A 141,021-nucleotide genomic window follows, 5' to 3' on the forward strand; every position below is an offset into this window, starting at 1 on the left:
GGAGTTTACAGAGGGTGGGAATCGGCTGCTGTTCAGGGTATCACACCTTCGCTGAGCAGAGTTCTCTAGAGGACCGTGTGTTCAGAAACAATGGAGCACGCCTGGGATTACCACGCGAGGCTACTCCGTGTGCTGAAGAAAGAGCTGCAGAGTCCTTCCTCTGGGCAGAAGGGTAAAGACAAGAGACTGGCTCAGCGAGGATTTCTTCACGTCATGTGCGCGTGACTTCAGGAAGCATACCCAGCTCTGTGTGTTAGCTGCGTCTCCCTCTGCCCCGGGCTAGCCTGGCCTGCCACCGCTCCAGAAGCTGTTGCCCCCGGCCTCATGCTTGGTGTTTGGAGCGCCATATTGCCTGACGCTGTATTTAGAGTTCTGCTTGGTATTAAAATGCTTAGTGTTGTTTTTAATCATTAAGTAATTTATCTTGTTGAGACAAGATGTGCTGCCCATTAGCACACTGGAAGAATGATTTTCAGGGTTGCCCATTCAATTATGAACGATTCAAAATCCCCCACCTGTAGGTAATTCTTAAGGCAGCAAGAACACAGGCTGTGTGGACGAAGCGGGCCGCAGATGAGTGACGGTTTCAATGGCTGCCGGAGGGAAAAGGCAACAGAGACCCAGGCGAGGGCAGAGTGGCTTGTAGAGGGTGGTCAGCGTGGGGGGGGTGGGGGGCTGGGGTTTGTGTCTGTGCCTCACTTCCCGGTCTTAGCCATTTGAGGACATGGCGTCAGGTGAAGGAAGAAGCCTAGGCTGTCCACCCTGTTTGCAGAGCCGCTCAGCTGCCGGCTTGAGGCTGAAAGCCCCGGATGTGCAATGGTGGAGCCGAGAACAGTTCAGATCCTTGCCGACAGCAGCCTGAAGTGAAATGGGTTCTGTCTGCTCCCTGCCCCATGCTGTTCCTGTCACACCTGCTTGTTCAGGATCTTGTCCCCTCCCCCTGGACTGCAGGGAAACCTTCCTTTTGTTTTGGCTTTTCAGGGTTTGGAGAAAGAGCAGGACGAGGATCTGAAGCAACAGCTGGTCCAGGCCCTGCAGGAGGTAACCCAGTCTCCCCCACTTCAGAGGCCGTGGTGGTTGGGAGTGGGGAACAGCCGGGCATCACGGGTCACTAGCTGCCTCCGCCTCGGGCCCACTGCTCTGTGATCTCCAGTCTGCGAACAGAGCTGGTGGCAGATGCTCACACCATCCGGTTGGAGATTGGCAGCCTCACAGATACACACCAGCTCTCACATGGAAACTTAGGTCTTCATCAAGTAGAAGCCGCCCTGGTGATGACGAAACAGCCTGTAGGAAGTTTGGAAGCTCCCTGGAATAGGGGCTCTACTTCCGGAATAGTAAAGGCAGCAGAGGGGAGATGTTAGCTAGGGCTTGGGCCCGAGGGCCTTTGTACCTCGCCATCCCTGCACTGTGGCATCCAGAAACCACTCAAGAAGGTTCCAGTCAAGCATTCTAGGCCAGTTTGAGGATGTACAGTCTAAAGCAAAAGCAGCCACCTACAAGAGTGACACTCAGGGCATCCGTCACCTAAAAGACGGCTTGTGGTTTGTGTCATTGAATCCTATGGCTGCTTTTACGTGGCTGCCTTTTGTGTGCTCTTGTATATTTTTAAAACATCTTCCAGCTGGACGTAGCAGCGCACACCTTTAAGCCCAACACCTGGAGGCAGAGGCAGTCCGATCTCTGAGTTCCAGGACAGTCTGGTCTACAGAGTGAGACCCTGTCTCAAAAGTAAACATCATCAACAGAACACCCTTGCTTCGTCTTTGGGCTTTGATTATGACCAGCAGTTTGGTACAAGTTTAGTCAAGGTTATGAGATGGTTAGCCCCCCTTGAGCACAGTGAGCAGCAGCTTTGCCTGTAAAGCTGCTCAGGGTCATCTTTCTATTTCTATTGCAGACCTGTGCCTCAGCCTTGTCGCTGCTAACAGTTATGTGAGAAGGAGCCTGTCTTGATTTCCTTGTGGGGAGGTGCACAAATAGCTTTGGAAATAATTAGGTGAAAATTATATCTTTGGAATTTTATTTTTTGAGCTTATCTGCTTTGTAGGGTGAAAGGTTAGGCATTGTTCCCATTTGAGTACTTACATTTTGTTTGTTTTTATTCTTTACTTAGTGTGTGAAAGTACACAAGCGCTCACGTGTGGGGCTGGAGACCTGAGTTTGGTTGCCAGCATGCATATATATTAGACAGCTTACAACCTCCTGTAACTCCAGCTCCAAGAGACTGGACACCCTCTTTTGGCCTCCCAGGGTGCCTGTACACAGCTAGCTTGAACTCATACAAACACACTAACATAAAAACAAAAACACCTTTAGAAATAAATGAGCACATTAAAAAAAGTCGTGTCTGGGTGCTCACGTGCCACAGTGTGTGTGAGGACAGCTTTCAGGAGTGGGTCCTCTCCTCCGTGAGGATTCGGGACTCCAGCTTGGTCATCCGGGTTCTCACTGCAGAAGCCTTTCCCTGCCGAGCCATCTCCCTGCCTCCTGTGGAGGGCTTAAACTAGTGTTAGATGTTCGGAGCCGGCTGGAGGACTCGGCGTTTGCCGTGCAGAAGGTCTGGTCTGTCACCGGCTCCCTGGTGGCTCCGGCAGCTGACCTGCTCTAACACAGGAGAACATGTGTGTCATGAGGTGCTTCGTCATGCAGTCATCAGTCAGCGTGGTTTCAGGTCATACTTGGCCATCGTGCGTGAGGGACGTGCCACTGCCAGATGACACTGTTGATCTGGTGTTCTCCTTCCAGACTGGTAGAAGAACTGGCCTTTACACAGGGTTTTCATAGCCTTTTCAGAATGCTTGTCACATTCGGTATCTTCTTATCAACACTTGTGGGAGGGTGACGTGTTTCCCATTTTATAGATGAGATAGTTAGGGAACATGAACATAATTAGTGGTTAAGATGAAGACCTAGACCTTCAGGTAACCACACCCTGATGCATTTGTTTCTTTTTTCAACTTTTTTAAAAAAGATTTGTTTAATGTTTTATATGTGTTTGTGTATGAAGGTATGGTGTATGAGTTCAGGTGCCCTTGGAGACCAGGGGCATCAAATCCCATGAAGCTAGAGTTACAGGAGATTGACCTGTCCGACGTGGGTGCTGGGAACTGGACTCGGACCCACATACTTAACAGCATGCTGCTCTTCAATAAATGCTGAGCTGTCTCTGCAGCCCCTAGATTTGTTTCTTGAAATTGTCTGCAGAGAAACACCTTTATTCTACCTTCTTTAAAGAGCATTCAAGGTGAGAGTCTTAAGTGGGAGCTGTACTTATGCACCGGGGGACTCAGTTTTCTTCCTTTTTTTCTGCTCTCCCTCCCTCCCTCCCTCCCTCCCTCCCTCCCTCCCTCCCTCCCTCCGATCCTTCTGTGTTCTTTCCTTTGCTTGCCCGATATCAAGCCTAGGCCCTCACGCACACTAAGTATAGGGTCTATGACTGGGTCACATCCCAGTCCATAAATTATGGTGCGTGGCTGGAGAACCTGTGGACATTTGGTGTAAGGAGTCAGTCACAGTGTATCAGCTGTTGGCACTTGGGCATGCCAGCTTGTAGAAGACCCTAGCCAGGTTAGTTAGCCAGGTTAGTTCGAAAGGACTAACAGATTTGCTGCCCACCCCCCTGTCCTGATCCATCCATCCTGAATGAAAGAAGGCTGCTTTTGAAATTGGCACCACTGGTCCCTAACCCAAAGTCACTGAGCCTCCGGAGGGAAGAAGCAGAGGTGTGTGGCCAGCCAGGGTGGTTCCGCGGCCCGTCCTGATGGCTTACCTGCTCTTTCTGCAGCATCGAGCTCTGATGGAAGAGCTGAATCACAGCAAGAAGGACTTTGAGAAAATCATTCAAGCCAAGAACAAAGAACTGGAGCAGGCCAAGGTACTGGACAGAGGGGCTTAGAATCTAGTTAGCTCGCGACGCCCGGCATTCCCAGGAATGCACGGTTGCTGTGGTGAGTAAAGACAGATGCCCTGTAAAGGTCTCACTAGAGAGAAGCTGCTGCCTGGTTGAGAATCTCTGTGCTGGGAGGAGGTGACTGCATCCTGGCCTGTCTGGGGTTCTCTCAGGATGTGTCTCCCCCATTAAATCCATAGAACTCTTTGCTGTTGTCTGTTTTGTTTTGGTTTTGTCTGTTTTTTTCAAGATGGTTTCTTCCTGTAGCTCTGGTTGTCCCAAAACTCACTCTGTAGACCAGGCTGGCCTTGAACTCACAAAGGTCCCCCTGCCTCTGCCTCCCAATTACTGGGATTAAAGGCGTGCGCCACCAGTGCCCAGTAGACCTCTTAAATTATAAGTTACGAACAAATGCCTACCAGGGCCAGACCAGTAATAAAGGTGAGGAAGAGGCCTGGGCGTGAGGGCGCTGGAGGAGCTGTGAGGACCGAGCTGCTTCCTAACTCCTCCCCAGAAGGCCGTGCTTTTCTACCTGGCACTTGCCACCCAGAAACGCAAGCCCAGTCTGTCAGATCCGATTTCTTCATAGTAAGCAGAAATCCAGATGTTTGAATTACCCCAATTTTCAAATATTGTCAACAAGTTGTTTTTAAGTTTCTATAATCAAAAAGTACACATTTATGAGAAATTATACGGTTTTTCAATAGAGGTACAAGTTCAGATTTTGTTTGTGTTTTTTAAATATCATAAAGGCCAAGCTAAACCGAGCTGTGGGCGGCTAGTCCACAGGCAGTTTCTAATCTGCAATGAGTGTCTGGGTCAGGCTGCATCCTCCCCCACTCCAGAACTAGAGCTTTGGACAAAAAGGAGGAGACTGTGCCCCAGCAGATTTGATGTCCCTGTCCTGGGTGCTAGGGAAGGACCCGGTGCTCAGCTTCCTGGGCCCGCTCTGCCCTGAGCGACAGCCTCTAAGTTTATTGTGTTTGCTGAGACAGGACTTCACTGTGTACCCCAGGCTGGCCAGTTATGTACCCCAGGCTGGCCAGTGATCTACTTCTACCTAGCCGATGCTAGCACTGCTATCAGGCACCGCCCGCATGGGGCTCCCACAACTTTTCTTTTGTTTTTTTGAGGTGGGTCTCATAGTGCAGGCTGGCCTCACACTTACTGTGTAGCCAAAAATGACCTTGAACTCATTTTCTCTCTTAAAATATTTTTCATTATTTTGAACGTACAAGTAATTTGCCAGCGCTGGAGGGATGGCTCAGAGGTTAAGAGCACTGGCTGCTCTTCCAGAGGTCCTGAGTTCAATTCCCAGCAACTACGTGGTGGCTCACAACCATCTGTAATGAGATCTGGTGCCCTCTTCTGGCCTGCAGGGACACATGCAGGCAGAACACTGTACACATAATAAATATTTTTTAAAAAAGTAATTTGCCTGTATGTCTTTGCACCACATATGTGTGTAGTGCCTGAAGAGGCCAGAAGGGGATGTTGGATCCCCTGGAACTGGCGTTACAGACAGTTGTAAACTTTCTTGTGGGTACGAAGAATCGAACCTGGGTCATCTGGCAGAGCAGCCCATGCTGTTCACCACAGAGCCGTCTCTCCAGCCCCTCCACATAAACTCTTGGTCCTCCCTTTCTAACTCCCGTTGCTATCTCTTTGCCTTACCACATATTTTGAAACCCAAGAATTTAAAAATCCTCAGAGTAGACTGGTGAGGTAGCTCAGTGGTTAAGAACACTTGTTGCTTTTCAGGGGACCCAGGTTCAATTCCTAGCCCTCCACATGGTGACTCACAACCATCTATAACTCCAGTTTCAGGGGGAGTTTCCAACCTGTTACTAGGACATACATGGTGCATAGCCATGCATGTAGACAAAACACCCATACACATAAAACAAATCTAAAAGAGAAAAAAAAAATTGTCAGAGAAATGAGCCTGGATCTTCCTTTTCCCCTATGTGATTTGATAGTCTGTTTTGATTAGAAAAGAAAAAGAGGAACAATGAACCGACTGCTTAGATCTATTGTGAGTGGATTTTCCTCCCTTTCTTAGGCTCCTGTTCCTTTCTGTTTGGGGGTGATAGAACTAACTTACGACTTCCAAAGAGCATCCCGAAGGTCCTTCCTAAGGACAGCACCACAGGTGCTCAGACCTTGGGGAGAGCATGGGAGCAGAAGCGGGAGGCGGCAAGCTCCATACATACAGCTTAGCGCCTAAAAGTCCCGGGGGAGTCCGTCTTTCCAGCCATGCCTCCGGAAGAAAGGTATTATCCTTCGGTCATCAAGAGACGGCTGCCGACAACGCCTTAGTCAAGCCCCTGCCTCTGGAGTGCTCTTTCTATCCTGTCCTGTGAAGTTTTAGTTTAAGGGACACTTTACTACTCAGGCTGCAGCTTGTTAGAGAATATTTTAGTGCTCCCCCTCCCCTCCGCTTTGACTACTTTTCAAAGTTCTGCAGGCTGGGAAGTCCCAAGAAGGTGCTGGCAGACGTGGAGTCTGGCAAGGACACGGTTTTGGTTCACAGATGATGCCTTGTCTCCGTGTCTTCACTTGGGAGAAGAGCAGGGCCAGCTCCTGCAGGCTTTGTCCTGGGCCGCTCCTCCTGTCCGGCCCGTCCTAGCCACCTAAGGGCCTCACCCTTCATGCTGTCCCACTGCAGGTCAGCGTTCAGTGGGAACTGACCACAACAGCCCGGGAGAGGGGAGACAGGAGCTAGCGTCCCTGGGAAAGGGTGACCCCAGGGAGCTGCACCGGATCCTGCTCCCCTCGGCTAACCTTGCTCTCGTCCTGTCCTGCGTTCTGGTTTGTTTCCCTGGGTGACAGGTGGCCTTGTGTCTTTGCAGGAAGAAAAGGAGAAGGTCCAAGCACAGAAGGAGGAGGTCCTCAGCCACATGAATGACGTGCTGGAGAACGAGCTTCAGTGCATCATCTGCTCCGAGTACTTCATCGAGGTACGTGCTCGCAGTGCTCGCCCCACCCCCGTGTGGTGCGCCAGCTCATGGGCGGCTGCTGCGGCTGCTGCTGCAGGAATCACTGGAAAGAATTTATTCAGAAACCTAGTGCAGTATGTGCTCAAGATGATGTCTGAAGGCAGCCACTTCTCATTACATCGTGCAGGCTTCACCCGGCTTTTTGTGTTTGTTTTTGGGTTTTTGAGACAGGGTTTCTCTGTGTAGTTTTGGTGCCTGTCCCAGATCTCACTCTAGACCAGGCTGGCCTCGAACTCACAGAGATCCGCCTGCCTCTGCCTCCCGAGTGCTGGGATTAAAGGCATGCGCCACCACTGCCCGGCTAACGCTGCTTTTTTTCTGCTTAGACATTGGCTTAGCACAATTACCATTTTAACTGCAGTGAAAGCCTATCAGGGCCACTAGCATTAGAATTTTGAAGTATTGGAATAAAGCTGCCCACCAGTGCTGTCCTCTGCTCGGGCACAGGGCTCAGCGTGGGCTTGGAGTATGTCCTTTTGAAGCAGCCAGTGAATGCCATTGACTGTGTGGTTACTCTGAGTATTCAGGGCCAGAGTGTAGACATGTCAGGGCTTTGGGGTCCCTTTTGAAAATGAAGCACTCTCTCCTAGGCTACCATTTGTTACTTTGTTACCAGCTCTTTTAGTTTTTGTTAATTTCATTCATTTGTAACCAGTTCATTTTATACTGAAAGTGTTAAGGTATGCTGTCAAATGGCAGGTTTTTTTAGATAGCTTTGGAAAGTGCATGTATACACAGAGGGAGTCCTGTTCTGAGGCAAACTCTAGGGAGGCTGGATGTGCTAACCTTCTGCATCTCTCATAAGATCGGTGTCTTTGACTGGGTCACGTTGACTACAGGTCATTGGTTTCTGCAGTTTCTAGTCTGATGACTCCCTGCTGTGGAGAAACTCGTTGCTCAGGACTGTGGAAGCTACAGAAGATGGGAAGGGGGTAGAAATGGGCGGGGAGTGAGCATCTTTTTGTTTGGTTTTTGAGACGGTTTCTCTGTGTAGTTTTGGTGCCTGTCCTGGATCTCACTCTGTAGCCCAGGCTGGCCTTGAACTCACAGAGATCCACCTGGCTCTGCCTCCCGAGTGCTGGGATTAAAGGCGTGTGCCACCACCTCCCCGCATCTCAGAGCGTCTTTGTAAGATGGGATTGGGGGACCTTTCCTGTGGGCCTTGGAGAAAGTAAGAGTGGCAAGTGTTACTTGTGTGTCCTTTCACGTTGTAGGCCGTCACCCTGAACTGTGCCCACAGTTTCTGCTCCTTCTGTATCAGTGAATGGATGAAACGGAAAGTCGAGTGTCCCATTTGTCGGAAGGACATTGAGTCCAAAACCCACTCCTTGGTTCTGGACAATTGCATTAATAAGATGGTGGATAATCTGAGCTCAGAAGTGAAAGAGAGACGGAATAGTCTTCTTAGGGAACGGAAAGGTGAGTGGCTTCTGAGAACTCCTCCTCATCATCAAAGGACTTCATTACTTCTGAACCACATCAAGTACTCTTTGGGGGTGGAGGTGGGGAATAGAGTTTAGTAAATGATTTTTTAATTAAGGTCAGGCAGGAGAAAAGGGAGTTAAAGGGAATTCAGACAACCACGTAGGAAAGGACTGAATTAGAATTAACCTGTAATTTGAGCATCCAAGGGATGGGAAGCTTAACTGTGTATATCCTGGTCCTTCCTTGGAGGGCAGTAAAGGAAAGCTGTGACTAGAAGACAGGCAGATGGTTTGCCATACGGACCACCAGATGGCGCTGTTGCTGAAGACGGCTTGGTTCTGCCGCTTGAGGTGACAGATTAGAAATAAGATGTGTTAAAGTCGGATTCACGACGTGGAGAGTACCTGGGGAAACATCCGAGCTCTGTTTGTAAGAGCCTTGGCTTGTGGCCGGGCCTAGCTCAGCAGTACTTCCCTGGTATGCACAAGGCCCTGGGTTCGACCCCCAGGGATGGATATTCCACATGCGTGCACCTGTTCTGTCTCCCAGTCGGAGGACTTTGGATGAAAAGATTGGGGAGAGAATGTTCATTGAAGTCAGGTTCTCAGCCTTCCCAATGCTGTGACTCTAATACAGTTCCTCATGCTGTGGTGACCCCCAAGGATGGAATTATTTTCATTGCTACTTCACAACTGCAGTTTTGCTGCTGTTATGAATCATGACGTAAATAGCTGTATTTTCCGATAGTCTTTTGGGGTTGTGACCTGCAGGTCGGGAACCACTGATTTAAGTGACCATGCCCACCTGGGACTTGCCGTGTTAAGGCCTGCAGAGGGCCACTTCTCTTGGTGGTGGCACCGCAGATTTTCCGAGCAAATCAAGGAAGCTCCTGGGTAGGATGTATTGGTTGTTGAGTAGAGATCCGTTGTGCAAAAGGCAGAGTGGGGATGGCTGTATCGTGCCGTCACTACCCTCTGGGAACTGGAAATTAACCAGAAGCTGCTGGCCGTAACGGCCAGCTGGCCACAGTGTGTGTGCCGTGGTCGTACTCCTAAGTCCGGAGATGCTGGGCAGCCTACGGGGCCAAGTGCTGTTGACAAGAATTGGGTGTTCCGTTTGTCGCTTTCTCCTCCCCCAGCCCTGCTACAGGTACCAGCTATTTCAAGTAGGGACAGGAATCTTGTGACTCCTACACAGCTGTGATGGGAAACCGGGCAGGCAGCAGGCCCCTCCTAGAGCTGGTGGTGTGGAAGCTGAGCGGGAAGCGTGTCTTAGGCGGTGGCTCTCGAGGAATGTGGTCCGAAGCTTGAAAGCGAGGGTTCTTGGTTGCTTCCCTGGTAGCTGCTGGAGGATTGTGTGCCCAGTGTGGAGCCCCCCAGATGTTACCTCTGCCCGTGGCTCTCCCCATTCTCGCCATTTCTGCCTTGTCATTCCATAAGAACACACACTGGCCCTGGGTGGAGAGCGATGCCCATCCTCCCCTGAGTGCTCCCAGCTCTTCTCATCTGCTGGAGGACAGACCGGCCAGGGCTCCGCAGCAGGGTGCTGGGCGGCATCACAGGAAGGACTGCTTACGCTGGCCTGGGCAGGGGGCAGTGAGAGGATCCTCTAAAGGAAGTGACGTGTGGGCCAAGTTTCCTGGCTTCCCGGATGCTCGTTTTCCAGCCAGAGGACATGGCACTCACCTTGCGGAACAGCCAGGACTGGGAGGGTCTGCTGGTGCCTAGAAGCTCGTTTGTCATCTTGCTTCCCTTCTGAGAGGACAGTGGCCCTGGCCCGGGAGCCAGATTCGATCAGGGTCAGGTTATGACCTTTGAGCTGGCATGTGTTGTCTGCGTCAGTGTGGGGCACCTAGGAGAGTTTGGTTTGCCCAGGGCATGCCTCACTGTGTTCTCCTGAGTCCACTCACGGCTGATGACTTCAGAAGAGCCCACGTCCCACGTCCATCTCTGTCTCCTCTGCTGTAGAGGGGCTGGTGTAGAGTAAATACCCCAGTCCTCTCCCATTCTAGCAGAGGATACTAGGCTACCCGGGCCTCTCTGGCCACGGTAGTGACGGCACAGGGAAGAGCTCTCTGCTGCATGCACTTCTGGCAGCCGGGTCCACTGTCTGCAGTTCTCACAGCAAGTGCAGCTCTGGGCTTGTCTCTAGACAGACTGAAGCTTCCAGTTCCAGAGCCGTCAGCAGCTCTGCTGGGCTGCAGTGTGGGGGCTAGAGAAAATTCTAGCTTAAAATGCCAGCTCTCTTTGAATGTTCTGGTGCCATTTGAAAGCTGGTTTAATCCTTAGTGCATGGGAATTTTTTTCTTTCTTTTTCTTTTTCTTTTCCTTTTCCTTTTTTTTTTTTTTTTTGGATTTTCAAGACAGGGTTTCTCTGTGTAGCTCTGGCTGTTCTGGAACTTGCTCTGTAGACCAGGCTGGCCTCAAACTCAGAGATCCGCTGCCTCTGCCTCCCGAGTGCTAGAATTAAAGGTGTGCACCACCACCTTCCAGCTTGCATGGGAATTTTAAAAAAAGAACTTAGGATCTGGGGCTGGAGAGATGGTTCAGTGGTCGAGTGCACTTGCTGCTCTTCCAGAGGACATGAGTTCAAGACCCAGCACCCACATAGTGGCTCACGGTAACTCCAGTTCCAGGGGATCCGACAGCTTGGGTACCAGGTATGCACACGGTGCACGTAGATACATGTAGATAAAACGCCCATACACATAAATAAAACAACCAATCAATCAATAAAATCAAGTCCAAAGAGCTTAGGCTCCGGAAAGTGGCAGGCGTTTGGTTGTTTCCCCGTGCAGATGTCCCGAGTTCTCACCTCACCGAGAGCAGTGCCCTCCTCAGCCTCCCTCACTGGCGGGTTCTCAGGGGGAAAGGCACCTCCTGACTGAGAAGCCTGAGGAGAGGAGCGGGTATGAGGAAGCTGGATCCAGAATTAAAGAAGCATGCCTTGAATCTGGGGTGGATAACGTACGTTCAGGTCAGGCATTTGTACCAGGGGTCACTGTGGCTGTGTGTAGTGTTGACACAGGCCGGAGCTGGTGAAGAGAGGGAGGGAACTTTCTTTCTTTCCTTCCTTCCTTCCTTCCTTCCTTCCTTCCTTCCTTCCTTCCTTCCTTCCTTCCTTCCTTCCTTCCTTCCTTCTTTCTTTCTTTCTCTTTCTTTCTTTCTTTCTTTTAAAAAAAGATTTCTTTTTTATTTGTTTTTTATTTATTTATTTACTTTTTTTTCAGACAGGTTCTACTGTATGGCTCTGGCAGTCCTGGAACTCAGTATTTAGACCAGACTGGCCTCTGCTTCCTGTTTGCTGGGATTAAAGAAAGGCATGGACCACCATGCCTGACACAAGATTTCTCTCTCTCTCTTTTTTTTGAAGATATATTTATTATGTATACCGTGTTCTGCCTGCATGTACACCTGCAGGCCAGAAGAGGGCGCCAGATCTCATTACAGATGGTCGTGAGCCTCCATGTGGTTGCTGAGAATTGAACTCAGGACCTCTGGAAGAGCAGTCAGTGCTCTTAACCGCTGAGCCATCTCCCCAGCCCCATCCTTTTTTTGAAGATCCACCTGCCTCTGCCTCTGGGACTAAAGGCGAGGGCCGCTAACCCCGTCAGGAAAATTCTTCTGCCAGAAACTTCCTCTCCACCTTTCCTTCTGCTCTTAATGAAGTGAATTAGCTGACAAGGTTGCTCACGCTCTGGTTTCCCCCGCAGTCTTTTCCCTGGTTCTGTGGTGGTTTAGGGGTGGGTTTGAGACAGTCTTACTCTGTAGGACAGGCAGGAACTCGCAGCTGTCCTTTGGGACCCTCCCAAGTGTCGGGATTTTAGGCTTTGCCACTGTGCCCTGCTTCCCCAGAGTTTCCTAAACGAAAGAAGCAGGCCTAGAGATGTAGCCGGCTGGTGAGCATCCTAACCCAGCTCCGGAGGCGGGCAGTATACAAACCCCAAGCAGCTGGAGGTACACTACTTTCCGCTCCGGTTTCTTCAGATCGCATCCTCCCAACCCCTTCTGCTGTATCACTGAATTGAAGCTTCTGATGAGCATGTGTGGTGCAGAGGGCATTGTGAGTCTGTACGACATGAGCTGTTCAGAGCCATCTGGCCTGTGACTTCTGCCCCTTCAGTTAGCTAAGAGGAAGTGGTCCAGAGAAGCTGGCAGGGTCCTGACTCTGAAGAGGTCTGTCTGCTCCCCTGGAAGCCTCCTGATGTTGCCCATCTCCTTTCTCAGAAGACAGCCTTGAAAGAAATACTTGGTGGGGTGGTTAGCAGCCAGGTGATACCTAGCAAATCACCACTAGACAGCAGCTACTTCTGTGACTCAGCACTGTCCTCAGAGACTGTCATTTACATGAAGACAGCATGGAGTTCCTGTCTGTCTGTTTGCCTAAGGAAAATGGCTCGGCAAGGTTGCACTCAGAATGTGCAGAACTACACTTGATTGATTGATTGATTGATTGATTGATTGAGGCAGGGTCTGCTGTGTAGACCAAGCTAAGCTCAAACTCAGAGATTCACCTGCCTCTGCCTCCCTACTTCCACCATGCCTAGCTATAAGTTTTTGATTTTTAAAAATCTGTTTTGTAAAATCATCACAGGATGACAACGAACAGTCATTACTAGAGGCATTTCTTCGTTCCTGCCTTTTTCCTTTTCCCGGTCTTCTGTTCCTTTCCTCGTCATTGACAGTTTCCTGTTTCCCTTTTCATCCTTGATTGATGAGTCACGATACCATTTGAGATAACAGGAAAGGTGGGGTGGCTGATAGTCAAGTGCTTACAAGCGTGAGGACCTGAGTGTGATTCCTGAACCACTTAGAAAGCTGGGCCTGGAGGCTCCTAAAATCCCAGGGCTGGGGAAGTGGGGACAGGCATGTTCTTGGGGCTCCCTGGGAGCTTCCTCAGTGGCCTCAGGTTGCAATGAGAGACTGTCTCAAAGAGCTGGGTGGACAGCCGAGGAGGGACCCTAAGGTCGGCTGTCCCCCCACTCACATGCACAGCTGTGATGCTCCCCTGCGTGCATCCGTTCAGAGAGATGACGGTGGCATCACAGGAACTGTGGGAGAAAGGACTGTCCATTGTGGTGGCCAGCTCTGGGGTTGACTGGATGAAGTAGCGACCCCGAGTCCTGGCACCTCTGACTTCTCGAGTCTGTGGTCCCTGTGATTGCAGACACTGTTCTGACTTAGCTCTGTAGGAGACTCTTTGCCTTGTCACCAGAAGCGGCTACCCGGGATAGAGGATGGCTTTCCCAAGTGCCGTGAGTCCTCTTCCATCACCCAGCCGCATAGACAGCTGTGTTCGAGAGAGCCACACAGTGCTCAGTAGCGGTCCTGGGCTGACCTTGAATACCTGTCCACCTCACATTTAAACAGAGACCCCGCGTGGTCTCGTGCTGCGGTCAGTGGCTCCTGAGCCTGCCATGTCTTGACGGTGAAGACGGCTTGCTGTGCCAGGTGGGATCCTCTAGCTGCTGGAGGCGCTTGGGCAGTGCCGTCAGCCCAGAGCCCGGCTTCCACCAGGACCAAGCCTCAAGCCGTGGCACGCGCTGGCTCACTTTCTCCCTTTACTCTGGTGGTTGTGGAGAAAAAGCGAAGGAGGGAAAAACGATAGAAGGGGGTGTGGGGGATGGAACACGGGCTCCTCCTTCATGTGTCTGTCTTTCTCTCCAAAGCAAAGAGACTGTCATGAAGGTCACCCTCCAAGGACATGTGAGAGACACTAGGGGAAGGCTTCTTGGAGTGACCTAGAGGATTCCTGGATTCCCTCAGGCTGCTCTGGACATCACCTGGGAGGTCACGTGCGGCAGAGACTGAGTTAGGAAGCCTGTATCACTGGCCTTCCATCTGCCAACCCTACCGACACCATCGTCTAAGGGACCGCGGGACTCCCCCACCGACCGCTTCACTACATGATGAATGAATTGAGTTGTACGTTTCCGGATGTGTTGGTTGATGTTGGTACCTCATGCACCCTGTTGACATCATCCTGGACAGCTGGGTGCACCCTATGGCTGCCCTGAAGGCAGCGTGCGTTTGGAGTCTGGTTTACCTTTCTTTGTGAAAACAAGATGTCATTTCTTAGAAATAAAATGTAAAACCCGCCAGTTGCTCGCGGGCTTCGGTGTGTTTGCCTGCCTTTGCCTCTGGCTCCCAGATGGTCTCCCAGGTAAACACTGGCAGCTCATAGAGTACAGCCGGGAGAGAGGCTGTCCATGATAGACTGCCAGCAACGTCAGCCCGGGAGCTCAAGTTCACAGCTGCACCTGCTGGGCTCTCGGGATTCTGTTTTCATTCTGGGGTGTCACTGCTGTCCTTTTTCGGGGGGTATTTTCATTCAGATGCCATTCAGGGCTACTTCCAGCTCTCTTTCCTGAACAAGCGGTGATTTAATGAGAAATTGACACATCTCTCCTCTTCCTTTAAAAGCTGTGGGTTTCTTGGTTGATTGGTTTTGCCTGCCTTCTTTTTCCACACATTTTTCTTTAACCCCCTTGATACAGTTTCATATAGCTCAGGCTAGCCCCAAACAGTGTGTGACTGAGGGAGACCTTGCCCTTTGCCGCCTCCTACCTCTGCCTCCTGAGTGCTGGGGTCACAGCTGTACCACCAGTGTTAGCTGAGAGGGGAGCCCGGGGACCCTGTGCCTGTCGTGGGGATGCAAAACTGTTACATCGTGTAGTGACTTGACGCCCTTCTGCCCAGAGAAGCATTCTTTTAAAACTCTTCGGGTAGGAGGTCAGAGTGCACGTGTGTTCCAGAGGTCAGCCCAAGTGGCCCTTGTCTTTGTTTTTTTAAAGTTGTTTTGAGACCAGGTCTCTCTATGTAACCCCGCTGTACATGACTCACTCAGTAGACCAGGCTGGCCTTGAACTCAGAGAGATCCACCTCCCACTGCCTCCCAAATACTGGGATTAAAGGTGTGTCCCGTAGTGCGTGGCCTCCACGTTGTTTTTCCAGACAGAGTCTTATTAGCCTGGAGCTTGCCAAGCAGGCCTGGCTAGCCAGTGAGTCCCAGAGAGCTCGCTGTCTCCGCCTCCCGGTGCCGGGATCATAGGCGTGCGTGTACCACTGTGCCTGGAGTTGAGTGTGACGTGGGTCTTCATGCTTGCATGGCCAATACTTTATGGACTGGGTTCTCAATCCATCTCTTTAGGTTTGTACCTTGTTGATGGTTGGGAACTGTGGACAACTTTTTAGAAGAACAGTGGCAGACACTTGGATAGCACGTGCCGTGTAAGGCCCTGGGTTCGATATCCGGCACCAGAAGAAACAAAGACTAGCAGAGTCGAGAAGCAAGGCTGAACTTGAAAAAGAACCATGTCACAAAATTTCTGTAAAGTTGGAGGACGGAAAAGCCATTATTGCTATGTTACCATCCCTGTGCAGTGCGCAGTCCGTCTTTTTACATTTTTCTGTGCGCGTGTGTGCCTGCTTTCTGTCTGTGCACCACAAGCTCACGGGTGCCTTCGGATCCCCGGGAGCTGGAGTTCCAGGCAGTTGTGAGCAACCTGATGTGGGTGCTGGGAACCGAATCCCAGTCCTCTCTAAGAGCAGCAATGCTTTTAACCACGAAGCCATCTCTCCAGCCTCTGTAGTCTGTCTTTTTTTATGCATGGTAATTCTCCTTTAAGAGTACAGGTACATGGGCTGGAGAGATGGCTCAGAGGTTAAGAGCACCGACTGCTCTTCCAGAGGACCTGAGTTCAATTCCCAGCACCCACATGGTGGCTCACAACCATCTGTAACGAGATCTGGTGCCCTCTTCCGTATACATAATAAATAAATAAATCTTTAAAAAAAAAAAAAAAGAGTACAGGTACACATTTTATGGAGTATACCACTAGGCCAAGCTTCTGGCTGCTATTGGTAGAAATCTAGGTTGTCTCAAACCTTCTTTTTAAAAATATTTTATGGGTGTGTGTGAGTGTATGTATGTGCACCATGTGTGTGCAGGAGCCCACAGAAGCCAGAAGAGGGCACCAGATGCCCTGGATCTGGAGTTAATAGGTGGCTGTGAGCTGCCATGTGGTGCTGTGATACAAGCCCTGGGCCTCTGAAGGAGCAGATAGAGCTCCTAACCACAAGACACCTGTGAAGGAGCAGATGGTGCTCCTAACCACTGAGACCCCTCTGCAGCCCTGTGGGAGACCTGCCCCCACCTTTCCCTGGGTACTCTTGAGGAGAGAGGGATAAGAAATTATCAGGTAGAATGATAGGCCAAGCTGATGAGAGGAAAGACAGAAACACAGGATAGCTTCCGGAGGACCCAGCGTCCCAGAACTTTATTCAAAAGGGCTTTTTGTAACAATGCCACCGGGCAAGGGAAAAGTCCTCCCCCTTGCTAGATACATCCAGGTGTAGACCCTTCTAAACACCTGGTACCCAGGTCCGTGGTCCCTTCATCCTTTTATGCAGCCCTGCTGGTAAAGCGAGCTCAGATCTCATTAGGAGACCTCTGTGGGCTCCCACACAGCCCCAAACCTCTACCTCTTCAACCAATCAACACCGTTGTGCGTGTATCGTCCCAGGAAAGGCCTGAACAACACCATCTACAGAGGCTAATCTAGACTGACCACGAATTACAGTTTCCAGGAGCAAGCTGTGGCAAACAAAGAATTAATGAAAACTAATTTAAGGCAGACTGCTAGGTTCGAATCCCAGTCCTGCTGATTATAACGGTATAACCTTGGACATGTTTTTCCACCTCTTGGTAGTCGGTCTCTAAGTGGGTCCTCACCTCTACATTATTACAAAGTGAGACCTAAATCATATCCCAGGTTGCACTGCTCACAAACCAGAGTATTCTTTTTTGTTTTGGTTTTGTTTGTTTGTTTTGCAACAATGTTTCAGTACACAGCACTGACTGTCTTGGGACTCACTCTGTAGCCCAGGCTGGCCTCGAACTCACAGAGATCCGCCTGCCTCTGCCTCCCGAGTGCTGGGATTAAAGGCTTGCGCCACACTCCACTCCACAGAATGTTCTCTTTTTTAAAGTTGCAAAAATTCACCTAACCTTCCATTTTTGAGTCCCAGAATGTTCTTTCCCTGGGGAGAGGCGGATACTAACCACCACCTGCATCGTGCTCGCTCAGGAGGCGGGCTAGCTCTTGTGCCCCGTGGCATTGGCATGACCTCCCGGAGGCAGCCGCTGTGCAGCCCTCTACTTAAACTCCACCTGGGTGCTGAGAAACTGGGTGAAGAGGGCGTGTCTCACATTCGGGAATCACTAAGCAGACAATGCAGCCCGCCACCGGGTGAGGTGCTCTGCCCTGAGTGGCAGGTGTCCCATGTCCATCTGGCTACATCAGCCTGGGAAAGGCTCCCCCTCCCCTTAGGCTTGCCTCCCCCCAGCAAACAGACTGTCCAGGCGGGAGACTTTGCCCTTTGTGGGTGGAAGAGCTGGATGTCCATCATCCGTTTTTCTGATTGGAAGCCACTGTTGTTAAAGAAAAAGAGCCCTCAAACTCCCTCATTAGTTGGAGCCTCGCTCTTCACTACCTTGTCCTCCTCTGTGAAGGACCATCCGTCGTCACAGAACTCCAGTCACCGTGACCCAGGGGTCACCATGACTACGGGGGTGCTTAGACAGGGCAGCTGTCTCCAACTGCTCGATTGCTTTTCATAGCCTTAATCTGCGACTAGACTGTCCACCACTCATCTGGGGATAAGCCAGAAGTGTGGGGTGCCCCAGGGGGGCTCAGATGGCATCTATTCTAGCAGGCGCCTGATGGATGCCAGGATTTGCATTTGATCCAGAAATCAAGAGGATCTCTAACTTCCAATGTGACCTTGATCTAAGAAGAACCCAAGATGAGGAGACACTGGGAACCCCTACCCCGGGACTACAGTCTGGATAGGAGGTAAGGGCCTAAAAGCTTACTTTGCTAAATTTTACTTTTATTTATTTTGCAAACGAGAGTTGCAGTAGGACTGGGTGGCTTCTCTGAAGAAGTTTGTGGGTGAAAAATAACGAACTGTCCTGTTCAGCCAGTTCTTGGGTTCAGGAAAGCCTGCCGATCATAGCAACAGTCTGGGCTTCTGATAGATGCTCGGCAGACACCCAGACGGTGTGCCTGAGTTGATAGTGTCCACAGGCCATCCCTCCGTGATGGGCTACCTGAGCTCAAGTAGCAAGTATTCTCTCCTGCTTTCTGTTGCTTCATGAAATTCTTCTCCTACCCCCCCCCCACACACACACACACAGGGTTTCTCTGTGAAACAGTCCTGGCTGTCCTGAAACTCACTCTATAGACCTGGCTGGCCTTGAACTCAGAGATCTGCCTGGCTCTGCCTCCCGAGTGCTGGGATCAAAGGTGTGTGCCACCACCAACCGCCTGGCTGCTCTACCAGATTCTAATCTAGATCCTTACCTCAGATCCAGTTTTCAGCCCAGTATCCCTGTGGCTTAGTTAGTTTTGAGTGTTGTGAAAGCCTGAAACTGGCCTGTTTTTTTCTTTCTTTTGTTATACAATGGTCTTCTAATAAATGCAATTCAGTCATAGTTACTGAATTCTTACTTTAACTTGTGTGTATGTGTATGCACACGACTTGTATGTTTATGTGTACCACCAGCTTGCCAGAGCCTAGGGAGGCCAGAAGAGGGTGTCAGATCCCCTGGAACTGTTGTTACAGGTGTTTAACTGCCATGTGGGTGCTGGGAACTGAACCTGGGTCCTCTGTAAAAGCAATAAGCCATTCCCTATAGTTACTGAATTCTTTTGTTTGGTTTGGTTTTCAAGGCAGGATTTCTCTGTGTAACAGTCCTGGCTGTCATGAGACTTGCTTTGTAGACCAGACTGGCCTCAAACTCACAGACATCCACCTGCCTCTGCCTCTGAGTGCTGGGATTAAAGGCATGTGCCACCATGCCCAGCTTAGTTACTGAATTCTTAAAGCACACGGGCTCACACACAGAGCTAGCATCTCACACCTGGTCAGCACTACCCAGCAGAGGCAGAGGCAGGCAGATTTCTGAGTTCAAGGCCAGCCTGGTCTACAGAGAGAGTTCCAGGACAGTCGGGGCTACACAGAGAAACTCTGTCTTGAAAAACCAAAAAAAAAAAAGGGGAGAGGGGCACCAGAGGGGTGTGTGTGTGTGTGTGTGTGTGTGTGTGTGTGTGTGTGTGTGTGTTTGTATGTATATGTAAATTAATTTTAATTGAAGTTTGATACCAGTGAAACTGAATGTGCTTGTCACCCCCCCCCCCAAAGCTTGAAAGGGTAACTTGGTAAGCTGTGTGTTCTGACAGACCTCTCTTCATGTCCTCAGCTCTCTCCTTTCTTGTGTGCACACTAAAGCCATCAAAGAATTCCTATTTTGTGCATCCTCTTGTGAACTACAAAGGCTTTGAACAGTTTGGAAATAGTAAAAAGGATTTTTATTTCCTGCCAAATAAATTTTGGAAAGAAACCCTTGCCACCATGCACAGATGGGACCACCGCCGTGCCTGGTGATGTCTCTAGCTGGGCCATTTTAATGAGGGACCCCTTTCCCTCACATCGGCATTATCATCATCTATGTATATAATATGCATATTATATATATATATATAATATATATTTTATATATTCACAGACATGCACCAACAACAAAGATTCTTCTAACAAGCCTGCAAAAGAAGTTTTGTCAACAGCCTTAAATATCCTCAGTAGAGCAGGGTTCCGAGTCAAGCAAACACATTTAAACAGGTCTTGAGAAGCTACTAGAAGAAAACAGGAATTGCTTTTGTACCACGCACAAGTCTGCAGGCCGTCATGAGAAATGTGTCTTGAAGCACTTTTCCGAGCCAAAGGAAGAAATATTTACTTTAGCTGCACTAAAAAAGAATGAAAGAAAAAGAAAATTCACTCCACGGACATTATTAGAAGAGGAATTTTATTGATGTGTTAGCTTCTCTGGAAGATTCTTTTAACCATGAGTCTAACCTTTCAAGTCAATGTTATGAAGTCAAGAGTATGGATGCCGCTGAAAAATATTAAAACATTCTTGGCCAAGTGGTCGATAAGGAAGGAGCTGGAGGGTATGCCTTTTTAATGTACAATTCTGACATTTTCTTTGAAAATTCTGGAAATATCTGGAACACCTCAGAAGTCTTTCAAAGCTGTTTCTACCTCGATGGCTTCCAAGTTGAATCATAGTTATGCAATCTATTTCATTCTTACATAAAGGGATTCAAAGTTCTTAAAGATATTGATTTAAATGATGGTGAATTCTTAATCTTCAGAGAAAAGAAATACAACTGACCTATAAAGATCCTGGAGAATTATTGTATTTCTTGAGAGAGGATTATTCTCGCTTTGATAAGACAAAAACAAGCCCCCCCAAAAAAAAAATCCCTAGAATTTATAATCTACATGTACAGTGTTATTTTTGAATTTACCAATGAAGATGTTCCCATTTATGACTACTGAAACAAATTAGAAATTAAATGTCGGGGTTAGAGAGATGGCCCAGTAGTTAAGAGTACTTGAATCCAGTCCTCCGCAACTCACATTAGGCTGCTCACAACTGCCTGTAACTCCAGCTCCAGTGGGTCTGGCACCCCCTTCTGGCCTTTGTGAGCATCTGCACTCACGTGTGCACATCCCCAGATAGATACACTCATACTGTGGTGGTATTGTGTTCCCCAAAATATTGTGCATGCTAATAAACTTATCTGGGGTCAGAGACAGAACAGCCACAATATTAAACATAAAGGATAGGCAGTGGTAGCACACGCCTTTAATCCTAGCATTCCAGAGGCAGAAATCCATGTGTTCAAGGATACAGCCAAGCATGGTGACTCACACCTTTAATCCCAGGGAGTGAGGCAGAAAGCAGAAAGGTATATAAGGTGTGAGGACCAGAAACTAGAAGCATTTTGGCTGGTTAAGCATTTGGCAGGTTAAGCTTTTGGCTGGTTAAGCTTTTAGGTTTTGAGCAGCACAGTTCAGCTGAGAGCCATTCAGATGAGGACTCAGAAAATTCCAGTCTGAGGAAACAGGACCAGCGGAGGAATTGGCGAGGTGAGGTAGCTGTGGCTTGTTCTGCTTCTCTGATATTCCAGCGTTCACCCCAATAACTGGCCTCAGGTTTGATTTTATTAATAAGAACTTTTTAAGATTCCTGCTACACTCATACAAACAAAAATACAATATTTTTAACTAACTATATAGCTGGGCAGTAGTGGTGCACACCTTTAATCCAGGCACTCAGGAGGCCGAGGCAGGTAGATCTCTGAGTTCGAGGCTAGCCTGGTCTACAGAGTGAGTTCAGGACAACTAGGGCTACACAGAGAAACTCTGTCTTGAGGGAATACACACACACACACACACACACACACACACACATATATGGCTGGAGAAATGGCGCAGTAGTTAAGAGTAGTGGCTGCTCTTCCAGATCCAATGCATTCTTCTGGCCACCATAGATCCCACAAAGCACAAGGCCCACAGTCAAAAGATTCAACATAAAACATCTTAAATAGAAAAAAATCTACAAAAGATGCATGTCAAAAATAGTCTTACAATTAAAATTTCTTATTTAAGCCAAGTAGCGTCCTTCTTCTCTATTCTAAATTTTAAAAATATTTGTTATGTGTGTATGTGTGTGCGCGCGTGCATACGTGTGTGCACACGTGCATACGTGTGTGCACGCACACACACACACGTACATGTAACATGGTTCACATCTGGAGGCCAAAGGACACTTGGAGAAGTCAGTTCTGTCTTCCACCCTTTGGGTTCTGGTGACGGAGCCCAGGGTCGCCAGCCCAAGCCACCTCACCGGTCCCAGCAGCAGCCTGCTCGCTCGCACGCTTGCTGCTTTGATTCACATACATGTTAAATTTGCTCCACTGAGGTAAAGTTTACAGACATAGAGTCGCAGGTTTTCAGGGAATAAATAGTTCAGTAAGGTTTAGACTGTGAATGTGCTTACGACGTCACCATTTCAATGTATAGAATGTTTCCAGTTCCCAGAAGGTTCCCTCACATTTGCAGTGTTAGCCCCCAAAGTTTAGGGTCTCAAGTGGGCACCCCAAGAACCCAGACTCCGGTCCAGTTGATGCAACAGCACGAGGTTAATTGTTGTGGCTGTACAGTCAGGCAAACTCAGCTCCAGAGAGCAAAAAGTCACATTGTACTGTAGTCACATAGGTACTTTTTTTTAAAAAAAGATTTATTTATTTATTATGTATACAGTATTCTGTCTGCATGTATCCCTGCAGGCCAGAAGAGGGCACCAGATCTCATTACAGGTGGTTGTGAGCCACCATGTGGTTGCTGGGAATTGAACTCAGGACCTCTGGAAGAGCAGTCAGTGCTCTTAACCTCTGAGCCATCTCTCCAGCCCCCACATTGGTACTTTTAAAGGAAAACCCCACAAAACCCACAAGATTACAACTCCCATACAATTTCGTTTCGATTGATTTATGTCTAGAGGCTAATTTCACAAGATCATGGTCTGGTCACAGAGTGGGTACAGTCACGTCCGCATGTACATTCTTCCCAAAACCTCAAGGCAGGTATCAGGGCGGGAGTGGAGTTTGCACAAAGGTCACAGTGGTCCTTCCTGGAACACTTGCAACTATCCCAGTCACAGTTGAGCACGTCTCTTAACAGAAATCTCTTTACATTGTTACATTGTTGCAGCGGGTGGTTGAATAATGGCTGAGTCAGGTTGCCCTTGGAACTAGTTTTCTTTTTAGTTCCTTATTCTCCTGGGGCTTGGTGGGTGTAAGCCTGAAGGGTTAGGGTCTTTCAGAAGTTAGTAAATTTCATTTGGCTCAGAACCAGCCACTGCCTGGGCATCAACAACAGAGTCCCCTCCACTGTTCTGGAGCTGTCTGTGAACGGGACCATACAGGCTAAACTCTCCTGTGCCCGGCTTCTCAAACACAGTCCATCTCTGAAGTGACAATGAACACAACTCGGGGGATGCGTGTGCCAGCTCTTTTGTTCACACAGGTTCCTCATGAACACCATAGTAGTAAGCATCGAGAGGTGAACTTGCTGGGTTCGATTTGCTGGGCGTTTGTTTAGCATTATTGTCTCTGTATTCATGAAGGACATTGGTCTGCAATTTCTTCTGCTGTCTGAATCTGGTTTGGGTAGCAGGGTGATGCTGACTTGGTGGAAGACTCTGGAAGGTGTGCCTTTTTAGGAATCATTCTCCGGAGGAGATTGTGTTGAGTGTGTCGTCGCCACCAGCGAAGCTGTCTGTGATGCTTGGTTCCAGTTGTCCACTCGGCACAACCTAGAGTCTCCACGAGGGACTGTCAGGTGGTCTTGCGGGCATGACTGTGAGGGACTGACTTGGGAAGACCCAGCCCACTGTGGGTGGCAGCATTCCCTAGGCTGGTGCCCCCGGGCTGCGTAAGTATAGAGGGTGAGCTGGGCAGGAACAGGCATGCATGCATATGTTCCTCCCCGCTCTTGACTTGGGTGTGATGTGGCCAGCTGCTTCCAGTTCCTGATGCCTTGACTGATCCCAGGACCTGCACTGTGTAACCTCGTGACTAAAGCAAGTCCTTTCTCCCCTAAGTTTCTTTTCCCCCAGGGTGTTTTATCAGAGTAACAGAGAGGAAACTAAGGCACCATTTGGACTTCAGGTTTTTAAAGGGTGCTTAAAAAGAAAACAACTACGAATCCAATTTCTTTTTTTTTTTCGAGGTAGGATTTCTTTGTGCCTTTCCTGAACTCACTCTGTGGCCCAGGCTGGCCTCAGAGTCGCAGAGATCCGCCTGCCTCTGCCTCCCGAGTGCTGGAATTAAAGGCGTGCGCCACCACCGCCCGGCAAAATCCAATTTCTTTACTAGATACAGGACTAGTCAGTTTCTCTATTTTGTCTTGGTAAATTCCAGTAATCTGTAGTTGTTAAGGAATTGGCCTGTATCAGTTGGTGTATAGAGGTTCTCAGGATGCCCTTATTAATGTCGTGACATCTTTAGGTTCTGTAAACATGCCCCATCCCATCCTGATATGGTCATTTATAACCTTTTGTTGTTGTTTGTTAACCTGGGGGAAAATACAGTAAATTTACTGATCTTTTCAAAGAACCAGCATTTTGTTGTTAAGCAGGGCCTCATGGAGCCTAGGGTGGCCTAACAGTTGCCGACAACTGTGGTGGTATTGTGTTCCCCAAAATATTGTGCACTCTAATAAACTTATCTGGGGTCAGAGAATGGAACAGCCACTATATTAAACATAGAGGTTAGGCAGTGGTAGCACACGCCTTAAATCCTAGCATTCCAGAGGCAGAAATCCACCTGGATCTCTGTGAGTTCAAGGCCACACTGGAAACAGCCAGGCGTGGTAACAAGAGCCTTTAATTCCAGGAAGTGATGGCTGGAAGCAGAAAGGTATTTAAGGTGTAAGGATGAGGAACTAGAGCCTGGTTAAGCTTTCAGGCTTTTGAGAAACAGTTCAGCTGAGATTCATTCTGGATGAGGACTCAGAGGCTTCCAGTCCAAGGAAACAAGACCAGCTGAGGAATTGGCAAAGTAAGGTGGCTGTGGCTTGTTCTGTTTCTCTGATCATTCAGCGTTCACCCTAATGCCTGGCTCTGGGTTAGTTTTTTATTAATAGGACCATTTAAGATTCATGCTACAGACAACGGTGATTTTGAATTCTTGATCCTCCTTCCTTCATCTTCCAAGTGTGTGGATTACAGGTGTCTTCTCAGGATGACTAAACATTTATTTTTTTAAAAATTAATTTAGGAAATTAAAAAAAAACTTGGGGGATTGTAATATAGATACCAACTTTTTACACTGAATTTAAAAATCAACCCCCCCACCCCCCCCCACCCCCGTCCAGTGGAACATAGAGAGTTTACCTTTCTGTCTTTACCTTCCTCTGAGGATTAAATCTACATGCATTGGAAACCCCACCAGACAATGTTATATTTGCTTTCAACCATTATGTATATTTTTTAAGAACTTGAAAGTATAAAAAGTGATCCACTGTATGTTTACCTAGCTGGGGTATGTATGTTTTATTATTATTATTATTATTATTATTATTATTATTATTGACAGGGTCTCACAATGTAACTCTGGCTGGCCTTGAATTTGATACTTAGATCAGGCTGGCCTTGAAATGTTTTGAGATTTATTTATGTATATGAGTGCTCTATCTGTTTGTACACCTGCACACCAGAAGAGTGCTTCTGATCTCACTACAGATGGTTGTGAGCCACCATGTGGTTGCTGGGAATCGAACTCAGGACCTCTGGAAATGCAGAATTTCCAGAGGCTCTTCTGTTTCTGCCTCCCAACTGCTGGGGTTAAAAGTGTGCACACTCCTCTCATCTTTGTAGGCAGACTTTCATTCTGTAGACCAGGCTGGCCTGGAACTCAGTATGTAGCCCTGTTCTGCCTTGGACTTGCAGCAACCCAAGGCAAGACCCTGTATTAAAACTATTTTTTTTTCCTGCACCAAATTTTTTTTCTTTCTCTTTTTCTCCTGGGACTCTAATGTTACATCTTTTGGTTTTGTTTTCTGGAACTCTGTTTCTGCCTGTCGTGTCTCCCCTTCTTTGTTGAAATTAGATACTGCTACACTTGAGTCTGTATTTGGGTCATAATACTTGACCTAGTCTGCTGCATGCATAGTTAATTGTAACCTATGTAACTGATGCATAAAGAAATGTAATGAGGGGCCAGAGAGATGGCTCAGCAGTTAAGAGCACTGACTGTTCTCCCATTGGACCTGGGTTCAACTCCCAGCACCCACATGGCAGCTCACAACTGTCTGTAACCCCAGTTCCAGGAGATCAGACACCCTCACACAGACATAGATACAGGCAAAACACCAATGCATATGAAAAAAAAAAAAAAAAGGAAAGAAATGTAATGAAACCTGCCATAGCAACCAATGCTGATCTCAGCCAGTCAGAGCAGCCGAATCCTCAGCCAATCACAGACCAAAGGCTTCAAAACAAGTCTGTGTAAAGCAGTGAACTTGGGTAATCGCCAACTGTGTGTAATTCTGTGTGTCATTTCTCGATTTTCAGGTGACTAATACAGTTTCTGCTGTGGGTGGAGGTTTCCAGAACCATTTAGCCTGGAAGACTGTCTCACTCTAGAATCTTTTCCTTTCTTTCTTATTTTTGGTTTTTCGATACAGAGTTTCTGTATGTAGCCCTGACTGTTCTAGAATTCACTCTGTAGAGCAGGCTGGCCTCGAACTCACAGAGATTTGCCTGCCCCTGCCTCCTGAGTGTTGGGATTAAGTGCCCACCATCACCGCCCAGCCATCACCAGCAGGTTTAATCACTGATGGGTTGCAATAGGATCACACATAATAATACAAAAAATAATAATTAAAAAAATACACTTGGGCTGGAGAGATGGCTCAGTGGTTAAGAGCACTGGCTGTTCTTCCAGAGGTCCTGAGTTCAATTCCCAACAACCACATGGTGGCTCACAACCATCCATAATGAGATCTGGTGCCCTCTTTTGGCCTGCAGGCAGACATACAGACAGATCAATGTATACATAATAAATAAATAAATCTTTAAAAAATAACACTTTAGCTTCAAGGAGAATGAATTAGAATCATCTCGACTGGACACAGACGTCATAATTCGGAGATTACTGCAAAGGTATTGCAGGGGGTGGGGGGAAGAGGAAGAGGAGGAGGAGGAGGAGGAGGAGGAGGAAGAGAGAGAGAGAGAGAGAGAGAGAGAGAGAGAGAGAGAGAGAGAGAGAGAATGAGAATATGGGGGGGGGGTTTAGGGAGAGAGATGATAGGGAAGTGTGATAGGGCAGGAGATGTTTACCAGACAAGTAGAAGGTGAACTCAAGTCTCAAATTACTCTTGGCTTCAGGAACATGAAGAAAATGGAAACTCATCATACCTCTGGTTGAATAAACAGGGTGGATCATATAGTGCCAGTCACTTGGAAAAGGGATAGAGAGATGGCTCAGGGGTTAAGAGCACTCACTGTTCTCCCAGTGGACCTGGGTTCAACACCCCAAACCATCTGTACTTCCAGTTCCTGGGAATCTGACGCCCTCTTCTGACCAACACAGACACTGCATTCATGTGGTACACATACATGCATGTAGGACACTCATACACATAAAATAAAAATAAAATCCTTTTTAAAAAAAAGCAGCACTATGGGAGATCATATGGTGACATTTGAATTCATGGGATTTCAGACAGACACAGCTGAGAATGTCCAATAAAGTTACATTAGTCTGAAAATGGGAAAGGGGGGATTAGAGATGACAGTCCATCTCTGTCCATATGGTCAAATGCCACAGACGGCGTTCTTTCCTTTTCGTCTGAGGTATTGGGAACTGAACCTAGGACCTGGTGTGTACCAGGCAAACACTCTTGACACTGAGCTATTCCTATGCCACTGTCCTTTTTAACTGTGTCCTATGAAATGAGAACAGTGGCCTCGGACCTTGGCCAGTTTGCAACTTCGCTGACTTTGTTCTTAAGCTATATGATGAAGACGAGACTGTAAGTGAGCTACTGAACTATATGCCATCTCGTGAAGCCATTCCTAAGGATACATTTTTTTTTCGGGGGTGGGTGGGTGAGAAAGGGTCTCATTATGTAGCTCTGGATGTTCTGAAACCAGCTCAGTAGACCAGGCTGGCCTCGAAGTCACAGAGATCCGCCTGCCTCTACTTCCCGAGTTTGGGATTAAAGGCGTGCACCACCGCCAGGCTCCTAAGAATACTTCCACTGCCAAAACTATGTCGGGTAAAAACTGGTCTCTGGTCCCTTAGATCAGCCTTAGATTCCTGTCTGTACAAAGTGACTCTGACCTATAGGTTAACTGCCTGATTGAATTGCTATCTGTCTACTTCTGTCAACAACGCTTGCTTGCTGCGGATGTCCAGAGCTGTCTTTCTGTAAACATCACAACTGCCGTCGAGGCTGCTTCCCGCTACTCTGCTTGGGGCAGAGTAGCTGGTGTTAACAAATAGTAAAACGCCGCATAATTTATCCAGACACCTCGGGAGTTTTTCTCTTCAGGTACCCCATAACACGATGAAGTAAACTGAGGCGAAGGATTGATTTCTCTTGCCTAGAGAGCCCGAGAAGACGCTGGGTTCCTTTCCTTTCTTTGCGGGCCCGCCTTTCCGCGCAGGCGCCTCCGGCTCCCCCCCCCCCCCCAACCCGAGCGCTGCCGGACCTGGGCTTTTCCCAGGGCCCAAGCCTGAACCCGGCGGGGGCGGGGCCGGCGGGCTCGTGACGTGATCAAGCGGCGCCGCCCGCGGGGCGGGATCGGAGCGCGACCGCGCAGCTGGCCGGCCCTGGGAGGAAACGAAAGTGAGGGAGGAGGAGGTTGTTGCAGGGCCAGGCTCGGCGGCGACAGTGGCGGCCTGAGCCCCTCGTCTCCGCTCGCCGGCAGCTCGCCCCATCCCCTCAGCGTGAGTGCCGGCGCGCGGCCCGGGGGGAGCGGGCGGGCGGGCGCGCGGGCGCAGCATCCTCCCCTTGTGGCGGCGGCGGCGGCGGCGGCGCTGCCCGCCTTCTGCTGGCTTCTCTCTCCGCCCCTGGCCCCTCTCCTCCCCAGCAGCCCCGCTGCCGCTGCGCACACAGTCTCACACCCGACGTTCCCTAACGAGGAGCCCGGCCGGGGGAGATGGCGTTCCCTCCCGTCTCTCCCCTCTGCATCCGGGGGGGCGGGCAGTGCGAGACCCGGGCCCGGGCGCGAAGGCTGCCGAGGGCACGGGGAGCCCGCGGCGGGCGGGGAGCAGGCCTCGGGGCCGTGCACTTCAGACGTGCCCGCCTGGTCCCCGCGCGGCTGGCCTTTGTAGGTCACCCGAGAGCTCTGTGGCCTCCCCTTGGCGGGGAAGATGGAGAGGATTGGATTGGATTTCCTGCGAGGTCCCCGTCGAAGGCGCCGCGGTGGAGGAGACATTCGTATCTGCCGCCTTGCCTTCCCTCCACGGGGCTGTTCCCTTCTCCCGCACCGGCCCCCAGCGCGATCCACACTGAGTTCCCGGTGCCCCCAGTCGTTCCCCCCCGCCCAGCATGGCTGAAGAGTTAAAAAGAGGCCCTTTTGGGAAGGCTGTGAGGAGCTTTCCAGCGGCTCACCTGTGGGCCTTTTCGGGCGGCCTGTGATGTCAGGTGAAATGCGGCTCCGCAGGCCTTGCTTGCTGTTCCTTCAGTCTCTGATAGGCGCAGCCCGTGTCACTTAGGAAACCGCCTCCCGAGAAAGGGATGAGTGTCGTCCATTGGGTCCGTCGGTTCAGCCGTGGGCACCGAAACGTGATCCAGGATTTTGCTAGGTTTCGGAGGGAAGGATCACTAATCCTCTTCAAAGTCCACGACTTTCTTGCTTCGGCTGCTGGTGCTGGAAAGCCATTCTTTTTTTTTTTTGCCCTCCAGCAAATGTTTTGAAATACGTTGAACTGGCTCTAATTTTTATGTGACAATACTGAGTAGTCAGTTCACAGTGAAAGCGTGATCTTTAAACCACCATGTGCCTGACAACATGCCATAGACATCCATTCTTGTATTCCTGCGTTCTCATTCCCCAAAGATGTCAGGATACCTCTAACTTTATTTAAATCTTTTCTCCTTTCTGAGTTCTGTTTGTGAATACACTACTTTTCCTGAAGATCTCGTAATTATTTCATTCCATCCATTTTTGTAAAAATTATTCTTAGTGAGCCAGAACAGTGGTGGCGCACGCCTTTAATCCCAGCACTCTGGAGGCTGAGGCAGGCAGATCTCTGAGTTTGAGGCCAGCCTGGGCTACAGAGTGAGTTCCAGGACAGACCCCAAAGCTATACCGAGAAACCCTATCTCGAAAAACAAAAATATAATAATAATAATAATTATTATCTGCCTCCCGAATGCTGGAATTAAAGGCATTGGCCACCACCGCCTGACTAACAAAATTATTTTTACTGTTTTAAATTGTGTGTATGTTCGTGAGGGTGCCTGCAGAGGTCAGAGGTGTCTGCTTCCCCAGAGCTAGAGTCATAGGCAGTTGTGAGCTGTCCAGTGTGAGTGCTGGGAATTGAATTCAGGACCTGTACACACTCATAGCTGGAGCCATCCATTTTTTTCCTTTTTAAACTTTATGCTGTCTTCTCGTTACCTGCTCATGGCCATCATTGTACTGACTGTTTGCAGCTTCGTGTTCTTTTATTGTTCCCCTTTCAGGGCTGGGCTGGAACCCAGGGCTTTACACATGCGGGCCAGGGCTCCCTCGGTGGGCTACATCCTCAAGCCCTTGTGTTTTGCTCAAGTTCTCTCAAACTCAGGTGACTCCGGAGTGCTGAGACACAGGCATACACCAGCCACATCCAGCACTCCATTCCTTATCCTGGAGGTGTATTCCTAGTCTTAAAATTAATGTCAAAAAATAAAAAATGTTTAAAAAGGAAAAAATTCATGTCTTTGAGTCCCAGTACTCCAGCTGCCTGTTGCCCCAGGGTCTTTCCCACTCTTGGTTGTAACCCAGCTCGTGCTAACATGCCTTACACTAGTGCTTTCATATTTCAAAACGTGAAATTAAACCAAATCCCGGCATTTCTGTCATATAATATCTGAATTGCTCTGGTAAAAGCGATGAAAAAGATTATTCTGTGGTGGTCCTTGGAAATACTGGTGACTGTTAGTAAGTTTCATAATTTGTTTCCAGTACGCATCGTCATGAATAGCCACTATTGTCTCCAAAGTGTAGAATAACAAGTACTCAAAGGCTTTTTTCCCTCCTGTGTCTTGTTGAATTAATCTAATTTTTTGGTATCTGACACTAATGGCCCCTGGGGTCTCCAAGTCTGAGATCATTTTGTTTCCTAGTAAAACCTACCGTCGTTATTGAAAACCAGAGATTGGCTAGCCGCCTTCCTAGACCTTACTTGGAGGAAGAGGCTGTTCAAGTGCTGGCCCTGGGAGGTGGTTGGAGTGGCCAAATAGCGTCCCGCTGATGGTTGTTGATACTTTGGGATCCTTGCTTCATTCCCAGTAGTTCTAACCCAAGAGCTGACTGATGAAATTTATGGTTGTAGTAACAATGAAGAGGAGAACCGACCCAGAATGCACTGCCCCCCTCAAGAAACAGAAGCGAATTGGGGAATTTGCCCGGCACCTCAGCTCCACATCTGATGATGAACCTCTCTCCTCTGTCAATCATGCAGCAAAAGGTATGCTGGCCTGTGTGTGATCTGAGGCCACTGGCCATCTGGTTGTTTGAATCCTTAGTGCTTAGATTGAGCAGAATACAGTTCACTGCCCGTTGGGCAAAATAAGCAAATCTGACAGAAATATGGTAACTGTATAGACTTCCTTCTGCTGCTATTCTACTGAGAGTAAGGAAACTTTTAAATTTAAAGAGATATGTGGGCGTGTCCAGAAGTGCCTTAGTTCTGTTCCTGGTCCTTTAGCAGGTGACATTATTTTTGTTTTTTTGAGACAGGGTTTCTGTGTGTAGCTTTGGGCCTGTCCTGGATCTCTCTCTGTAGACCAGGCTGGCCTCGAACTCAGAGATCCACCTGGCTCTGCCTCCCAAATGCTGGGATTAAAGGTGTGTGCCACCACCGCCGCCCGGCGCAGGTGACATTCTTACTGCCTTAAGTCAGGTAGAAGAAGAGGTAACTTTGAGTGCTGTGGTTTTAATAGCTATTAATAATTTTGGGGCTCCTTTGTAGATGTGGGGTGCAGCTGCCCATCTGACTCTGGTCCTTGCATACAGTTTTCTCAGTTCCTGCAGTTGTAATTAGAAATACCCAGCTGTGGTGGAACATTACTCTTGATTGCTGTTTATATTCAGCTCAGCGATTTGGTTGGTCTGGTTGAAAGATACTTTGCTTTGCCTGTAATTTTAACATTGTAGACATTCACAGTGCCTGAATTCACTTCATATACCAGGCAATTAGAAGTACAAACCAGCTCTATTCATTTCTTTTTTCCTTTTTCTCTTTCTTTCTTTTTTTTTTTTTTTCAATGATAGGTCTCACTATGTAACTCTGGCTGGAACTAGCTCTGTAGACTAAGTTGGCCTCAAACTCGCGGAGATCCGCCTGCCTCTGCTCCTAAGTGCTGGGATTAAAGGTGTGAGCCACTATACTCTGCTTCCATTCATTCTGAGTGCTGCTCTAGCAAACTCCAGTATGCTGTACTGCTTACAGCAGAACTCTGTTGTCTCACACTTCTGGAAACTAGCAGTCTCAACCAGGTTGTCAGTAGGGCTGCATGCTCCCTGTGAGGGCTCTTGGGAAGATACTCCCCCTCCTTACTTCTGTGATGTCGGGTGGCTCACTGACAGTCCTTGGTACTGTGTGGTTCTAGTGGTAGTGTGTCTAGTTTCTGCCTCTGTCTTCCTGTGTCTGTGTCCACATTTCCCTATTAGGACGATGGCAGTCATTGGCTTAGGACTTACGCCACTTTAGTGTTATTTTAACTTGATTATATCTGCAAAGACCCTATTTCCAAATACAATTGCTTCTCAGTTTGTAAGTGGCAGGAATTTTGAAGGAAGACACTATATTCAACCCAGTCCACAGCAGACTTGCATTTTGCATACTCTGTGTGATCACTAATAAACTGGAGTGAAACTTTGTAACGGATTGATGACTAAAAGGATGTGACGCTTCCTTTGTGGGTGTTAGTTTATTTACTAGTGGTAGGCTCATGGAAGGACAGTTACTCATTAGCTGTTCCAGGGACGCTGCCCAGAGAAAAGCTTGACAGGTGGTGAGCTTAATGTAGCTTTGGTGCAGGTGTGATTTAGGCTGGACAGAGACTCTGATGACCTTGCTGTGGAGGTATGACTGCCTTCAAAGACTCAGTAGTGTTGAGCATGGTCATGTATGCCAGGTCCCCTTGGGTATGGAGAGGACTATTGTTAGGGTCCATGGGAAGGCCCATAAAAGACCACCAGTCACACATGCAATCAGCAAGAGCATTTATTAAAAAAATTCTAGCATGCTGGGGTCAAACCATCTGACAAAGTGGCAGATGACAACCCCACCCCCACCCCACCTCCCAAGAGAAGCTCGCAGGCTCCTTTTAAAATAGGATTAGGGGAATTCCAGCAGTGGTTAAGTGTACTTTGAAGTAATTGGGTATAGATTCTTACTGGTACAGGAATCATTATGATTTGCTCATGACACCTGGTCAGCAAGTGTGGTTGCAGTGTCAGGGGTCTGTCTGACTGAAAATAGCAAGACCAGTTCCTGCTTGTGGTCGGGTGGGACCCTGATTGCCTACCAGACTGGACATATTTCCTGAGGGTCTGATTGAAGCCAGACATGAGTCAGCATAGGATGGTGGGGTAATATGGGGCAGTGGTCTTAGCAAACTGGCCCCTAGGGAAAAAAAAACAACAAAAAACCCCACTGACCCTGTTAGATTCAGTCCTAATAGGGGACGGCCATTTCATTAGGAGGGACAAGGTGGGAGCATGCCTGGGAAGTAAGTATCTAGTGCTAAGTGGATCTTTGGACTTTTCCTCTCAAGCTTTAAAGGTGAGAGGACAGCTCCCAGGTGAGGATGGTGAGCCTCTAAAGTTGAGGCTCCTTTAAGGAAACTTGTCTGATTGACATTTTAAACTTTAAAAATGTGTCTGTGAAGTGTGATTACCGCCTGGCATACTCCCTTAATTTTACAAAATAGCTTTACCCTTTTCTGGAAGTAGCTTCATGACTCAGGACGGACTATTGCTGTTGTGTGTAGAGTGCAGATTTGGAGCTAGTCAGCCTCATGTGTCTGGGTTTCTTTCAGTTGCAGAAAACAAGGCAGAAGGAAGGCAGAGGCAAACCAACAGAGCTACATATTTCCAGGTAACTCACTGTAGGAAGAGAGTAGCCTCACAGTGACCCAGAAACCGCTGACTACTCAGCGGTTCCTGCTCCCTCTTCCATGCCTGGCCATGGAGCAAATGCTTGCCATATCATTACTGGAGAGGACTGAGAAAAGGTCACGGTGTCATCTTTCTAAGAATCTTAAACTTTGCCCCTCCCTCCTCCATCTTTCGGACTGTGTTCTGTATCAGCCTCTCTTAGGCATCTTCTGGGCAGTGCTCTGACGAGTTTCTGTCTCCTGAGTTGCACATGCAGCTCTCCTCCTCAGGCTGTTGAGTTACAGCAGGGATGTTTCCATTCGCTCAGGGTTCTCTGCCTCCACATACAGTTGAGCCAGATGATTGAGAAATGTCCTTTGGGGACAGTCAGGAAATGGAAAAATAGTGCTGACTATTCCTGTCTGGACCTTGTGTTTTCTTCCTTTGCTGGATTGACGTGATGATTCATTAGCAGATCTGTTGAATTTGTTTGTTTTACATTATTCACAGGTAGATACATTGTCAGCTCAGCAGCTTGACATTTAGCCAGAGAAAAGAAGAAAGGGATATTATCATGTGCATCTTGGCATCATTCTCTTCTGGGTGTTCTGAGATGAGTTGAAAAGCACTTTCAAGTGTAAATAAACTCTTGGAAACTCGGAGTCAAATAACCTTAACGTAAGGAGAGGTAGTTGAGGGCATTTTGTTCTTTTTAGTTGCTTCTTACAGGAAAATTGGTCTAGAGCCTAAGAAAACGTCCATTTCTCTTTAGCTGTGCATTGAATGAGGGCTCATGGTCCTCTTGTGGCAGGTTGGTTTGGAAGTTGCAAACCATCCAGTGCCACATTAAGTGCACCTGTCCCTCCACCAGGTTTAATTCTCCTCTCAATAATAGGCTGTTGCCCTGAAACACCATCGCTTTCCTGTCGGTCCAGATTCATGACCTTAATCGAAGACTCCCTTTATCAGTATCTGTTCCAATTGCTCTAATGAGGTACTGTTTGTTTGGCATGAAGGGAAATGGCATCTTTAAGCAAGAATGAGTGTATTCCCCAGCACTTGTTAGACAGGATGAGGTGCTTATTAAAATTCATAATTGACTCCGTATCTGTGTGCTCCTCACCTTGGCCAGGACTGGTTGGAGCTGCCTCCCCTTGCGTTAGCACTTTCATTTTTAACCTTGGCACACTTGTCTTACTTTTCTATTGCCATGTGCGCAGTTTTGCCAACATCTGGGAAGCCTGTTCTTTTATAAAGTCTATCTTCTTCAGAATGCCTTAGTAATGATTTCTGTCAGGGAGGGAAGAAATCCTGAGTGAAAATCCTAATGTTTTCTTTGGGCTTTCTGGTAGATCTTAAGAGGGACATTTCTGGGGAGGTAAATAGGGACATCACTTAGCTTTGGCAAGTTCTTAGTGAAACTAATGATTTTAACAGACTAATATTATTAGTCCTGTTAATGTCTATCCTCATTACTAAATTCTCTGCTCAGTGTTTGCTAAATTCTTGCTGGTCTTAGGAAGTAAAGCCTCCCCTTCAGTTCTACTGCAGCCACGACAGTTCTCTGTTTCATCTGGAGAGTGGCCCAAAAGCCCAGGGGACAAAAATAAGTAGTGGCTAGCGCACGCAGTCTTTGGACGTTGGGAGCAATCTCTGAAACATTCTCTTAGTCGTGTCAAGCTAAGAACAGCCTTTATGCACGTGAATAAGAGAGAAAGGAAGAAGGCTGGTTAGCCTTCTCATGTTCACCTCGTGGTCTCTCAAGGAATTATGGTACTTTCAGCTGCCACTGCCCTCACTCTAAGAGTCTGCAAAGTCTGGTGTCTGGGCAGTAGTTAGACGCTTGGGAGGAAGGATGGAGTGCAAAGGTCTTTGCCAGACTCTGGTGCTGGACCTCTGCACCTAGTCCAGCACTGATTCCTAGTGAGTTTTCACCCAAACTTGACTTCCCATCATTTTTTTTTTTTTGCCCAAAGAAGTCATAAGTCATCCTGAAAGAGAAAGGAACCATGACTTCCTCTCAGAGAGCTAAGGTGGTGAGAACCCTGAATGTGGTGTGCCACACCACTCTCCAGTCTGACAGCCTCCTGACTCCCTAGAGTTGGAGCAAGCACAGTCCCCTTTCAGAAAGACACAGGCTTTCATAGAGGCTTCTGATGTTTTCTGGGTAGGCCTGTGCATGTCTACAAGGCTCGTAAAAGGAACAGGCCCGCTACAACATTGCAGCTTCTAACTAAGCCTGTGTCACTGACTTCCCTCAGGTGCCATCGGGGCACATTCTCCGCCCCGACCTTTCACTACTGAGCAACTCAGAGACTCTGCACCTTGGAGCGCCATTCCTTAGCACGGGGACACTCTGCTGCAGAGCTCTCTCTCGTCCATGTGGGAGATGGCAGACTCCAGCCTGGGGAGTGTCTTGAGATGGCGGACTCCAGCCTGGGGAGTGTCTTGAGATGGCGGACTCCAGCCTGGGGAGTGTCTTGAGCCACTCAGGAGGCCTTGCCTCTCTGAGCTGCTGCCTGATGGTTTCCCTGGAAATGAACCAATCTCTTCTCAAAGCTTTGAATGGTAATTCTTTATAGCTGCATGGTGCCCCGCCACCGCCCCAGTTTTCTCAGGAGAGTACAAAACAGAAAACAAATGTTTTCTCACCTCTCAGTTTCCATGGTTACTTATTGTTAATGTTCTGCTCTCTCCTTCTGATTAGCACTCTGCCACTGTGACGTGTGCTACATTGGTGGATATAAGCGAGAAAATTGGGCAACCATCTTAATAGGAAGGGGCAGATTGCATGGCTTTTAAACTAAAATGCCTTCTTGCTTTCTGATTGGTTTAGACACCGTTTTGAGTATATTTAGAGTGTTTTTTTAGTCCACATATTTACTGGACTTTTTCTTTTGCAAAATGTTATATTCTTGAAAATGCACATTTATCTTATCTGTTAAATTTCAAAGTCCTTTGACAGTTGTTATTTTTTCATAGAGAATGCCCTATTTTACTTAGCATGGACTTCTCAAGAACAGGTTCCGAACCAAAGGAGTGGTCTGATCAAGACAAGCAATGGGGCCGGGTAGTGGTGGCGCACTCCTTTAATCCCAGCACTCGGGAGGTAGAGCCAGGCTGATCTCTGGGAATTCGAGGCCAGCCTGGTCTACAGAGTGAGTTCCAGGACAGGCACCAAACTACATGGAGAAACCCTGTCTCGAAGGAAAAAAGAAAAAGAAAAAGAAAAAAAAAAAAAGTCAAGCAATAGGCTTTTTTCCCCCTAATTCAATAGGCACTGAGGATCCAATCCAGGGCCTTTTGTAAGGCAGGCAGTGCTCTACCCCTGGGCTTTATCAATAGCCCTAGTTGTCTGCTTTAGTTAACAGTATCAGCATTCTGAGCTCTAATGTCTTGTTTTCTCTAGTTTTTAATTTCTTTATAGTTATTCATTTTTTACATGTATTTATTATTTGGGTTTGGGGGGTGCAGTGGCATGCATGTGGAGGTCAAAGGACAGTTTGTGGGAGCTGGCTCTCTCCTTCCACTGGGGTGTCAGTGATGGAGCGCAGGTCTTCAGGCTTGACAGCAAACACGTTTACCTGCTAAGCCATCTTACTGGCCTAGAATGTATCCATCGTATTTCAACCTTCTGGTGGTGGAATTGGACTACATCGTGGTTTGAGGAAGGCCATGTTTATTGTATGGTGTGTTCTGTCCTTATCTTTTGAGGCCTGAACACCTGGCACTTCTTGTACCAGGAAATAACTTGAGCCATATACTCAGTAGGTAATCAGAAAAGATGACGGCTGGCTGATTTAAATAATTTCTACTAAATGAGCAGCTTCACCCTGAGTGTTGAGATTCCAAGTTAGCTGTGGCGAAGTTCCTGTTCTCTGTGAGTAATCCTGTCCTGGGGGTAGCATGGAGCTAATACCTGGCTTTAACTGGGCACAGTGAGGGCTTGGCTGGTGGTGGGATGACTCATGTATTGGACCCAGAGGACGGCAGAACCAAGTAGGCATGGTAGGGAATGCAGGTGTGTGTCTTGCTGCAAAGGGGTGAGGTTGGTACTGATATGATAAACTTTAGAATCATGATGTATGCTCTAATTGTAGTTTGAACAACAGTCCGACACCGGGCTCCATACAGAGCTGATATGGGGTCTTCCACTCCTCTTTGGACTTCCCACAGCATCGGTCCCTTCTCCTCCATATGCAGCCTAGGCTCGGCTTGGAGATATTCCTGCTTTCTCGTCCAGGGCATTGGCATCATGTGCCACCCTGCCTAGATCTGGCCAGTTTCTTTTCTCAGCAGTCTTCGTTTTTCCTCAAGGGTATTGTACCACATTGCTAACCTAGTTTAAAAACATTTTATATTTTACTAAGTAATATATATTTGTGTGGTTCTTATACTTTTAGAAAGTAGAAGAAGATAAGGGCTGGAGAGATTGCTCGGTGGTTAAAAGCACATGCTGTTCTTGGAGAGGACCTGAGTTGAGTTCCTACACCCATGTCAGGTGGCTCACAAAGACCTATGTCTATTGCTCCTGGGAATCAGACACCTCTTCTGGACTCTGAGAGCACCTGCACTCACATGTGCACATACACTCACACATATGCACATGATTTAAAGATAGAAATCTTAAAAAAAAAAAAAAAAAAAAAAAAAAAACAAAACCCAAACTATTTCATTTTGTTCTTTGGGATAGGAAACCATAAATCAGGAAGCTGTAAATCAGGTTTCACCACCTTGGTTTTTCCACACTGTCACTCACTTTGGTGTTCTGTTTGCAGGCCCCAGCCCCTGTGTGTGTGCAGAGTCACTTTCAGGATAGTCAGTTTCATAGATCTTGGCTTTCAAAGCCCAATTACAGTGCCAGTACCAGAAATACAAATACGTGATTATATTTTCCTCTTCTTACCTAAGAGTCAGGATGCTGTACTAATACATATGGCTCTGATCTGCCTGTTATTGTTTTTTCTGCTATCAGGGCTTGAACCTTGGACATCATGCATGCTGGTTAAGCACTCTTCCACAGAGTTACATCCCCCAGTAGTTATTATTTAAATTTTTAAAGAGATTGATTTTATGTGTATGAGTGTTTTGCCTACATGTATGTATGTGTACTATATCTGTGCATGATGCCCATGGAGGTCAGAAGAGGGCGTTAGATCTCCTGGAACTGGAGTTACAGATGGTTGTGAGCTGCCATGTAGTGTTGGGAACTGAATCTGGGTCTTCTGCAAGAGCTCTTAACCACTGAGCCATCTCTTCAGCTCCCCTTTAAATGCTTTTTTTCCTTAAAAGCATGTATTTTTACATAACAATAAATTTTGTTGCAGTAGTTTTATACATGTAGATAATGCATTTTTAACATGTTCACACACTCACCCCTATGACTCTCTTATTCCCCTTGCCACCTCACCTATTCCCCACTAACCCCCTTCTACTTTAATGGAGAGACTCAGTGACAAAGACAGACAAACAGACACCCCCATTGTGTTTCTTTAGGATTGATTACAGGCTCATGGGTGAGGGTTTGTTTACAGGAGTTACGGGTGGGCACCTTACCAGTGTCCACACCACTAAAGAGATATCTCTCCCTCCCCCATCAGCCATGAACAACCCCACCTCTTATGACAGATGTTGATGGACCCAATCTAGTTCAGGTCATCACTGCTGTGAGTTCAAGAGTCCAGCAACCCTGTCAGCCTGAAGTCAGTGCTCCATGCTTCTCCGTCCTTCTTCTGGCTCTTGTATTCTTTCTGCCCCTTCTTCCAGGATATGCTCTGAGCCTTGGAAGGAATGAGAGAGCTCTCCCATTTTTGTTGAACGTTTAAATAATAATAATAATAATAATAATAATAATAATAATAATAATAATGATAATAATTGGTTTTTCGAGACAGGGTTTCTCTGTGTAGCTTTGGTGCCTGTCCTGGATCTTGTTCTGTAGACCAGGCTGGCCTTGAACTCAACAGAGATGTGCCTGGCTCTGCCTCCCAAGCGCTGGGATCAAAGGCGTGCGCCGCCACTGCCGCCACCACCTGGCTTAAATTATTATAAAAGATTAAGAAATAATTTTCTGTGTGGGTATGTGCAGGCTCCCTCTGAGTCTAGAAGAGGGTGTTGGATCCCTTGGAGCTGGAGTTACAGGAAATGGTGAGCTGCTCTTTGTGGGCGCTGGTAACCTAATTCCGGTCCTCTGGAAGAGCAGTGCATGCTCTCAACTGCTGGGCCGTGTGTCTAGCCCATGGCTAAAGAGTCCTGTATTTCTAGCACTTTGACTGGTTCTGGGCCTCTGCTGTTACCAGTGAGCTCTACAGAAAGGCTGCTGACCAAAGTGACAGCAGCTCTGCTCTGTGGGTGGACAGTTAGAAGACACATCTCGTCCCTGTGGCGGGCCAATAGCAACCTCCCCACCAGGGCTTGTGACCTCCCCAGCCATGGGATTGGATTGGATTAGTGTGCCAGATGTGAATTCCCCTTATGGAGTGGCCTCAACTCCACCTTCTGCTATTTTTTTTTTTTTTTTTTTTTTTGGTTTTTCGAGACAGGGTTTCTCTGTGTAGCTTTGAGCCTTTCCTGGAACTCACTTGGTAGCCCAGGCTGGCCTCGAACTCACAGAGATCGGCCTGCCTCTGCCTCCCAAGTGCTGGGATTAAAGGCATGCGCCACCACCGCCCGGCACCTTCTGCTGTTTTTTTGAGTCTTGGTCATCCGTTTCAATGAATACAGCAAGTGTTCTTAGGTTTTCTTGGATCCTTGCAAGAAACTCCTAGTGTTAGTTACACTAAGAGTGGTGTGTGTGTGTGTGTGTGTGTGTGTGTGTGTGTGTGTGTGTGTGTGTGTGTGTGTGATCGATCCACGGTAGGTGGTTACTTCCTCAGTTGCTTTCTACCTTGTTTTGAGACAGTCTCTCACTGAACCTAGAGCTCATCAATGCAGTTAACTAGCTGCTAGCTAGCTACTAAGCTCCAGGATCCCTCCTGTCCCTATCCTCCCCACCTCCTTAGATAACCAGTTACTATTAAGATGTGTGCACTGGTGAGCACTATCCAACTTCTTTTATTTAGTGTTTTCTTACTGTGTAGCCCTGGCTTTCCTGGAAAACTGTATGTAGACCAAGTTGGCCTCAAACTCAGAGATCTGCCTGCCTCTACCTCCTGAGTGCTGGGATCAAAGGTAGGCATCAGTATGCCCGGCTCACTGTTCAGCCTCTTTGTTGTTGTTGTTGATTGTTTTTTTGTTTTTTGTTTTTTTTCCATGACAGGGTTTCTCTGTATAGCCCTGGCTATTCTGGAACTCACTCTGTAGACCAGGCTGGGCTTGAACACACAGATCCACCTGCTTCTGTCTCCTGAGTGCTGGGATTGCCCAACTTGTTAAACCTTGGGATCAGATTGGATATCACCACCCTTATTTCCTGTTCTGCAGTCCTCTTAGTTTACTGCTGTTTGTACCATTTTTAATGGAAATGTCTAGAAATTCTTGTGTAAACTTTTTGAGAGTGTTTCCAGATTCAGGTGGATTTGTCTCCAAACCTCTTGTGCTGGCTAGTTTCTTCTGTCAACCCAACACAAGCTAGAGTCATCTGGAAGGAAGGAACCTCCATTGAGAAAATGCTTCCATCACATTGGCCTGTAGGCAAGCCGGGTCACATTTTTTTTAGTTAATGATTGATGTGGTAAGACCCAGCCCACTATGGGCAGTGCCACTCTGGCAGGTGATCTTGGGTTATATAAAAACAAGCTGAGCAAGCCAGTAAGCAGCTTGAAGTCTTTCCTCTTCTCTCGGGTGCTCTGGTGGTCTCTGCTCTGCTTCTTGTCCTCACTCCTGGCTTTCATGAAGGACAGTGAGCTCTAAGATGACCTAAACGTCCTCTCCAGGCTGCTTTTGGTCATGGTGTTTCCTCACAGTTGGAAACCCTAACTAAGGCAGGGCTTGGTACCAGGCTCACAGGGTAGTGCTGTAACTGACCTGACCATGTTGTTTTGGGGGAGGATTATGGAGTTGTTTAGAACTTGGGGCTGGAAAAGCCACTGAGTGCTCAGAGCTTACTGAGCTGTTGTGGGACCTGGAAGATCCTGCTGAGAGCAGTGTAGAGGATGGAGGCCTGGACTGTGCGGTTTCAGAGGGAAGTCTGAGAATCCCAGCACTCGGGAAGCAGAGGCAGGTGGATCTCTGTGAGTTCAAGGCCAGCCTGGTATACAGAGCAAGATCCAGGATAGGCTCCAAAGCTACACAGAGAAACCCAGTCTAGAAAAAAACAAAAAAAAAAAAAAAAAAAAAGAAAAAAAAAATTCGAATCAAGAATCTGGAGTTAGATGTGACTGATTAAGAAGGGAGGGTCTGTAGTACCACCAAGGTGAATACCTTTGCTTTACTGGGACAATTAATGCTGATTAACTGGAACTGAGAAATCAGTTTGATTACCAAGAGACCAGCACAGAAGCTGTGGTCAGGAGGTGACCGAGGCTATAACTCACTCTGAGTTTGATACTACGTAAGATTCTCTCACTTGCTACTGGTTTTAAAGGCATGAAAGGATCACAGAGCGGCTGAGGGTTGGCACTGTGAGAGGTCAGGAGAGGCCACTGGAGACACCGTACAGTGAGTGCCCACCAAGGAGAGCAGCAGCTGTGGAGTGGGGGGCTGAGCCTGTGAGGCAGGCTGCATGTGCTGTGAACGGCAGCGCTAGAGACAGCTGCCTGCGCCCTTCGGAGCCTAGAGGATCATAGTGGGGCCCAGACATCAAGCCGAACTTCTTACATTGTTGAACTTTGGTTTTGCTTGTGACTGTGCCTTGGTTCTTCCCTCTTGGGATAAAAAGTATGCAACTTATTTTGATTTTTCAGGAGCCCACAGTTACAAGACCCTCCCCCCATTCCTCCCAGTCCATCTCCCTGTTTCCCTTCAGAAAAAAGCAGGCTTCCCAGTGATATCAACTGAACATGAGACTTAGATATTTTTAAGAGACTGAACTTTCAAAGTGTTAGAATTTTTTAAGACTGTGAGACTTTTAAAGTTATATTGTGTTTTATATCGTGATACTAATATTAACATGACATTTTAGGGACAAATGAGAAAAGAAAGGTTATAGTTGAGTAGTGATGGCTTTGTGGGTTGAGTTGACAAGTGTCAATTGTGCTGGCCTAGGTTTTTGTCAACTTGACACAAGCTAGGGTCATCTGGAAAGAAGGAATCTCAACTGAGAAAATGCTTCTATCACATTGACCTGTAGGGCATTTTCTTGATAAATGACTGGTGTAGTCGAGTCCAGCCTACCACAGGTGGTGCCGTTCATTCCCTGACAGGTAGTTTTTAGTAGTATAGAAAGCAGGCTGAGCCAGGCGGTGGTGGCGCACACCTTTAATCCCAGCACTCGGGAAGCAGAGCCAGGACGATCTCTGTGAGTTTGAGGCCAGCCTGGGCTACAGAGCCAGATCCAGGATAGGATCCAAAACACCAGATTTTTTTTTTTTTTTTAAATATGGCTTAGTTTATCCAAATAGCTAAAGCTTAAAGTGAGCAAAGATGAAGCTAGACAAATATTACTGTGAACTTGGGTAGACCTTAAGAATTCATAAATCTTGACTATCAATATATATCTTACTTATTAAGCATATGTTACTTACCTAAATTTTTTAGCAGCTTGGTGTTAAGTTGTATGGGAGTATCGGCAGAGTTATGCTATATGGTTCCATGGTGGCGGGAATTTTTTTCCAAAGAATTATTTTGTTTTAAGAGGCTACCATTGTACATATACACAATGGAGTACTATTCAGCAGAGAAAAACAATGAAAGCATGAAATTTGCAGGCAAATGGATGGAACTAGAAAAAATCATCCTGAGTGAGGTAACCCCAACCCAGAAAGACAGTCATGATATGTACTCACTCATAAGTGGATTCTAGATATAAAATAAAGAACAATCAGACCACAACCCATAGAACCATAGAGGCTATATATATAGCATGGAGGTCCCTAGGACGACTGTGGCTTATAATAAATTTCGGTTTTACTCAATTACTGAAAAAAAAAAAATAGCCAAACGAATGGAAACACATGAACTATGAACCAAAGGCTGAGGGACCCCCAGCTGGATCAGGCCCTCTGAATAGGTGAGACAGTTGATTGGCTTGATCTGTTTGGGAGGCATCTAGGCAGTGTTACCGGGTCCTGTGCGCATTGCATGAGTTGGCTGTTTGAAACCTGGAGCTTATGCAGGGACGCTTGGCTCAGTCTGGGAGGAAGGGACTGGACCTGCCTGGACTGAGTCTACCAGGTTGATCTCAGTCCTCAGGGGAGGCTTTGCCCTGGAGGAGGTGGGAATGGGGGGTAGGCTGGGGGTAAGGGGAGGGGGTGGGAGGGGGAGAATAGGGGAACCCGTGGCTGATATGTAGAACTGAATGGTATTGTAAAATAAAATAAAAGGAAAAAAAATTCAAAAAAAAAAAAAAAGCAGGGACCAAAGGGGGAAAAAAAAAGAGGCTACCATTGTATGCATCCTCATCTTCCATTGAAGCCCACAGGCAAGGCTTAATAGTGAAAATCATTAATAATGAAAGTAAAAGCGTGCTGGAGAATTGTGATCCAAAAACTCCAAATGCTGGAACTTTGTCAAGCAGCAATAGTTGCCATGTGGTCTGTGCCAAGCAGGAACTTTGGTGACTTGTCCAAGATTATACAGTTGGTTAGAGTAGAGATTTGACCCTGGGTCATTGCATGAGCTCCATTCAATGCAGGACACATACCAGACATAGCTGAGCACGTGGGATGTGGATATAGGAAGGCAGTTTTGTGATAGGGACGCACCAAACAGTTCTCTTTCTCTTTCAGCATCTATTACAAGCCTCAGTGGATCTGACAGCGAGACTGAGGGGAAGCAGCCCGACTCGGATAGTATCGAAGATGCCTTCAAAGCGGATTCCCTGGTGGAGGGAACGTCTTCTCGCTATTCCATGTATAATAGTGTTTCTCAGAAACTCATGGTATGTCCTTGTTTGGGATGGATTTCTACAGCAGCCCCAGAAGGGCGAGAGAAGCGGGGCGAGTGTGTATTGGTGTTGGGGTGGGGGACAGCTGGCACAGGCTAGGTTGTGAGTATTTTTCCTCTCCTTTCTGGCTGTTGAGATTTAGTGGAGAGGTGTGGTCTCTTCTCAATAGATTTGTCTGTCATGTTGGAATCATCCATGAAAAGTGCCAGTGTCTCCCGTCCTGCCCAGAACTGGACCTCAGTTCAGTCCCCTCACTAGTGCATGATGGGAGTGCTTCCCTGGACACGAGTGTGTCAGTAGCGGAGATCCCATGCTGCTTTGCTCTAGTGAGTGCTCTGGAAAGAAAGCAGTCGATTCTGGGGTGCTGAAAATAGAGGCAAGTAGCATGGTCTCTTTCCACAGAAGGCCTGTCTTTCTCCCTCAGCTTTCACATGCACTTCCAGGTAGCAAGAGGACGAGGGAAACCCGCTCACTTTCCTCATTAAAACCAGTGGCCGTACACAGTTGAGAGAAGTCCGTATGTCTTCTGTCCAGTCTCACCAGTGTCATGGTTGGCTCCTGAATTTTGTTGGATTAGTTTAAGAATGAGATGTGCTGCTGCTGAGGTGAAAGGTCAGGATGCTGTTGAAGCCTCTGAGCTTTGGGTCAGTGGCAGGTGGGAAAGCTCATGACTTCTTAGCCTCTGACCCAGGGAAGCGCTGTGGCCGCTATACAGGCTCTGCCCGGTCCATAAGTGGCAGTGGCAGTTTTCAAGCAGAACGTAGACTTTCCAGGAGCAATTAGACCTCTGCACTGAAGGTCTTTGATTGGGTAAGAATCTGGGATTTGGGACTTGGGTGCCTTTGTCTAGTAACTCTGGAGTTTAGCGTGAACTGATAGACAGAACATTGAAGAAGGTGTTTCTGTGCCAGGACCTTAAAGTGTCCTCCTCCTCTGTTTTCCATGAATCGACTTGGAGTTACTCTCCTAACTGAATAGGTTCCTGCAGGCCCACACGCCTGGGCAAAGGGTAAGGTAGAAGCTACTGCTTGAAGCTGCTGTGTCCTAAGCTAGGTTCTTTCTCAGCTCTACCCTGGAGCTCCTTTCCACTTAACAGGACAAAGTAGCTGCAAGGGGGAGCTGTGCAGATGTCCGTGAGAGTCATTAAGTAGTCTTGGTGCCCATTACGGCACTGCGGTCTCCTCTGTGTGTCCAGCACCAGGTTGCCCTAGACTTCACCTGTAGAATAGATGGCTGCTGGCCCACAGTGAGTTAGTTGTGCTTCTTTTCACCATTAGGCCAAAAGGCCAACTGGAGGCCCCCCGTCTATTTCTCAGGGTTTCTCACAGTGTACGACCCGTGATTGGACTAAATAAATGTCTGTTGACCAAATTAATTATGCTTTGTTCCTTTTTCAGGCCAAGATGGGCTTCAGGGAAGGGGAAGGATTGGGTAAATACAGCCAGGGTCGGAAGGACATCGTGGAGACCTCCAATCAGAAAGGCCGGCGTGGTTTGGGTCTGACACTGCAGGGCTTTGATCGGGAGCTGAATGTGGATTGGCGGGATGAGCCAGAGGTAAACTGGTCAGGGTGGAGGACACAGGAAAGCTCTGGGTGCTTCTGAATGGGTGGCTCTCTGAAACCATACTTTAACAAACTAGAACCCTAATTTGAGCAGGGTGGTTAGAGGGGCTCAAAATTACCATCTTACCTGGAAGGTGTGCTGGCTAGATTTATGTCAACTTGACACAAGCTAGAGTCATTTAGAAGAGAGAACCTCAATTGAGAAGCTGTCCCCACCAGATCGGGTAGGTCTGTGGTGCATTTTCTTGATAGATGATTGATGTGGGAAGGTCCAGCTCACTGTGGGTGGTGCCACCCCTGGGTTGGTGGTCCCGGGTGCTATAAGAATGCAGGCTGTGAGCTGGGTGGTGGTGGCACACTTTTAATCCCAGTACCCAGGAGGCAGAGGCAGGCAGGACTGAGTTTGAGGCCAGCCTGCTGGACTACAGAGCGAGTTCCAGGACAGCCAGGATTACACAGAGAAATCCTGTTTCAAAAAAACAACAAAAATAAAAAAGCCCCCAAAAGAATGCAGGCTGCCGGGCAGTGGTTGTGCACACCTTTAATCCCAGTACTCGGGGCAGAGGCAGGTGGATCTCTGTGAGTTCGAAGCCAACCTGGTCTACAGAGGGAGTTCCAGGATGGCCAGGCCTACACAGAGAAACCCTGTCTTAAAAGAAACAAACAAACCAAAAAAGAAAGCAGTCTGAGCAAGCCATAATGAGCAAGCCCGTAAGCAACACCCCTCTATGGCCTCTGCTTCAGCTCCTACCTTGTGGTTTCTCCCATTTCTAGTTCCTGTCCTGACTTCCTTCAATGATGGACTATGATGTGGAAGTGTAAGGGAAATAAACCCTTTCCTTCCTAAATTGCTTTTTGGTCATGGTGTTTGATCACAGCAGTAGAAACCCTAACTAAGAGAATGAAAAGGACACTTGAGGCAATATTCAGCACTATCGCTTTGTTCTGTTGTTTTCTAGAACTGAGACTGTTAGAATAAGATACAAGGAAGACTTCAGCTACACAAAGAACTTCTAATAGCTGAGTGAAATATTCCTAGTAGACTGTTAAATTTCACAGGCTAGGGAGTTCTCTCTCTGCCAGGAGGGTTCAACAGGCGAATGGGCACCCAGTGCCCCTTGAGTACGGGGTGGATTATGAGCCTCTGACATTCATCTTCACAGGTTTTGTTATCCAGGATCTGAACAGGTGTACAGTTCTCCTATTGTGCTGCTTAATTGCTTATTACTTGATTGTATTTGTTGTAAGATAGAGAAACTTTTTATAGGGTTGAGAATCAAACCAATTCTTGCACATACCAGGAAAGCGCTTTACCACTGAGCTAGATCTCTAGGCCAAAAAGAGGCTTTAAAAATTCATTGTCGCCGGGCGGTGGTGGCGCACGCCTTTAATCCCAGCACTCGGGAGGCAGAGCCAGGCGGATCTCTGTGAGTTCGAGGCCAGCCTGGGCTACCAAGTGAGCTCCAGGAAAGGCGCAAAGCTACACAGAGAAACCCTGTCTCGAAAAACCAAAAAAAAAAAAAAAAAAAATTCATTGTCATGCTGTGCAGTGGTGGCCACGCTTTAATCCCAGCACTCGGGAGGCAGAGGCAGGAGGATCTCTGTGAATTCGAGGCCAGCCTGGTCTACAGAGTGAGATCCAGGAAAGTTGCAAAGCTACACAGAGAAACCCTGTCTTGAAAAAAACAAAACAAAACAAACAAAAAACAAAAAAAAAATCATTGTCATGCATAGATAGTGTTGAAGTTTTGTTTATTTTCACCTTACTCCTCAACAGATTTGAAGCAGGTATAATAAAAGTACCCGAAAACATTAGTAATCTGAGACAGTAGTGTTACAGAGTTGAGGTTAGGGGAAACAGCATGGTTTTCTGACTGTCTGCGTAGTAGCTGTAGGTAAACAGGCGTGGCTCTGAATGCTGGGAAATTGCTATAATTTGTGGCTACATTTGGCTTTTCTTTAGAGACTCTGAGTATCTTCCTTGTCCTCCTTTGTGTGGAAACAAGTACCTAGAGGCTCTGGTCCTTTCAGTGGCGTGGACTTGAGTTCACTGTTAAATTTGAATTGTGAAAGTTGATTGTTAAAATCTCTCTTGAGATAGGCTTTTTTTTTGGGGGGGGGGGTGTCTCAACAGGGTTTAGCCCTGGCTGTCCTGGAACTCCCTCTGTAGCCCAGACTGGCCTCAAACTCACAGAGATCCACCTGCCTAGAGATCCACCTGCCTCTGCCTCCTGAGTGCTAGGATTAAAGACATGTGCCACCACTGCCCGGCTTAAGGAGATAGACTATTTAAAAAAAAAAAACAAAAAACCCTTTGTTATGGTGAAGCTGTGGCAGTTACCAGTGGCCGTAATTCATTTTTCTCAGACAGAAGTTCCCTGGTAAGGAAGGAAGGGTGTGACTGCACAGCCAGTTGGTAGCCGCTTCTTTAAGGCAGATGACCCTGGGTGGGCCACAGGGAGAAAGTGCTCAGGAGCTCTTGGAGTGCATGTGTGCAAAGTTCAAGGTTTTATATCTCAGGCAGATCTATCCCCTAGGTAGTCTTTTTTTTTTTTTTTTTTTTTTTTTTGTTTTGTTTTGTTTTGTTTTGTTTTTTGGTTTCTTGAGACAGGGTTTCCCCTGTGTAGCTTTGTGCCTTTCCTGGAACTCACTTGGTATCCCAGGCTGGCCTTGAACTCACAGAGATCCGACTGGCTCTGTCTCCCGAGTGCTGGGATTAAAGGCGTGTGCCACCACCGCCTCCCCTAGGTAGTCTTAATGTCCAAGTTTCAATGGGGAGATTGGTTCTGCTTTTATTCAACAAATGAATAAAAGCTTGCATTGGGATACCATTTTATGCCGTTCAGAGCATGTAACCTTACCTTTAATCACATAGCTTCCGTTTGCAGTGGTGAACTTCTTGCTTGGGAAACAGTCTGTTCAGCTGACACTCAGGTCAGCCACCTGGGTAGGTTTTAGAATCCACATTTTTGTAGCCCAGTGGCACTTAGTCCTAGGTTCACTGTACAGTTATTTGCAGACTTGATACCCACACCAGATCAACCTCAACCATGTGCTCTAAAAAGTATTTACTCTTTGAAAGCTCTGCAAGTGGTGCTAGTGTATGGCAGGTGAGAACCCTGTCTCGGTCTGCTCAGGAGAACACTTGAAAAGTTAAGAGGAAGCAGACACCAGATAGGAACTTGTGCTCCCCTGGAGTCAGTGCTGGGGGAGACTACTGACCGGTTTCTGGGTTATTTTGTGAACACCATTGGAGGCGTTAGCATTAGGTGAGGCTAAGTGCTGCTCAGTCTTCCTTCTCAGAGGATTGTATTTATGTGGCACTGTCTCGATGTTTCTCTGTCCTCAGTCTCTTATTAAATGCCTTAGGTCAGAGACACGTCTTCTTTCATTCTGCAGTTTGAGTGCTTACAGTAGGTACTCATCGAATGAAAGAAACATTGGAGATTCAGACATTTTCTGAAGGATTCAAATAGAGTTGGAGCTGTTCTTCAGCTTTCATTTCTCGTGTCTGATTACTTGCATTTAGCATCACCAATTTAGATCTTTCCTGGCCTATCTGAGACCCTCTGAATTGTTTTGGGGAAACCCTGGTGAGTTGGGGCAGAATCCTAAGCCTATCTCATTGACTTCTCTGCCTCTTCTTTGTTTGTAGCCCAGTGCCTGTGAGCAGGTGTCGTGGTTTCCAGAATGTACTACTGAAATTCCTGACTCTCGGGAGATGAGTGACTGGATGGTTGTGGGAAAGGTAGGGTTTCATGAGAATGTGCCCAGTTTCTGCTTTTCTTTCCTTTGAATCTACAGCTTTAGAAAAATGTGGATGCCGTGCCACAGGGATGTGCCCAGGAGATGTGGCATGAAACTTGAAAATTAGCAACACCAGTCATCTCTGCCCTCCGTGGGATGCCTTTGGAATAGCTTGTTGTGCTTCAGTGCATTGTCTGGTTAGTGCTAGGCCCCATTCAGGTAGGGAAAGGAGGACACCATTCCTTTCTTCAGAGTGACCAGCGCATTGTCAGCAAAGGCGTTTGTTTAATCTCATTCTGGAAAATTGAAAATGAGGTGATTGATTACCACTCCAGTGTGGTTTCTAGAAGTAGGATGACTTCAGGAACTCCAGAGCCAAAGCTGCCTTCATGACACCGAGTTTTTGTTCTTTTCACTCTGGCTTTCTCCATCTGACTAATGGGGTTTCCAGAGGCCAGTGCCCGCCACACTGTAACAGCTGACTGAAATGCAAAAGCCAGGTAGGGAGCCTTGGCCCCCTTCCTTTTACCAAGCTACACACTGAAGAAATTTCTAGAAGTGGAAACTACAACTACTTACTAAACTTTGTTTTGAAAATAAGATCATTTTAAACAAAACAATTTAGCATATTATTGTTTTGAGTTAAGTAAAGAAATATTTAAGAATCTCAGTTTTGATTTCTTTTAATAAACTATATCTAACTCATATAAACAATAACTCTTGGGGTTTTGTTGGTTTCTTGAGTGTTAGGTATTGGTTGAAATATTAAGGCCACTCCACGCAGTTAAAAGGGATTTATTTTGTGGGGTAACTTACAAGTGAAGGGATAGGTTATAGGGACTGGGAAAGGTGAAGCACAGTCCGGCGGTGTTCTCTGGAGAACTCTGCTTGGTCTACCTCCAGCGTCCAGGATTCAGGAACCAAGAGAGCCAGCGCATCCGGATCTCGGGTCTTCAGGGCTCCTGTCTCGGCTCCACCTTCTAGGTGTGACAGTTACCAAAGCCTCATTGGGGGTAGTACTTCCAGGTCAAAGCTGGAACAGCTACCCACTACAGTTAGGGATTGAACTTATACTTGCTAGACAAGCACTCTATACTGGACATGTGCCCTCGGCTCCCTCAGTGACTCTGAGACGTGTACAGTTTGACACCAGGCCAGCGAGATGGCTCCGTCAGTAGAGGCGTCTGTATGTAAGCCTGGTGTGATTTCTGGAGGGACCAACACAACTGCCTGCAGAGAACCAGCTCCTGAGATTGTCTTCTGAACACGCCGTGGGTGCCATGGCATAGATGGGCCTGCTGCACGCACGCGCGCGCGCGCACACACACACACACCTATGCCCCTGGGAAAAGTTGTTCCTGAGCTAGCAACACAGCTGGGTTGGACCTGGCGTCCTACGAGGGCCAGTGCTGGTTGGGCCCTTGGTCTCTGTAATGTCACCAGGTCATCGCCCGGTGTCAGGCACTTTTGCCCATCTCAGAGTGCAGGCTTCCTGGATGAAGGACAGGCTTGTCATGCAGGGGAGCCCTGTCCTTTTGCCTGTCTGCTCTAGGGCAGGCAGCTTGTGTGTCTCCTTCCTGTGTGCTCTTTCCAGCCTCAGCATTTGGGCGTGCTGTGACCATATGGTATTCTACCCAGAGCTCCCAGCAGACTGCTTCATCTCACAGCCATCTGGAGCACAGCCAGAGGGATTTGGAATTGTCTCTTTCTGCCCCTCAGGGATTGATGTTTCTTGGCAGGGACTTAAGCCCCTTCTTGCTCTGAGCACTCAGAGCCGTAATCTCCCCACTGTCCCAGTAAATAGTCACACTTGGTCAATGTTTATGATTTTCTTCTCCCTGTAGAGAAAGATGGTGATTGAAGATGAAACAGAGTTCTGTGGGGAAGAGCTGCTGCACAGTGTGCTGAGATGTAAGGTAAGGCTGGCCTGGGTCTGGTGGGAAGCCTGTGGGTAAGGTGAATGGGGCTTTTCTAGTTCTTTTTGGTGGGAGTGTGACATTGAAGTCTTTTCCTGGAGATGGGAAGAATCCATGACACATATGTCCAAGGTGGTGGTTTTCTGATAACTGTCTGGCCTTGGCCTGTTGTGTTGTCTACGTGGTCAGCCGTCAGCAGAGCACTCACTTAACCTCAGTGTGTCAGATCCTGCTGATACGTTACCAAGGGGCCTAGTGAAGTGGAAGTTTAGTCATTTTGTCAGCATCAGGTAGATCGGTATTTGAGCCTCATTTCTACAGTTTTTTTGCTGTGTGACCGTGGGCTCGTAGCTTGGTGCCTCTGTAAAACTGTAGAAGGTACTTCTCTGGGTGGCTGTGAGTGTTAAATGAAGTCAGAGTGTGTAGCAACACTTGGGTAAGTGCTAGTTTCCCTTTCCATCTTCTGGCCTCAGTGCAGGTCAGGGGTCATACACCTGGGTACTCAGAGGAGGAAGTGGGTTTGAAAAAATGAAGGCTCCTTCACAAAGCGTCCCCCCTTTTTCTTGGCAGACAGGATTTACATAAGGTGACTGTTTCTCAAGTGTAATGAGGATGTCTGTTCCTAGAGAGTAGAGTTAGAAGAAAGGAGGAATCCCCCTACCCCTACCCCTGTGTTTTGTTTTGTTTTGGTGTGTGTGTGTGTGTGTGTGTGTGTGTGTGTGTGTGTGTGTGTGTGTGTGTATGTGTGTGTGTGTAGGAGACCCTGGTCTTGATTTTTTTTTTTTAAGTTTATTTGTTTATTTTGTTTTTTGAGACAGGGTTTCTCTGTGTAGTCCTGGCTGTTTGAGAACTCACTCTGTAGCCCAGGCTGACTCAGAGATCTCCCTGCCTCTGCCTACAGAGTGCTTGATTAAAGGCATGAGCCACCACTGCCCAGCTTGTTTTTAAAGTTAGAGTTCCAATCAAGGGATCCTGAGTGCCAGGACCTGAATCCTTGGGAAGGTTGTGGCGACATGGGGAAACAATTTGCTGTGAGAATTAGCTGTGCAGAGTTGGCTTTCTGTGCAGCAGGGGTGCTTTAACCACTTAACCACACCCAGGCGTCTGCTTGGTTGGGGTTTTTACCGATTCACGGGGGAGAGCGATGGAGCCAGTTGTCAGGGTCACACAGCTGGGTAGTTCAGAGCCGGGATGCAGCAGGAGCCCGGTTCCTTGGAGAGCAGTGAGTCTCGAGACCCGGTCCTGCCCCAGAGGGCCTGCTGTGATCTTGCTGTAGAGTCTCCTTCTCTTCTGGCAGAGTGTGTTTGACATCCTGGATGGGGAGGAGATGAGGCGAGCCCGCACCAGAGCCAATCCCTATGAGATGATCCGAGGAGTCTTCTTCCTTAACAGGTGTGCTGGACAGCCCTCCCTTCCTGCTTACACCAGTCCGCCTTCCACCTGGGACTGACCCTGCTTTCCTTCTTGCTTTGTTCCAGGGCAGCAATGAAGATGGCTAACATGGATTTTGTGTTTGATCGTATGTTCACAAACCCCCTGGACTCTCGTGGGGTGAGATTTCGTGCCGAGTGGACTTGAGCTCCAGTGGCTCAGAGATTGCCATTTGTTCAGTGCGAGTGTGTTCCTGCTGTGTGGCAGCGATGTGTCTGCTCTGCATCCCCAGATAGAGTCCTCAGTGCTCCCTGGTCCCAGGAGTGTTCCAGCGCACAGGCTCTAAAGAGCTGTGATTTCAGCGGGGTCATTTTCTCTTTCTGCTACCCTGAACAAGCTCTGTGTGGGATCATAATTATGAGGCTTTGGCCTTTCTCTAGAATCGGTAGAGCAAAATGATTTTCTGCTCTGCTACATCTCATTTCTCTGAACATTGGCCCTCCATAATGATAGAGAAAGCCAAAAAGGAAATTTCATTCTAGAATTCCCTGTGGGGTCAAAGCATTTTTAGCCACTCCTAGAAAGTTGGTTTCCTTCACAGTGACAGGGCCGGGAGCCGGCTGCCCCAGACCTGTTTCTGCTTCGTGAACCCTCATCTACTCGACTCCCCCAACCCACTACCCACCGGCTAGAGGAACTTGTTTTCAAGTTCTTTGATGTTTCAGCTCCCCTGCCTAACTACTTGCTCCATGCTGATAAAGCTGGCGTGGAGACCCTCCAGCCTTTGCTCTTTTCTCTCCAGGGCCCTCCCCATGTTCCAGGGCCAGCAGGCAGCACAAAACGCTCCTGGAATTAGCATCTTGAGAAAATTACATTGAAACAACGTTGATTTAATTTTCTGAGCTCCCAGTGATTTCCTTTAAAGCCCATGCCTAGCAGAGGAGCTCTGTTAAGCTGATAGGAAGTCACAGCGTCATCTGGGCTTTTGGATGTGTCTGCCCTCAGCAGCTGGGATCTGGTTATTGTCTTTTGCTGTCATGAGAATGAAGTAAGCACAGGATTGTACCATTCATGTTGAGGGTGGATGTTTGTTACATAGGGAGATGCAGTGTGTTTGGACAGCTTCAGGCAGCTTCTTGACCTGAATTGATTGTTAGTGGCCAGGGAGAATGGCCCTGTCAGAGATGTGTCTTTGTACACCATGATAAAAACTAGTTTCTCTAGCCCTAGTGCGTACTTCTTTTTCATCTCCATTTTCCCTGAGGACCTGAGTGAAAGCCAAGCCTAGCAGGCCTGGTGTGTTTTCAGGGAGCAGTTGCCAGCAGAGGTGGAAGTGGCTAGATGCATAGGCGTGCTGGGCCTCAGGGGTGTTTGGGGCAGGCAAATTACTGCCTGGGCATCAGAAAAATGGAAGCTTGGGGTGGTGTGGAGAAGGAGAGAAGAGGAGTTCTTAGGTTTCATAATTGGTCTCTGTTGCTGCAGGTTATAGGGAAAGGAAAGACGGGACTGGGAGAGAAAAAGAAATTGGGAGCTAGAATCGGAAGAAACAAGGGAAGGAGGGAATTACATCCTTGAGGTATTATTACATCACATGAGGGGTTTTATGCCTGAGGATGTTATTTAGGTAAGAAAAGCTTGTCTGTAAAGTGTGATAGAAGAAAAAGTCAATGTGGATATTTACTTTTCGGCCTTGAGAGTGGAAATGAGGCAGCATCGACGGTGTCCACTTTATGTGCAATACCGCACTTGGCAGAAAACAGAGAAAAATAGGAAAAGACGAGGTTTAACTCCAGGGAAACTGATCTAGTTGAATAAAGCCATCTTGTGTTTGTGACTACTTTATAGTTTTAGAAAGACCTTTGCTACAGGTTGCATTGTTTAATCCTACAGTAGCCTTGAGAAATACCTACATTCATCCCAATTACAGTCGAGCAATTGAGCTTAACAGCTTCAGATCTGTGCTTGTCCTTGACTGCACAGTGAGGAAATGGCAGAGCTAAGAACCAGTTGTTCTTTTATGAGCAGACTTCTGGACAGGGCTTATAAAGGCCCCCTGTTCTTATTTTATGACAAGATCTCGCTATGTAACCCAGACTATCCTTGAACTCACAATAATCCTCCTGCATCAGCTTCCCAAGTGCTGGATGATATATGAACACTACTGTGCACCAACAAGCCACTGGTTTTGAAATCACCAGATGAGATCATATTTAGGCACCTTATGGAGGCCAGATACTTTGAGTCCTTGAGTTTCCTGCTTCCCTTTGGCTAGAGAGGCTAGAACTCGGGGCTAAGGCCCCAGTGCTGAGAAACCTTGACTTCTTTCTGTGCAGTGTTTACAGCGCTTAAACTTACGATTCCTGCTCGTATCCACTGTGCTGACTGCATTATATCGGTCACTTTTCTCTAAGTCTAAACTTACTCCAGAGGAAAGGTAATTGAAGGACAAAAGGGGAGAAGGAGCCAGGGAGGGGAGATTGAAGCTGTCGTGTAGGGAGGCAGGCCCTTGAAGCTGGGAGGTGGGCAGTATTTCTTCTTAGGGAGAGCAATCTAATGGTCAGGCTTCTGGACTCTGGCCTGGCTTTGTTCCAACTGCTGTGGGCAGGTTGCTTTGTGTCTTGGTGCTTCTGTCTGCAATACTCCTCTTACCAGGATACAGGATAGGCACAGTGTGGTGAGGAAAGAACCTAGGACATGAAAACACCACTCTGATAGGCACAGAGACGCTTTCATCAGGAGCCTGAGTTGGCCTGGTTGTAGGAAAGGTGTTGATATTTTGGGTGAGGAGGCTCCAGAGGGCACTGGTGACGGAGGAAAAGTCTACTGGGTGCTGAGGGCCTGGTGGGGGCTCTGGATCACACTTGCTGATAGGCTGTTTTTGGCCTCCTCTTCCCGAGTTCTCCTTCCTTTTCTTTACTGAGTCATCTGTGTCCCCTGTCTCCTTGTCTTCCACTTGTCTTTGCAGAAGCCACTGGTGAAGGACCGGGACATTGACCTTCTGTACTTTGCTGATGTCTGCGCAGGACCGGGCGGCTTCTCTGAGTACGTGCTGTGGAGGAAGAAGTGGCATGCGAAGGGCTTTGGGATGACTCTGAAGGGCCCCAACGACTTCAAGCTGGAGGACTTCTACTCGGCCTCCAGTGAGCTCTTCGAGCCCTACTATGGTAGGGGCAGTGAACTGGGCGAGACTGGGAAGGAGGAGGAGGCAGCTTCTGTCTGGGGACCCGAGGGCCAAAGCCCTGCTGCCGCCTGTGCTCTTCTAGTCTCACGAGGGTTCACGTGGCTGGCGTGAGGGCTTGGGTCCCTTTGAAGTGTCTTTTTTTGCCGCAGGCCTGCACTCCTTCAGACACACTCTCATCAAAGCCATGTTAATTGCTCCTTGCAGGATCGTGGTTCTTGTGTGGTGATGGGGGACAATGAGACTGCCCGATTCCTAGCTGGAAAGTGGCAAGGCCATTAACACACAGATCAGCCCCTGTGGGTTGCAGGAACTACACTTCTAGCAGTCAGCGCAGGAGCTGCAGCAGTCTCCCTGCCCTGACAAATAGAACGGGATCTGTCAGCAAATCCTAAATTTATTGCTAACAGTCCTTACTGGAGGTTGATGTGGAGTGTGTTTGTCATGGTTTTGTTTTCTGTTTGTGTGCGTGTGTGTGTGTGTGTGCGTGTGCGTGTTGTTGTACTTTGTTTTTGAGACAGGGTCTTTCTATGTAGCCCTGACTGGCCTGGGACTCACTGTGTAGATCAGGATGGCATCAACTCACAGAGATCCGCCTGCTTCAGCCTCCCGAGTGCTGGGATTAAAGGTGTATACCACCATGCTCAGCTTGGACTTTTTGTTGTTTAAAGAAAGAGTCTCTTTATGTTCCAGGCCAACCTAAAACTTCCTGTGTATCCCAGGTTAGCCTCCAGTTCCTGAATACCTGTAGGCATTAGCCTCCCATGTCCAGCTGATACTGGTTTCTAAGCATAAATGCTTTGAAAAGGAAAATCCTCTGCTTCAGTTGATGACTGTTGACTGGTCAGTTCCATTTGAGTGCAGGGCTTGGTTCTTGCTAGTCTGTGACCAACAAGCAGGATGGGTCCTGGGTCTTAGAGCTTACTTGGTATCTGTGCTCACTGTCCCTGAGAGCTCCTGGCCTAGCTCCCAGCAGCAAGTAAACTCCCAGGGTTCTTGTGTCCCATTAGGTGAGGGTGGGGTTCCCTAATAGCTCCAGACAGCAGGTAAACTCACAGGGTTCTTTCATTTGATTTTTGATTTTTCGAGACAGGGCTTCTCTGTGTAACAGCAGTGGCTGTCCTGGAACTCACTCTGTAGACCAGGCTGGCCTTGATTGAACTCACAAAGAACCGCCTGTCTCTGCCTCCCAAATGATGAGATTAAAGGCATGTGCCACCACCACCCAGCTACACTTATGGGGTTCTTGTATCTTATCAGGTGAGGGCGGGGTCGATGGAGATGGAGATATCACCCGCCCAGAAAACATCAATGCATTTCGGAATTTTGTCCTGGAAAACACAGATCGCAAGGGTGTCCACTTTCTCATGGCAGATGGGGTAGGTGACTGTCCTTGTAAAGATGTTTTAAGGATGTGTTGTGAATTTAGAGGGTTGTTTTTGCTTGCTGTGCTGGGGATTAAACCCCTGGCCTTGGGCATTCTAAATAAGTGCTCTGCTTCTGAACCCCTACCCCCACCCCTACCCACCCCATCCCACCCCCTGCCACACACACACACTTGAGAAATGCTTTGGTTTGTTCTTTAGCCTCCACTGGAAATGGTAACTTACTGTTCAGATAGTAGGGAATACACATTTTTACTTATCTTATACATTTTTCTTAAAATTTTTATAAAGACTATACTATCGTGGACACATTTGCTTGAGCTCACTTTGCTGACAAACGCCTTAGTTGCTAAGGAACCAATGAAGCATGGACTCCAGCTAAATCAACTAGGCAAAACTGAATGGGAGGCACATTACTATTACTTGTCATCTTGGTTGTTGCTGTTGGAGGCTGTCTACAAGTGGCCTCCTCCGAGCCTCTCATGCACTGACAGACACTTAAGCAGTAGCAGCAGCACAGAATCCATGGAGGCCCCTGGTTGGCTGAAGTGAATTTTCAAGGGCCTACTGAGCAGCTGCTTGGGATGCAGAGAGAACTGACCACCACACTGTTGGGCAGAGGCTCTCATCCAGTGATGGGATGCCACAGGGGCTCCCTTCTGGTGTGAGCCACCACTTGTTTTCGAGGAAGGACAGACAGCGTGCCGTGTGCTGTAGGATCAGATAGCTGGGGTGGGGAAGAGCCTTGTGAGTCCTCGGTGTGTAGAGGAAGGCAGGGTGTCAGAAGGATCTAGGATGTCCACAGTAGGGACAGCAGATGGAGAGCTGGGGCTGAGAGGGAGGGGCTGCTCCTGTGGAGCAGGTGCGTGGGGTCTGCTGGTTCTGTCGCTGCTTCTTTATTGCAGTGGACAGTAAGCAGAGCTGCGAGCTCAGAGTGTGTGCTTTGGCAGCAGGAGGGCTGCCCTGGCCTTTGGATTTCTCTCTATTACTAATTGGAAATTTTTGGTGTATATGGTAATGTGTTACAGAAGGATATTTTTATACAAGTATATAGTGTACATTGAACATTCCCACCCCTATCTCTTTACCTCTTTCTCTTCTCTTATTTTCAAATTTTCAGGCTGGCCTCAGACTTACTATAAGATGAAGCAGGTCTTGATTATTTCTTCTTCTTCTTCTCCTCCTCCTCCTTCTTTTTTTAAAGAATGGGAACTTTTAAAATTATTTATTATTCATTCATTCATTTATTTATTTATTATGTATACAGTGTTCTGCCTGCATGTATGCCTGCAGGCCAGAAGAGGGCACCAGATCTCATTACAGATGGTTGTGAGCCACCATGTGGTTGCTGGGAATTGAACTCAAGATCTCTGGAAGAGTAGTCAGTGCTCTTAACCTCTGAGCCTTCCCTCCAGCCCCAGGCCTTGACGTCTGATCCTCCAGCCTTTACCTCCCAAGTACTGGAGTTATAGGCATGTGCCACCATGCCTGGCTTTCTTTCTAATTCTTCATTAGCTCTATAACAAACATGCATTCTGAGAAACATCTTTACATCTGGGAGACAATAGCAAACATTACTTACTTTTATAGGACTGCTCAGTGAGATCTGGCCTATGCGGGTATCTTAGTAGAAGCTAGTGCTCTCACCCTCTCTGCTGTGTAGTCATAGCATACGACACAGTTTGTCCTGAGAGTACTGTTTAGTAGTGTTTGTCTAGTCACTCTGCTGTGCAGCTGGTCTCCAGAACGTTTTCATTTTGTAAAACTGAAACCGTACCCGTTAGAGAGCAGTCCTTTCTCCCCGTTGCCTGACTCCTTTATCTGAGTGTAAGCATGGTTTGTGTCTGGCATCTCCCTGCTGAAGGAGATGCTCTAGGAATCACAGTATGCAGCCTTGGAGCAAACCCTGGCCTGAGAGTGTGCCAGCTGGAGGGGTTCCACAGCTAAGCACAGAGTAGTGGGTATTGTAAGAAAATCCTTAATTATAATTCTCTTAGGTCAGACCTGGGGCCTGCTGAGGTCAGTGTAGTGGCAGAATGTAGCTGGAGAGTTTTCTCTCCAGCTCCTGCCAAACCCTGGCAGTCCGACAGCCCACTTATAAAATAAACACACAGATGCTTATATTATTTACAAACTGTATGGCCATGGCAGGCTTCTTGCTAACTCTTCTTATAGCTTAACTTAATCCATTTCTATAAATCTATACCTTGCCACGTGGCTTGTGGCTTACCGGCATTTCACATGCTGCTTGTCATGGCAGCAGCTGGCAGTGTCTCCTCCCACCTTCCTGTTCTCTCAATTCTCCTGTTAGTCCCGCCTATACTTCCTGCCTGGCCACTGGCCAATCAGTGTTTTATTTATTGACCAATCAGAGCATTTGACATACAGACCATCCCACAGCAGCAGAACATTCTCCTGACATTTACTCTCTGCAATTTCTTCTTAGGCCTTAAATGTTTTCTGTCTCGTGGTTGGCCAGTGGTATAAGCCAGTACTTTGCCTCTCTTCGCCTTTCGTGTCTCGGGGTTCCCATGTGAATTTCAAGGTTTTCTGGACCATTTCTTTGGAGAAGCAGACTTGGTCCTGTGGTTTAGGAGTGCTGAGGCAGGAAGGTGGCTCAAGTTCAGCATTTAGGCCGGGGTCCTTTGTCTGTAACTGACCACACACTTAGACGAAGACACTGAAATGCTGATCCGTCAGACTGTGTCTGTCTGACCCCAGGAGCTCCTGCTGAGACGAGGTAGGGATGGAAGTCTCAGTCCTTCCCGTTTCTCTCCAGACTTGTGCTCTCCTTTCAGGGCTTCTCTGTGGAGGGGCAGGAAAACCTGCAGGAGATCCTCAGCAAGCAGCTGCTGCTCTGTCAGTTCCTGATGGCGCTGTCTGTGGTCCGCACAGGTGACACTCCTCAGTCTCCCCTCACCAAGGACCCACTGGGGCCCTGCTTGATGAGAGCATGTACAGGGGTTGGTTAAGAAGTTTTAAAAAATAGCCCAAGAAGGAAAGAAAAGAGAAAGAGAAAGGAACCCTTGTATCAGTGGCTGGTGGTTAGATGAAGAGTACAGGGAAGAAAAGGCAAGAGAGTCCCCAAAGCCCTCCCTAAAGCTGACTGTCTCATAAACTGCCTTGGATTTCTAACGGGCCAGTCTGTCATCTTTACTGGTTCACATCCTGGAGTAGCCACTGATTGCCCTGGGTTTTCTTCCCAATCCAGGGGGCCACTTCATCTGCAAAACCTTTGACCTCTTCACACCCTTCAGTGTGGGGCTCATCTACCTGCTGTACTGCTGCTTTGAACGAGTGTGTCTCTTCAAGCCCATCACCAGCCGGCCTGCCAACTCAGAGCGGTAAGGCCTTCCTTTCTGTTAGCCAGCCTGTTGGTGAGAAGTCAGCAGTAAACCCTGTACATGTGTCTGGCATGGGCACTCAAACTGTTAGAAATCTTGACTTTGGAGATGTGATTCTGCAATAGGAGCCAGGGTCCTTTACCATACTTCTGTCTGGGATTCTCAGTTGGCCCAGGAAGAGTGTGACCATTAATAGAGACACTCAGAGGAGATACAGGCTGCGAACAGGCAAGGGGGCTGCTATTCAGAGGTATCACAGGCATCCAGGTGCCCATATGAGAGGTAAGAGAAAACAAGACAACCAGAATTGTCAAGTAGCTGATTACAGTACAGATTTCTGTGGAGAGTTTGATACGTTACATCTGTATTTAAAAGTTTTCCCAAGTTATGTCTGTTGGTGCAGGGCAGTTGGGAACACCCCCATAGAAGTAGAGACAGTCTCGTATAAGGGAAGGATTTTATATTTTTTATTTTTGAGAGGGTTTTAACAGTATATCCTGGCTAGCCTGGAAATTACTACATAGACCAGGCGGGCCTTGAACTCAAGATCTGACTGCCTATAGCCTCCCAAGTAGGATTAAAGTGAACACCACCAATTCCTATGAAAGGGAAGGACTTGAGGTGGCATATTTTAAAGCATGGTATGTGTTCCCATTTGTGCTCAGGCTTAAGCTTGAACAGCAGAGCTGGTTAGCTTTGTGACTCTACAGGGGTGGAGTGACGAGTGTGTGGGGAGAAGGCTCTGAGCTCCTTGGAGTGACAGGATGTCTCCTGCAGGTATGTGGTGTGCAAAGGTCTGAAGGTGGGTATAGACGACGTGCGGGAGTACCTCTTCACTGTGAATATTAAGCTCAATCAGCTGAGAAACACTGAGTCCGATGTCAACCTGGTAGTTCCCTTGTCGGTGATCAAAGGAGACCATGAATTCAATGACTACATGATACGGTCTAACGAGAGGTAAGCCAGCTGCTGTGTCTGCTGGGTAGTATAGCATGAAGGATCAATGACCGCTGGCTCTTGGAACGTTTTGTCATCTGTGTTTGCTCTGCTGGTTCCAGGATATTAGCATGTCCTGTCCTAAGAGTGGCAGGTGGGTCCCTAGCTCTGATGGTGAAAAGAAAGCCTCTGGTAGCCTGTAGACGGGTAATTCCTTAATCACTACAGTGTGTGGTTGCTGCCTTGTGAAGACCCTTGCCTGGAGTCAGAGATGGATGGAAAGCAAGTGTAGAGTCCAGATCTCGGTCAGTTCAGGGGTTCTTCAGGTGGGGGATGGAAGGCTATTCCCCCACCCACTGCTCGAGTTACAAGCAGTTGTGAGTTACCCACATGGCTACTGGGAACTGAACCTGGGTCCTCTGCAAGAGCAGTGTGCTTTTTTTTTCCTTTGTGATTTTTCAAGACAGGGTTTCTCTGTGTAGCCCTGGCTGTCCTAGAACTTTATTCTGTAGACCAGGCTGGCCTCGAACTCAGATTTCAGCCTGCCTCTGCCTCCCAAGTGCTATGATTAAAGACGTGTTCTACCACACCCGGCCACTGTAGCGTCCATTCTTAATTGCTGAGCCATCTCTCTGGTCACCTCTCCTTTCAGACATTATTTTAAACGTTAGTTTTGTTTTTTTAATATTGAATTAAAGGGCTGTCCATGTATTTTGGGCATAAATCCCTTACTAGATTTGGATGTGAAATACTGTTTCCTGCCCTGTGGGTCTCCCCCCCCCCCCACTGCATTATGTCCTTTGCATAGAAGTTTTTAATATCATTGTGGCCTGGTTTATTCTTTTATTATTACACTTCTGTTGTGAGGCTTCTCCCTGTTTTTTGTAAGATTTTATAAGTTTAGCCCATGTATTGAGGTATTTTATTTTTAATTATTTTTGGATGCATCATTGACTAGTGGTCCCACTTCATTTTTTTTTTTTTCTTCCAGATTTTCCAGGCTGTCCTTTCTCTATTAAATGGTCTTGGCATACTTTCCAAAAGTCTTTTGCTATTTCATTAGCAATGCTAATAAGTAGTAGTAAATGAGTATTTCTTTCTAGGCTTTCTGTCTTGTTCCATTGGCATGTCATCTGTGAAGTGAGATAATTTTATTTCCTTTCCAGGTTTGATATCTCAAATTTTAAATTCTGATAATCCATTTAGGCTTTTTCTTTCTTTTTCTTGTGAATGATTTGTTTTCTTTCCACAAGGCTCTGTGTAGCCTTGGCCAGTTAGAATTTGTTATCCTCCTGCATCAGCGAGCCTCTTGAGTGTTAGGATCAGTGTTTTGTCCTTGTGTTTCCGGACATACTTCCTCTTCCTCCCTGGAGAGCCCAGTTCCTGTTGGCAATCATTCCACTTCAGGCAATTTTGTCTACTGGAGATAATCCCTTCAGCTTTTGTCTATTTAAAAATGCATTTTTAATTAAAAATTAAAAAAAATGCAAAGGCATGGTGGTGCACGCCTTTAATCCCACCACTCAGGAGGCAGAGGCAGGAGGATTTCTGTGATTTCCAGGACAGGCAGGGCTTAATAGTGAGACCCCGTCTCAAGAGAACAACCTATAAAATAACCACCAAAAAAAAAAAAAAATCTTTTATTTTTGAGGAACATTTTAATTGGATATGATTTTTTTTCTTTTACTACTTTAAAGATAGTTCACATTTCTCACATCCTTTCCTTCTGATAGACAGCTCACTATTAAAAAATATTTATTTTCTAGCTGGGCAGTGGTGGCGTGTGCCTTTAATCCCAGCACTTGGGAGACAGAGCCAGGCAGATCTCTGAGTTCGAGGCTAGCCTGGGCTACAGAGTGAGTTCCAGGAAAGGCGCAAAGCTTCACAGAGAAACCCTGTCTCGAAAAACCAAAAAAAAAAAAAAAAAAAAAAAAAAAAAAAAAAAAAAAAAAAAAACCAAAAAAAATTTATTTCCAATTTTGTGTCTATGCATGTGAGTGCCATTGCCTGCAGAGAGAGGCTAGAAGCACTGGACCCTGAAGCTGGAGTTAGAGCTGGTTGTGAAGCGTTTGATGTGGTGCTTTAACCACTGACCCACCTCCAGCTCCCCGTTAGTTCTGTCGTTATTTTCTTGTGAATCACATGCCTTTTCCTCTGGTAGTGTTCAAGGCCAGAGGTTGACTTCAGGTATCTTCCTCAGTTGCTCTCTACCTTACATACTGAAGTAGGGTCTCTCACTGGGAACCTAGGGCTCACCAACTCACATAGTGTAGCTAGCCAGTTTGCTCCAGGGAGCCCGTCTCTACCTCCCAGTGCTGGGATTACAGGTGAGCTGCCAGCACTTGCCAGCATTTATTGGGGTACTGGAGAGCTGAACTCTGGTCCTAAGTGCTGCTGAGCCATTTCCCCAGCCCCTTTGATAGTGTTTTATTAAATGCCAGACACTGTGTGCAAAGCTAAAAGACAGATGGCTGTCGGCATAGTGGGTTCGTCAGCGCTGTCTGCAGGTGGACTGGGTGTGGGCTTTGCTGTTGTTTTGGGTCAGTTCGCCACTGGCTTTGAAGTCTTCAAGGGTGGGATAAGAACCTTCTTTTGAGCAGGATTTGCGATGAGGGTTCATCTCAGTTCTGTTCTTTGGGCCCCTTTTAACTCCCAGTAACTTCCTCACATACAGATGGTCACTGCTCTGGCTACACTTGTACACTGACGTCATTCTGGTTTTTGTTTATTTTCTCTTAGCCACTGCAGCCTGCAGATCAAAGCTCTGGCCAAAATCCATGCCTTTGTACAAGACACGTGAGTGCTGCCCATTTCTCACCAATCTCAAAGGAGGCCCTTGCTTTGCTCTTCCCACCAACTCTGTTTCTTTAACAGTGACTTAAAAGCCACTCTTGTGGGTTCATTTTTGCCTTGTGGGATATCAGCATAGTGATGGTTTTTTTTTTTTTTGGTTTTTCGAGACAGGGTTTCTCTGTGTAGCTTTGCGCCTTTCCTGGAACTCACTCTGTAGCCCAGGCTGGCCTCGAACTCACAGAGATCCGCCTGCCTCCGCCTCCCAAGTGCTGGGATTAAAGGCGTGCGCCACCAACGCCCGGCCATAGTGATGTTTTTGAGAGCAGAAGAGAAGTCAGAATGAGCCTGGTGGTGGAGGGGGGGGCGGTGTATAGGGAATGATGGCATCCAGGTGGTGGTGATGGCATCCAGGTGGTGGTGATGGCATCCAGGTGGTGGTGATGGCATCCAGGTGGTGGTGGCTATAGTGGGTGGGAAGGGAGTGATTTCAGTAGATAAATTCTGAGCAGTCCTGTATGTGCACTCAAATGGTCACTGCTGCAGGTGTACCTCTGAGCAGGTGAGAAGGTCTTACAGGGCCCTTAGAGGTCTTAATCTTGTTCTGCTTTTGTTTCCCCAGCACCCTGAGTGAGCCTAGGCAGGCAGAGATCCGGAAAGAATGCCTCCGACTGTGGGAGGTATGCAGCCCATTGTCACTCCAGCTGTAGATGAGAACAGAATTGTCACCTTACCCCCCTCTCCCCACCCTCCCCCCCCCCATGCAAGGGTGTGCACCTCCTTGGCATGTCGCAAGTTATCTTTTTGGCCTCCTTACAGCGTGGCCTTCAGCTGGTTCAAAAGAACACAGGGTTGGGGTAGGCTGCATTCTGCCCTAATGGCCCCGTGTAGCAGTAACGCCGTAGAGGGAAGGACTTGGCTTTGGGCTGTGTTGACCCAGGTCTGAACAGGAAGTGAACGCCCTTGCCAGTCCTGTCATCTCCTCTTCCCAGCTCCTCCCAGTGTGTCACAGGGCACTTAAAAACCAAAACCAGGGCTGGAGAGATGGCTTAGGGGTTAAGCACACTAGCTGCTCTCCCAGAAGAACCAAGTTCGGTTTGTAGCACTACATCGTAGCTCACAACTGCCTGTAACTCCAGTTCCAGGAGACCTGATGCCCTCTTCTAGTCTCTGCAGGCACCACACCCACACATATAAAATGAAAAAACATTTTTAAAGCCCTTTGGTATCTCTCCTTTCAGATTCCAGACCGGGCTCGAGTTGCTCCTTCTTCTTCAGACCCCAAATTCAAGTTTTTGGAGCTAATCAAGGTAAATGTGGCTTCTGTGGCAATATGTTAGGGGCCTTTTTCCAGGGGTGGAAGCGGTCACTAAGGCCCTGGCTTCTGTTAAGGATTGAGAAGGCATCAACCTTGGAACCTAAAGGAGTAGACTAAGGTCTCCACAAGTGAGAACCTTGCTGTATTATGTAGGGTTTCCCAAGAACACCTCTGGCCAGCAAGAGTCTTGTCTTAAGATGGGCTTGGGCCAGCACTCTGCCACCCAAAGGGTAAGCTGGCCAAAAGATTCTCAGAAATTCAGGGTCCTAAGGGATTTGTCTGCATGGGCGAGAGGGTGTGACCGAAGATCTTAAGCAGGGGAACTGCACAGGAGCCACCGTGGGTCTGGCCCGAGCCTAGCTTCGCCATCCTGTCTTTAGTGCGCCTAGCATTCAGAGTTCTGCCATCAACCTCCAGCTTCCTCCAGGGCATCACTTCAGTCTGGCCTAGTTGTGGTCATTGTGAGGGTCAAAGACTGAAGAATGAGGTTCACCGTGGTTACGCCTTTCTGAACGGGGGTGGAGGTTGGGGTGGGGACACGGGACATCACTTTTCTGCCCTCAGGCCAACTGCTGGAGAGTCCTTGCTTTCGGTGTCACCGAATGCGTGGCTGCTCTAGTCTGGTGACATTCCCCATAGCTCTGGTAAATCCATCTCTACTTGGGACTCAGTCGTCTTTCCTCTCCTAGAAGGTGGAAATAGATCCTATTCAGTGACTGGTTAGGTGGAGAGGAGGGTGCAGAGGCCCTGCTTCTGAGGGCAAATGATTCTGGTCCCTCACCTCCGTCAGCCTGCCCCAGCACAGCAGCGTCTTCTCTGATCTGTGCCACAGGACACCGACATCAGCATCTTCAGCTACAAGCCCACAATGCTCACTGCCAAAACCCTGGAGAAGATCCGTCCTGTGCTGGACTATCGTTGTATGGTGTCTGGCAGCGAGCAGAAATTCCTCCTGGGCCTGGGGGTAAGTCAGTATCTGGCCTCCCATTGGCTTGGGGTGGTGGCAGTGTCCTGTCTGGAGATGCGGACAGCCTCGGGCCACACTCTTGGGTGTTCATTCTGTTGGCATCAGAGCTCTTCCCTGAAACCTCATTTCCTCTAACGCCCTGAGCTTGTCAAGTGTGGTTCATTTCTTCCTGTACTCCTTCCTCCCCACCGCTGATCCTTGCTTTGCTGAAGGGAAGGCTGTTGCTTTTCTTGAAATCCTGGGTGGCCAGTTTTCTCCAATCCCACCCTCTGCCATTTCCTGTCTAGAAGATACCCTTCTCCATCCTCTGGGCCATTGGTGGCTAACGGAGGGAGGGAGGGAGGGAGGGAAGGCCTGTTAGCTATACATCTTACTTGACTAGCAGCCTTTGCTTTTTCCTACCCTGCATCCTTCCATGCAGTTGACCCTTCCTCACCACTTTTTTTTGTCTTTACTTTGTATTTTTCTTTTGCTTTTTCCTCTTCCTGTAATCCCAACCTCTATGTGTACATCAAACTAGACAAGGTCTTTCACAGCGTGTCCTACCAGTGAGATGGAGCCCATCTCTACTCTCTGTGGAGGCTGAGGAGACGTGTCACAAACTCCATCCCTCCTAGACATTTTCTACCGACATTGGCAAGGCCTTGTCTGCTTGTAGCTGCCAAGTAAAAGCTCTTTTGAGAATAGAGTCTCCCATTCCTTAGTCTCCATGCCTAACCCTTCTCCCTGTCTGTAGAAGTCCCAGATCTACACATGGGATGGCCGCCAGTCAGACCGCTGGGTGAAGCTGGACTTGAAGACAGAGCTGCCCCGGGACACACTGCTCTGTGTGGAAATTGTGCATGAGCTGAAAGGGGAGGTCAGAAGGGTTTCTGTTTATAGATGGCCCTGAGGCAAGGGGGTTGTGGGACTGTGGAACCTGGCCTTCCACCTTAGTGTGTGGTTTCACACACCTTAGTGTGATGGCGTGATTCCCTCTAAAGCAGTTACTGTGTAAATCCATCTGGGAGATACTGGGAAGGGCAGGTGGAAAGTCTTTATACACAGTCCTGACACCTTGCCAGGTCTTTTCAGTAGCCAATTTACTTCATAATCCTTAGGAAAGGAGAGAGCTGCCACTTTCTGTGAGCTTTGCACTATTACAGTATAGGAATGACATTTACAACACTCCATGTGAGCAGGCAGCAGTCTCACTGGGTTTGAGGTTCATGAGGGCACCTGCCTCAAAGTCTGCTCCCAAGTCCAAGCTAGGCTTTGTTTAGGATCAGCTGGCAGGGAGGCCCAAATACCACCTTTTCCCAGCTTCGCTGTAGCTAGATAGAGGCCCACATGCCGCAGTAGGCCGGGAGCCAGTGCCTGCCCAGTGGGGAACATGCTTGTCCCTTGTAGGGGAAGGCGCAGCGGAAGATCAGTGCAATCCACATCCTCGATGTGCTGGTGCTGAATGGCAGCGATGTCAGAGAGCAGCACTTCAACCAGAGGTGTGCCTGGGCCCTAGGGGGTGGAGGGCGGGACTTCCTGTCTCCACCAGAGACTGGCCCAAAGGCAGGAGGAAAGAGGTGGACATTGCAGTTTGCTGAGATGTGGGCCTTGGTTGCCCAATTCTAACACATTTCATATCGCTACAGTTGCTTAGATTGAAGTCATTTGTGTGTGTGTGTGTGTGTGTGTGTGTGTGTGTGTGTGTAAAGACTGTGAATAGGGGTGACTTTGTTTGAAGAGGGAGAGTTTCTTCTAAAAATCATGGCCAGGACATAGGTAGTCTCAGTTTGGTGTGTCTGGGCTAGGGTGAAAGAGCAGGTGTATATAATAACGGTTCTGGAAGTCCTAGTGGCGATGGCTGAACACAGCAAAAGGCACACTTTAGAAAAACCAGCTCAGAGGCCAGAACCCAGAGGACAGGGTGGGCCCTAGGGGACAAGAATGCTCCCACTTGGAAGTTTTGTGTAGCCCAAGTCCTCTCATTGATGCTGTGAAAATGCCTTGGGGCACAGGTGTTGGTGAGGTCCCCTGGCTTGCCTCTAAGGATTCTGTTTGGATTGTAGAATTCAGCTGGCTGAGAAATTTGTGAAAGCAGTTTCCAAGCCCAGTCGACCTGACATGAACCCTATCAGGTGAGCATGTCACCCTCCTCCAAGACCCTCGTGGGCCGTGGCTTGGGTGTCGTTTCTCCTGTCCTGGGTGGGGTGGGAGGCTTGTGGAAGGGGATGGAGCTAAACCGCCCTGTCAGTGGTTGGGGAAGCAGCTCCCTCTCCTGCCTGGCGGGGTGGGTTAAGGTTTCCTAATCTGAGATGCACGTGCCTGCCCTGAGTTACCCTTTCATGAATATCCTGTGCCGATTGCATGGCCTCCTGGTAAGGAAATAACAAGGAAATGGGGACTTGACTGTAAACAGAGGGTGGTTAAGGGAGTGAAACTTGGTGCTTGAGGAGAGAGCCCCCCTCCTCCTCCAAGGGTAAAGTTCCAGGCTCAGGGCAAGAGGAGGGGCGGATAGACAGAGTAGACTGCCTTCTCCAGGTCAGAGGCTAGTACAGACAGCACCCAAGGGGTGGCCTATTGAGACGCTGGCAGTCACCAGGAATGTTCCTCTAACTACACTTAGAAAGCAAGCCCGCCCCGAGGGTGCAGGACAGTCTCAAAGGGAGACTTTGCTTGTTGTCTGATGTCCTGCCTGCTGGTTTCAACAGGAGCTTAACCAGGAGCAGTTCCCAAGGCAGGTTTGGTGACCCCAGATGTGGAGGGCTGGGCCTCAAACTAGAGCCTACACCCTGTATAGGGTCTGTTCCCTCAAAATAACGGAACTACCAAGACTATTATTCTAAAGTCTATGTAGATAGACCCAGGCAAAAGCTTGGCCTTTGGATTTCTGGCCTGTAGTGTCAATGAAGGTTACTTGAGGATAAGGGTTAGGGAAATTTGCCTGCCATCTTTCTTTTCCCTCTCCTGTCTTGAGGACTCACTGCTGAATCCCAGGCGCTGGTATAGGCCCAAGGGGCTATGTGGCAGCTCAGAAGCCTAGGTAGTCTGTAGGACAGCTGTGCCACAGTGTGGCCTCATTTGTGGGCTGATGGGTGCAGAGAGGGCCTGAGGACAAGGGCAGGTCTAGGGTCTCTTGTCATGCTCTTCACACGCATATCCCAGGAAACTGTCCTCACCTGCTCTACTTACAGGGTGAAGGAGGTGTACAGGCTGGAGGAGATGGAGAAGATCTTTGTCAGGTGAGTAACTGGCCCTGTCTGGTTTAGATTGGTGATAGGGTGCATGGCTGAGTGGAGTTGCATTCTATTTGCAGGGTGGGTTATAGAGCTGGGCCCTGGCCCTGCTCCATTCTCTGCCTTTCACCGTCTTGCTGCACATGAGTCCCAGCTGTGCGCTAGCTCAGCGCCTGTCAGGAGGGATACAGGGTGACTATGTCAGGCAGAAATACAGGCTCATTGACGCTGGAATAGTTCCAAACACTAAACCCCAGCTCACAGTGCTGAGTGAGCCAGGAGTGGGCTGAGGGCACAGCTGTACCCTACATACCTTCCGTGTGCCACCCTCAACAGCCAAGTCTCATTGTGAGAGAGCTCTGGTCATCTGAAGAGCCAAGCGCATCCCTGCTTTCTCGTTTCCCCTTGGTGTCACTGTGAAGCTCCTGAGGAGCAGCACCCCTGCCCTGCGTCCATTGCTTGACTGAGTGCAGAGCTCTGCTCTAAACCCAGACCTGCCATTAACTCTGCTTAGGGACTAGTGTCCCCTTGAATTACCCAGAGACTAACGCTAGCGCCCCACTGTCCCCGTGCTCTCCGAACGCCTGCCTGCCTGTCTGCCGGGACCAGGTTAGAGATGAAGCTCATCAAAGGCTCCGGCGGCACTCCAAAGCTCAGCTACACAGGACGGGACGACCGGCACTTTGTACCCACAGGCCTCTACATTGTCAGGACTATGAACGGTAGGTCCCTTCCCCAGCCAGGGCGACTGGCCCAGACTTTCTTGTTGAGGTGGACAGCAGTCAGCTGGCAACTTCTGCGGAAGCTGTTGGGAACACCACACCCCCAGATCAGGCCAGTTCTGGTCCTTGGCTGGGACGGGAAGAGAAGAAATTGTAGATGTTCACATGGTATTCTCAGCAGATAAGCATGGCTTCTCCACAGGATCAGGACAGGCCTTAGGGAAGTAAATCTGCTACCCTCCTGAGCCATTTGGGCTTGGCCATGGAGGCTGGAAGGGACAAGCAGGAGAAAGGAAGGATGTCCTTATTGGCCAGACCCATCCCATGGGTCCCACTGTTCTGAGTGCCTGCCTTTTTCTCCCTCAGAGCCATGGACCATGGCCTTAAGCAAGAGCTTCAAGAAGAAGTTCTTCTACAACAAGAAAACCCAGAGCTCTACCTTTGAACTCCCTGCAGATTCCATTGCCCCATTTCAGTAAGTAGCGCTCCCTCCGCTGGCCGAGTCATTGCTGTGCAGAAGCTGCCCCAAGCATAGGCCTGGATAGAGAGCTCACTGGGGGGGGGGGGGGGGGGGGGGAGGAAGAGGAAGAGATGACGGAGGACGACACACGACACAACACGGGGACCTGCAAGAGGGTTTGAGGAACATGTTGCAGGCTCCCAGCCTTGCCCCTTATGACTCAAAGTCCCAGGCATTCCTCCTCAAGACATGTTTGTCAGATTGCTGCTGGACATGGGCTTTGGCAGCGGCCCCATGGGGCCTAAAATTAGCCACCAACACTTGTTCCTAGTTCACCTGCTTTACTAAGAGGTCAGTATTAGCTGGCTACAGAAACAGTAGTAGAGCCCAGATGGGTGCAGGCTGTGGCAGCAAAAATTAGTTCTCAGAGGCACAGGAGGGGGGTGCTGGGGTCTCCTGGGGGGGTACCTTTTGGATGCCAGAGGGGGAGCTCTCCACTTGAGGCACTGACAGAATCCAGTTTAAAAGCACCCATTCTTGGAAGTCACGGTTGCCAGGGGTCTAGTGGTCTCCTGGTCCTGTGCCACTCTGACTGACCCCTCCCCTTCCCAGTACCTGCTACTACAGCCGGCTCTTCTGGGAGTGGGGAGATGGCTTCCATATGCGTGACTCCCAGAAGCCTCAGGATCCAGACAAGCTGTCCAAGGAGGACGTCCTTTCTTTCATCCAGAGTCACAATCCTGGAGGATCTTAGGATCTCCACCTCATCAATGTCCTGTCGTTCTCAAGGCAGGGCCCGTGTCTGGTTCCTTCTGCCTCTTGGAAAGGAACTGGGTGGGAATGTTCTCCCTGGTCCTGAGGGAGATGGACTCCTCTCCATTCCCAAGTAGCTCAAGCAGGGTCTTTAGAGGACACATCCTTGTGGAACTCTGCTACCTGAGAACTGACACCATCAGGAGGCAGCCTGAGAGCAGCTGCTGGGGGCAGGTCAGTGCCTCACCATTCCCGCTGGAATTTGTAGAAGTTTTCTGAGTTCCAGTCTGCCTCTGAGGGCAGTCAGGCCGCCTTTCCCAACCCTTACCAGGCCAGCTAAGCAAGGAGGCCACCATCATGCCTGGCCAAGAGCAGCTGTTGTACAAATCAAGAGTTTTATTTCTTGTTTCTTTTTGCCACTCCCTTCCTGGAGTTCATCCTGGCAGACTGAGAAGGAGTGAGGGCCCAGCATCCCTGACACACCAGAGTCTCGGGTACTGGGTGTGACTGTGACTGTCTCGTGAGTTGTAGGGCTGTCATGGGTCTGCCTGTTGTGTTCTAAACACGGGGCAGCACTGAAGAGCTGCTCTTTTCCTCTCGGCAGTAACAAAAGAATCCCCTCCAGGGTAGGTGGGGCACCAGCCCTCAGGCAGGTCAGGCCACCTGAAGCTCTTGGCAGAGCCTTGAGCTAGTGGTAGCTCTGCCCTTCCTGTCCACTAAGAGGTACATACAATGTGGTCACTCCATTTCCTCTGTCTCTTTAAGAGGGAGGAAGGGCAGCAGCTTTGGGTTTGGGGAGGGTACCTGTGGTTGTTTTTAATGGGAGGTACCTCAAGAGATTTTCATGCAGGTCCTGAGGGCCCTATGCCAGCACCAGGCTGGTTTCCATGGAGATAGGGCATTGAGGCACCCGTGAGGCTGGAATTGACTCCACTGTAGGAGGTCCATTCTGACAGCCTCTACCCCTAAGCCAGCAGCAACAGTGCTAGGATGCCATATTTCCACCCAGTTCTGGGCCTATCAGTGTGTCTTGCAGAATCTTGGATCATTAAACATATTTTTATTGCTTGTGTGGCTGGGGTCTGACTTTAAGAGAAGGGGGAGGGTTTGTGGAATTCATGCCTCTCCAGCTCCTGGGCTGCTACCTGGTAGACAGCCCAGAGGCATCAAGGTCCAGTTCCTGTTTAAAGCTGGGATCAGGGAATGAATGAATCCACAGCCCCAGAAGGGTGGGAGGCACCTTCCCTCTTACGTAAATCACACAGCTCACTCCGTGGTGGCACTGTGACAATCCAGGATCAGTCTGTGTGACTAAAATAAGAGGTGTCAGACCAATTAGTGTCACTAGACAAGGGACAGGAGAGAGAAGGGGTGTTACTGACCCTGGCCAGCTTCCCTCCACAAGAGTGCAGTGTTCTGCACTAGGAGAGGCCGGCCCACTGAGCCTCCATCAGCTCCAGGTGAGAATTCCTTCACCTAACCATCAGACTTGAGTGGGCTGCCTCCGTCTGCCCCCATCTCCATGTTTCACGGTGTTTTGTTTGGTGGGTCCCTGTGTGTCCTGGGCCTCACCATGTTCCTGCAGCACCCACCTCTCCTTGTGACCCTTTACTGTGAGTGGGGTTGGGGTGACCTCTCTGTTAGCTGCTCTTGCTTGGCTTCCTTTGCTCAAGCCCTCCTTATTTACTGGTTGTTGTACCAGAAGTCTGTCCGGTCGTTACCATAGCTCTTGCTGCCCCCGCACTCCTGGAGGCCTCCTTAGCCCTGCCTGTCTCTAGAAGATGAGTTCATTTAGCATGCTCCTGGGACCTCCACTTCAAGCCCAAGTCACCTTTTATCATGCATGCTGCATTTTCTTTACTGGTGATCACAGGCCAGGGCACAGAATCTGGAGAATCGGGTGGCACAATGCTGCCTTCCCAGCTGCTCTCCTCCCTCCCTCCCTCCCTCCCGAACTGTGCACAAGCACTTGGGAACAACCCTTCATCCTTGAGACAGGGGTGCCTCAGCTAGTCAGCCAGAGATATTTACTCACTAGACAGCAGAGCTTGGGGCTCTTTATTGCCCCTCGACTGAGCACTAGGAGGAGGCAGTACCATGCCTTTGTGCTGCAGCTGCTGGGCAACCACGGGAAAAGGCCCCCACCTCCGTCTTGAGCTTGAAAGGTTGCCTGGTCCCTGAGTAGAGAGTGGAAGGGAACCTGCATGGCTGAGGACGGCTGACTCACATCGTCCAGTGGGCATAGAGTAGAGCGAGGAGGAGGAAGATGGCCACCGAGAGGAGCATGTTCTTCCGATTCTCTTGCCGAAGCAGCTTTAGCTCCTTCTCTGGGAGAAAAAAGATTAGAACAAGACAAAACATTGAGGCCCACCTAACTTCTTCCCAGAATTGACAATCTGAAGACAGAAATGTCTTTCAGCTACTCTTGTACCCCCAAGCCTGGCCCTGTCCTTGCTCTGCCCACACCCTCAGAATCCTTCAGCTAGATTAGACCCAAGAGCACACCCGACTTGCTCAGCCATTTCTGAGTACAGTAGGGCATGTGCTAGGCCACCAAAAGGGCTCATCCTTCAGGAGCCTTCTCAGCCAGCTGGAGCCTCCTTGAGCTCACACAGTTCCCGAATCCCTGCTGTCTGCAGGTGCACTAGAAGAAGCCCTGATATTCTTCAGCCACATTCATTCCCAGTCCTCACTTGTGCAGTTTCTACTCTGCAGAGGCTAAACTGATGTCCTGGCCACCTACCCCACCTAAGCAATGGACTAGAAGAACTGCCAGCCAGCCCTGGGCAGCCAGACTGACCTCACTCTGAGTAGAGAAGGAAGGACACATCCGAAGGGTCCTGCAGACCTCGAGGCAGGGCTACTGGGCTCTCACTGGCTCTGCTCCCTGCACCCAGAAGGTGGCAGCATTGCTCTAGCCTCCGAAGCCCTTTCCTGCCTAAGGAGGGGCTATCCAACCCCCCACTCCCATGTGGGTTGTTCTGGTCGGGTGGGGCATGAGACGCAGAGTCCAGTGTCTGTGGATGACAGCCTTTCTTCTGGACATGGCATAGACACACCCCAGTGAATATAGACCCCTTGCTACTGCTTCCTCCTTTGAACAAAAAATGGACCATTCTCACAGGTGCCAGGGATGAGGCTGGCAACGGGAGGGAACTTTCTTACCATACTTGGAGGCTCTGCTCATGAGGGTGGTTTTCTCCTTTTCCAGAGACCTCCTGTGGGGAAGGAATTTACAGCTCAGACCTTTTTTCCTGTCTTAACCAGAGGGGCAACAGTTCTTGTCTGTTTGAATAAAGGGGCCAAAAACTAGGATCTTAAGAGGACAGGGGTTAAAGCTCAAAGTTAGGGACTCTTCTGCCTTGGCTTAGTTTATATAGGAACCAGGCCAGGAGGCCTGACTGGACAGAGGCATTACCTGTCCTCAGGACTCAGTTCTGCCCTGTAGAGCTGGGAGGTCACAGCCTCCAGGTCCTTCCGACACTGAGACAGCTTCTCCTCCAGCCCATCAATCTGAAAGAGACAAGAGACAGAGGTGCTGAGCTCTAAGCTTTCCCAGCACTGGCGCCCTGGAGGGGCTCACCTCTAGCCCCTCCCTCCCTTCCCACCCCATGTTGTACTGGGCAGGGCCCAGCTTTGCTGTGACAGAGGGCTTCAGATTTTGAACTGCCAGGCTGAGTTCCCGAAAACAAGAAGTGGGTGAACCAGGCACAGGTTGGGGATGAAGAGGTAGATAACCGCCAGAGCCTGGCACCCAGCAGAACCTGCCCCACGGTCGATTCGGGAAGGAAATGCGCACTGCGGAGACAGCACAAGGTCCCAAGTCTCCAGGTGGGAGGGAGGGGGTTAAACGTCAGGGGCTAGCAGGGGCATTTTCCTCATAGACATGCTTCATCTTAATAGTGAGTCTGTGTTGTCACAATAGGCATTTTCCTGAGAATCAATAAAAATTGGCGAAACAATGCAACTCGAAACCACTTCTCGTTCTTTCTGTGGCTCTTACGCAGAAATGTTGCCCATCACCAAGGTCAGCATAACTCGATGGCAAAGAAGCTAAGCTCTTGAAAGGAGGGCTGCCAGGCCTATCTTCTTCCATCTGCTCTGTCATTTCAGAGATGTGATCTTAGAGAAAAGACCTGAGTTATGGGAAAATGGTTTGTAAAATGCTGGGTTGGGCTATCCACACCTGGGTGCCGATGTTAGGCATTTGGCATTGAACACCGTAATTCTGCCCTGACTTGGTCTCCAGGTATCTAAGTGGCCACTTCACTGGGTCTAAGCTGGCTGGCTAGAGCTGAGGGCTCCTTGGAACCCTGTAACAGTCCTTTTCCATCTCTACCTTCACCCACCCTTACCAAGTCCCCAAGAGGGACAGCAAACGTGGCCAAATGGAAGGACAGAGATGGGAAGGTTTTTCTGAGGAGTCATGGGGGCACCCTTCTGTTGGTCTCAGCTCCATTCCTTATTGGAGCTACCTGGAAGAATCTTGCCTCCTAAGCAGGCTGGTCAGAGTCTGGATGTCCCAGGCCAATGGCCTGGGGTCAGGAATCAGGAAAATTGTACTTGAAGTCCCTGGGCCTTTGCCTTCTGCCTGGAAAACAGCCATCTCAGACATTCCTGGGTCAGCCACTTTGGTGGGCTCCAATGGAAGGTAACCCCTTTCCTGCAGCCCAGTAAGAGGGCTCCATGTGAGGGAATAACCTGCAGAGCCTCAAGGTAACTGCATGGTCAGCTCTGCCATTTCTGTGGATGGGGACCAGCCTTGGCCAGCAGACTAAGCAGTCCCCAGAGAAGCCAGAGGCCTTCCTGGAACTGTACTGTAGGGAGGGGAACACTAGAGAGCCAGGCTTGGGGACAGCAGTCTGATATGGGCCCTTGTGGCCACCATGTAGTATGCCCTTCACAGAATGCTGCCCAGCACAGGCTAGCCCCTGAGATTGTATGTCTGTGCTGGGGCCTAAAACGTACTGGACCTCCTGCCCTGGCTGGAGGATACCTCTCCTTCACCTGGCAGTCAGCCCTGTCTACACTGCCCCTCCTATTAGTTCAAGCTTTTTATCTTCCCAGGCTAGAAGCCCACAGACTGGCCAGTTCAACTTGTAACTATGACCTGCCCGGCCTCTGAGAATGCCCAAGTCTGCAGGTCCTTAGGCCACCTGCCACCTTTGTGCCCCCAAGGCCTGGTCTCCTGCAGTCTTCCTATCTGTGGCTAGAGTGAGCAGCAGCTCAGCATGGGTAGACGGGGGAGCTGGGAACCAATGGTTCAGGTTTACACACCTGATTTCTGAAACCCTGGGGCTCACTAAAAGAAGCAAACAGTTGTGCCCCAGATGTCCTGTCCAGGTTCAGTTCTTCCTGCTGCTCTTTGGGCAGGGCCCTGGTTTGGGGACCATTCTGGGGAGGGATCAGGTTCAGGATTTCCATGTCTGAATGCCTCTGGAAGGTGACCAAGTGCCCAAACAAGTGGTAATTGCCCCAGAGCAAGGCCAGGCGCTCTTGCTGAGCAATGTCTTACAGCTGAGGCTGTGGCCAAGCCATCATGCTCTGGACAGGGCCTCAGGGGCTGGCAGTCGGGGGCCTTTATCTGAACAAGCCCAATTTATTTGCAGTTACACTGAATATCCCCACTTTCATTTGCCACTTTTTAATGAGGCTTAAATGGGCGAACACAAATCAAGGTTTTAGGGACTCAGTTCTAACCTCCCTCTATGAATATTTATGTCCTGCTGACAGTTCTGATTCCCTTCTAAATAGCAAGTTCTCTTTACAACTGCCTGATGTGGACTGGGGGGTGGGGGAGGCTGAGCATGAAGGAGGCTCTTCAGCAAGCCACGGGCTCATCCTTGGAAGGGGACTAGACACCAGCAGCACTTGAAGCAGAAGCCACTGTCAGAAACCGGAATAATGGGGCAGCCAGGAACCAGGCTGTGGAGGAGGCAGGGAGGGATGGTCATAATGCTGCTTTTAGATGTGATGTGAGGCTGCAGAACAGAGTTGTTCCTTCAAGACAGGTCAAAAGGGCAAGAAAAGATCGAAAAATGGGCCTTATACAAAGTCCCCAGTTAGAGTTTTCAGTCAACTCTCACGCGCACGGGTTATGGATATTACAGACTACAGTTCAAATCCCAAGTCCTCATTCATTTTCTCTCTGCCCTCAGGCCAAAGGCAACAGAGGGCAGAGAGTCAGGACCAGAAGCTGTAAGCTTTAGGGTCAGAGTAAGGATCTAGATCTCAGGGTCAGAGCTGGGTCAGTTGTCACTTGTCAGTGAATGGCAGGCTCCTTACACCTGCTTGTGCCTCAGGTGACATCTCAGAGCAGTGAGGTAATGATGTGCTCAGAAGAGCACTGCACACAGCTGGCATTTAGTAACAGCTGCTGCTAGAGAATGGTGCTCACTGGGTTGCTGTGGTCAGAGTAAGACAGCGTGAGGTCCTGGGGGTCAAGGGTAGCGGAAGGGAAGTCCTGCCCATAACAGGGCTAGTTATGGGCAGGCAGCAGTGGGAGGTCGTGTGTCTGTGGAGGGACCACAGGCAGGCAGTGAGTACGGAAGGTCCTCCACCATGGGTCAGCCCACCATTTGGCACAGAACACAGTACACTGATAAGCTCTGCAGTCTTGTGGGATGTGGGGGATGGCATTGGGGTGGGTTCAAGTGGCAGATGCTAGGTGTGGGGGAACCCAAGCGTGAGATGGTGAGGCCAACAGAGCCCTAAACAGAAAACTCAACTGAGGCCCAGGGAAGCAGTACTCCTCTGAGGAAATGCCGACAGCAGGGGAAGCCTGGCAGCCAGTAAGGCTGGGAGTCGGCCTGGGGATCCTGGGAACTGTGGCAGAAAGAGGATCAATCCAAGAGATGGGAACTATTAGAGTGAAAAGGGAAGGTTCCACCGTGGAAGGTCAGGGGGCCACCCAGAGCACCTGCCTGGCAGCAGACTGGTAACTCAGGTGCTGAGACAGCATGGCCCTGACAGAATGGGTATCCCCTGGTAGATCAAGGACCATCCATGTGCTGTGCTTATACCCAAGAACAAGGTGATACCGGAGGGAAGAAGGGCCAGTGGCTGCAGCAGTCTTCTGGGAGGAGCAGGGACCCCGAGATACAAGGGTGGAGCTGGAGTTTCTGAGTCAGCAAACTTCCAGCACCCTGCACTGAGAAGCTAGGAGGGACCACGTAAGGCCCCCCGTGGAGCAGTGTGGTCTTGTAGAGACTAGCCTGGACCCAGCAGGGACTGGGCAGTAGCTAAACCTGTCTGTGGGGCAGGGGAGAAGAAGCAGATAAGGAGGGAAGGAGGAAGGCACAATCCCAAAGAAGGTGGAGTACCACAGGCATCCAGGAGCTGGTACTTAGAGAAGCCTGCACGTGAGGCCTGTATTGCAGTCTGGGAAGAACTGAGGCGTCTGTCTGTCTGCCTCTGAGTAGGACTCAAGTCCCATGGGTGGCTCAGCGTTTGCTGGGGAGGACAGCAGAGCTGAAGGTGGCAGTCAGGACTCCTCAGAGCTGCCCTCCCTAGCCCATAGCTCCAAGCACTACTGTCTGCTCCAGGTGAGGGCTGTAGATCCCTAGCCCTAGGCCACACGAACAAACGGCCCCTCCCTGACTTGGATACAGCCTAACTCCCAGAGCTTTAGGCAAGTGTCCCTGGGGTCCTATGCACCATAAAACCCCTGTGTTAAGAGAAACTGTAAAACTCGTCTGAAATCCCCAGGAGGCATCTTTTCAGAGGATGGCGCCTCCAGGAATCAAAGCCCTGAAGAGGCTCCTCAGAGGCAGGGAACTTGTGCCACTTGCATAGACAGCTGCCCCTGCACAGGTCAAGTCAGGCCCCACAGGGTGCCAGCTCTAGGGCTGCTGGAGAAGCATGGGCAGCTTTTATTCCTCTGACAGGGAGAGTCAGCAGGAGCCACAGGCTTTTCAGTAGGAGAGTGAAACAGCTGAACACAGACAGCTGGGAGGCAGCGACCGGTCCACAGTTTCAGCCACTGCAGCTACCAGTGCGCCAGGCTCTCACCTGGGAAAGGACAGAGGTTCCCCTGGGGCTTGGTTCAAGGCCACACAGCCCACTCTGTTTCCTAAGTTGGCAAGAGGTTCCTGTCTCTCTAGGGCCTTGCTCCTGGGAGCTTTTGGCCAGCAAGTGACAGGATGCTGGCCAGGAAAGGGCTTGCCTGAGGCGTCAGGCAGTAGTCATGGGGCATGCCCTGCATCTATATGGCCAGGAGCTGCCTGGGTACCAAAGACTTATAACAAAGAAGATGGTATCATGCATCTGGATGAAGGCATGAATCAGGAACAACACTGGGAACCAAAAGCCCACACAGCAGATACAACAGCTGGAACACATCTGCAGCAATGTCCAGGTGCCAGGCTCTGTTCTAGACACTCCACACAGAGGGGGAGGGCAGATAACCAGAGTCCACATTTTATAGGCAGACTTACAGGAAGGAAGCAGCTTTCCAGATGTGTCCTAACCCTGTCACCCCACAGTAGGAAGCAGTGACTCTTAGACCAGAAGACAACTTCCACCCCTGTACCCTAGGATGGGCAGCTTTGCAGCTGTGGGCATCCGCTCGGACCTTGCAAAGGGACTGTCACCACGGCGCAGAGAGCTAGCTCCTGGCAGAGATGGCTAGCAACTTAGACAGCTAGGAGGTAGTGGGACTGGGTCCTGGACAATGCACTTGCCTCCACACCAGCCTTTTCCAGCCTTTTCTCCAGCACCCTTCGTGAAAATATCCACAACCAACAAGGACTACTGACATTCAGAAACAAAGTCAAGCACCGCCCAGCTGAGCCTGTGGCAGTCTGTTGGTCTGGCTTCAACAGACCCTCTACTCTGAATGACCTTGTGCCTGGCTCTGCTTGATCTCTTCTCACACAACAGATGCGCTGCCTGGAAGGGCCTGCCTGGAATCCGTGTGCTGGGAGACACGGGCGCCAAGAGCCTGGCGGCTGTCTTCATCCTAAGCTGACTCTCCCTTCACAAACACCCTCCCCCACATTGCCACACTGTCAAAGTACCCTCTCAAATGCACACAAAACACATCCAGTTTGGAGAAGGAAGTGTGTGGGCTAGCTGTGCCTGGTAAACCCTCTTCCCCCGCCCTCTCCAAAGGGCATCAAAGCTTCCTCCTCTTCTAATTCACAGCCTGGGAAGCTGGTCCAGGAAATCCACTCATTTTCACACATCAGGAGCCCTGGGATGTTTACTGTAATGGGTAAAGGAGCTAGACCGCCTGCCCAGATGGTCCCTGGCAAGAGCACCGGGGCTTTCCATCTGGGGCCTCTAGTCCATACAGCCAAGTCACGGGGGACCGTGTACATCATCTCCCAGGTGACCAGCCTCAAACCTAAATGGCTGATCCCCATTACAGTGCTCAAGTGATGTTTTTGCGTGGAGAAGGCTCACAGGACTCTGTTGGGGCAGAAAACAAACCACAGAGTCCCCCAAATCAATAGGCCTGGTGCCAAGTTTCTCTTGCAGGCAGAACAGGTGAAGACAGCAAGCCTTCCAGTGTCTAGTGACAGCCGAGGGGACCACCCACCTGAACATGATCCCCGCCCCAGCTCCTGAGGATGAGGTCTGCCATAGTCCAGGAGAGCCGCCAAAGTCAGCACAGAGGAGCTGTGCAGCTTTGAAGTCACCTTGCAGGCCAGACCCTGCCCTAAGCCTTCAGCTGCCCCAGGACAAAATGTTGTCTGAGGTTTGGTTTCTCTTCTTCCTCCCAGATCTATTTTTTGATAAACTGGCAAAAGCTTCTCCATCTCTGAAAGGCTCAAAGCACTTTTCAAGAGCTGGCATCCGCCCCGTGCCTTATGAATTCATTAATTAAGACGCTGGCAAACAGCCACTCCACACATGCTGACATCCAGCGGCGTTAGGTAATGAGGTTTTAGTCTCCTGACCCCCGCTAAGTGGAGCGGTGCCAGATGCAGGCTGCCGAAGTCACCTGCCCGAGGGCGACCTGTCGCTTCCACCTGTGCAGGTGAGGCTCATTTAACCGTCAGCAGACCCTGAACAGCCCACATCTGCCAGGCTCTCCCAGCAAGGCGGCTCCATGTCAGTGCCGGACCTCAGCCTCCAACCACACCCCCACCTGGAATCAACAGTGCCTCCCACCACTTAGGCCAATTGGGTAAGTACTTCCTTCCAGCCAAGACACTGCCTCTAGCCCTGTTGCAGGAAAGACTGGGCTTCCCCACAGCTCCGGCAGTTCATCCCAGGACTCCTAGACTGATTAACAGTGGTCACAGTTCATGCTGGCCAAACCATTTCTTTCCGGAACCCTCCACCTGTCCTGAGTCTCCTTCAGTCTGCTGAGAACCAGGGGATATTAACTGCTTCCCATGTACTTTTATCCCTTACAGGAGATACTATGAGTTGGCCAGTCCAGCACTGACTCCCAGCCCTTCCCCTCAGCTCACCTCCACTGCACACGTTAGAAAACAGTCTGCTGACAGCCAGGCTTACACACAACTCAGCTTTGGGCATAGAGCCAGTTCCAGATGTTATCTGGGAGACTTCTGGGAGTTCATGCTTGGCTAGTAAGAGTCTTGATCTGTGGCTGACCGCGATGACTGGAGCGGTGGCAGCTCTCTTGTGACTATGGCCACAGTTCAGGGTATGCAGAAACAGTAGCCCTGATATTAAATACTAGCTACTGAACAGAGCCGAGCTTCTGAACCAAGGCAGGAGTGACCTATCTGTCCTCTCCTATGGGGAGAATGACATTCCCCACGCGTGGAGGCCATTCTGAAACTTATAGACAAAACTTTCCCAGTGGACAAGATTTGTGTACTAGGGACCAAATCTAACCGAGTTATCTCCTTCGGCTGGGGACATGGTTCGTCAGCAGAGCACCTTCCAAGCATACAGGAGGCATTAGCGCCATAAAAAGGTGGGGGCAACTAAGACCCAAGCTTACTAACTTAAGGCCAAGTGGCCCAAGGCCTGCAGGCCAGCTACAAAAGAAACAATCCAGTTACTGCTTATAGTTTAAATTGCAAGCGAGTTCCTATCCATCCGAATTCTCCCCGTCCATTTGGGTGGCAACTTCTCATGGGATGATGGTTTGCTCTCATTGCTCAGAACAAACTCTCAGAACCTAACACAGTCAGCTGTTTCCGACCGACTCTCATGGGCCTCTGAAGGAAGCCGAGTTGGGGGATCAGAAGAGGCCTGGCTGCCCTCGGTGACCACCTGGCACAGCTGGCCCATGGCCACCCTCAGGGTGAGGGCCACCTGCTTGGTAATTGTTTTGCTACACAAGCCAGGCCTGTTTGCAGGTGCTGAGATCTCTCACTTGTGGGGCTTTTTATTGCACTCGTCAGATTAACAAACATTTTTGATTAAATCACCACTTCACTAGCTCTGAGCGAACGACTTTTAATAAGAGGACAATATCTACCGCTACTGAGCACCAGTGCACATTCAATACTCAGAGCCGCTGGGGGCAATGGAAGAGGAAGCAGAGAACCAGCCAGATGCCAGGCCTTTGCTGAGGCCCTGGGCAACAGGTTTCAAGTCCTTAAATAGCCAAGCAAAAAGTAACCATAGAGACAAAGACTGCAGATATCCACATGCTCGTACGTTTTTATACATCTGTTTATTTGCCAATATTTTAAATATCCATGCAAACACCTATAAAAGTGCAGTTACTGAGGGGGTGAAAATGGGCTGGGGGCACAGCTCGCTTTGGAGGGCTCGCCTACTGGGCTGGCCTCTCCTTAAATCCCAGCTGCTGCTTCAGTCCCAGCGGACCACAGAAAACAGCACAGTCAGCCCTGATCAGTCTTGTCTTTGCTCTGAAACTGCACGAGCCCGGCTTCCATCATCTGCATTGCCCTCGGTTGTTTTCCAAACTCCCACAACAGCTCGTTACACTGGGATCACCACAGTATTTCCAGCCCAAGGTTCCAAACACCTCCACGGTCCTCCCCAAACATGCTCAGGTCCGTCCTAGTTAGCTTTTCTGTTGCTGTGATAAATGACATGACCAAAAGCAACTTGAAGAAAGGGTTAATTTCAACGTAACCGTTTACTGTCCATCATGAAGGGGAACTCGAGGCAGGAACCTGGAGGCAGGAACTAAAGCAGAGGCCAGGGAAGAGTAATGCTTAGTGGGTTCCTCCTCCCCATGGTTTGCTCTGCCTGCTTTCATCCACAACCCTGGACCACCTGCCCAGGGTGGCACCACTCAGTTGGTTGAGCCTTCCCACACCAAATCATTCACCAAGAAAATGCCCACAGACTTGCCCACAGGCCAGCGTGATGGAGGCAATGTCTTGAAGTTCCTTCTTCCTAGATGACCCTAGTTTGTGTCAATTTGACAAAAAGCTAACCAGCACCCTACCATGCATACAGCTGCAAAATGGGTAGATCTGCTCCCATTTAAAGCACTGAGAGCATACGTGTTGTGTGGAACTCAACACTTAAAATTCTGTGCTGGAGGCCGAGGGCACAGCTCAATGGCAGAGCACTTGCCTGGCAAGCAGATGGCCCTGGGCTCTAGCCCCACCATAGAGAGATAGGCAGAAAGGTGGATGGAAGATTGATAGATCAATCAGTCGACTTGAGTCAGCCAGATGAAAGACAGGAGCTATTTCTCTACCAAAGCAGGAAGAAGGGGATGAACTCTAACAGAACTCCAAAACTTGGGGAGAAAGAGTGGCTGGCTGTCCTCGGCCACCTTATGCCAGGCATGCTCTGGGCACCTGACAGCAACCTGTGAGGGAAGAGGTGATCTGAGGGAGACCTGGCCTACCACATGCCAGCCCCTTCTCCCATGGTAATCAGGCTGCAGCTGAGCACGTGGCCTCCTGGTTGATGAGTCCATTTCCCAGCTGCCCTGGCAGGTAGTGGGGCCATGCACCTTGGTTCTTAAAAACAGAAAGCGGGCAGTCTGGGCCTGGGGTCCTTAATGCAGTGGGTACTTCCTTAACAAAGGGGACACCATGAGGTGTGTCCTGATCTTAGAGATAAGATGGCAGAACCCCTAGTCCACTAGACCAGAGGCTGGCAATCAAAGGTCCGGGGACCAAACACACTCTACTTCCTCTTCCTATGAAGAAAGGGCAATTTGGTTTTTGAGATGTTTCTCACTACTGTAGTCTATGCCGACCATAAACTGAGGAGCCACCTTGCTACAAGCTGCGAAAATATACCAAGTAGGATTTCAGCTGATTATGACAAAGCTAATACCTGGAAGAAGCTGAGGGCCTTCCAGAGGTAAGCTGAGGCTCAAGGAGCCTTGGTGATATTTGGCTCTTGATTATCAGCTATGAGTTTCCTGCTATGAGTTTCTTGTGTGCTATTGTAGTTTTTCCATCATTTATTGGGCACCATTTCCCCTCTGCTAACGGAATATTTAGATAACCTTCTGCGCTGACAGCTATGCACAGCCAGAACCCCAGTTCACACCTCCCTGTAATTATCATCATTGGCAGCATCCAGCCAGGTCCATCCCCAGACAGAGGAAAGTACCTTATCAGAGATACCTCTGTACTCTAAGAACAGACTTAAGCATCCAGACTACCTGTTTGAGAAGGCCTGGCAGAGCCGGGCCGTGGTGGCACATGCCTTTAATCCCAGCACTCGGGAGGCAGAGGCAAGTGAATCTTTGTGAGTTCGAGGCCAGCCTGGTCTACACAGGTTGCCTAGCGACTGAGCACACTTTCCCCCACCCTGCAGAAAAAACGGCAGATAGCTTGGACAGATAGGAGCCACAGGAAAAAAGAAGACAGTTTTATTTTCTCTCATTGACCTAGCAACTCAGATTCTTTTTTTTTTTTTTAAGCTGATTTTTTTTTTCCTTTTATTTTATTTTACAATACCATTCAGTTCTACATATCAGCCACGGGTTCCCCTGTTCTCCCCCCTCCCACCCCCTCCCCTTACCCCCAGCCTACCCCACCCCATTCCCACCTCCTCCAGGGCAAAGCCTCCCCCGAGGACTGCGATCAACCTGGTAGACTCAGTCCAGGCAGGTCCAGTCCCCTCCTCCCAGACTGAGCCAAGCGTCCCTGCATAAGCTCCAGGTTTCAAACAGCCAACTCATGCAATGGCAACTCAGATTCTTAACATTTTCTACCAATCATGTTTAAGGTTATAGTTGAGCACATAAGATCCCTCTTCTTAGATATTATCCAAATTTAACCTTTTTAATTCATTTCCACATTAGTCACTTCCCTTTTGGGTTGCAAATGATAATTAACAGTTATTGCCTCCCTATGTGATTCTTATCACCCCTCCGTTTGACCCGGGAAGCCTGGCTTTTCACTGCCAGGGAATTACTGCTTGTAAGTGTGTGTGTGTGTGTGTGTGTGTGTGTGTGTGTGTGTGTGTGTGTGTGTGTGTATATATATATATATGGACTCTCAGGGCACAAGAGGACAAAGATTTGGAAGAATAAATGACCGGACTAAGAGCTCTTTGTGCCTAGATTCTATTTCCCAAAAATAGTCCTCGCCGCTTGTAGTTCTCTCTCCTGAGCCCCTGGGATGTATAATATTAAGGCTGGTCCCTCTAATATTATACAGGACTGCCTGTCTCAGCCTCCTAAGCACACCACTAGCTTTAAATAAGGCCTACTCACTACTTATATAAGCTGCCACACTCACATACTGTCCACAGCTGCTTTTCTCTATTTTTTTGTTTGTGTATTTAAGTCAGGATCACATGTATCCTGGGTTGGGCTATGTAGTAAGGATCATCTTGAACTCCTGATCTCTCTGTTTCCCAAGTGCTGAGATTATAGGCATATGCTATCATAACTGGCCATGGTAGTTAATTTTTTTTCTTTCAAGATTTATTTATATTTTATGATTTTTTTTCTCGTTTGTGTACCACATGCATACCTGGTGTCCACAGAGGCCAAAAAAAAGGCATCAGATCTCCTCAGAACTGGAGGTAGAGAGATTGTGAGCTGCTGTGTGGATGGTGGGAACCAATCCTGGCCTTCTGCAAGAACAACCAGTGCTCTTAACTGTTGAGCCATCTCTCCAGCCCAGTACTCATAGTCTTTAAAATTGGCCCAACATCAAATGAGCAAATACTGAAGCGGGTTGGGCTTCTGCAAAGCTCTGGTCAACAATTTCATCAACTAATCCAACACAACGTTCTCTGATGTGTGTTTTGTAAAAGAGATCTTATTTAATAAACGGACGATTCATTAGCATTGAACTCACTGCCCAGAAACTCACTGTAGTGCCGAGCTGCTTCATGCCTGAAAAATGGTTAATCTAACAAACCGATTGTCCCTATAAGCCACATCACAGCTCTGGAACACTAGACGGCACTTTAGCGCTGTGCTTAGGGGTCCCTTGAAGTAGCAAAATCACCAATAAAGAGCACAAAAATGCAAAAATCGCGGCACTAGAAAGCCCATAAAAAAGACGTTTGTTATGGCGTGACAGCTCAAATAGGGCAGAGCCGCACTCGCTCAGCCTCAGCTGGAGCTGCGGCTCTCAGGTGACTCCCACGGGCGGCCACTGGCTTTGGCAAAGGTGCTGGCACTGACTTGAGGGCAGCAGAGCCGCCACATCAGGGAGGGGGGCAGGTCTGGGAGTCTGAGGAAGACAGAAGAGAGCGGCCACGGAGGTTGCACCCCACTCACCAAGTCTAAACCGGTACTGTTCGACTCTTTCTACGCATGGTCTGCTGACCGCTTCCCCAGGCTCAGGGCAACTCTTCATTCTCGAAGCCTCTGAATTTGGGGGTTTCCGTTACAGCAGCTCACTGTGCGCTAATACAGGCTATCAGGTCTATGGCCTTGTGCTACATACACACTGCCAGCTTATTTCACCAGGCATGCTTTAGTCTCTCAGGACATTCACATTCCCAACAGCTTTTCCCCCTACCAAGCAGGCCAGAACCCAGTTGAGGGGGGTGCTACTACAGTCAGCTGCTGTTGCTGGAATTCTTTCCTGGGGGAGACAGAAGCCAATGCCTACCCCTCCTCCTAAGATCCCAATGACAGACTGAGGGGTAGTTCTGACAAAGTTCACTCTACTGAGTTTACTGGGCTTCTTTAGAGAACAGGTGAAGGCCACTTATAGGGTGTGGGTGCTCCTCCCCAACAGTCCACACTTGGGGCCCTGCTGTGGATATCGTTCTATATAAATAAAACACTGATGGCCAGTGACCAGACAGGAAGTATAGGCGGGACAAGGAGAGAGGAGAATTGGGGAAACAGGAAGAAGGAGGGAGACATTGCAGCCAGCGCCAGGACAAGCAGCATGTAAAGACGCCAGTAAGCCACCAGCCATGTGGCAAGGTATAGATTTATAGAAATGGGTTAATTTAAGATATAAGAACAGTTAACAAGAAGCCTGCCACGGCCATACAGTTTATAAGTAATATATGTGCCTGAGTAATTATTTTATACGTGGATTGTGGGACTGCAGGGCTTGGGGAACCTGGAGAGAAGCCCTCCAGCTACAGGGCCCCCTCACCTAGCCTTCCCTAGCCTAAATACTATAGCCCTGCTCTGAGGCCATGTTCAATACAACAGGCCCTGAGTTGCATACAACGGGTGGTATGGGAAGAGGCCGGCCACTCAGGTGAGGATCTTCTGACCCTCCTCAACAATCAACAATCGCAGCTGGGATAATCCTTTTGCAAGCAATCACGGCTGAACTTCCCTAGACTCCGAAGGACCGCCAGACACAACACCTGCATTAGCATGGATATGCACGGCTTAAACACCACACTCAGGTCCTACTGGGATGAAGAAATGGCCGTGTCTCTGCTTATGCAAGCTCTATGGTGAGTCTTTGAGAATCACCCAGTAGGTTAGAAGTCTGGGGGGGCTTTTGACGTTGACACCTGATGTTGTCATCTACAAATATGTTGAGTCACATTCCTAGATGTACTGGGACACTTGTGGCCTAAGGGCCACAGGCTGAACATGTCTGCTATGGGAACTGAAAGGAAACGGGTCCCCACTTGCGGGCAGCCCACCTGAGTGAGCATCATTCTGTGCTCTTCCCCTTTACCATTTTAAGCTGGTTTCCACTTTCTCCTTCCTCTTTTGGGACAGGCTCTTGCTCTGTATCCCAGGCTGGCTTTGAACTCACAATCTTAACTACCTTAGCTCTCTGAGTCGTGGGACTAGAAGCATGCACTACCATGCCCAACCCCTGGGTTCTACCTGGAACCTCGGTTCCCCCATCTATACAGACATGCCAGGCACGCAAGGATTCCCTGAGAATGCAAGCGAAGGTAGCAAGCAGACGGTACTCGACCAGCATCTGATGCCGTTCTTTCCACGTGTGACAAACTATTTCAAAGGCCTTCCCTAACACCAGTTCCAGATTCCCAAAGATCCTCCCTAACACCAGTTCTAGCATTCTTTCCAGATTCCCAAAGATCCTCAAAGTTAATTTCCAAGCTACACACAGGCTTTGGTACCCCACGGGAGAAAACTTCCCATCTCTGGCGATCTTCGAGCCATTTAGCAATATCCTGGATCCCAGAAGCGCACTCATCCCCGAGTCCGTGACAGTCTCCTCGTCTGCAGGTCCCTAACGTGTCCCCTTCTTCTGGGGCTCCCCCGGCCTCTCTCATCACTGCCTCCCTCATCCCGATCCCTCACCTCGCGGCCCTCTTCCCTCTCCCAAAGCCGCGTCGTCGCCCTCGCTTCCTCCGTCCGGCCCCTCGCCCTGCAGCCGCCGGCCCGACCCACGCCCCTGCGGCGGGGCACGGCGACTAGAGCCACGTGGCCCGAACCCCGACTGCTCCCCTCACCTCCTGAGCGACGCCGAGATTCTCCCGCTTCTTTTTAGTCATAGTTGCTCGCCGTGTATCCCCTCCGCACCGGACCCGCCCCCTAGGCCGCCCCGCGCACGCGCAAGCCCTCGTGCTTCTCTCTCACTGGCCAGCGCGGCAGAGGAGGCGGGGCTTCTGCCATCGCCATCTTGTTGAGGGGCGCGTCCCTCCTGCCGCGGCCATGTTTGTGAGGGGCGGGCTCTAGTTACAGGATCTGCAGAGAAGCCGTGATTGGTCCACGCCTGGGTGGAGACCGCTTTACGTGTACAGATTGAGAACTTTCTTTTTTCTTTTCTTTTCTTTTCTTTTCTTTTCTTTTCTCTTCTTTTCTTTTCTTTTCTTTTCTTTTCTTTTCTTTTTTCTTCTCTCTCTCTCTCTCCCTTCCTTCCTTCCTTCTTTCCTCCCTCCCTCCTTCCTTCTTTTCTTGTTCTTTCTTTTTCTGTCTGTCTGTCTGCCTGCCTGTCTTTCCTTTTCTTTTTTCTCTCTCTTTTAAACATCTTCTTCCTTCTTGCAGCCGTCAGCGGCATCCCTGCACAGTGTTAGGCTAACCCCATTCAGATTCAGTCGGTCCTACGAGGCTCAGCCAGCAAGCCCTGCTCCTTCCGTCCCGATCTGAGCCACTCCGCCCGTTGGAATCTGTGGCCTGGTACCGTTAATCGTTTCGTGTTCTTGGACATTGCTCTCGTTTTCTGGCGAGACAGGAGCAGCCTGCCAACATCACGGGAGACGTGTAGAAGGCGGGCAGCATGCAATGTTCAGCCTGAGTTTTACCAGCTCCTTTTTCTGCGTATTCCTTTACAGGCCTGCTCAGGCTTAGCATTTCTAAGTGTTTAGACCTGTGGCCTTTTGAGATGGTTTTTTTTTTTTTTTTTGGGTTTTTCGAGACAGGGTTTCTCTGTGTAGCTTTGCGCCTTTCCTGGGACTCACTTGGTAGCCCAGGCTGGCCTCGAACTCACAGAGATCCGCCTGGCTCTGCCTCCCGAGTGCTGGGATTAAAGGCGTGCGCCACCACCGCCCGGCCTAAGAGATGTTTTAACTATAACCCTACCGTATAGACTGTGACCCGTGGAACTGCAACCCAAGTCTTACAACTCAACTCAGTGCGTTTAGCATCTGTGAAGTGCTGTGGCAATTTTAAACTATTTGAGTTAAAAAAAAAAAAAAAAAAAAAAGATAGCAGAGCATGATGGGACGATATCTGTAGTCCCAGTTACTTAGGAGAGTGAGGTGGGAACAGTATTTAGAGCCCACAAGTTTGAAATCCGTCTGGACAACAATGAAACCTCAACAATTAAAAAAATAATATTTTTAAAAATTGAGAGGAGAAAAAAAAAAAACCCAGCAAGTAGATGGATGTGGTTTAAAAGAGTTTAAACTACCATAGCTCTTTTTTACGTCTTTGAGATCGTGATTATTGATGATGCCACCAGGTAATACATCCCATTCTTGTGCTGGACGTTATTTCATAGGGCAGAACCTCTCTGTGCAGGGAACAAAGCGAACATCTCTGCACACACAGCTCTGTCCTTCGGCGTTCCTTTCTAAAGATAAATGTGCCCAGGTGGAATTCCTGGGTCAAAGCTGATGAGACCAGAATCGAAGCTCCTTGGTTCGCAGTAGTTATCTCTGCACTGGAGCCTGATTCTCTGTGTGAATAATAACCCCACCTCTGTGTTTGGAGGAAAAACGTTTTCAGATCTGTGTTTCCTTCTTGATAGAGTCCTTGAGTGATGGGGCTGGGAGGAACCCGAGATACCATCTCGCTTGGCCGCCTGCGACCCACGAGCGAGCTTGTAGTAAATCCTACCTGAACGGGACGCAGGCTGTTGGAAGTTTAGTGCAGTTCTCCCAGCTTAACACCCGGCACGGGAAAATCTTCCTCGAGAACATTGTCTATCAACTGTCAATCAACAACACTTAATGTCGGAACACTCTCCCAGCATTGGTTCCAGGCCCAGAAAAACCAGATTCTGCTTCCCGATTATCACAGGCACTGGCCCAGGGGAGGTGAGAAGAGGAGGAAAAACACTGTGTTCTTTTAGAAGTGGCTCCTTCTGCGTTTCTCTGGCACCAAGAAAAAGCCACAGAGCTCTGGCTGTGCCTCATGCCAGTCTTGTCTCCTCCCAGTCCTCGGCAAAGACAGGGGAACTCTCAACGTTCTCCCTGAGCAACCTCATGTGTTTCCAACCAGGCCTTGTCTCTTGTGTCAGGTGATGGGGTAAAATGCTCAAGATGAGGAGCTGGAGAGTGAAGAGCATTTTAGCTCTTGTACAGGACCTGGGTGGCATTCCTAGCATCCACATGGTGGCTGATAATTTGGTAACTCCAATTTCATAGGAGCTGACGCCCTCTTCTGGCCACCTTAGGTACTGCGTACACATAGTGCACGGATAAAACACAGGCAAAACACCCAACATAAAAGTAAAAATATTGTTAAAAAAAAAAAAAAAGCCAGGCGGTGGTGGCGCACACCTTTAATCTCAATCTCAACTCTCTGGGAGGCAGAGGCTGGCGGATCTCCTGAGTTCAACGCCAGCCTGGTCTGCAGAGCAAGTTCCAAGACAGTTAGGGCTGCACAGAGAAACCCTGTCTTAAAGGAGAAACCAAAACAAAAAACAAAAAAAAACTCAAAACGGGCTGGAATCAAAATCTCTGTGGATTGTAGCGAAGGCGGGGGTAGGGTGGGGGTTTACGGTGAAGCTGTCCTGGATTCCAGTCTCCGCTCTGTCATTTAGCAGCTGTACACAGTGGCGATGCGGAGCAAAGTACTTCCGTTTCCTAGGCCTCGGTTTTCACATCTGTTAAGTGAATGCATCATGCCGAGTGTGGAGGGCCCTTCTGAGAACAGCGGCTGTAGCAGCTGCAGAGTGAGTGACCTGGAGAGCCTCAGGACTGAGGAGCCACCAGCCTGTGACTGGGTTTTGCCTACTAGTTGCTGCCATTGGTTTTGAGGCTGGTTTCTGTCAGCCTTCCCGTCACTATGGAGCGCATGTTGTCTGGAGTCTGAGGCAACAACCTGGAGTGTGGCGTTCACTGCAGCCCCAGCATGCACAGGCATCTCTCCACGGAGGGGCCCGCCCTCTCCTCTCACAGCTGGATGGATGTGTCAGGACGGCACAGAATGTGCTGACTGATCCCTGTGGTGTGAGGAGAGGCTGTGGGACCCAGGCAATCCACTCAGGTCCTTACACACCCCACCCCACCCCACCCTGGCGGCTAGTACAGAGAGGCCTGGCATTGACTCCTCCCACCAGGGCCGTTCACTGAGCTTTTCTACTGCCTGGCCTGGCAATCCTGCCCAGGAGCAGATGGAGTCCTGGGGGATGGCAGTCGTCTGCATGTGTCTCTTGGTTACCCAGGGAGCTGTGGGCCTGAACTGTCTTTTTGAGAGTTTTCGAGTGGCTGAGGCAAATAGAGCGTGTTGCATTGGCAGTCAGGAGACCTGGGTCTCTTCTGGAAGGTTCTCGTGGCACAGCCTTGGGCTGGTCCAGCTTCTTCTTTGGCTTTCCTTTTTTTTTTTTTTTTTCTTTCTCTACAAAATGGACAGGGCAGAGAGAACCTGCCAACGTAGACACCCCACCATTCTGTTTCCATGACCTTGTTGTTAGAAAGGTGCCCAGACATAAGGCGCCGTGGTCAGCTGTAAGGTAGACATATGCCGTAAGATGAACTCATCATTACCCTCAAGGTATCTTTAATCTAGTTAGAGAGACAGACGTGACAGCATGAAGTAGCAAATGCCAGATACTGTATAATTAAATGCCAGCGGCCTGGTACCCACTGCTGTTGGGTTAGTGGCTCTGATAAAGATAATGCTGTGGGTATCCGGGGTGGCTTGGCAGGGGCTCTAGGTCACAGGGTATAGATGAGACTGTGCTGGGGAGTGATTGGGAGAGGGCATCCCGGCTGGCAGGGAATGCCAGGAGAAGGAGCCCTCTCCATCTTCGGGTAACAGCATGGCAGAGGCTGGCCTCAGCCCAAGCTCCAGATGGTTCCTTCTGTCCTTCTCCTCTTTCCGGACTCGCCTGAACTGAGAGACCCAGGCTCCGATCCCCAGCAGGGCCCGAGGGAGCCTTTTTCAGAGCAGGGGTGAGGGAGAGTGGCGTCGTCCGCTGTCAGAAGCACTTCAGGCAGGAAGCGAAGAGTTTCCTAGGTAGTTTAAAAATACACTGGGAGCTGATTTATGTTTGAATTTTGTTCCAGGGCAGCAGATCATAGCCCAAGTTTCGAGGCAAAGGCAGCGGTGTCTTTATGGCCTGCTCGGATGGTTTCACGTCTTCGTGCTTTTTATGTCTCAGCTAAGCCAGGATGCTGGAACGTTTTTTTGCCCGCTGTTCTTCGCTGGGGGAACCTTGTATATACCAAGGCTTACTCAGCTGCATTTTGACTACATTTTTTAAAAAAAAATAGATGATTATTTTTTGCTCGTTTCTTACTTGGTGTCCAGTTTCTAGTCAACTTGAATCAAATAATAAGTAGATAATCTGGGGGAGAAAACAATAGAATGGGGGATCATTGAAGGCGCAGAAATCCAGATTATTTGATCCCACAGCATCCTTACTGAAGTTTTCTAAGACACAGTCTCATGTAGCACAGGATGGTCTCAGATTTACTAGGCAGCTGGAGATGACCTTGAACTCCTGACCCTCTTGCCTCCACCTCCCAAGTGCTGGGATTGCAGGTGTGTACCACCGTGCCTGGTTTAGCATCAAACCCAGGGCTTCCTGCATGCCAGGCAAGCGCTCCACCTCCCGAGCTAACCCCGCCCCCAGCCCCTCACCGGCCTCTTGAGAATGTCATCACGACATTTGTGACGAGATGAGCTTGGCTTGGGGTGACTGTTGCTGGAGGGCTTCTCTCCAGGTTCCCCAAGCCCCGAAGTCCCACAATCCACTTATAAAATAATCACTCAGACGCTTATATCACTTATAAACTGTATGGCCGTGGCAGGCTTCTTGTTAACTGCTCTTTTATCTTAAATTAACCCATTTTTATAAATCTATACCTTATCACGTGGCTGGTGGCTTACCAGAATCTTCACATGCTGCTTGTCCTGGCGGTGGCTGCAGTGTCTCCCTCCTCCGCCTTCTGCTTCCCAGAATTCTCCTCTCTCCTTGTCCCACCTACTTCCTGCCTGGCAACCTACTTCCTGCCTGGTCACTGGCCATCAGTGTTTTATTTATATAGAGTGATATCCACAGCAGGTGACTGCACCTTCTGTGGTTGACGCTGCTCCCCTCAGATCCAAACCGCTTTGATCTTGAGCATGAGTTTCCATAGTGTAGGTTTTCCCTCGCTCTGATTGCTCTCGCCTTGATTTCTCTTAGCTCTATCATGGCATTTCTTTCTTTTAACTTAGGATGTTTATTTTATTTGATGGGTACAGTGTTTGCCTGCATGGAGTTACAGATGTTTGCAAGCTGCAATGTGGGTGCTGGGAACTGAACCCCAGTCCCCTGAAAGAACAGCCAGTGCTCTTAACTGCTCACCCATCTCTCCGGTCCTGCAGTATCTATTTTTAGCCCCTGGTCTGATGAGCATTTCACTAAGACACGCAGACTCCTCTTTGGGGAACGCAAAGGGACATGAAGAAATCAATAAATACATCCTGTGTTTGTAAATATGACACTTTGTTATTCTAAAGCAGTTCCTGCGTCTGTTAGTTCTGCGGGTAAGGACGGTGGAGCTGGCTTCGCCACGCCCATTTAGCGGAGAAGGGAATGGGGTACTTCCGTAAGTCGTGTGGCCCGCAAAGCAGGGCAGACCCACTCCTCCTGCACAGGGGACCAGATGCAGCCCTCTGAAGATAAGAAGATGAAGCTAATAGGCAATTAGGCGACTTTAAAAACAGCTTTTAAAAACGGATATATAGCCGGGCGTGGTGGCGCACGCCTTTAATCCCAGCACTCGGGAGGCAGAGGCAGGCGGATCTTTGTGAGTTCGAGGCCAGCCTGGACTACCAAGTGAGCTCCAGGAAAGGCGCAAAGCTACACAGAGAAACCCTGTCTCGAAAAACACCAAAAAAAAAAAAAAAAAAAAAAAAAAAAAAAAAAAAAAAAAAAAACGGATATATTTGGTGTGTGTTCATATACGTGTGTGGGCAGGAGACAACTTGTGGTTATCAAATTTCTCCTTCCATCATGTAGGTCCTGGAGGTTGAACTCAGGTCATCGGACTTGGTGGCGGGTGCCTTTACCCACCCAGCCACCTCTCCCACCGGCAAACTCTTAGCGCATGCGGAGGTGGGGGCATGGGGGTAGTAACGTTGGTGCAGCCTGTCAGAAAGTATACAAGCTGGGGTGATCTGACTTTAGAGACCCCGCGAGTCCCCCGCCTGCATTGACATCTCCTCCCGTGACTTCCTCAGAACAGAGCCACCCTCACGGTCCCTGATAGGGTATCTGACCAATCTGTCAATCATAGAGCCACATGTTCTTGGTCATGGTGATTGGTTCAGAGGGAGAGCGGGTAACCTTACCTGGGCCAATCAGAGACCTTCCTTGAGATTTCCCACCCATCTGTAGCTAGGTGAAATTCCTTCCCTCCTTGAGCTGCTGAAATGAGATCCTGAAACCACTCTGGCAGCTCTGAGGTGGCAGGTTCTGAGGTGGCAGGTGGCATGTTGGGAACAATAGTGAGGCGGGGGATGTAGAGAACCCCAGTGATGGTGAACACTCGGGATCCACATGTCAGTCAGTGCCTTGCCCTTGCCTCTTCTATATCTCCAACAATAAATCCTCACTCTTAGTTTTTGAGACAGGCCTCTCCCGTGTAGCCCAGGCTGGCTTGGAACTCACTATATAGCTGAGGTTGATCTTGAACTTCTGACCCTTGCTCACACTGTCACTGAGTGTTGGATTACAGGACTGTGCCACGGATGTCGTGCATGCTGACACACGTTTTCCCAATGGAATTACATTCCAAAGCCAATGCTGTGTGTGTGTGTGTGTGTGTGTGTGTGTGTGTGTGTGTGTGTGTGAAGTCAGAGGACAACTTGCTGGAGTCAGTTCTTCCACCATGTGGGTCTGGGGGAGTGACCTCAGGTCGTCAGGCTTAGTGGCAAGTATCTACCTGCTGGGCCATCTCACAAGCTCCAGTTGCCTCTTATGAGCTCAAACTAACCCAGAGATTTCTTTTCTTTTCTTTCTTTTTTACGAGAACTAATTAAAATTTTATTTAAGGTTTAGTTATTTTTATTTATATGTATATTTTGCTTCCCTGTACATATATGTATCACATGTTTGCCTGGTGCCTGAGGAGGCCAGAAGAGGGTATTGGGTCCCCTAGAACTGGAGTTATGGATGGTTGTGAGCCACGTGGGTCCTGGGACCTGAACTCGGGTCCTTTGCAAGAGTAACAAGTGCTCTTAACCACTGAGCCATCACAAGTAGTTTTATGGTTGTTGTTGTTGTTGTTTTTTGACTGAGGTTTTTGTCTTGTTCATTTGCACACACACACACACACACACACACACACCCGCGCCCCCAATAAATGATGCTTAAGATGATGTTCAGAGGATCTGGGTTTGGTTTCCAGAATTCACTTCAGGTAGCTTGCACCTTTCTGTGGCTCCAGCTCCAGGGGATCAGATGTCTCTGGCCTCCTGGGCGGGGTACCTGCACTCATGTGCACACACCCACATGCAGATTTCCATTCCTACACATAATTGAAAAACAAACCTTTTCAAAAAGGAATGACATTTCTCTGGGGCCAGGCTTTGGTCGTCTAGATCCATAAGCCAGACCCTCTGTGTTCAGTTTTCCCAGTAGCTTGGGCTTTGGGAAGTAATCATAACAATGGCAGTCACAGTTGGGGGTCCAGGGGGAGCAATCCGACCCTGCTGTTCACCAACCGTGTGATGCTGGGCAAGCCATTTAACCCCTGAACCTCAGTTCTTTCATCTGTGAAATGAGGACATCAATAGGAGCTGCTTAATAAGGTACATTTGTGACGCCGAGGATAAAACTCAGAATTTCACACATTAGGCAGATGCCTTGACACTGAGCTACATCCCAAGTCCTCTCTATTTGGTCCTTGGAGATGGGGTCTCACTCTGTAGCTTAGGCTACCCTCAGTCTTGCAGTAACCCTTCTGCCTCTGCCTCTCTAGTGCTGGGATTACAGGCACACATCACATTGCCTGGCTTTAATAATAATAATAAGATTTTGTTAGCATTCAGGAGCATCCAACCTGTGGCCTGTGGGCCATGAGCACCCTGGACCTGAAATAACTTAGAATACAAACCAACATGAAATCTCAAAGCATTTATGAGATTAAAAAAAAAAAAGTTGGGCAGTGGTGGCGCACGCCTTTAATCCCAGCACTAGGGAGGCAGAGGCAGGCAGATCTCTGTGAGTTTGAGGCCAGCCTGGTCTACAGAGTGAGATCCAGGACAGCCAGAGCTACACAGAGAAATCTTGTCTCAGAAAACAAAACAGAACAAAAAACAAACAAATAAAAAAAAACCCTCAACTGCTTGGCTGAGGAAGAACTCTGTAAATAGCACTGTGTTATGATGTCATGATTGCTGACACTCATCACACCATGAACACAGCTAAATCATTTTGCATAATTTTACGTTCACCTTCTCCCAAACATCCCCATGAACGAGACAGAATATATGTGTCTGGCAAAAGAAAGCCGGTGTTTCACGGGGGCGATGGCCCCGCCCAGGCGAGGCCGTAAACAGAGCCTGGATTGGGGATGTTGGAATCGAACTCAGAGCTGTGTCCTTTGGACTGCACTTCCCAAACACACCAGTGCCGGCCACTGTCAGGAAGCCAGTTCAGCAGCTTATAAAAGGGCGCTGTCCCTGGAGGCAGAGCCCATTAGAGAAGCCGAACCCTTCCGAAGGCTGCTTGGTGATGACAGAGATGGACTCTGGAAAGCTGCCCAGAGCAAAGCCTGCTTAAGCTGGCATGCCTGGGCACCTCCAGCCAGCGGCTACCCACCCTCTGCTCTTATCTCCTGCCAGTTCCCAGCATCCATGTCTTACATACATGAGTTTCTGGAACCCAGACTATCAGAAACAGAGGACAATAGAACTTTCTCGTCACTCACCCACTGAACACACACTCATTAAGCACCCATTGTGTGCCGGGCACAGCCAATGTAACAGCTTAATAGACACAAATCAAATCTCACATGTACGGATGAGAGAGGTGGGTCCCAGGCTTGATGATGATTGCTTCCCTAGAGACTGCAGAGGATTAGTAACCTTCTTCAGGAATCTTCTAGAAAAGTCTGTATCCCTCACACTCATCCTGCTCTCCTGAGGCTGATGTGAGCGCAACTTCCTGGCCACAGCTGATTGGACCAGAAGATAATCTCTGACTGAAGCTGGGCCAATCAGATTTTACCTTTCAGGAATTTGACTCGGGAAGGAGGGAGGGTGAAATCTCCTGGAGAGGAGCTGGAGTTACCAGAGGTTGCAGGGCACTTGGCATGGGTGCTGTGAACCAATCTCCAGTCCTCTGGAAGAGCAGTGTGTGCTCTTAACCGCTGAGCCATCTCTTCAGCCCCTATTTATTATTTTTGACCGTATCCTTATGTAGCCCAGGCTGTCCTCCAACTCAGAATCCTCCTGCTCGAGGCTCCCAAGCACGTGGATGACAGGTGTACACCACCACACTGGCCGTAAGAATAATTCAAATAAGGTGGCAGCCCATTGGCTGGCAGGATGACTCAGCGGGCAAAGGCACTGGCTGGCAAGCCTGAGGACTGGAGTTTGACTCCCGGGATTCACGTGGTGGAGGGAGAGAACAACTCTGGAAGTTGTCCCTTGACCACACAAACACTAAAACACACACACACACACACACACACACACACCACTAAAGAAAAAGACTTAGGTCCAACCTGATTCCACAGAGGATCCCAGGCTGAACCCCATGCTTTTCCATCCTGCTAACTGGGAGGGAATATGGCGGCCACAGCGACCTCTCAGAACCTTGTCCCTCTCATACGATTTTTGAGATGCCAAACACATCCCTATGATCCAAAGGGATGCTCAGCACCGCAGGGATGGGTGGGCTCTCTGGGACTCGCCAAGTCCCTTAACCTCTAAAGCCATGGCCTGAAGGCGTAAGCGGTCGGCTCCCGGCAGTGCCAGGGTGCAGGGGTTGAAGCGGCAGGCACTTGGGCCGCCTTGACCAAGCCCCTCACCAGCTGTGTGTCTCCTGATGAGACATCACCCCGAGTACCCTCCCCTGGCTCCGGTCACTGGCCTCTGATCTCCTCTGGTTTTTCACAGTCTCCCATATGCATAAAGCACTCAGAAAATCATGAGACAAACGCTTTATTCTGTGTGCGGGTAACACCTTTTCTTTTTAGTTAGAATTTGCCAGCCGATCGTTGCCAGGGCCTCAGAGGTGAGCGTTCTCTCACATCTCTCCAGCCACCTCCGTTCCCCTGAGATCTACCTTGGACTGATCACATTTTTTTTCCCCCACATAAAAACAAGTTGTATTCAAAGCCTGCGTGTGCCAGCCACATAAAAAGCTGTCTCCGCCTTCGGACAAGCCTTGATGTGTGTGTTGTACCTTTGATGAGGTGTCATGTCTGCTCCTGCGCTCCCCCAGGGCAGAGCCGATTGAAGTTCTCATCACACATTCCTTCCTAGTAGTCACCTAAGCACCTACTGTGTGCCGAGCTCTGGAGCGGGCCAGGGACACAGAGACAGTTTGCAGACCGTCAGACAGGCACGATGCGGCGGAGGAGGACCTCGAGGATACACGCCTGTGCATGCACTGAGCCTGCGGCCATGACTGAGGCAGGCGTCAGGGACGGAGGCCCGGAAACACGAGAAAGAAGTTGGGCAGGCAATGTAATTTCACACCCATCAGCTCACAGACATCTGACAGATTCAAGTGTTGACAAGGACGTGGGGCCATGAAAACCCTGTGACATGGCCGGGGGAGTGCAAATTGTCACAAAACTTTGGAAAACAAATCAGCACTGAAAAGTTGAAGGTGCCGGCCCCCGGGGACATGGCTCAGTCTGTACAGCACTTGCCGTGGAAACACAGGATCTAAGTTTGACTCCCAGCCTCCACATACAAAGCCAGACATGTTGAGGCACATTGGTAATCCTGTACGGGGGAGGCAGAGACAGGCAGATCCCTGGGGGCTTGCTGGCCAGCCAGTCAAGGCTAATTGACAAGCTCCAGACACACACATGCACACAGGCACGCATGCACAGACACCCCTTAACCATCATCCCACATGCACCCATATATATACACATACAAGCGCACACATACAAAACAAACTTGAAGATGCCACTTCACATGTTCCCTGTTCTTTGTTGTTACAACAAAGTACAATTAAAATGTCCATTATGCCGGGCGTTGGTGGCGCATGCCTTTAATCCCAGCACTCGGGAGGCAGAGCCAGGCGGATCTCTGTGAGTTCGAGGCCAGCCTGGGCTACCAAGTGAGCTCCAGGAAAGGCGCAAAGCTACACAGAGAAACCCTGTCTCGAAAAACCAAAAAAAAAAAAATGTCCATTATATTAGTCAGTACCTATTGTGATGATGCTGTGTAACAAACAGTCCTGAGAGCCCCAGTGGCTTACAACCAGCATTCGCTTGCCCACTGCATTGCAAGTGAGCTGAGGTGCCTGTGCTCAGGGAAGTAAGAGGGGAAGAGGAGGGCTACCTAAGGTGCCCTCTGCCCTCTGCCAGTGCCTCCTGTGAGTGCCATCCTAGTCCCTCTGGGGTCCCTGCTGAGCTGATTTGGGTGCAGCAGGGTGAGAAGGTGGAGGACTGTAGGGGTGGGTGGAGCTGCTTTAGCTGGGATGCATGCTGGTCAAATTCCAGACACGTATTGTGGTGGTTTGAGGGTGTCCCTCATCGGCTCTGGCATTTGAACCCTGGGTGCCCAATTGGTGGTGCTGTTTGGAAAGGGCTAGGAGATGTGGTCTTGCTAGAGGGAGCACATCACTGAGGCCATGTTTGAGAACTCGAAGCCTCTCACCATTCCCGTTTCACTTTCTCCGCTTCGCGCAGCTCAAGATGGGAGCCCCCAGCTTCCTGCTCCCGTTACCGTGACTTTGTCCCACCCTCACGGACTCTTATCCCTCTGGAACCCTGAGTCCAAATGAACTCTTTCTTCTACAAGTTGTCTCGGTCATCACAGCATTGTCTTGTGCTTCATCACAGCCATAGAAAAGCAGCACTATGCCAAATGTCGTAATTCCATTCTTCTCTATAGATAGATAGATAGAGTTCCATGTGCAAGCTCTCTGCTGGCCCCCAGGAGAATCTTCCATGCACATTTGGGGAAAAAAAATGCCTCAGACTGGGTACAGTGCAACCACCTGTCAGCCCAGAACTGGGGAGACAGAGACAGGAGGATCACCACAAATTTAATACCAGCCCAGGCTGTACATCGAGATCTTATATCGCACAGAAAAGTAAAGCAAGGCAAAACAAAAGCAACGATCCAGCTTTGTTCTTACTGTGGTGGCTGGAGAGACGGCTCACGGGTGCTTGCTGTCAAGTCATGGGGACCGGAGTTCAGATCCTGGCACCTGTCTGTCAAGCCAGACATGTCACATGTATCCATAACCCCAGCTCCTTGGGGGAGTGGAGACAGAAGGATTGCTAGGACTTCCAACCTCGCTGAGAAAATATGAGCCATAGGTTCAGGGAGAGACCGTGCTTCAAAGAAGTAGGCAGAAGTAGGCAGAAAGTAGTGCAGAGCACCTGCTGCCCCCTACTGGCCTGCACATGCATCCACAGCACCCATTAATTAGAACACACTCACACTGACTTACACATAAATACACAAATAAGTAAACAATAAATAAATACATAAGGGCCAGAGAGGTGACTCAGGGGTTCAGAGTGCTTGCTGCTCTTTCAGAGGATCCAAATGTGGTTCCTAGCACCCAAATAAACCACCTGTAACTCCAGCTCCAAGGCGTTTGAAGCCACCTGCACACTCATACAAGCAGATAAACACATGCATATACGCATAAGTGATAAACCTTTTTTAAAAATTCGATTTATGGGAGGGCTGGAGAGATGGCTCAGAGGTTAAGAGCACTGGCTGTTCTTCCAGAGGTCCTGAGTTCAATTCCCAGCAACCACATGGTGGCTCACAGCCATGTACAATGAGATCTGGTGCCTTCTTCTATATACATAAATAAATACCCTCTTCTGTATACATAGTAAATAAATAAATAAATAAATCAACAACAACTACATGAAGAAACCCTGTCCAAAAAAAAATTCGATTTATGTTATGTGTGTGTGTGTGCCTGCCTGTCTGTATGTGTACCACAGGTGTGCATATGGCCTTGGAGTGTCAGATCTCCCCCAGAACTGGAGGTGTAAGCCGTTGAGAGCCACCTGATGTGGGTGCCCAGAACTCAATCCGGGTCCTCTGAAAGAGCAGCAAGTGCTCTTAACCACTGAGACCTCTCTCCAACCCCAAACAAATCTTTTTTTTTTTTTTTTTTTTTTTTTTTTGGTTTTTCGAGACAGGGTTTCTCTGTGTAGCTTTGCGCCTTTCCTGGAACTCACTTGGTAGCCCAGGCTGGCCTCGAACTCACAGAGATTCACCTGCCTCTGCCTCCCGAGTGCTGGGAGTAAAGGCGTGCGCCACCACCGCCCGGCTCCAAACAAATCTTTTTAAAGAGAATAAATAACAAAAAATGATGTTGTTTGGGGTCATCTCTCCAAACACGCTTTGGATGTCACAGGGGAGTTGAACTGACCACAGGGTTTTTGTGCCCCTTGTTCTGGGGACCCAGGGAGTACCAGAGATGCAGCTTGACAAAGCATCCCCTCTCCACTATCCCCCCTGGTCACAGAGGAAGGGGCGGACTCTGGTTCATTAGTAACTGGGGACTTGGGCCACCAGCTGGGCCCGCATACAGCACCGAGCCCCACTGGCTGCCAGGCCTCATTAGCGGTCACCAGGTGGGGGCGAGCCTGTGGGCAGACAGCCCCGCATGTATGAACTGCTGTCGCGGCACAAGACAGGTCACGTCCCCGTGCACTTGTGAGCCTTTCTGGGAGAGCTGTTTTCTTGTCTCCTCGCTCGCTGGTATTGAAGTCTGGGCAGCCTGACAGCCCTGGCAGGCAGCCCAGAGGCCAGCGCCCCAGGCAGTCCCCTCTCTGCCTTCTCCTTCTGGCTTTGGTGGCCTTGTGCGATTGGGTGGCATTTGAGAGCACAAAAGGGAAGTTGGTGCCATTCAGGAAAGGGCGCCTCGGGCCTCCCCGCTGGAAAGCCTCTCTGCTGGTCTATTTTCAGTATCCAGGCATTTCTGTCATGGTCCTCATCCTGGCCTTCTGGGCTGTGCAGGGTGGCGTTCCGCCTGCCTGGGGGACGGAGCTGGCTGCTAAACTGGCTGGACAGGGACAGGGGTCTGCCAGGCCTCCCTGCAAGCCACTGGCTGCTGGGTGACACCCACAGAACCCAGCCAGCCACCACCCCAGGCACCTGATAGCCCTGGCCTCCCTCCCTCCTCGCTTTGGCAGCCACACTGAGAAATATACAGGAGCTGCTGCCCTGAGGTTGGGTGCCTGCAACAAAGGCCCAGGTCCCGTGGGACACTCCTTTGTCCCTAGCCATCCACATCTGTGGGGTGAGGATCAAAGCCCCCCCAGCCCCCGCCCCCCCCCCCCCCCCCCCCGCGCGCCCCCAGCTGTTGGAGAGCCAGGGTTTGGGAAGGAGGCAGCAGACCAGAGAGAGGCAGTAGAGATGAAAGACAGCTCAGGACAGCAGCCTTTGTCCCTGGTTGCTCCCGGCTTCAGCATCTGGAGACTACCCGCTTTATCCCCGCCAACCTGGTCTCTGGTCCTAGAAGCCACAGGTTTTGAAAATCCCGTCCAGGAACAGTGTTCCTGGCTTCCAGCATGCCTAGTGGCCAGTTGACGTTGGTTTTAAATCTGTGAGCTTGCATCTGGAGAGGCAGCCTAGCTCAGCGGCAGCAGGCAGCGGTGTCTGTGTATCAGTTTGTTTATGGATTTACTGGCCTACATTTGCGGCTCTTTCTGGGACAGACCTTGGGAGCGAGGCCCTAGCATCCAGCCCTCAGGAACACTCCAGCAGGGCCCAGAGATGTCACTGGCTAGATCCGATAGGCCCAGGGCCAGCAATGTGAGGCTCCTAAAAGACAGTGCTGGGCCTCGGAGCTTTGTGGCATTGAAGGGCTGAGTTTATAGGCACAGGAAAAGCCTTCTCCACGAGACACAGGGACACCATGGCTCACCAAGGTTTTTGGCGTTCAAAGGCCCTCGGAGTCTAGTTGAAGATAGTTTTCCAACGTGCTGGGATTAAGTAAACTGATAGATACTTCCAGAAGCCGACTCAACCCTTGCAGAACACTATTACATATTTTAAAATCTCAGAGGATGGCTGCTCTGTCGCTTTTTGAAGGCATATGTTGGCTACAGATTGTGGCAGCAGGCTGCGATGGAGAGGGAAAGGGAGGGAAGAGGGGATGGGGGGAGACAGCTGAACAGAATTCTGTCATTCTGTCACAGATCTGGGAAGGTCCCCAGGGGACTGGCTGCAGGGCTGAGGCAGCTGTAAGTGGGCTTAGGTCGGTGCAGAGCTGGGTGGATTAAAAACTCCATAGTTTACGGGCTGGGCAACCCCAGGAGAGTGACTTGCCTTCTCTGGGCGTCTGCTGTAACAGGGGCACTAATGGGAACTATAAACAGTCAGGTAAACAAACACACTCATGTCCCGGATGGAGCATGACCCTAGACATGTAAGAGGGGCTCTGAGAAAATTCAGGAGCTCCTTTTAGCATTTTTCTCGTTTCCACCTCCTTGGGGAGCCCCACTCCCTCAGGACAAAGGTGAAATGCCAGTGTTGGTTAAACCTGAGAGGCCGTTCTCTACGTCCTTAGAGTGTTCCAATGGGGACGTGGGAGGCCAGGTCAGGCGAAGAGAAAGGGCCGAGGGTGTCCCCATGACACCTTGGCCCTGAGAGGCTAGGTAGGGTCTCGGGGACACTCAGGCTGGAGTTGCATGCCTAGGTTCCAATTCAGCCCTGCCGCCCACAGCTGTGCAGCCTTGAGCAAATGGCTCTGTCTCTGCCCTTGGAAAGGAGACCTGTGCTCAGCGCACAGAGGTGGTATTGAGGTTATAAGGTGCCACATGAGACACCAAGCGTCTGGCACACAAAGCCCAAGACTTCCCATGATGCCTTACCCAACTCTGGTCCCACACGGGAGCCTTTCCAGCCAGCCCTACTACCCAGCCAGAGCCTCAGGATCTCGTTTTTTTTTGTGTGTGTGTGTGTGTGTGGATTTTGTGGTTTTGTTTGTTTTGAGACAGGGTCATTCTACACAGCCCTGGCTGTCCTAGAACTCTCTATGTATGTAGAACAGGCTGGCCTCAAATTCACAGAGATCTGCCTGCCTCTGCCTCCCATGTGCCCAGTGCTAGGATTAAAAGTGTGCCATCACTCCAGGCCTAAGCCTCCGTGGCTTTGTACCCACTGACCCAACAAGGAGTGCGTCTTCCTAACTCAGGTCCTGCGATGTCTTTCCACATCGCTCAGGGCCTCGATTCTCCTCCTCTGCAGAACCTTCAGCCTCTTGGGACAGAGTTCTCTCTCTCTCTCTCTCTCTCTCTCTCTCTCTCTCTCTCTCTCTCTCTCTCTCTCTCTCTCTCTCTCTGGAGCATCCTGACACCCAGCATATGTCTGTTACAGCATATCACCCTCTTTCCCATCCCTCGCCATCTTGTAACCCCTCAGGGGATTCAATGCAAACAGCACTCATTCTAGAAGGCTTGGAGGCCCCCTCCCGGGCAGGCTGTGGGCTGCCCTCCTTTCCTCTCCCTCCCACAGTACCCTGTGCAAACCTGTTGCCTCCTGCCTGTTGAGTTGCCTGTCTTCTTGACTGCCTTCTTGGGATCCACATGAGCCACGCTGATAAGTAACAACCCCTCAGATGTTGGCTGACGCAGTTTAGAAGCTCGCTTTCTTTATCTCTTACAAGTCTACAGTCCAGGGCTGTTCCATGTAGTCCTCTGAGAACTAGCCTCCTATGTAATGAATGACTTCTATGACAAGGTCCCCTCATAGACCAGCATGGCTGCTCTGAGTCCAGCCATTTCATCCACCTTCTAACCACCTGGGGAAGAATCCCAGAAGTTTTTAATCTGGCCTTTGCCTTTACACCTTGTTGCTCAGAATTTTTTTAATAAATAAATAAATTAATTTAATAAAATTAATTTAATAATTAATAAATTTAATTTAATTAATAAAATTAATTTAATTTAATAAATAAATAAATTAATTTTTTAAAATACACTCATGATATTAATCACATTTGTGGTATTCATAGATTACATTCGCAGTATTCATTCAATTATATATATTATATATATTAGTATTATATATATATATATATATATTAAATGTCATTTCTTGAAGGGGGTAGGAGGTTTAAATACAGGCTTACAGCACAATGAGAGGACCCCGGAGGGCAGAAGTTCACTACTGATGTTTTACAATCTTGCATCTAAGCTGTTAACGCCCATTATGCAGGATACACAGACAAGGAACTTCCCTTAAGCATTCAGGAGGGTGGAACCTGGCAGGGAATTAGCATTGGGAGGATATCAAGGTCAAGGTCTGCAAGCAAGGCAACAGTTACCCAAAACGGGGGGCCAGGGCCCTGCAGGTCCCCCTTTTATTAAAAAATGAGCTTCTGACTTAGGTTGTGTGGGACGTCAGCAGGTCACCTTACCCGTCATGGAGATGCCTGCCCAGGCCACACAGGTGCTCTGTCTTAGGGTGGTGAGTGCCCCCCAGGTATTACCCGTCTCTGAATACTCATTATCATACCGGCTCAATCGTGTGTGGTTGCTCAGAATTTAATCACACAGCTTTTAGCTGCAAGGGAAGCTGGGAAGCCACTCGGTTCTGTGTGGCCATGTTCTGTACATGACTAGAGAAGACAGTGGGGAGAGGCCAACCAGCTGTGCTCATCTAAAGGCCCCTGTGACCTCATCAGCTATGGCTGGCCACCCAGCAAATGCCCAGTGCTGGGTGTCTGCATTCCTGACCAGGGTGGGGAGACCATGTCTGGTCCTTCCATCCCTTTTACCATCAGATGTCTGTGCTTCCTACTGCCTGGTGCTGCTCTTCATACAGGACACTGCAGTCCATGCAGAGAGGGGAGCCCAGACCTTGGGGGCACACCCCGTGGGCTTCCATGACAACCAGATGCTGTGCTCCAAGTCTTCCCGACTACCCACCTGCCTGAGCTCCCAGAACCTCTGCGTTTTTTGTGTTTGTTTTTCATTTGTTTGTTTTTTAGTTTTTTTTTAAAGATTTATTTACTTATTACGTATACAGTGTTTTGCCTACATGTATGTCTGCACATCAAAAGAAGGCACCAGATCTCATTACAGATGGTTGTGAGCCACCATGTGGTTGCTGGGAATTGAACTCAGGACCTCTGGAGGAGCCAACCGATGCTCTTAACCTCTGAGCCATCTCTCCAGCCCCTCTTTTTTTTTTTTTTTTTTTGTTTTTAGTTTGTTTGTTTTTAAGACATGGTCTCGTTATGTAGCTCTGGCTGTCCTGGAACTCACTATGTAGATCACAGAGATCTGCCTGTCTCTGTTTCCCCAGTGCTGGGATTAAAGACATGCACCCACCAGACTCAGCATTCGATGCCTCTGTTTTGGCAAATGAGGAAACCCAGGCCAGATGGGGCTGGAGGTTGGGTCACACAGCTTCTGAGTGACAGCTCTGAGACAAAAACCCGGGCAGGATGGCTCTAGAGCCTGTACTCACCACCAGCACCATGTGGCCCGGGTTCTTACCAGGCTGAGCCATATCCCACTTTCCCAACTGCCCCCCCAACCACATCCCCCGACTTCACTGACATGTCCTCACCACCTGCTGTGGTCATGCTAGGGGGATGGGGGGACACCCGGTGGGGACAGGTGGGGTCAGGGGAGACCTGCGGGGTGGCTGTGGGCATAACCGTGGGGGCAGGCCTTGCTGGATTGGTCTCTGCATTCTCTCTGCCCTCCAGTTCCCCAGCTGGGCCCCGTCTCCCTGACCATGCCCAGATTGGCCGCTGGGTCTCATCACCTCTTCTGAACGAATCGGAGGATTTCGGACCCCTGGAGTCAGTGTAGTCTAACGATGCCCTGAGGGCCCTGTGGAGTCCTCTGTCCTTCCAATCTCCTTAGCTCCGAGAAAGGGAGGAGGAGAGACATTAGTCCCACAGAGGAGACCTCGGCCCATCCTCTGCCACCTCCCCCGCCGCTGTTCAGAGTTCCACAGGCCTTCGCCTTCACCCCACAGGTGGGCAGTTGGGGACAGGGCCCAGCTCTCTTCATTTTAGGAACTAGGCACAGATGCAAGCGGGGGGGGGGGGGGGTCGCACTACTCAGGTGAGACTGCATTTTCTTTTCTTTCTTTCTTTTTTTTTTTTTTTCCCAGAGCTGAGGACCGAACCCAGGGCCTTGCGCTTGCTAGGCAAGCACTCTACCACTGAGATAAATCCCCAAGCCCGAGACTGCATTTTCAACAGGGCCTCTGCAGGAGGTGAGAGGACAGACATCCCCCAAGCCAGCTCTAACTCAGCAGGTTTATTTTAATTTATTACATATTTAAATTATTTACCCAGTGTGTGTGCACACGCCGTGACCTTTGTGTGGGGACCAGAGGACAACTTCAGGAGCCATTTCTTTCCTTCCACCACGTGGGGAACGATGCTTGAAGCCGGGTCATCAGGCTTGGCGGCAAGCACCTTTACCCACTGAGCCCAAATTCAGTGGCCCGGATTCGGCAAATTGAAACACACCTTTCCAATCAAGATTTTCAGGGTGAGCGGGACCTGGTGGGGGAGGACCCTCCCTTTCGCCACAGCTCTTTGTATATTTGTTTGTGGTGTGCGCATGCGCATGCGCGCGTGCGTGCGTGCGTGCGTGCGTGCGTGCGTGTGTGTGTGTGTGTGTGTGTGTGTGTGTGTGTGTGTGTGTATAGTAACCGACTGGGAGGATCTAGAGCTGTCCTGCCACCTGGGATCAGTAGAGGACGCTGTGTGGCCTTGTGTGTGTGTGTGTGTGTGTGTGTGTGTGTGTGTGCGTGTGCGTGTGCGTGTGTGTGTGTGTGTGTGTGTGTGTGTGTAGTAACTGACTAGGAGGATCTAGGGCTGTCCTGCCACCTGGGATCGGTGGAGGGCGCTGTGTGGCCTTGTGTGTCCACAGTGAGTCTTGCAGGGGTGGGGTGGGGAGGGGCTGTCGCCAGGAGCCCTCCCCTCCACCCTCTCCCAGCTGTGACTTTGTCCCCATCCTGACAGGCTTGTCGCGAGCCCAGCTCCCTGGCGAGTGCCGGGTCCGTGAGCAACTGAGAGATATGTTTATTTCCTTTTAATATTGTTCAGGGTTCAATTTACCCAGTGGCACGCTAGTAAATAAATAAGAAAACCAAACCTTTGACAGGCGGAAATATGGAGTTTCCCCTCCCATATTCCCGGGTAATATCACAAAGCTTTTGTGACTCACGAGGGTCTGCAGTGTTTGTTAACAGAAAGAGAAAAAGAAGGGGAAAAGGGAAAGAAAACCATCTCGTGTCATATTTATTTACGGCAAGTGAAGAAGATTCCATGGAATGCCCCCCACCCCCACCCCCGGGCAGACACCTGCTTGCCAAGGGGCTGTGTCTGGGCCCATGGAAGTGTAACCTGCATAATCATGTCCCAGCTGAGGGCCCGTGTCCTACTGCCCAGAACCCATTACCCAGCAAATCTCCTGACACTAATCTCCCAGGCACCGCGATCCTGGCTGGTGGGGGTGGGCGGTAATTGCACAAAGCTTGTTCCAATGCTCCTCCTGCTCAGAACGCGGCAGCCGTTAAGAAAAGGAACCGAGGGGGCTGTACCTAGCTAATGAAGCCGGGGAGGGCGAGGCCAAGCAGGTGAGGGTAACGACCGGGCACCCTGTCACCCGTGTGCCTGGATGACTCTGCAGAGACCCTGCTTTACACCCGGTGAGCATGTCACAGTAATGTCTGAGTCATCAGTAAGCCCAGCAGCTGTGGTCTGGGCCGGACAGGGTTGCTAACTTGGACATTCACCCGAGCCGGGTGCTGGGCAAGTGGAATAACCTATCCCCAGCAGCTGGGGTGCCCATCTGCTGGAAGAGGGGGTTCAGGCTCAAGGAGAGTCTGGTCTGGAGGGACAGTTGGGAAGACCAGAGACTTGACTTGTTCATTCTTCACTTTGTTGTTATTTATTTACATGCCTTTGCGTTTTTGAGACAGGTTCTCACTATGTAGTTCTGGCTGCCTTGGAAGTTGACTCAAGGAGGTCTATACGCCTCAGCCTCCTGAGTCCTCTGATTACAGGTGTGTGCCACCACGCTTTATTTATTGTTTTCAGACAAGGTCTCAAGTAGCCCAGGCTGGCCTTGAACACCCTACGTACCAGAGGACGACCTTGAACTCCTGATCCTCCCCCTGCTCTACCTTCCAAGTGCTGAGGTTTCAGGCAGGCGCCACCACACCCCGCTCCAGCTGGCGAACTTTTAAAAATGAATTTTGAAGTTCTGACTGATGTTAGAGATCACAGACTTGCCTCCATGCCCATAGCGATGAGAGCAGGCCCAGCCGGGGTTCCCACTGTGCAGCCCTACCTCAGAGAGACCAACGGGCAATGCTACCCAGAAACTTACTAACTGAGGTTTTCAAGGGAAAATGTATCACGTTTAGTTCACCTGGGATGGGTAAAAGCGCGCGCGCGTGGGGGGGGTGCGGGGGGGGGGGGAACAGGGACTATGACAGAGAGAAGGGGACTCTTGGGGCTCAGAATGACGGGGAGGGGGCGTGCAGGCAGAGAAGTAGGGGTGAGGAGATATCTGGCCACTTGGTCATGATTGCATTGGGCCTGTGGTGTGTAGATCCGGGCTGGAGACCCCATGCCCCCTCCCTCCAGGCTGTGGCACAATTCTAGGGAAGGGGTAGATGGGTGGGCATCATAAGAACCTCTGCATTCTGATAATTAACACTAGGGGCAGCTTGGGGGGCGTGGTGCTCACCCAGGGTCCTAAGTGTACAGGCTGCCTCTGAGCAGACAGCTATCTGAACATCACTCCAATTCCCACTATCCCCATGTCGGAAGTACGGGTTCAAGGGCGTATGGGGGAGTACTCTCCAAGACTCAGGAGGCAGAGGCTGTATCTATCTCCAAAACCGGAGGGCTGTACACCAGGACTAGCTATAATAATAGATACCCTGTACTGGCATCTAGAACGGTTCATTTTTAAAATGTGGATCAATGTGTGTGTGCACACACATTCCACAGTGTGTGCGTGGGGGGTCAAGAGGACAACTCGTGGGCGTCGGTTGTCTTCTACCCAGTGTCCCAGAGCTCAGATTCGGTCATCACACTTGGCAGAAAGAGGCTTTACCCATTAAGGCGTTTGCCAGCCCTTCCAATTCCAATTCCATTCCTTTATGTATGTGTGATGGGGCTGGTGGCAGGCAGCTAAGCCACCGAGAGGTACCACACCGCTCCCAGGTCCCCAGCTAGCACGAAGTCAGGACGGAGACCCAGGAAATCTGGGTAGCTTCGCAAGTGTTGTCCTCTACCATCCTGCCTTCCTGTGGGGTCTGTACCACCTCCTAAGCTTCTGCCGGGACTCCAGGGGGGCTCTGGGTACCCACGGGGTGGTCAGGCGAGTTTTCACATCCGTTTTCTAGGGGAGGGTGTTAGTGCTGGCGAGGTGAAGCACCTGTGGTTCCATCAAGACAGAGAGGCAGAAAAGTCAGACGCGGAGTGGCCCTGTCACCAGATACGCCAGGATAGCCCCGAGGAACCAGCAAGATGGTTTAGTGGGTCGAGATGCCCTGCTTACCAGCCTCAAATCAACGTCTGCCCCCCCACCATGGTGGAAGGAGAGGATGGACTTTCTCAATTTGTTCACACACACACACACACACACACACACACACACACACACAATGTTAAAAAAAAAAAAAGGTCTTCAGGGTCTCCAGCCCAGCCATCAAGGCCCAGCGCAGGTACACAGAGGGCACTTGGGGAATGGCAGTGAGAAGCCAGAGTCGGTGTCTCTGGGCCGTCCCAGCCCACTTTCCCAGCCGTGACACATATATAGATATCCACCTAAGAGCTGGATTGAGTTTGTCTGCAGCCTTTTCTGCAGATCCATCACACGGCAGAGCTTGGTGCAGATTTTGCAAACAGCTTGAGATTACTGAATTAATTAGAATAAAATTAATCAAAACACCCACCACAAAGGAACCTGAGCATGTGGAGTGTGACTCGGGTGAGGGAGGAGGCGCAGCCGAGAGAGGGCATCGCGGGCTGCCGCTGGCTTCTCGCCCGGAGTCCACTCAGCTGGGATAGGGCAGGAGCTGAGGGGTGAAGTCTCCCGCCGTCAGCCTGCACTTCTGCGCGTCTCCAGGAGAGGACGCTGCCCCTCCACCCAGCTGGTGCATTCTGTGTGGGCGGAAGCAGCTGGTGGGGGTTCTGGGCTGAGCTATCCAAGCCATGCATGGGAGGAGGTGAGGAGGCGGGGCTGAAACAAGAGACTGGAGGTCAGCAGATTGGAGCTCCAGCCTCCTTACCGTGGTTCTCAGGTCGAACGGCTTGGACTTTATCCTTGGCTTGAGTCATATACAATGAACACCTTGGATCCAGAGCTAGACTATCTAGGCACCACTGCTCAGACAAGCCTTAGTCACTCCATCGTTCCATCTATTCATCCACCCATCTCATCCATCCATCTACCTACTCATCCCATCCATCCACTCACCAATTTATCCCATCCCAGCCATGTACCTACCATCATTCATGCACCCATCCCATCTCTCCACCTATCCCCCCACCCATCCACCCATCCATCCATCTACCTACCCACCCACATCTACCTATCTATATATCTATCCATCATTTCATTCTATTATCCAGCTGTGGGAGTTTGAATGTAACTGGCTTCCATAAGCTCATAGGGAGTGGCATTATTAGGAGGTATGGCTTTGTTGGAGTAGGTGTGGCCTTGTTGGAGGAAGTGTGTCACTGTTGGGACGGGCTTTGGGGTCTCCTTTGCTCAAGCTTCACTCAGTGTGACACTCAGACTACTTCCCGTTGCCTGTAGGTCAAGATGTCGGACTCTCAGCTCCTTCTCCAGCACCATGTCTGCCTGCATGCCACCATGTTGCACCATGATGGTGATGGACTAAACCTTTGAAACTGTAAACCACTCAAATTAAATGTTTTCTTTTATAAGAGTTATCATGGTGTCTCTTCACAGCAAAAGAAACCCCAAGACATCCTCCATTCATCCAAATGTCTGACACTGGAGTAGTAGAACTTGAGGATGTAAAGATATGACCTAGCCCCTGCCTCTAGGGACCCCTGTATAACTGGGGGTGTAATTTGGGGATGGGGGAGCCTCACAGGGAGCTGGGAGCTGCAGGACTTGGGGTCTCCACGGTCCTAGAAAGGCAGTGTGGGCAGGGAACAGCCTGGGTAAAGTATTGTGAACAGAATCAGCTTCCTACATGAACAAGGGACCAGTCAGGCAAACCGTGCCTCGAGAACCTGTGGCCGACCTGGTAGCTCCTTGGAGTCAACAATAGCTCTCTGATGGGATGTCAGCTTTCTCCCCACATCCACGAGCTCCCGGTCTCCTCTACAGCAGGATTACATTATCATGGAAGCCAGAAGGTTATGAGTATACAGCAGGTGCTTTGCAAACAGCCCTGTCTCCTCCACCAACACACTGGGTGGGTCTAATTCCCTTTGTTTCACACCTGTGCAAGAGGCAGCAGCAAGCAGAGGTCAGCCTCTGGTCTGCCAGGGTCAGCAGCCTTGGCCCAGAATCACCCTCTGCTTGTCCCTTCTCCAGGGCTCTTCTTGATCTTTCCCAATAACCGTGAGAGGATTCTGGAGTTGCTCAATAGGGGGCGCTGTGGCCCTTTGGGGAAGAATGAGTCTTTCTTGTAGGAGACCTTCCCGTGAGAGGTAGGACAGCTGATACCTACCTCCTTTCCTCTTGCAAGCACAGGGCAACCAGAACCATGGCCCTCGTCACCTTTCTGTGTGCCCCAGGGCAGGAAATGTCTCTTTAAAAATTTCTTTTTAATTATATTTATTTGTGTACGAGAGAGAGAAGAGAGACAGATAGACAGACAGACACGCACATGTGTGCCATAGTGTGCATGTAGAAGTCAGGGGACAACTTTCAAGTCAGTTTTCCTTCCAACCTGTGGGTCTTGGGGCTTGAACTCAGATCACCAGGCTTGGCTGCAAGCACCTTTACCCACTGAACCATTCTACCAGCTTCAGACAACATCTTTGAAAAACCTTTCATGGTCCTCCCCGGTTCTGACTTTCGACTCATCTCTGATCGCTGAGTTGTGGGCCTCATACAGGAAGGGGACTTGGTTTCCTCCCCAGAGGAGACACACACAAGGTGAAGCAGAAAGTCCTACGGAAGGAAGCAGGGGTAGCCCGGGCTGTGCAAACACACTGAGGAATTGCACACTTGTTGGCTGTGTGGAGCTGGGAAAGCTGCTTGACCTCTCGGGACCCCCGGCTCACCCGTGAAGTGAAGCGGCGACCGCAGATGCCTCCCTCACGGTGGCGTTAGTGTGGAGGGTAAATCTAGATGAACGTAAGGCAGGCAGCCCGCCCACAGCCTCACACGGGATGAAACGTTCAGCGGAAGGGCTCGCTGGGCAAAAGCGAATCTCGGGTTCTCCTTGGTTAAGGACAGCAATTCTCCCCATCTTTGGGGGGGGAGCGTTGTGAGACTGAAGTCAGTCACATCCTTCCTACGTGAAACTGGGTTGTCCCTCAGGGTGATATACAACTAGAGTGAGCATAATTAGTCCACATCTTTCAGAGTCACGACTGTGAATACTCTTTGTCTCAGCAGTTCTAACTATAGACACATAAGTTAGGGGATTTTTCTTCTTAGAGAGACATTTCCAAGTATAAAGACTTATACTTTGTTGAAGTAAAGATTGGGAACAACTTAAATTCTTTACCCGCTGTGGATACTTACATCCCAGTGGGACAGACAGTGGAGTACTATATACCTATAAAGAGGAACAAGGGAGCTCCCATATACATTTGAATAGAAAGATATACTATCCCAGAAAAGAAGAAGAGGGAGGCTGAGTGGCGGCATCTGTGTGCTCCCGGATATGTGGAACATCTCTAGAGGGATCCAGAGCGGGCTGCACTCTACCACTGAGCGATACCCCGCGCCATAGGATTCATTCAATCAGCACCAGCGGCGGCGGCGGGTGTCTTCAGGGAGAGTGGAAGGCTTGCGTGGGTGGAACTGTGCCTGTATAAAAGCCATTGGTAAGAATAAAACCACCAAGGACTGTGCTCAGCCTCAGCCTGAAGTGAGGTCTCTGCTGGGGGGACGGCAGGAATGTGGCTCCCCAGGCTTAGGCAGATGGTCCCTCACACTTGCCATCAGCACACATTTCCAGGAGCCAAGGGGGGGGCCCAGCTGGGGCCTAGGAGGGCACTGCACCCTTGCGGGGGGCAGGCAGAGTCTCAGTCCATCCCTGGCACCTTGGGAGGCCTCTTTTCCCCAGTGGTCTCCACATACTGGTACTTAAACCGAGTTATACCGTCAAATGTCTGATTGCTCTGACCAGGGGTGTACCCCACAAGGGTTCTGGAAGGTTCTGAGTGACTGGAGAAGAGGATATTTCCCATATGGCCCAGCTCCATGGCTCTCGTCCCTGCTCCCACAGCTCTGCAGGAAGGCACCCAGCGGAGCAGCCTCTTCCAGTCGAGGAGGAGGAGGAGGAGGAGGAGGTGACGGCAGAGGCAGAGGGAGACAGGACCTGCTGTCTGGGTCACTCCAGAGCTCCGTGGCATTAGCCTCCATAGTCCTGTGACTTGGGGATAAACTTGGGACGCGGTTATAAAGAGTGAAGACGGTGTTTATGAAGCGCCCTGCGGCAAGGGCCAAGGGGTGGGGCACATCGGTAGTGTTTGCCCCGCGAGAACCTGGCCCTGGGTTTGTAGGGTGATCTTGAGGCGCAGAGGCAGGATTGGGAGGGAGGCTATGCTTCAGGCTCAATTCTGCTGCATCTCACCCATCCAGGGACCACACAGAAGAAGCCTCAGAGTCAGCCGATGGGGGGCGACAGCTGGGACATTATATGGCCCAGGACCTCCTTACAGGAACAAGCATCGTTTGCCTTCCTCCCCGACTATTTGGTGCTGGAGTGAGGGGGGCTGGGGTGACTGGGAACCAGAGAACCCCGGGAGACAGTCAATTGACCATGGGTATCTCCTTAGTGAGGACCTCTTGCCTCCACCTCCTAAACACTGGGATTACCGTCATGGGCTGCCACGCTTAGGAGACTCCTTCACATTGTGGATGGGTAAACCCATGACCAGAAAGGGAAAGAAAGCAACACCAAGCCACACAGCTCTCCAGGGACAGGACTAGGCACCGGCCTGAATAACGTTGGCCCTTCCCCCACCCCAGGCCCCCCGTGTGTCTCCCGACCTCCCGAGGGGGCCAGTCTGAGGTGTGACTGGGTGCGGAAGGTGGCTGGCTGCAGAGCACCGGGCGCCGCAGTGCGGATGCCAGAGGGGGCGGGAGGGGGGCACTCATCGGCATGGAAGACGGCACCGAACACCCTGATTATCATCTTTAAGATGCATGCTCTGAATCTCAACGTCGGTGAAGGAAATCAGGACCCGGAGGAGGCAGGCAGAGCCTGTCCCCGCTTCTTAACCCCAGGCTGGCATCAAAGGGAACAAGAGGAGCTGGGTTCAGTAGGGTGTGAAATTTCCTTTTTGTCTCCTGGGGTGGGGAGGGAGAGATGAGAGATTGCCATGCACCCTGTGTGTAATTAAAGGCTTTGGAATTTCTTGAGGATTATGTCGCTTAAAAGTGACAGTGGGCTCTGCATGGGATAGATGGGCCCCGGCCAACGCGCCTCTCCGTGGACTGAGAGATGCTGGGGCCTCTTGCACGTGTGTGTGTGTGTGTGTGTGTGTGTGTGTGTGTGTGTGTGTGTACAGAGGGGAGAGAGAGAGCAAGCGGCAGACAAGCCAGGAATTAACAAATTAACCCTTGCTGCCTCATCCGTCTCAGAAGAGCTGAAGCAGGGGCTAGCTGGCTTCACTGAGAGTCCTACCTTCTAGAACTTTCACCTTGAGTTATTAGGATCTGCTGTTGCCAAACCTTCCAGAGGGTTCTGGCAAGATAAAGCAAGACCCTGACTTGTCCCTACATGCCTCTCACTGTCCCAGTTTTAGCACTGAAGATCCTCCATCCTGGCAACCCTCTCACTCCGGGATAAATCAAGATGGCTAGTCACCTAGACGTGACCTTCAGTTACCACCTGGGCAAGCTGAGCCTGGGAGGGGCCAGTTGTTCAGGGCCCACTGAGGTCAAGGCTATAGGCCAGGGCAGGGCACTCTGCAGCTTCCAAAACTGTCCCCCACTCTTTATAACCTCTTTCATTCTTCCACAGTTTCATGCATGAATACAATGCATCTTGATCACGCCAACTGCCCCTCCCTCCTCCCCTCGCCCCCAACACATCCTGCCCCACCCTCGTTCTCTGTCCTCTGTGATTCACTGAATCCAATCAGTGCTGCCTGCTTGGATTTTGACTAATCTTGTTGGCTCCATGTACAGGTAACCATTGCTACTGTGAGTCCGTGTGTGTGTGTGTGTGTGTGTGTGTGCGCGCGCGCGCGCGCGCAGTGGCCATGACACGCTCAGAGGACACCATTTCACAGCTCTCTTCCCCATCCTCTTCCTCCGTGTTCCCGGAGCCTTATGGGTATTGCCATTGCGGTCCCTTTTAAGGCTGTGGTCTCTTAGTCTTGTCTTCGGACCCCAGCTTTTATCGGATTGCTCCCCTCAAGTCAGGTCACACCTCCGTGAGGGGCCTTGTAGTTCAGGCTGACAGGTTGTATGCCTGGTGGGAGACTCCGGGACAGGGGCCCAGGGCAGGCAATGAGTGCTGTGTGACCTGGGGAACTCTCTCTCCCTCTTTGGACCTTTGTTGCGGATGAAGGAGTTGGACCATATTTCTTTCTCATTTTCTTTGAAAGATGTTTATATTTACGTTACGGAACTAATGAAATTGTTTGTTGGAAAAAATTAACAGTTTTAAAAAAAAATCAGCAACGAGAGGTTAAAATCCTCTCCTTCTCCCTAGGGACAATCTTGTCGACGGGCTCTGTTTTTCCCTCCAGATATTTCCTATGCACTGGCAAGCGTGTGAATATGTACAGCCTTTATTTAAAACATAACGCAAATGAGATTGTACTTCACATGCTATTCTGCAACTTGCCTTTTCTGCTTAACAATATATCCTGGACATCTCTCCGTGTCCACACGTGCATAAATCTCCCCTATTCCTGTGGCTGTGGGATGCTCTGTCAGAAGGATGCTCTGCCCCTTGTTTAATCAGAACCTCATCTAAGGTTGCTGCTGGCACTCAAACCCACACCCAGGCCACACCGGAACAGCTGGGGGTGGGGGACGCAGGGCTGGGGGGATGCATATCACCAGACTGCCAGCCTAGGCAAGCTTAGAACCTGGGTATCTCTTTATCGCAAACCATAAAATGATTTAGAGACAGGTGAGGAGGGAATAGGAGCCTGTGGGTCCACATAATGAATGGATGAGGAGGGCACCTCTAAGAATTCACGGAGAGCACCCCTCCGGCCCCCCAGCAGCAAGGTGGGGCGGCAGAGGCGAGGCTGGCCGCTAATGAAACATGACAGGGCTGTGGAGTCTGATAAGTTTTTCTATTTCTTTGTCTTTCCTCAGGAGAAACTCATGAATATCACCCTCTAGGTCACTAGGAGCCGAGTAGGGGGACTCCGCCCACTCGCCTGCTTCCAGCTGGCTCCTATCAGGAAGTTCCCAGGAGTCGTCTGCAAACCCACTGACCCTCATCAGCCCCTCATTCCCAATCGATGTCCCCTGGAGGGGCTGGGGAAGGGGATCCCTGCAGAGGTCCCTGGGGAGGACCTGGGCAAGAACATGAACCATCCCCATGTCCCAGTGCAGGTGGGGTGGGGCCTGGCCACCTAGGACCTGGGATCCCTGCAGGGACCACCTGAACTCTAATGAAGATATCGTTAGGCGGCAGGGCACCTGGGTCACATCTACGGGGCTTCTGGGACACCCGGAAAAGGTGGCTTTGGCTCAGCGTATCTCTCTCCCTGCTGGCCCAGAGCATCCATCCTGCCCGGGTGTAGATGGATAGGACAATCTCTCTACCCACACCCCATTTGCTGGGAGACAGCCTGGGCTTCTGAATTTTTTATGGCCTCACTTAGCTTGGAGGAAATCCAGAGGTCAAAGCTGGTGCAGGCGCTCCAGTCACCTTGGCCCACCCGGGTGTGCAGCTTTTCCGAAACGGCCTCACCCACGGGGCCCTAAATTATGGCGATTACACTGCAATCCGTCTCGCGGTATTACTTTGATACGGCTACCTGCGGCAGCCAGGCCTGGGAGGCGTGCATTATTTACCAGCCATGCTCTGTGGGGTCCCTCCTGTCCCTGCAGCCCCTCCTCCGCCTGCCCTGCGGGGTCTCCAGGAAGGAGGATCAGGGCAGCAGCCCTTCTCTTTTGGAGTGACCCTTTCCTGACCACCATCCAGTCTCTGAGAGGAACCAGTGGCCACAGGGGCAGCTGGCCAAGGGGGTGGAGATGGGAGGACGGGGAGAAGGCCTGACCCTGTAGCTCCCCCTGACTTTCAGGACACCTGTGACTCTTTCAGCCAGGTTTCCGGGAGCCTCCCTCGTGTGGGCCCCTGGTCACATCTGGTTAACCAACCTTCCCTACCAAGCTCGGGCTTGGGTCTGTGGCAGAGCTGGGTGGTGTCAGGAGGGAAAGCAGGCCAGCTCCTAGCTGTCCCTTGGTACCCGGAGGCTGAGCTGGTTTCCGCCCTCCTTGTCCCAGCCCTTCTCCGCTCCCCGTGAGGCTCAGCATCAGCAGCTAGATTGCAGGTTACTTCCGCTTTTATCCAAAGCTGTCCTTAAGGGAGATGGATTTCTGATTGAAATCTAGCCAATTGCCTCTGAGGCTTCAGTGCCCAGCGTGAACACACTTCAGGGGAAATTGCCCTGGGTCCAGGAGGAGGGGCAGTATGGGTGGAGCCCCAAGGCGGGGGAACCATGACTGAATCTCCTTGGCATGCTCCTCTAGTGGTTATGCCAGAGTCCTTCAGAGGAAACCCTCTCCCTGCACTTCCCAGCTCCTTGGCACCAAGAGAGCCACAAAAGGCGGCAGGAGACCTCCAGGCCAGAGGAGGGGGCCCTAGTGGCGTGGTGGGCCGTTTGTCTTGGAGGGTGGAGGATGTGGTGGCCTGGTTAAATTTGACTTGGCTTTGGAGTTTCTGTTCCCCAGGGTTTTCTGACAAGGTGCCAGGGGCCCAGCTGGCAGAGGGCAGTAATGCACTGTCTGCTTATGTGCTCTTCCTCAGGATCGTCATCCCACCCCCACCACAGCCTTCTGCACTGCGGAGCAGTCTCGAGGACAGCTCCTCCAGGGTCTCACCATTCCCAAAGAGCGCCATGGGGGACCTGGATTCCATACCAAGCCTTCTTCCTAGCCGAGGTTCACCCCAAAGTCTAGTTCTCCTGGGGGCGCTGCACCAAGTTTCGGGGGTCATGGGAGGGACTTGGACCTGGGTTCAAGGTGCCGACAGGCCCTGGCAGGAAGCCACGGGCACAGAGGGAGACTGCCTGGGAGGAAACCCAGACACCAGAAGGAGGCCAGTCCCTACCATCCCAGAAGTGTCATGGGCTCACTCTCTCGGCCCTTCCCAGGCCAGCAAAGCACACACACATCATCCCTCTGCCCACTTTGGGCCTCACCTGAGACAAATATTTTTTAAAAGAAACCCCAGTTGCTGCAAGAGCAGATGGTGCTGTGGGGGGGGTGGGGAGGCAGCCAAGGGCAGAGAGAAAGGGCAGTGCCTTGCCAGTTGGTGGCTGTGGACACATCCCTCCCCCTGCTCTGCTGTGCCCCAGTTTAGTTCACGAAGGATGAGCATGTCCCCCTCCTGCCCAGGGTGGTAAGTCCTGCCTCCCCTGGCATGGTGAGGTCAGACATCCTGACCAGGAAGGAATTGCTGCTTGCTCTCCAGTTGTCCACCTTACTAAGGAGGCCGGGTGGCGGCTGCTGCAGCCTGGGCTGAGCTCGTCTCTTGCCTGAGGCAGTGCACCTGATGGATTTGTGCAGAGGCTGCCCGGCTGGTCCCTTCTTGTGGTTGTCAGGGGTGGGGGTGGATAAGCTGGAACATCAACCCATCATTGGCTGACAGACAGGAGCTCAGTGACCACCTGTGTCACCTGGTGCTTGGCCCATCCTCCTCCTCCTCCTGCTCCTGCTCCTCCTCCTCCTCCTCCTCCTCTTCGGAAGCAACACTTCTTGATACAGCAGACACACCGCCTCCCACTGACTTCAGGAAGCTAGCCCAGCTCTCAAAACCAATTCGAGTTCTCTATATCACCTCTGGTTAATCGTAGGTCTTCTTGGGAGGACTGCACAGGAATGGACCCCTCAAAGGATGGCTCCCCTGAACTTCAGGGCAGCCCTTTTGCCCAGTGTCTTGGGGCTAACCCCGCTCAATGTTCTCACACTGCCTCTCGAGTCCTCCCATGGCGGAAGCCATCTTGCCCCTACCCCACCATCTTGGGCTAAGCTTTATAGTAGCCTCACATCATCCCCTCGTGATGGTGGCCATCTCATCTACATCCCGCCATCTTGTCCGGACTGCAGCATCTTGGGAACTAGCCTTGTCCAGCGTCCTCACACAGCAGCCTCCCTGTCTCCTGGTGGTCATCACTTTGACAGGAATTGATTGTGCTTCCAGTCTGATGGCAGAATCCCTGGTTCTTCAGGAAGCTCCGAGCTTGGAAGCAAGGAAACCTCACTGGTGTTGGGGCTGTTGACTTCCACCTGGTGTGGCTGCTGTGGTCTTCCTGGGAGGTGAATGGGTTTGGTGGAATCTTCCAGAGGGACTGGGAACTTCCAGTTATTTCAGAAAACAGCACCTGCCCTTCCTCAGGAAGTGGGGATCCAGGCTGTGCTGAAAGCCTGACCAAGTGCCCCTCCCTTCCCTGAGAGAGAGGCAGAGAGGTGTAAGAATAGCCCCATTGCCAGGCAGTGGTGGTGCACACCTTTAATCCCAGCACTCAGGAGGCAGAGCCAGGCGGATCTCTGTGAGTTCGAGGCCAGCCTGGTCTACAGAGTGAGATCTTGGACAGGCACCAAAACTACAGAGAAACCCTGTCTCGGGGGGGGGGTGGAGAATGGCCCCATCCTCTCCCATCCCAGGGGAGGGCTCCTATAGGTGTCCTCCAGAGTTGTCCCAGCGTGTCCTCAGTCCCCAGAGCACCTATTCCTCCTCCTGACCCCCAGAAGTGGCTTCTAGAGGGGCCCCTCTCACTGTGATGGGTCTACCCCACCTAGTCCTCCCCATTGGCCCCGGCTAATTTATTATTAACTCTGGAACTGACTCTGAAATTAGGGGAGGCCACGCCGCTTCTTTTCTCTGAGTCGCTTATGGTCCCCACGGGGAGGAGAGCAGAAAGTGCCAGATACACAAATATGCTGCGAAAGCCCTGTGGGTTTCCAGTTGCAGCGAGGGGAGGGGAATTAGCTGTAATAAGCTGCCGCCGCTTGGTGGAAAGCCTCCAACGCAGACCCTAGGAGCCGCTCGGCCCTGCCTGCAGCTCGACCCTTCCCCGGCCACCTGCTTGCTTCCAGGTTCTGCCCAGCACGACGGTGGCCTCCTCCCCTGCCAGTCCTGTGATGCCTTGGGTGGGTGGGTGGGGGGCATCTGTGTCCTGCACGGTGAGATGGAGGATGGGCAGACACACAAAGAAGCTGCCCCTGCCCCTCTGCCCGCGCCATTAGCTTAAGTGGTGGTGGGAGAGCGAGGTGGGGGGCCATTTCCATTTTCCTAGAGTGAGGGGAGAGGGTTATTAGGAGTTTCTGAGGGGTGAGAGGATCCACCCACCCCCACACTCCAAACAAAAGGATCGGTGGGTGTTTGGCCTTTCTTTTTTCCTCCCCTGAGGAAAACCAGGAGCTTAAAGCTTTAAGTGAGGGCCCCACAGCGGCAACGGGCAACTGCATTTAGGTTGAAAAGAGCCCTGGCTGTGAGGGAGGCTGTGGAGGGAGCTGGTTCCAGCCCCTCAGCTGACCAATGAGTTAGCCTTTGGGCCTCCTCTTTGGCTTCCAGTCTCCTTGAGAACATAATGTCCTGTTGACCAGTCTGGGGTGAGCTGAGTGGGGCTTGCTTTCCTGAGAACTCGTGTGTGTGACCCCTGGGAAGCCGCCCAACCTCTCCGGGCTCCACGGATTTTCTATGTAAAAGGAGAAGAGTGGCCAGGGGAACTTCTGCAGGGACAGTGTCTCCGTGACTCCAACATCCTTCTCTTCATGACCTCCAGCCACAGCCGTGTGCCGTCTCCCGCCGGCTCGGCCACCGAGAATTCCATCCAAAGGCAGGTGTCACGACACTCGACAGGACAGTTCTGATCTCTCGGTCCTCATAATAGTCTTTGTGACTTAGCAACCTCAGCAGTGAAATGAATTCCAGTCGTCTCGCAGAGCCCTTCAAGCTACCCCGAGGTGCGCTCTTTCCCCTGAGAGACGGCGGAAAGGAGGGGGCAGACACTGGGTCATCACCCGGCCTCTGCCACTCAACAGCCGTGCCACCGTGGGCACCTTCCTTCATCTCTCGGTGCCTCGGTTTCCTCGGCTGTCAAGTGGGAGAATCCCGTACCTGGAGTTGACCACCCACCGCAGGGGTTCGGGTCGTGCCTGGCACACGCTGTGTGAGTGTTTCTGCCATCACCATAGCTGTGGCATCAATGCCACCAAACCTGCTGCCGTCACCGTCACCGTCACCGGAAAAGCCTGCTGTGGTGAATGCTTGCCATCCCAGTGCCAGGCAGGCAGATCCTCGGTATTCACTGGCTACCCGGCCTGCTTACTAGAGACTGACCTCTGGGTGCCACAGGCATATGTGTTCACACAGACAGACAGACAGACAGACACACACACACACACACACTCGTGAGTGCTTGTGAACACTGCCATACGTAACTGTTGCAGCTAGAGAGCTGTATGGGCTCCATTCGCTTCTGACTAATCATGAAGAAATCTAGTCCTCAGAGTGATCCAGAAGAAGGGCATCGTCACCCCACTTCACAGACACGGAGAGGCTGAGGGACCCCACTTCTCAGGCACGGAGAGGCTGAGGGACCCTACTTCACAGGCTCGGAGAGGCTGAGGGACCCCACTTCACAGGCATGGAGAGGCAGAGGGACCCCACTTCACAGACACGGAGATGCATCGTCACCCCACTTCACAGATACGGAGAGGCTGAGGGACCCCACTTCTCAGGCACGGAGAGGCTGAGGGACCCCACTTCACAGACACGGAGAGGCATCGTCACCCCACTTCTCAGGCACGGAGAGGCATCGTCACCCCACTTCTCAGGCACGGAGAGGCTGAGGGACCCCACTTCTCAGGCACGGAGAGGCATCGTCACCCCACTTCTCAGGCACGGAGAGGCTGAGGGACGCACAGCTGAAGGCTAAGGAGGAAAGACACCGTGACGGAGCGCTCCCTCTGGTTTACTTCCGGCTGTGGGCAAGGGTCTGACCCCTCACTGGAGTGGCGTTCCTCATGGAGTCTGACCCGTTTTCAAAATTCACTCGGTGATTTGCAGACTTTACTTCATTTTAATGAAGAGAGCTGCCTCGGGGAGCCGAGAAGATGGGGGTTCACGGCTTTCAGGGTGGAAAAAGCGGAGAAGAAAGCACCGAGGAATGACAGAGCTGTGGAGGCTGTGACCATGAGGACAGAGAAGGAAGTCCAGAGGGGGGCGGTGCCTCCTCGGGTCACTGAGTCACACACTCTGTTCCCTCCCCCAGCCTTCTACATAGTTTGGAAAATATGTCAGATTGTTTGTGTGAGTGCAAGACTTTGTATATGTACATGTGCACACATGTATGTGCATGTGTCTACATGTGTTTGTGTGTGTACGTGTGTGCTTATGTGTGTATGTATATGTATGTATACACGTATGATTGTGTTCGTGTGTGCATGTATATGTGTGTACATATGTGATTGTGTGTGTGTGTGTGTAGGCTGAAGGTCAATGTCATTTATATAATGTCTGTTATTGCTCCTGCCTTATTTTTTTCTGATATAACCTCTCACTGAACCTGCAGCTCACCAATTCACAAGGCTATCTGTCCAGGGAGCCCCAGGGACCTACCTGTGCCTGCCCTCCCCAGCACTGGGGTTACAGATGTATGCCCACACCAGGCTTTTACATAGGTTTTTGGTTTGATCAAACTCAGGTCCTTGTGTGGCAAACACTGACTGAGCCATCTCCCCTAGCCTGGAGCATGTTAGATTCTATCAAGGGTAACCAAGTGTGGTGTGCAGTCTGTGGTACCCATCCAGGGACACCACAGCTTGGAGACAACAGGCCAGTTTGTCTCTATTTGTAAAGATGGCAAACACCAAGCTAGGGTTTTCTATAAACAAATTAAAAAGTAATAAAGTGGCCCCATCTGCATACTAGAGCGACGTGCTCCCGTTTTAATGAAGCTTGCCACAGCAGAGTCATTTTGATGGCTTGTCAAATGTACTAAGCGTTGTCGCAGAGCACGGGACGATCCTCTGAAGGCACGGTCTTCCCTGCCTCCAGCCGTGGGCAGACAGAGAGGCCGAGGAGCTGGCCCTAGCTCTGGGCCATCTGCCACATGTGCCAATGATACAGTTAAAGATAAAATCAGACGTCACAAGATGCCCCACACAGCCACATGGACAGTAATCATGGCGGCATTATTGAATCAGCCCATACCATATGTCAGGGTGCCGGGAATCTTCCGTTTGTTTCATTAAGTTCACTCTCTGCCATCCTCCACACTGTGCTGGACTCTAGGGAGGCCGGGAGCCCAGGCTCTGAGCCGTCTCAGGTAGCACTGCCCAAAGCCAGGCACCAGTAAGAGAGGGGAGGAAAGGAGGTAGGTAGATCAGGGTGGCAGTCCTTGGTGTTCACATCAGCTGTCAGGGCTCTGTCCCTGTGGCTGGACCCTCCAGGTTTAAGGGGAGAAGCTCACCAGAGTGGCCATCCTCTACCCTGCCCACAACTCTTGCAAACAACCCTTTGTAATCTCTCCTTGGCGGATCCATGAACCGCCCACATCAGAAGACCCCGCCCACATCGGACAGACCCCGCCCACATCGGGCAGGCCCTGGCTAGGTCCAGCTTTTTGAAGGCCTCTTCAGAGGCCGAGTGTGAGCCCAGCCCAGCCTGCTGTCAACACCTTATCAAAGCTACTTCAGCCGCTGGAAAGGAAGAATAACCCAGCCTGTTCACTCCAGGCACCTTACAGGACCAGGTGGGGGGTGGAGGCCCACATCTCACCTACTGTGAGCCAGGCTGTGGGGGACTCAGAGAGAAAAGTAGCTGGTCCCCCACCCCTCCCCCAAGCCACAGCTTGGATGCTGAACTTGGCTGCAGATTCATATCGGCACCATCCGAGGAAACCAGGAACATCAATGTCCTTTTGTCTTGGTCAGTTCAATCCAAGGTCTCTAGGGAAAACTCTCCGTGGAGAGTCTAAGATTGTCAAGGATGCAGGCTGGAGCTGAGGCCTTTGCCCGAGGTCAGCGGGGGGCCAGACAAGGTCAAGAGTACTCAGCTGCTCTGGAGGACCGGAAAGAGGGATGCTGTAGAAGGAGGGATCCAGGCTGGGGAGTAATTAGTTTGTGTCTGTGAAAATCCATTTAATGAATTCCAAAGTCAGAGTTCTGTGAGCTCCAGCAGCCTCTATTGCTCTTATACCGAGCGTGGGGGCCGGGAAGTGTGTGTGTGTGTGTGTGTGTGTGTGTGTGTGTGTGTGTGTGTGTGTGTGTGCCTGTCTCAATGTCTGTGTCCCCACACCTCTCCATGTGGCTGTCCTCAGTGCCAGTTCCCATCCCCAGCTCAGACCTGTCTCTAGGTACCCCACCTCCTGGGGACCTGCCAGCTTGGTCCTGGCTGCCATTCCCTCTGGATCCATCCCGAGGCTGCATTTTGTTCATTGTCCCTGGCCCAAGTCCGGAGAAGCATCCACAGAGGCCAGCACGGTGCCCAGGCTGAGGCAGTCCGGCTACCAGCTCCAGAGGTCCCCAGAAGCAGTGCACATGAATTCCAGAGTCCCTAGGAAGGCCACCTCCCATCTCATGCCAGCTGGTGCCAGGGAGCGCCATCTTATTGGGAGGACAATAGTAACTATGTTGTGGGTTGTTGGCGGGCATGAGAAGCCCAGAGACGCAGGCCTGCTTGGGAGATCACACAGCATCCTGTCACTGATAGACTTGTACCACAGCCTTCCTCTTGTCAGCCTGGGGGACAACACACTCTGCCCGCCTTCTGCATCCCGACACCAGCTCCACAAGATGGCTCCTATTATGAACCCCATAACATAGACCCAGAAAGTAGGGGGATGACTTGCTGGGCTTTGACCCTCAGCAGTCAGCGAGATGTGGGTGGGAACAGCTTGGCCTGGTCATGCATACACAGAGGACATGGCTGGCTTGTGCCACTGAGGTAAGGGAGAGGTGTCCTCAGCCCTGCCTGAGACCCTGTGGAGGTGACCGTCTCCTTGCATAGAGGTTGCCTGTGGCCTGTGCATCCTTCTTTGTTGAGGATAATTAACTGGCTCCTTGTCCCCTCCAAAGAGGTCATTTTGTTATTCTTGGCTGATGTCCCTCCAATAAGCTCCATCTTTATGACCGACAGCAGACACATTGTGCTGGTCAGGGATGCTCCCAAGCCTGGTGTTTGCCCAGCATCTAAGAGGAGGCCTGGGTCCCATTCTCCCTGCTCTGTCACTAGGCTTCATTCTTTGTTAATAGTTCCACTACAGGAGCTCGGTCCCCTAATCTCTTTTCCAATCTTTGCTTACAGCATGTTATTAATTCTATAGCCATATGGTATGTAAAAGGTCTCCTGGCGCCTGGGAGTGCTGCTGGCTGCCGCACAGTCCTAGAAGGGACAGCTTCTGTTTGGGGTGGTATTGGGGTGATGATTCTGGAATACGCCATGCGCCATGCCTCATTCTGGGTTGGGCCGCAGACACTGAGTCCTCCCAAGCAAAGTTCAAGAAGGTAGGGACCTTGGCAGGTCAGGCCACCCCTGTGGGCCGCGGCTATCTTATCGGTAAGTTGAGGGGCAGTAGAAGCCTTCTGAACATGCAACAGCTGGAGAGTCATTCCACAGCAAACCTGCCATGAGTCTGGGGTGTTTCCTGGCACTTCACACCCATGCTGCATTGTGCAGCTTCATTATAGCCCTGGATTCGAACACACAACTCATGCACTTCTTCACTGTATCAGTGCTGCCTGTAATGAATGCCCTGGCTCACATTTCAGGATACTGTCTGCGATGAACTGCACTGTTTTTTTTTTTTTTTTTTTTTTTAACCACACACACACAGTCTTCTGTTCTTATAAAAACACGATGGTTTAATTATGGCAAACAAAGACTTGGTATTTTCTTACTATCATTCCTCAGCAGGTAAAATAGCAAATTAGTTTGCATGATGCTAGAACGCTTGGTTTAAAATTTTTCTGTTAGAGTTGCTAACTTGAATTTCATTTACAAAAAAAAAAAAGTTGCTAAATGGATTTTTGTCTCGGGACTAGGACAGAATTTCCAACATCTCTCTCTGCGAGGGCTCTGAACATAACACCTGCCGTTTTGTTCTATGTCCTAAATACCAGGGAGCATTGATGATTATGAAATCAAGACATCTATCAACCCTGAAAAACATGGACGATGCTTTGTCTCCTGGCTAGTCGTTATTGTGAGTTTGACACAACCCAGAGCTACCTGGGAAAAGGGGACCTCAACTGAAGAATTGTCTCTATCAGATCGATGTACAGCCATGTCTGTGAGAGATTGTCTAAACTGGTGATTGGCGGGTGAGGACCCAGCCCACTGTGGGTGGCACTATCCTTAGGCAGGTGGACCTGGGTTGTATGTGAAGGCTAGCTGACCATGAGCCTGTGAGCAAGCCAGTAAGCAGCATTCTTCCATGGTTTCTGCTTCAAGCTCCTACCCTGACTTCCCTTCATGAAGAACTATGACCCTTTCCTCTCCAAGCTGCTTTTGGTCACAGTGTTTTACTATAGCCACAGGGAATGGATTAGGACACTCTATGTCCTTTAGTCTCAAATATTCAGCCAAGAATTAATTCTTCATATAAAAATAAACACACACATTCGTCTCATTAGTGTGTAAACTGGCTTTCATCTTTAATAAATGATAAGCTAATATGTATATCAAAGGATTGTTTTCAAATAATCTTTTTGCTTTAGCATCAATCAGTGTTTGGGTTGTAGATCTGTTAAATTCTCCTATATTCCTGGGGTTGTGCAAAAATTTCTCTGTTGTAAAGGGGGTTGCCAGAGAGCAGGAGGGCTGCACAGACAGCGACTTTTTGTCTTTTTCCATTTTCCTGTGTGTGGGTGTGTGTTTGCATGTGTGTGTCCCCGTGGGGGCTGGAGTTGATGTCAGGGATCATCCTCCGCTGCTCTTCCACGTTACTCATCGAGGCAGGGTCTCTCAACAGAACCCAGAGCTATAAGTGCCATGTCCACTCTCCCTGGCCAGCTTGCTCGGGGGACCTCTGCCTCTGCTTTCTGAGGCTGGAATTATAGGTAGGCCTCCATGCCCAGCCGGTATTTACATGGGCTTCTGGGGACCCGAACTCCACCCTCCCTCTTCATGGTTGCTTGGCAACAACCGCTTTAACCTATTCTTCTCCCCACCCCTGATAGTGTGACAAGGGGGAAACGCTGGGGGCTGGTGTGATCCAGGTCACATGGTTGGGGTCTAAATCCAGGGCTCTCTGGCATCCATCTTAAACCCTTCATACTTGGGGGGTGCAAAACCCAGCCTGGGGAGGGACAGGGACTGCCCCAGCACAGCATCAGGATGGAGTCCCCTGTGAAGGACTTGAGCAGAAACAGCCAAGGCAGGAACAAATCATAAGGCCTTCCCTAACCTCAGTTTCCACATCCGAAAAATGGGCGAAGGTGCTTGAAGTGGCTCCCAGTCACCGTGGATTCCGTATTGGACTGGTAGAGCTTGGATTTAAGTTACAAAGGTGTTGAATGCTAGACAGGATCACACGCCTCGGCCGACTGAACTGGGGGCTGAGAGATGGCTCGGTTGCTAAGGGCTCTTTGGGCAAGCATGAGGGCCTGGGTTTGATCCCCAGCAGCCACACCAAAAAGTCAGGCACAGTGGTCTATATCTGTGACCCCAGCACTGGCGAAGTGGGACAGGAGAATCCTTGGGGCTTGCTGGTGAGCTTAGGCTGTTTGGTGAGTTCCAAGCCAGTACGAGACTCTCTTTCAAGGGAAGGATGGAAGGCTTACTGAAGAACAAAATCTGAAGTTTGCATGGGTCCCAGACCTGTGGTCCACAGACCCATTTTGTTTGACCTGAAGAGTAGTTTTCTTGGTTTTGGTTTGATTGAGTCAGGGTCTTGCTAGGTAGCCCAGGCTGGCTTCAAACGTATCATCCTCCTGCCTCAGCTTCCTGAGTGCTGGGATTACAGGCGTATGTCACCATGCCAAGCTTACAGAATGCTGGATTTTCTTTCCCATTGAACTGGTCTGTATGGCTAATGTCATCAGCTGGTCCCCTCCCAGGGTCACCCGTGAGTCCGCACACACTCATCTCTGTGGGCCCTTGATCTGTTTCAAAACCCTGATCTTTCAGAGACTAATAACAATTGACATTGTGCACATTGTGTGAAATCTACCGAGCTCTTCAGGTGTGTCGTATGGTTTTGAAATGTGCACAAAAACAGTTTCATTTGGCAAGAAATGCTCCCAGCACTTACACTGCTGCTGAGGAGGAAGGGGAGATTCAAACATGAGGCCCACACCCCTCGCCTGACAGAGGCCCAGAGACAGAGTGCTGCTACCCAGACCGGCAAAACAGTCCCCGGATTCACGTTCAGGTTGGTGGAGAACTGAGGTTTCCGGCTTTGTGTAAAACCGATCCCAGGGCTGGGGAAGTGGCTCAGTTGATTGAGTATCTCCTAGCGTGGAACCCCGAGTTTAATCACCAGCACCTCTTAGTTTTGGGCAGGGTAGCACACACCTGTAATTCCAGCACTCAGGATTTGGAGGCAGGATGACTAGAAGTTCAAGCCATCCTTGGCTACATAGAAACTTTGAGGCCAGCCTGGACCACATGAGAGTCTGTCTTAAAAACAATACAACAGCCCAAGTCTGACCAAGGTCAGGCCACGGTGGGGCCAAACCACCTGCTCCTGTTTCCCACATGATCACCTGGGCCAGCTCTGACTTGGGAGCGCCCCGGCTCACACTTTGGGGGAAGAGAAGATGGGCGGGGAATGTGCACTCTTTAATGCTCTTTCCACATGTACTGGAATTCGCACCAGTACTCCCGTCTTGGGGGTGTCCCACATCCTGAAGGCCTCAGAGGATCAAAACAGCGAGTTAAAAGTGAAAACCTCCAGCATTTTTAGCACAATTCCCTCTGTCTCTTGAGGAAGGCGATGCTGTGTTCACGGGAGCTCTTAAGTCACTGGGAACAGAGCCGAGTGCTTTCATGGCTTTTCCTCTGTGACCGAGGCCCTCCGTGCAAAACGCTATTATTAGCCTGGCCTTCGAAGAAGTAATTAAACGCATTATTCCATGCACAACGAGAGCATGCATCTGTGTGGCAGCCTGGGACACCATGCTGCTGTGCCTACAAGCTTCCAGCTTGGGATTGCCTCTTACGGCTCAGCTGGGTCAGAGGGAGGCCTTTCTGCTCATAGAGGCTGGATGAGGTAGTTGGCTTCCTGTGGACGGGGCTTACAGGAGAGATGGGGGTGGGGGATAGAGATACTTGGGCCAGGCCAACCACAGCAGGGCCTCCCTAGGTGAATAAGGACCACAGGTGGAGTCATGTGTGGGTGGGCAGGGCCAGGCTGGAGTTGGGCAGAGTTGGGCCGGGCTGGGTAAGGAGCGAAGGAATCGGTACAGACACTTGGTGATCAGGTAGAGGGCAGCCACTGAAGGCTAGCTCTGGCATGCCCAGGTGATCTGGCCTTGGCCTCTGACCCCAACTCTCCAGAGCTAAGTGACCCCAGGCCAAATGAGCCATCAACTTTATTCTACATAAACAGGAACTAAATAGAAATGGCGTCTTCTCATCAGAGTTGTTCCCTAGCCTATTTGGGTGGATTTACTCAACAGACCCCAGCCATCTGCTTTCCTCCCTGGCCACCAGGGCCTTGGAGCAGGTCCTACTGTAGTGGCTAGACACACAGGACTGAGGAGGAGGTCTGGGTCCCTGTCCTCAGTCCACGGTCATTCGCCCTGTGACCTTGGGCAGATTCCCAGGCACCAACAGCCAGATTTACAAAGTGCCTATTTGAATTAAAATATGTATGCAATGTGGGATATATTCACAGTTTAAAATAATTCCTTGCTTACCCAAAATTCTAATCTGACTGCTCATTCTGCTTTATCTGGCAGCCTGACTTTGGATAAGTTCCTTAACTTCTCAACTGCCAAGGAGAGGAAATGGGGGAGATACCAGAACCGCCTTCCAAGGTGGCAGGCCCTGGGCGCTGAAGTAGTTAAAACTTTGAATTGTAGAACACAGTGATAATGACCCACCCGCTCAGAGGACTCGGGAGCATTTCACAGCGGCAAATGCATTGTTGGTGTGTTATTTTTGGTATCTATTTTAAAACGCCTGTATTCATTTAGTGTGTGTGTGTGCGTGTGTGCGCGTATGTGTGTGTGGAGAGAGAGAGAGAGAGAGAGAGAGAGAGAGTGTTGTGGCGTGGGGGAGCAAGTGGAGGCCAGAGGAAGAGCTACAATGTCCGGCTCTATCCATCACTCTAATTTACTCTCTTGAAAAAGACTCTCACTGATCTTGGGCCTAGGCTGGCAGCCAGCACACCCCAGCAATCCTCCTGTCTCTGCCCCTCACACTGCTGGAGTTATAGGCGTGGATCGGCCATGGTCAGCTCTTTCCACGGATGCTGGGGATTTTAATTCAGATCCTCAGGTTTGGGCAGCAAGCAGTTTTAACCACGGAGTCATCTCCCAGCCCTCATTTTTTGTCTGTTTTTCTTTTCCCACCAACTTCATCAGAGACAACAAGACAACAGTATGCTCAGCAGAGGCAAGAGCTAAGGGGACCTCCCTAACAGGAAGACCTGACCACATCTGTACTTTGCCATCCCCCGATGCTCGAAGGTGAGGTAGATGGTGGATACTTAGGATGCCACAGTGGATGACAAGGCCACAACACACAGTTACAAGCTCTGCAGGCCTCTGGGGAGGAAGGAACTGTGAGAATACCAACTGAGGGGTTAATCACGTAAAGAGGGCCGGTTTGCCTAAAGGATGCTAGCCGGAAAAGGAAACATGATACGTGATTTTTATTTACCCAAAGTCCAGCAATGGGCAGACTGTACGGTTGAGGCATGGGAAGAGGAGGGAGGGATGGCCTGGCCTCCAGACGATGAGCTGGGTGGGGAAAGGGTGCTGATAACAGTCTAGCCGCGGGGGAGGGAAGAGCTCCCCTGGTGTTTGCTTTAAAAGAATTTGTGGGGCCACCAGGACAGCTCAGTGGGTCAGAGCGCTTGCCACCAAGCCAAACCTGAGTGGGATCTCTGGAATCCACTCGATGGAAGGAGAGAACCGACTCCCGAATGTTGTGCTCTGACCTCTACATACGTGCTGCTGTGCCCACATGCACACACATGTACATGCTAAATAAATAAAAATGTGATAAAGTTATTTGAGGTGATTATATCCTGAGATTCTCGGTAGATAAGACCTAAAAATAAAGTAATTTTCATCTAGAACTTTGCTTTTGCACAAAACACTAAAATTATAGGGTGGGTGGAGGCAGGAAGTGTGGCACCGAGGAGGAACCCAGATTCATTCTCTTCCTAAAGGAACCTGAAATCTCTCATCCACCACTTTCTTCTTCTTCCTTTTTTTTTTTTCCCCCAAGACAGGGTTTCTCTGTGTAGCTTTGCACCTTTCCTGGAACTCACTCTATAGACCAGACTGGCCTCGAACTCAGAGATCCGCCTTCCTCTGCCTCCCCGAGTGCTGGGATTAAAGGTGTGTGCCACCACCGCCCGGCCACCACTTCCTTCTTAAAGAATCATTTATTGCCCGGGAGGTGGTGGCACACACATTCAGCCTTTAATCCCAGTACTGGGGAGGCAGAGGCAGACAGATCTCTGTGAGTTCAAGGCCAACTTGGTCTTTAAAGCAAGTTCTAGGATAGCTAGGATTACAGAGAGAAACTTTGTCTTGAAATATATATATATATAATATATATATATATATATATATATATATATATATATATATTTTATGTGTACTGGTATTTTGCCTCATGCATGTCAATGTACCATGTGCATGCAATGCCCTCAGAGGCCAGAAGAGGGCATCAGATCCTCTGGAACTAGAGTTACAGACATCTGTGAGCTGCCATGTGGATGCTGGGAACAGAGCCCAGGGCCTCTGTGAGAACAAGGACTCAACCACTGAGCCATCTCTCCAGCCCCCCTCCATTTTGCTTTGTTTTGCTTTTTGGTGTATCCCTGTCTGTCCTGGAACTCCAAGGTTAACTTTGAACTTGTGATCTTCCTGTCTCTACCTCCTGAGTGCTGGGATTATAAGTGTGTGTAGACGGAAGTTTCTATTCTGCCAACAACTCCCAAATACCCAGCAGCCGCTTCTCAAATTATCACACAGAAGCTTATATTAATTATAAATGCTGGGCCAGTAGCTCAGGCTTATGACTGGCCAGCTCTTACACTTAAATTAACCCATAATTCTTACCTATGTTTAGCCACGTGGCACCTTTCCTCAGTTGGGCATTTTCATCTTGCTTCCTCTGCGTCTGACTGGCGACTCCTGACTCCGCCCTTCCTCTTCCCAGCATTCTTCTAGTTTGCTCACCCTGCCTACACTTCCTGCCTGGCTACAGGCCAGTCAGCATTTTATTAAACCAATTCGGGTGACAAACCTTTACAGTGTACGAGAGCATCATCCCACAGCAAGTGTGGGCTGCCATGCCTGCCTTCCCATCTCCACCTGAAATGCCACCAGGGAAAGCTGGGAAAGCTGACCTCACTTTCCCCAAAATCAGCCTGAAAGGCTAGAAAGGTCCACACCTCCCTGGGGGCCCAGGGCCTGGCCTCAGCTGGTGTTGTTAAGATTCATGCTTTGTTACTGTTGAGTTCTAACTACTGTGCGGGCGGCTGGGGAGAAGAAAATAGGAAAGGAGGCAGGCTGGGTCGGGGGCAGGTGCCCAGGCAGCCGCCACAAGCCTGCACTCTGAGCCACCTTTCCATAGAAGTGGGCATCATTACTGGAGACACTCAAGGGCCGGGGGGCATTTCCCATTAACCCCAGACCTCACATCCCACTGCCTTCCTCCGCAGTCTAACCCTCACCCCATCCTACAGTGCCCACCTCAGACCATGCTGCGCCAGCGCTGGCCTCCCTGCCAGGCCTCACCTGAATTCTCTGAGTAAGTGACATTTAAGGGCCGGCTTTTTATTGGGCCATAACAGTTTATAAGCCGTGCAGTGGAGGCTTGTCAAAGGGCCGTGGAGGAAGGAAGTAACCCTTTACCATATGCGGGGGTGACGGGCCAAGTGACGTGTGGCCCCCCATCAAAGCCCTGCCAATAGCATGGGAAAGCAGGGCGTTTTTTGTTTGCTTGTTTTTTGAAACAGGTTTCCTAGGACATTTCAGCGAGCCAATCACTTGACATCTTCCAAGTCTCTTCTCTGTTTCAGTGTTTCTCAACCTTCCTAATGGCGTGACCCTTTTCTCACGCTGTGGTGACCCCCCCAACCATAAAATTATCTCATTGCTACTTTGTAACTGTAATTTGGCTACTGTTACGAATCGTAATGTAAATATCCGCTAGGCTCTGATATGTGACCTAGGACCCCTGCTCTGTCGGGAAAGCAACAGCTCTGGACCGGGATGCCTGGGAGGCCTTCGGTTGCTTTCTGAGCAGGTTTCCTCCCAAGGCATAGTCCAGGTCAGGAAGCCAGAGGGCTTCAGACTGCTGCCGCAGGCCCCTGCTGAGCTGGGGCTGGGGTGGGGAAGCTCCCCAGCTTCCTCTCAGAGCAGGGCTCTAGAACCACCTCTCTCTGGGCCATCCAACCGTCACGGTCACATCATCTCAGAGCCCCTGTGTAGGACACGCTCTGAACTCAGGGCCTTGGGGGGCCATGGACAGCCAGATCTATGCGAGCCTATGGTCCCAGCTCCGTTTAGAAGCGGAGGCCTGAGGATAGTGAGTTTGGGCATTAAGTAAAGATACGCTGTTTCAAAACTCACAAGCTAGGCACTGTCCAGAGAGAGCCAGCATGGAGTCTCAGAGGATAGTCCCGGCCTGGCCCCTAACCCAGCGAGGGTGTGAATATCAAGAGGCCCGAGGCTGTGTGGAGCAGGTGTTTCTGCAGCAGAAGTAGGAGGGTGCGGAGACCGAGCTGCTCTCTGGGCCAGCGCGTTTCCAGCTCATCCCACCTCAGGCTACACTACTTGCTCCCTCCTCTGTGAGAGCCCACACTCTCTCCTCTCCCCCTCTCCCCGCGTCCTGCTCCCTTTCTGTCTTCACCTCTCCACGGCAGCCAGAGCTAGAAAGAGGAGGCACCATGTCTCTTGATATGAGCACCAAGCATCGAGAGTTCATATCCAGACCTCACCACCTCGGGCTGAGCATCTTCATAGCTCCAAGCTTTGGTGTCTCACGTGTGGAAAGGGCTTGTGTCCTGTGTCCCACTGTGGCTGTGGGATGAATAAGGATGTGAGCGTGGCCGTCAGGCCCAGGCCAGTCTGACCTTCTTTCTGAAGATTAGGAACAGTCCCTGCCTCAGGGAGTACTGACCAGTAGGTGGTCATGTGGGCCAGAGATCTCGACTTACCCATGGTCCTCTGTGGACCCAAATCACGCTGCACAAGAGACTTCAGAAGTCTCCCCAAGCGCAGCTGTGCTCAGGAAGAAAGGCACGGATGTACATGGGAGCTGTTAGCTTGGGCCTCCAAGCCCTCTGCCACCCAGCTTCCAGTCCTAAGAGTAGCCTTTTGTAGCCCTTCTGATGCCTTCCAGTGGGCATGGAAGTACCCACATTCCCGCATTTTATGAGGTTTCTTCTCTCCCAGGCTCCCTCATCCCTACCTAATGGCCTCTTCCCAGTTTTTCCACTCTGTCCCCTACCACTGAGGTACCTGCACTAGCAACGTGTGCCCCCTCCCCAGGCCCTCCGAGAGCATGCTGGCCCAGATGCCAGTGTCTCCCTCGGAACAGAAAGCACAGTAGATCTGAGAGGGGTCGTCTCCTGGGGGACAAGTATTTTCCTTGCCTCTGTCTTGGTAGCACATAAAATCCCTGGAGGGAGGCGGCGGCAAATTGGATAAAAATCGCACCACGGAGCTTCCCTTTGCTGGGATTAGGCGACTTTCACCCTGGCCCTCCCCAGACAGTCTCTGCCCTGAGTCATTCCCATCTAGCCACCTGTCAGCAGAGTGGGCAGCGTCCTTCCTCCCCTGACCTTCCTTCCAGTCCTGTCTCAATTACCCAGCATCCCCCGCATGCCCTCTGCCCCTCAGCCCGCCCTCTCTTTCCACTTAGAGCCTGTGACCTCTACTACCAAAGCCTGACCCGGCCCTTTCTGCTGAACTCGGACCGGTCGGATCAGTCATCACTCTGAGATTTTTTTTTTTTCTGCCTCCTAGACTCTGATCCCCGGCTCCTTCCCCATCAGCTGAGGACGCAGCTCATTTTAGGGATACTGCCAGAGTGGACAGTGGAACCACCTCTCCCCCTCCAATCAATTTCCCAAGAACAGGCAAATAACTCACCCTCGGGCTGAGGCTTTAATCCCATCACACAGCCCCCGCTGTCTGTCCAGAAGGCAGAGATAAGGACGGTGATGTATTCCCAGGATACATGGTCCTGGGAGGTCCAAAGGGTTTCAGTTACATTGTGGGGAGGGGAACCGGGCTCTGCAAATGGAGACTGGAGCTGAATCTCCTAGGACGTCTAAGCTGGACAGTGGTGTGTGTGTGTGTGTGTGTGTGTGTGTGTGTGTGTGTGTGTGTGTGTGACAGACAGAGGGTACAGTACGTGCAGAGGCTGAGCAATGGCCGCAGAGGAAAAGACAGGGGCTGTCAGTCAGCTTCCCAGTGCTATAACAAATACCTCAGACAAACCAACGTCTAAAGATTTTAACTCATGGTTTCTCGAAGTTTCCATCCATGGCCACTTGGTCCCCTGTGGCTCTGGGCCTGTGGCAGCTCAGGATGTTATGGTGGAAGGGTGTGGAGCAGGCCTGTGTGCCTCATGGCAGCTGAGAAGCGGAGAGGGAAGAAAAAAGAAGAGGGACCCAGTGTTTCCTCAGAGGTTAAAATCGTTCCAGGAGGCCTCCCTTACGTCTAAAGGATCCACCACTTCTCAACAGGGACACGCCCATGCTGAGCTCTGCCAAGCCTTTAAGGAGCATCCCAGATACCAAGCGAAGAGAGGAGCAGGGGGCAGTTAGGGAAGCCTGGCTGCTTCCACCAAAGAACATGAGACCAGCAGGGGGCAGTTATGGAAGCCTGGCTTTATCTCCAAGAGCATGAGACCCGACAGAAGCTAAACCAGGTGTGGCTTCTCCACACGCTATTGCCCACAGCCCTCTTCCAGCATTTAGCTTGGAGAGCCTAGACCAGGGCCAGCACACTAGGGGTGCCCAGCAGATGCCACACTTACACCTCCCTGAATCTGAGTCAAGCCTTCCATCGTCCAGGGGTGCCCCTGGGGCTCCAGCCCATCTCACTAGTCTGGCTTTCCCCTCCACAGGGACGTCCTGGATTTCCTTGGCTCTCGGAGTAGTGCCCCCCATCAGGGCCACTGCCCCACCCCCACACAGTGCCACCCCCACTTTTCTTGTTGCCTCAGGAGGGTTTTGAGCACAGTCTGGAAGAACACAGAGACTAAGGCGGTCCCCACCCTTCCCTAGCATGTGGCGTTCCTCCTTTGTAACAATTGGTCCCATTTGTCCTTATGTAACTGGGAGATGTTCCCCATCTGTCCGCAGCGCGCCTGCTGCTTCTGTGTCCCGTGGGCACCGGGAGTTGGGAATGACCAAAGGAGTGTTGAAGGGGTGGCTTGAGTCTTCGCTTGGGCCCAGAGCTCCCCGAAGGCAGGGTCTGCCTCTCTCTCAGGCCTGGCATTCATTCCTTTATTCCCATACAGAACGGGGTTGGGGGGAGACTTCTTCCTGCTTCTCCCACTTCCTCTAGATCACCTGGCCTAGCCAGAGCTAGAGCAGTGTGAAAATCCCTTCCCGGGGGAGCCCTGTGCTCCTCCTAAGGTCCCAATGGCGAACTGAGGCACAATGCTACCGAAGTTCAATGAATTGACCTGGCTTCCTTACAAAGCATAGGTGAGGGGCGTGGGCGGGCCTCCTCCAAGACGCCACACCAGAAAGTCTTCA

General features: G+C 50.2%; 3 protein-coding genes and 1 long non-coding RNA gene across 5 annotated transcripts in view; 3 read left to right on the forward strand and 1 right to left on the reverse strand.

Annotated features, from left to right (window-relative positions):
• The window catches only part of Rnf8 (ring finger protein 8), a 27,612-nt gene extending 13,185 nt beyond the window's left edge, over nucleotides 1-14,427 (forward strand). Inside the window, exons 4-8 of one of the 2 annotated variants that reach the window (XM_028885037.2) lie at nucleotides 982-1,041; nucleotides 3,788-3,877; nucleotides 6,745-6,852; nucleotides 8,106-8,310; nucleotides 13,985-14,427. In XM_028885037.2, coding sequence (XP_028740870.1) covers nucleotides 982-1,041; nucleotides 3,788-3,877; nucleotides 6,745-6,852; nucleotides 8,106-8,310; nucleotides 13,985-14,001 — 480 coding nt within the window. In that variant the 3' untranslated portion in view covers nucleotides 14,002-14,427. The remainder of the gene's footprint in view (nucleotides 1-981; nucleotides 1,042-3,787; nucleotides 3,878-6,744; nucleotides 6,853-8,105; nucleotides 8,311-13,984) is intronic. The other variant, XM_037199475.1, reaches the window with a different exon arrangement.
• A 2,825-nt stretch (nucleotides 14,428-17,252) lies between these two features.
• Nucleotides 17,253-20,761, forward strand: LOC119086800. Its single transcript, XR_005090156.1, has 2 exons — nucleotides 17,253-18,172; nucleotides 19,888-20,761. It is a non-coding gene; the product is annotated as an uncharacterized LOC119086800 (long non-coding RNA).
• Nucleotides 20,762-28,528: 7,767 nt separating this feature from the next.
• Nucleotides 28,529-73,775, forward strand: Cmtr1 (cap methyltransferase 1). The gene is made up of 24 exons (XM_028885039.2): nucleotides 28,529-28,690; nucleotides 31,286-31,420; nucleotides 44,883-45,034; nucleotides 46,438-46,596; nucleotides 50,260-50,352; nucleotides 52,196-52,267; nucleotides 53,565-53,659; nucleotides 53,746-53,818; nucleotides 56,604-56,802; nucleotides 58,077-58,195; nucleotides 61,000-61,096; nucleotides 61,413-61,545; nucleotides 62,323-62,502; nucleotides 65,221-65,277; nucleotides 65,894-65,951; nucleotides 66,513-66,581; nucleotides 67,422-67,553; nucleotides 68,293-68,415; nucleotides 68,946-69,037; nucleotides 69,602-69,670; nucleotides 70,727-70,774; nucleotides 71,378-71,490; nucleotides 71,857-71,965; nucleotides 72,563-73,775. The coding sequence occupies exons 2-24, from the start codon at nucleotides 31,291-31,293 to the stop codon at nucleotides 72,702-72,704; spliced, it is 2,514 nt and encodes an 837-aa protein (XP_028740872.1). The 5' UTR covers nucleotides 28,529-28,690; nucleotides 31,286-31,290; the 3' UTR covers nucleotides 72,705-73,775.
• Nucleotides 73,776-74,389: 614 nt separating this feature from the next.
• Nucleotides 74,390-90,534, reverse strand: Ccdc167 (coiled-coil domain containing 167). Its single transcript, XM_028885040.2, has 4 exons — nucleotides 90,446-90,534; nucleotides 76,122-76,216; nucleotides 75,869-75,921; nucleotides 74,390-75,030 (listed from the first exon to the last, which is right to left on the reverse strand). The coding sequence occupies exons 1-4, from the start codon at nucleotides 90,485-90,487 to the stop codon at nucleotides 74,927-74,929; spliced, it is 294 nt and encodes a 97-aa protein (XP_028740873.1). The 5' UTR covers nucleotides 90,488-90,534; the 3' UTR covers nucleotides 74,390-74,926.
• Between the last annotated feature and the right edge of the window lie 50,487 nt (nucleotides 90,535-141,021).

Source organism: Peromyscus leucopus, chromosome 16_21 (genome assembly GCF_004664715.2).
Source record: "Peromyscus leucopus breed LL Stock chromosome 16_21, UCI_PerLeu_2.1, whole genome shotgun sequence".
Taxonomy (NCBI): domain Eukaryota; kingdom Metazoa; phylum Chordata; class Mammalia; order Rodentia; family Cricetidae; genus Peromyscus; species Peromyscus leucopus.

What these genes read in the sequence shown, in the direction of transcription:
- Cmtr1 (XM_028885039.2), top strand. Translation starts at nt 31,291, where the DNA reads ATGAAGAGGAGAACCGACCCAGAATGCACTGCCCCCCTCAAGAAACAG. An exon ending in GCTCTTCGAGCCCTACTATG is followed by an intron (nt 56,803 to 58,076) that starts GTAGGGGCAGTG and finishes GTATCTTATCAG; the next exon opens with GTGAGGGCGGGGTCGATGGA. An exon ending in AATGCCTCCGACTGTGGGAG is followed by an intron (nt 65,952 to 66,512) that starts GTATGCAGCCCA and finishes CTCTCCTTTCAG; the next exon opens with ATTCCAGACCGGGCTCGAGT.
- Ccdc167 (XM_028885040.2), bottom strand. Translation starts at nt 90,487, where the DNA reads ATGACTAAAAAGAAGCGGGAGAATCTCGGCGTCGCTCAGGAG. An exon ending in GAACTGAGTCCTGAGGACAG is followed by an intron (nt 75,922 to 76,121) that starts GTAATGCCTCTG and finishes CCTTCCCCACAG; the next exon opens with GAGGTCTCTGGAAAAGGAGA. An exon ending in GAGCAGAGCCTCCAAGTATG is followed by an intron (nt 75,031 to 75,868) that starts GTAAGAAAGTTC and finishes TTTTTCTCCCAG; the next exon opens with AGAAGGAGCTAAAGCTGCTT.